Source organism: Xenopus tropicalis, chromosome 5 (genome assembly GCF_000004195.4).
Source record: "Xenopus tropicalis strain Nigerian chromosome 5, UCB_Xtro_10.0, whole genome shotgun sequence".
Taxonomy (NCBI): domain Eukaryota; kingdom Metazoa; phylum Chordata; class Amphibia; order Anura; family Pipidae; genus Xenopus; species Xenopus tropicalis.
The window spans coordinates 71,532,398-71,676,576 of NC_030681.2; the positions used below are offsets into that span (position 1 = coordinate 71,532,398).

Consider the following 144,179-nt stretch of genomic DNA (forward strand, 5'->3'; position numbering starts at 1 on the left):
TCTGTTGGGCTGGCCTTGGATAGAAACATTCAGTGAGAAGTTTGCCAAAAGAATCACTCTTCTTAGTAAAATAAAAAAGTCAATATTATAAAGACTCCCCAAAAACAGACATCCTTGAGGGAACTGTCAGGTTGGAATGTATGGTAATGTTTAAAGACAGATTTTCACATCAACCCCTAAAGTCCATATTTAAAGGAAAGTAAAGGCTTCCTTTTATTTTCTTCACATGCACAGTAAATCAGATTACACAATGGCATAATCATTAAGCTGCTGCTTGGTACCCCTCTACATTGTCTGCTCTGAATTGCAGAGAGTCGATTACTAAGCTGTGCCTGCTGTTACTCCACTGTTAGGGCGGAAGCTTAAATAAATTGACTGGAATTCTGTAAATTCTGAAGAACTACAGTATCACAAAGTATTGGGATAGAACTGATCTAACTTTTACATGGGAATTACTGATACTCTACACTTATCCCAGAGGTACAGCAGACCCAGAATTGTGAAAATCAGTGCCCAGCAGCCTTACACCTACTCAGTTTCTCTGGGTTGCTTACATGCTGAAACCTGACAAACAAGAAAGGTATTTATTTCTGTCTCAAGCACAAGATACCGACATTTCAAAGCTATATTGGTGCATTTTATTTATATATAGTTCTACCTGTATTTGTACACACTGCACTGTGTGCTTTTACAATACATAAATACCAGAACAAATAAAATAAACAAATAATTATACAGAGAGTAGAACACAAAAATTACAAAAAAAAAAACAAAAAATAAAAATAGTTTCAGTCTGGATTGTAAAATGAATAAAACATGCAGAATGTCTTGCTCCAAAAAACACCACCTGTGAAGAGGGTTTCACTTTTGTTTTAGACATAATAATACTGTGTGAAAAAATGATAGCAATACTGCTAAATTTATATTACTGACAAATATGCAACTTCCTCTGCTTTTTCACACTGGCAAATAAAGTCAGTATAAACTGATCCTGAAAAAATCCACAAAAGAATCAGTAACCTTTAAATGCTGATTGATAAACACTTGTCTGTACTTGTGGTTTTGGACCATATGGAAGTTAAGAGCATGGGAACTGCCCTGGAAGATCAAGACCTCCCTTTACTTCCTATCTAATCTATTTAGTAAATTTATACTTACCGAAATTTACTTTTCCCTTAGTCCCTTCGGCAGCAACCCTGAGATTCATTCTCCTTCCCCTTTTGGTAGGACAAGTGGAACAATAAAGTTTAATTTCCCCACACCTATAAAAAAGGGTTAGTAACATCATGACCTCAGTGAATAAAAAAGTACACAACAATTAATGCATAAGGATTTATTAGGGGGGGATATTTGCTGCCGAAGGGACTAAGGGAAAAGTAAATTTCGGTAAGTATAAATTTACTAATTCCCTTACGTCCCATACGGCAGCAACCCTGAGAATTAGCAAGTTTTAAGGGCGGGCTCCGGTTATGCCGCCTTCTGGATTATCTTTCTGCCAAAGGAAGCTTCCTGAGAGGCTAAGACATCCACTCTGTAATGTTGAATAAAGGTATTTGGAGCACTCCAGGTTGCTGCCCTGCATATGTTCTCCATGGAGACATCAGCGATCTCCGCCCATGACGTAGATATCTTCCTTGTGGAATGTGCTCTGACCTTAAGGGGTGGTATACGGTCATTTTTGATGTAAGCCATCTGAATGGTCTCCTTGACCCACCTAGATAACGAGGGTTTGGATGCTTTGCGGCCCTTGTTTTTACCCGAGAAGGATACAAATAGATTTTCATCTTTTCTGAATTCTCCTGTTCGCTCAACGTAGACTTTGATTGCCCTTCCTACATCTAGAAGAGACAGCTGACTAGTGTCTTCATCAGGAAGCTGGGTTATGAAAGGGAGCACAATTTCTTGATTGATGTTAGACATGGAGAAAACTTTAGGCCTGAAACTGGGTAGAGGCCGTAGAACCACTCGATCCGGCAAAAACATTAGATACGGTTCTCTCATGGATAGGGCCTGAAGCTCCCCTATTCTTTTAGCAGAGGTGATGGCTATCAAAAACAGAGTCTTAAATGACAGGCATTTTAGAGAACAGTCCTGAATAGGTTCGAACGGACTCTGGCCTAGGCAGTTTAACACCAAGGATAAGTCCCAGGGGGGACAGGAGTGAAGCCTTCTGGGGCGAATCCTAGAAATAGCCTTTATGAATCTTTTGATAAGAGCAAGAGACGACAAGGATTTGTTGAACAAGGCTGAAAGGGCAGAGATCTGAACCATGATGGTGTTGACAGCCAAGCCTTTATCGAATCCCTCCTGGAGAAACTTGAGTAAATGGTTGATGGATGACTGATCTTCCACCTGATTCCTCAAGCACCAATCTTTAAAAGTTCTCCAGACTCTGGCATAGACTTTATTCGTGGCCTTTTTCCTGGATTGTATAAGAGTGTTAATAACACTAGGGGCCAGACCCTGGGACTCTAGTATGGCCCAATCAGTCTCCAGGCCGTCATCTGCAGCATCGCCAGATTTTGGCAATTTAGGGATCCCTGAGTCAACAATTTGGGAGTCTGAGGAAGAATCCAAAATCTGTTCTGAGCCATTTTCCACAGGAGAGAGAACCAACTCCTCTTGGGCCAGAAGGGGGCTATTAGGATGGCATCCACCTGCTCCTGCCGAATCTTCTGTAGGACCCTGGGGATCATTGGTAAGGGAGGGAAAATGTACACTAGGGGAAACTCCCACCTGAAAGACATGGCATCCAGGAAGTGTGGCTGATCCTTCTTGTACAGGGAAGCAAATATCTGTAGCTTCCTGTTCTCCCTGGTAGCCATCAGGTCGATATATGGGAGACCCCACCTCTGAGAGATTTCTCCAAATATGTTCAGGTCTAGGGACCACTCCCCTGGTCTTGCAAACTTCCGGCTCAAAGAATCTGCCAGCGTATTGAGTTCCCCTCTTATGTGGACAGCCGAAATCTTGGGGACATTTTTTTCCGCCCAGGAAAGAATCCTGTGAATTTCTTTGTTCAGGATAAGGGACCTGGTCCCCCCCTGCCTGTTGATGTATGCCACCGTTGTGGCATTGTCTGACTGGACTCTCAGATCCTTCCCCTTCAAATGATGCTGAAATACTTGTATGGCTTCGAAGACAGCTCTCAACTCCCTGAAGTTCGATGACATAGAACTTTCCATTGGATTCCAGTACCCCTGAGCCGTGAGATGTTTGAAGTGAGCTCCCCAACCCACCTGAGAGGCATCGGTGGTTAAGAGGGACCACTCTGTCTGTTGAAAGAGAAGACCCTGGGAAAGATTTTCCTCTTGAAGCCACCACTTTAGTTGTGTCTTGGTTTCCCTGGACAGCATGATTTTTGTGTCTAAGGACGAAATCTTTTTGTCCCATCTCGACAGTATTTCCAACTGCAGGGGTCTCATGTGTAGCCTGGCCCACGGAACTGCCTCTATGGAAGAGGTCATGAGGCCTAAAATCCTCATCAGATCCCGAAGAGAGGATGAATTGTGTGTTAACACCCCTTGGATCTCTTCTGAAATCCTGGTTATCTTGTCTGGAGGAAGAAAAACTTTCATTTCTTCTGAGTTGATTATCAATCCCAGGAAGCGGACTGAACGAGATGGTGTTAGCGATGACTTCTCCCAGTTCACTATCCATCCCAGATACTGAAGCATCTGGATGGTTCTGTTTAGATGTTTTCTTAGTAACGAAGCCGATACCGCCATGATTAGCCAGTCGTCTAGGTAAGGAATGACTGTTATCCCTTGTTCTCTCAAGACTGCCACTACTGCTGCCACAATCTTGGTAAAAATACGCGGGGCTGTTGTTATACCAAAAGGCAGAACTGTAAACTGCAGATGGTGTAGAGCTCCCTTGAGGTAGACTGCGATGCGTAGAAATTTTCTGTGAGCTCTGCAAAGCGGGACGTGGAGATACGCATCCTTGAGATCTAATGAGGCCATAAAATCTCCTCTGTCTAAGACGTTTGTTACCGATCTCACAGTTTCCATCCGGAAAGATCTTTTCTCTATAAACTGGTTTAGGAAGCGCAGATCTATAATAGTCCGAAATTTTCCATTTGGCTTTGGTACTAAAAAAACCGTTGAGTATGTTCCCAGGCCTTCTTCTGCAAGGGGAACAGGTTCTAAAACCTTGGAGGATATGAAGTCCAGAATTGCTCTTTCTAGAGCCATACGTTGTACCTGATCTGCTATTGGAGTGATTTTGAATTTTGAAGGAGGAGTAGAACTGAAATCTATTCGATAGCCGTTGGCAATTAACTGGAGAACCCAAGGATCTGCAATTGTTTCTTGCCATTCCTGAATGAAGTAAGACAATCTCCCCCCTACCAGAAGGGAGTCTCTGGCGTCAGAAGGTGTTCTTTTTCTTTTGTGTGATGTTCTTATCGTAGGTTCTATCACTTCTATTTGTGAGCGGATTCCTGAAGGAACGAAAGGGCCGAAAGGAACCCTGCTCCCGGTTGTTTCTGGTTCTCTGTGATGTGCCCTCTCTCTTAGGGGAGTACCTTCTGGAACGGAAAAAGAAACTTTTCTTTTTATTAGGTTCTTGTGGCAGGCGTTTCCCTTTGGAACCAGAAATAGCCTCTAAAAGCTTATCCAATTCCGCCCCAAACAAGTGACCAGGCTCAAATCCCATGGAGCAGAGGCTGTTCTTAGAGGCGACGTCTGCCGACCAATTTCTGAGCCACAAGGCCCTTCTAGCAGCAGTTGACAATGCCATAGCTTTAGCAGAAAGTTTGATGCTTTCGATAGTCGCATCACAGAGGAAATCCACCGCCGAGCTTATCTGGGTGAGGGATTCTAATAACGCATCTCTAGATACCCTGTTGTCAATATCTTCTCCTAACTGCTTGAGCCAAAACTTGGAAGAGCGCCCAACATCTGCTGCAGCCAGAGCAGGCTTACATAAAGCCACCGCTGTAGTATAGGAACGTTTTAACATGCACTCTACTTTCCTATCCATAGGGTCTTTAAGTCCTGACCCGTCTTCAACTGGAATCAAGGTTTTCTTTGATAACCTGGCTATGGCAATATCCACCTTAGGTGGAGCCTCCCAGCTTTTAAGCTCCTCCTCCTGTATAGGAAACAGTAACTTATGTCTCTTTGTTATGGAGGGAGCCTTCTCCGGGTTTTTCCATTCTCTAGTCATAAGCTCCTTCATTAAAGAATGAACTGGAAATGTTCTAGCTCTTTTAGAAAGCTGGGATGAAGATGGTTCAGTATCCACTCCTTCCAAATTATCTATAGTAGTCCTGACTTTCTTTATAAGTTTTGCAGTATGTTCTGCAGGGAAAAGGTATAAAGCTTCTTCTTCTTCCGAAGATGACGAATCCCCCTCAGTATCCTCTAAAGACACCACGCTTGGGGTGATCATAGATGTGGCCACAGCACCAGCGGGCGCTACTGTAGTATTTTGTTTAAATTGAGAGAACATCTCCTGCATGGTAGATTTTATGAAATCTTTCATCCAATCCGCTGATCCAGTAGGGATGTTACCACTCTCCTTATCAGCCAGATACTTTAAACAGGGGACACAAAATCTTTTAGTATAGTTGTCAGGTAGGTGATCCTCACAAGCCTTGCACTGAAGATGTCTAGCTTTCTTATGCCTCTTTGCAGGGACCTCATCCACAGTGGACATCTGTAATGATAAAAGCAGGGTTAAGCACCACCTTATTATCCCCAGTTGCTGCCCTGCATATGTACTCAGCAGGGCACACAAGGTTACCTTAAAGCCTACTCAGGAGGCTGCAGCCTTGTACAGAACAGCACAACACCCTTGGTGCTACTGTGCCGTTTGCTCCGCGTCTACAGGCAGCGCGGGCATCAGACGCCAACTTTAAATACCTGTGCTGCCTCTGCAGCTCACTCGGCGGCGTCTGACGTCATCAGGAGGCGCCCGCCCCTCCAAGGTAGCGTGCACTCTGCAACGCGTCCATAACAAGCGGCGTTACTCGGGTTCCCTCAATCCGAAGTGGGGTCACATACCGCACATATGCCTATAGTTTTAGCGCTATCCTCAGCGCGTATTGAGGCGGTGATCGTGTTGATAGCACACGGCGTCGCTTTTAGTTTCAGTCAAAAACGGGTCGGCCATCTTGGGCACTGGCAGCCCTAGGCTGCATATACGTGATGGCAGACCATAACCTAAGGGCTTTCCTAACCCCCGGCACTTAACCCCTGGGGTACTGTGCCTGCGGTCATCAGACCCCCTAAGGATCTGGAAGCTGCAGGAAAGAAGAAAAGAAAAAAAGTATTAGACATGAAAACCACTTGCCTACCGCAGGTAGGAAAAAAACACTGAGGTCATGATGTTACTAACCCTTTTTTATAGGTGTGGGGAAATTAAACTTTATTGTTCCACTTGTCCTACCAAAAGGGGAAGGAGAATGAATCTCAAGGTTGCTGCCGTATGGGACGTAAGGGAATTTTGTAATTTCAGGTGAACTGCAAGTACGCACCCAGAGCATCAGAAATTCCCTCCTATGGCATTGGGAAAGCAGCAGTTCCAACGATGCTCACTATTTCCCTTTGTCTCAATATGGCACAGCAACCAAAAGATGTTATGGGTGGCTGTAAAAGTGGAGTATCTAGGCTGTGGTAAAACTGACCTGTTAGCCATGGAGAAATATTACACTGGGTTACCAGTTGACACAAAGGGAAATGAAGAGCTGGCAATTAAAGCTAGTAAAAAGGGTTTCATTGTTTTGCTGGGGAGATTGTCCTAAACAATAAAATCCGACAGGAAACAATAAAACCTACTTCTAGCCAGCAACAAGAAGCTGCTACTGATTTGAATATATGACACTGGTAAAAATGGGGCTAGACTACTCTGTGTGATAGAGAATATTGTTTTAACCCAGCTTTAATCCTTTAGTTATCACAGATCATAACATCTGAAAATCAGTGCCTAAATAGCAGTGTAGATTTTATGTTACAGGATAAATGTTGACCTCTGTGTGATCGCAAGTTGCTAGGACATAAAGAGTTAAACAACTTGCCATCAACTTTCAGCTCATCACCATAGGAGTTTAGAGCCAGGCCAGGGGGACAACATTGACTAAAGTATTTGTTGTGGCCCTGTGTGATACAAACATGCTACACATGCCAGAGTTGTCCCATTAAAACTTTCTTAAAAAAAATGTTTCCTCATAATGTAAATTTCACACATATGTTCCTGAGTCTAGCAACATGCTCTTTCCCATAAAAAAAATCACTGTTGTTTTCCTATTTAAAAAAAAAAAAATCACTGTTGTTATAAAGCACTCTTTTGATCACCAGTGTTGTTTTCTTTGCAAAATCCAATTGTTTTCCCAAGAAATTGATGACATTTTTAAAGTCTGAGATTACTGACCATAACACATGACCTTCTAAAGGATAAAATATGCCGCTTGTATATGAAATAGTATTTTGTAATACTGCTCTCAAATAATTATAATGGTTTTTAAAACCTAAAGGGATAAGGGATGGTTACACTAGATTATTCTGGAAGTTAAGAGGCTATAAAACTACCCCCATATCACCAATCATGGGAATGTCTAACAATGGGCAAAACTAAAGCTGGCCATATATGCACCGATAATATCATACGAAACCGTGTTTCGTACGATATTCGGTGCAAGTATGGCAACTCGGCGAGGCGACCAATATCACAGAAGGCTGCAGATCGGGTGGGTTAAAAGATTTTGATCGGGCGCCATTGAAGGTGTGTGAGCAAAATTTATGTTCAGGGCTGAATCGGCAGAAGGAGGTAGAATTCCCATTGTTTCTACCTCCATATCTGACGATTCAGCCCTGAACGTCAGTGGAGGGTTGGAACAATCTTTCGTGCGACCATTGGTTGAAATATCGATTGAAAATCGGCCCGTGTGTGGCCATACACATGCATTCCTCATTTAGCATAATGCAGCAAACTGATCTGACCCTAATGTAGCTGAAAGTATTTGGCAAAAAATGCTATTTCTGGGTGATATAACCTAAAATTAAACAAATATGCCATAAAAGTGGGTAACTGCTTTTAAAGATTTGTTAAATATTGGAGGGATTTTGTGTGAGAGCAAGTCTGGTACAATCCATCATGGTGTTTCTGGTGGATTGATGACATTGTAACATAGTCATGTATACTGGCATCTTGCAAAATTTATTTTGTAAGTGTCGATAAATATGAAGTTAAAATTGGTGAAATTATTGCCTTGGCTCATAGATTAAGTTGCAAAGCATTAAAGCATATTTAGATCATAATCCATCTAAGACTTTTGGGTTCCCATAGAAATCAAAAGCTGCTTGTGAAAATCACAAAAAGCACAACAGGGCTGTTGTAATTTAAGCCATATCACATGTTAACCAAAGGGATAAAAGCATTAGCAAAAAGTACTGAAGTAATGAAATTGCTCTACTTATAAAGCATATGTTAGAGAAAAGATTCTTATGAAGGTGCTAATCAGAGTTTAATAATGCCAAAATCTCAAACAGATTTATAAACTAAAATTCAAAACAAACATGTATTATTCAATGTTCTGATTAGTACTGCAAGCATTTTTTAAAGCATAAATGGGAGGAATCATTAAAAGATTGGGCAAACTGTAGAAGAATAGGGGGCATTCTTCACTGGCTCACTTTCACTTTTAAGTGAAATATACTTATTTTTAGTGGGAACAGATTAGCATGTTTCAAAGAGTGCCCCTGTATTGGCTTGGCCAGTAAGGTACAATAGGAGATACTGGCATCTAATGCTGAGCATCACCTGAGCTCATGGTACTTTAGGGGCATGTGAAACCGTACAGATATAGAGATGTTAGAGGACTGCAACTCCCAGCCAACACATGCATGTCTCTCCCCTCACCCCTAATAAAGTTTAGCAGCGCTGTACCCATGGGGTGGCTGCAGGCCTCTGTGTTCTGAAATGTAGCAAAGAGACCCGCAATGTTTCCTTTAAGCAGAAGAGAATGATTATGCCTGTCTTTTTGTACTTTGCATCTTGCCTTCCTATATCAATATGCATTTATGCATTTATCTTCCCCATCCTCTGTCTCTCTTTTATAACCTGCCTAATATTAGCTCTTTGTCTTGCCCATCAAGACTACAACAGTTACTATTATGTACCTATGTGAAAGAACCTCAGCAGAATGAATAAAGTTTGCTATTGTTGCATAATATTGCAGCAGCTGTTTTGTTCTCAGGAACATAGGACAATGGCCCAACTTGTGTATCTGAACTGTGGGCAGAGAGCCTTATGGTCACATGAAAATCACAGTTCAAGAATTGTTCTGGAGAATTCCATTTGACTATAGGTCACACACTATGTGGGTGTTACGTAGAGTGCATTGGGTCCTTAAATTTGTTTTAATGAGCAAAGTCTTTCTTTTGGCAAAGCATCAACTGCCCTGTTAGTTTTCTTTTCGATATGACATTGCAATATGTGATTGGCAGCAGTCAGCATTAAGTAAATCAGCTCAGTATTAGAACACAGAGTTCAGACTAAACTAACCACTACAAAATGGGTTGTGCTGGTTTCATAATGTTGAGGTTATTGATAGTAACGCTGCTGCCTTGTTCTGTAGCTTTTTCCTTCACAATATTGCAGATGTGTGTGCTTTTTCTTTAATGTTAAAACTAAAGCACATTTGGTATAATTTATCAACATAGGGCATATATGCCCATGGGCAGTAACCCATAGAGACCAATCAAAATGTTGCATTCATTACTTGCAGCTGGCTGAAAAAAGCTGCTCACTGATTGGTTGCTATGGGTTACTGCCCATAGGCAAATCTGCCCAGTGTTGAGAAATGAGCCCCATTGTGTCCTTACCCTATCCCACCCATACTACTGTAACTTACAGCTAACTGGCCTCTCAAACTTTTCAGTATGATCACAGAGACCACTTCCACTGTCACCTCCCATTTTAAACCTTTCTTTCTAGCTGTACGTTACCTATACAATGTTATACCTGAATTATTTAGTAAGGAACTATTGAATAAGCTGTTCCACAGCCTATTCAAAATTAAACTCAATTTTGCCCCAGGAGCACTAGCACTGCTATCTGAATCATTGTTGACACTTAGGGGCCGATTTACTAATCCACGAACGGATCGAAAGCGTCCAAATGTGTTTTTTTCATAATGATCGGTATTTTGCGATTTTTTCGTCGCCGCCGCGACTTTTTCGTTAATTGTCGCGACTTTTTTGTAGCCGTTACGACTTGCGCGAATTGTTGCGACTTTTTCGTAGCCAGCGCGAAAAAAACGGAAAGGTTTGCCCGCCGTTTAGTAGCACTCAATACGAAAAAGTCGCGACAATTCGCGCAAGTCACGACGGTGACGAAAAAATCGCAAAAAATACGAAAAAGTCGCAAAATGTTCGTTTCCAATCCGATTTTTTGCCATTCGGGATTCGGATTCGTGGATTAGTAAATCAGCCCCTTAGGAGTGAATTGTTTGGATTCTAGTTTAGGGCAAGGAGGTTTTGTAATGGTGAAACCTACTGAAGTAGGGTTGACATTTCACTCTTACCAGGACAACAACTAACAGGAACAGTGATTGTAACAAATATCTTTGGTAACACTTATGCATTTGACAACTAGTTGGCTGTGGCTGTTGGAATTTTTTATGTACCATTAGCCTTAAACCATTCAATGTCTATCATTAAAACAAAATATTTCTTTTGAATTACCTTTTTTACTAAATGAATATTGCATTGCTTGTAGGCAAAATTCCACTTCTGCTTTCAAAATTGTGTATCATGTAAAAGCCATCAGAATTATAAAGCACAGAAGAGCTGGCATAGCCACTGGCAGAAAACTAGAAACCGGCATATTTAACAAAACCACATAAAGAAACAAATCCTATCTCTATTAGTATCATTACAAGGTATATTAAAGGGCATATAGATACTGTTGCATGGCCACACTTTATGCAGTTGTTGCTGGACTATAACAATACCCAGAATACTATAGTCCAGAACATCAGGGTTGTTCCTGCACTTTGTTCCAACAGCTATAGTTTAAGCATTCAATATACCTTTCATAGAGCAAATCTGTATGTTCTTCCTCCTCATGTTTGATCTGTTATATATGGAAGTCAAAATTACACAATAACCTCTGTATGTAAGATAAGAGCAATATGTTACAATGTGCTGGTTTATAGAACTAGAGGTTTTATGAAGAGTTTAAATCCCCTTTAAAATGAGTTTGCATTCTATTACCTTCAATCCTTTAATCTCATGTAGAATGTCAGCATTTGCAAATATAGACTGACTAAACACAAACTGCATAGCGCAGGATTTAACAGGAGTTCTCCTGAGAAAATGCAAAATAAAAGGAAACCCCCTTTGAACTTTGACATTCTGCAGCGTCTTACTGAAGGCATTTCACTAGATCTCTGGCCATAACAAAATCCTGTTAGCAAGTGTTGTGACTGCCTGAAGGCAGAAATCATTGCCAAATTGACAGTATAAAAGCACTAATTTCCCAGGCAACACTTTAACCTCTTGTTATAACAGCATTGCAATTGTGACTGCACACTGGTTTGTTTATAGATAAACTGATAACAAACCAAACAAGTCTTTTCAAAAGCTGCTCAAATCCTATCACTTTTTTCAGATTACAACCTGCTGAAACTAGCCTAGTTTAACCTTAACAAGTACACATTAGTAGAATACACATTAGGGCTCATTTGTGAACCCAAATACAGCCTGCAAAATAATCCCACAATTGGCCTTTTTTGCATTTGTGTGTGCGCAGTGTTCTGGCATGCAGAGACCTTTGACTCCCTTCACTAATACAGCACAGGGGGTGTAGGCATCCCCTCCTGCCCCCCTACCCACCCGGTACCTTGCACACAGAGATGCTGGAGGTTCAGCCTGCAGCCTGCCCTTACTGCCTGACCTATAAAAAATCCAGCATTTAGTGCATGGCACAGTGCAAAGAGGAACACAAGTGTTCATAGAATGAGTACTAAGGGCGCACTCTTGCTTTCTTACTCTCTGCTGATTAACAGTACATGCTCTGTGCTGCTGTCAGTTGCTGAGCTTAGGGACTGACTGACAATACAGTTTATATATAGATTACAAAAGTTCCAATACAAGGCTGATTAGTAATTACTTCATATTGTAATATATTAATATTCTAATTACATTACAATTTGGACCAGATATTCATTAATTAGAAGCATCAGCCCTTATGAAAGTTAAACCTTGTTTATCTGCTTGGTGATTTGCACAAAGCAGACTGAGCATGTGTGGTGTCACTGACACTCAAAGATGGCCTAATAAAATCCAAGATGGCAAGGTTCTGTTCAATTTTGAAGGCTTGGATCAATACTGTTATAGGGATGCTGAACCTTTTGGTTGGTACAGTAAGTTATATAAAATATTGCATTTCTAGCCATATGAATTTTTATGCAACAGGGAACATTTTCTCTTGGTAGAAATATTACTCTACGTGTATAGGAAATAACGACGGGTATAGGAAAAGTCGGATCCGACTAGATTTTTTAACCCGCCTGATCGAGATCTGCCCGATTTCAGGCCAGATATCGGTCAGGCAGGCCCTTCGGTAGTGCCCATACATGGTCTAAGGAACCGATATCAGCAGCTAGAATCGGCCCGTGTATGGGGATGTTTAGGCAATTGTGGTTTTTTTGCTCTATGTATGTATGTATATCTTTATTTATAAAGCGCTACATATGTACGCAGCGCTGTACAGTAGAATACATAATACAAACAGAGGATTACTAAGATAATAATAGATAAATACAAAGTACAACAATAAATACAGATAGATACAAGATAAATACAGTCGCAATAAGTTAAGAGTCAAAGACACAAGAGGATGGAGGTCCCTGCCCCGTAGAGCTTACAATCTATATGGGACTAGGCATTTACTAGGCATTAGCAAAAAAAAACCAGTAACTATTACTGATTTCACAGCCTGACCCCAACCCAAGGTAGACAAACTAAATTCCCCAAAATCCCTTTTCTGAAGTAAATTACAAAACAAAAACTTTAGTACCATGTTAGCCAGTGTCATGTTAGCTGCCGAATTGGTCTAAGGGACCGATATCGGCACCTAGAATCGGCCCGTGTATGGGGACCTTTAGGCAATTGTGGTCATTTTTTTGCTCTGTGTACTAGGCATTTACTTGGCAATAGCAAAAAAAAACAAAAAAAAAAACTATTACTGATTTCACAGCCTGCCCCCAACCCAAGGTAGACAAACTACAGTACATTCCCCAAAATCCCTTTTCTGAAGTAAATCACAAAACAAAAACTGTAGTACCATGTTAGCGAGTGTCAAAAATAATTAAAAAAAAAAACACAAATACAAGAGTATTGTAGAAATGATACCTATATTGGCTAACAATAAAAATACATTGCAAGCTTTCGGAGCTCTAAGGCCCCTTAGTCAGGCAAAATACAAATGAAACTGGAATTCCAGTTTACATTGTACCTTGTGATTGTAAAACAAAGGCCATTGCCATTAGAATTTATATGATGAAATCTGCAAGGATATTGCAAGGGCACTAACCTCAGAGGCATTTCTGTAACATAACCTGAATCCTTTTTACCTCAGAAGTCTTTAAATGTCCCATGTAGTTATACAAAACAAACCTTTTTCCAAGAAATAAAAGTTTTTATTATTTCTGTATGCCTCAGATGTTACAGAACAGTAATAACCCCACTATATCTTTTATCTTTATTGCTAGTGTCAAATATTATGTTTTACAGTACAGGTATGGGACCTGTTATCCAGAATGCTCGGGACCTGGGGTATTCCAGATAAGGGATCTCTCCGTAATTTGGATCTCCATAACTTAAGTCTGCTAAAAATCATTTAAATATTGAATAAACCCAAGAGGCTTGTTTTGCCTCCAATAAGGATTAATTATATCTTAGTTGGGATCAAGTACAGGTACAGTTTTATTATTACAGAGAAAAAGGAAATTTAAAAATTAGAATTATTTACTTATAATGGGGTCTATGGGGAATGGCCTTTCCGTAATTCAGAACTTTATGGATAATGGGTTTCCGGATAAGGGATCCCATACCTGTATATGAACTGTGATTATTTTGGTTCCTCTGTTCAGCATTATGTGCATGCACTTCATCGCAAAAAGGGCACAGCTGCACTGAATAGGGCTAATGTAACAATATTGTACAACAAAGCTGACATCCAGAAAGTACTTAACCAATGAGAAATAATGGTGATGTAATGTGTTAGCATGACAAAATATATACTGCACAGAAATACCAGTAAGCTGGTCTGAATCTGACTTCCTATTTGATTTACTGGCTTAGTCCTTTTAATAAGGCTGAAGATTAAAGCTTCCATCTGGGCATTTCCAATCAGTTATGTAAATGTCCTTAAAACAAAGCAAGCAAGGCATTTTTGCATCCTACAGATTGTAGAGATGATACAAATAGAGTTGCATTCATTAAACCTAGAAATTATTGTATGTAAAATTAACAAACAGTACTATTGAAGATAAAGTAAAGTGGCAAATCCTGACCTGCTGTTCGGTGCAGGCTAATTTGATTAATACAGGTTAAGGATACATCTGAAATTTAGTAATCCGGAAACAGGTATGGGAAACCTGTAATCCCTTAAATTCTGAATTACGGGAAGGTTTTCTCCCATAGACTATATTTTAAGCAAATAATTTTTCAAAAATATTTCCCTTTTTCTCTGTAATAATAAAATAGTATCTTGTACTTAATCTTAACTAAGCTGCACATGAATCCATGTGAACCCTGGGTCCCAAGCATTCCAGATAATAGATCCAATAACTGCATCAAAATCCCATCAGCATAAGATGGAAAATAAACAAAAAACATCTATCTGTCTATCTATGTTTTCATCACATATTTGCACATTTGCAGTTATCACTAATTGTGGACATTCCCTCCAATGCATTATGAATTCCATTACTTGAAATTCCATGCACACAAACACATTTTCAAATGTAAATCATATAAAAATATAAAAATGGCTTGTGCTGCCCTTCTCCAACCATCCCACATTCTGACATGGGCAGTGGAGAGAAAATCTGGTTTAAGAAATCTACCAAAATCTACCAAAATTGTCACTGCACAACAAAGTGTCTTAGAAGACAACGGTTTCTGTTTTATATATGTATTTATAGAAACAGTGGCTTAGTCAACTAGCAAGCTACCTGAGGCAAGCTATTGCAGGAATTATCCTGCATTTCAGGCCTGGACATGCAATCTGTAGATTTAGGCAAATGCCAAAGGGGCTGCTATAAAATGCCATAGGCTGTCACTATTTAGTGGGCTGGTGGTGGGCTGTTTGGGCCTCTGTGTTCTTGAAATGCCCTAGCTAGCCACAACCAAGGTTAGTCTAAAACCCATTGAAACTGGCTTGGTTGTACTGGCTGAAGATACTCTTCCACCTCACCAGATATTGATTATATTACCTAGGACATTGAAAACTCTAGAAACTTCCCAAGGGATTGCCAGTTATGGCCAACTTTAGGGGTTGCTACTATCTACTACCCAAAACCACTCAGTGTACTATTGGCTTTCACCTTTATGCTACCATTTGCTTGCCCCACAAATGCGATCCCACATTCATCATCAGTATTATTATTATTATTATAGGTATACGTCAAGATGATGAAACAATCACATTCAATCACATAGTCATACTTGGCAGCTGCATGTATGCTGAAAGAACGGAATAGATATTTCAAAAGCACAAATGAGGGGCGTGAAAAGGCCTTGTCAGTGATGAGATTCCATTCCCACATCAGAAACAGACTACAAAGAAATAACGCAAAAGGCCAACTTGCAGCACAGAGGAAACAGGGAAGATCACAGTTAAGAAAAAAAAATAAAAAACTAGGAAAACTTTCACATTCAGGAGTTACAAGTCCCTAGGGGAGGAAGTATCTCTTCCAAACATTTAGCAAATATTGATATGCTTTATTCAGATAAAGGCCTTTAAACAAATTCAGGAAAAGGTGAACATATCTAACAAAAACAATAATAAAGAACTGTCATGAAAGTTAGCTCTGCACATTAGCTATCATATAAGTGTAGCAGTGTTAAATCTCTTGGTTTAATTTGGGTCCAAAAGTAGTATTTAATGGTTCAGGTAAGGAGAGCTATTATTTATATAGTGCCATGATCTCCCAAAGTATTTTGCAGAGGAAGGGCAACAACTGATGGGCATTTTGCCATTCTATTTTGAGACAAAATACCCGAAAAACTCCTTTTCGTTTTGGATATTAAGAATCATTGCAGGTAAAACATGCATAAAAAGCATTTCTGTCGATATTCTCATTAGCTGCAATGGAAAGAGATATGGACTGGCACAGTACAGGAGGCTCTGTTTGGCAGTACACATGATCTTTATGCCTTTAAGTCAGAAAATTAAAAATAAGCACCTGCTTTGAGGCCACTGGGAGCAACATCCAAGGGGTTGGTGAGCAACATGTTGCTCCTGAACCACTGGATGGGGCACACTGATCTAAATGGATAGAAATACAAGTCATAACAGGCTACACATACAGACAGGAGCATTTATGTATGTATATATTTTAAATTTAAATAAAACAGATGTACATTGGAGTATATAAGTCAAATGGTGAAAATTTGAAAAATGAATGGTGAAATAGCTTTCCAGAGGGAAATCTGACCATTAACTTTACTTGTATAGGATTTTTAGTAACATATAATCTGTGCAGATGTTCCTAAACTTTGGGTTTGTTTCACAGCCAAACAACTATTAATGGAGTGGGGGCAGTCAGATACTAAGTTAGAATGGGACTTGGAGTAAACTATTAGTTTTTCAAGAGTCAAAACAGCTAAAAATCTGAATCCAACAGCCAGCTAAAACTTGCCGAGATCATTAAGTCAATGGCAGATGTCCCTTCCCTGTAGCATCCCTCTTTGGCTTTGAAACTTTAGTGTTTTTGGATTTTTGACTATGGTTTTTTTGCGCAACAATTAAAAAAGTGTCAGTATGGTGTTGGTATGACAAGTGTTATCTGGCAACCTGTTATCTGGAAAGCTCCAAATTACGGGGCGGTCAACTTCCGTAGACTCCATTTTAATCACATAATTCTAAGTTTTTTTAATAAAACAGTACCTTGTCCTTGATCCCAACTAAGATATAATTAATCCTTATTGGAGGCAAAACAATCCTATTGGGTTTAGTTAATGTTTAAATGGCTAAATTATTCTAAATTATGAAAAGATCCCTTATCCGGAAAACCCAAGGTCCTGAGCATTCTGGATAACAGGTCCCATAACTGTACTGGCATCCCAATCAGGTCACTATCTGCTGAGGGTTTATATGATCCTTTGTGAATTTTCCCCCACACTTCTGATGAAACTATATGTCTCTGACAGCCCTACTGTAAAATACCATCTAAAAACTGATAATGCAGATATATTCATGTTATGAGGAGATATGCACCAACATGTTAGTGTGCCTTACCTCCAAGATTTTTCTGAAATTGTGGCATAAATTCCAAGTGTTTTGCCTCAAGGGCTGTAGTCTGAAAATGGCTTGATCTGTGGCTCAAGTAGGTTCTTTAGAACAGGGATCCCTAGCCTTTTTAACTTGTTCACATTCAAATGTTAAAAGACTTTGAGAGCAACACAAGCATGAAAATTGTTCCTGGGGGTGCCAAATAAGGGCTGTGATTGGCTATGTGGAAGCCCCATGTGGAGCCTCTGCTTAGGGTAAAACTGCTTCTCTATGCTTCCAAGACTTGCCTACAAGTCAGAAATGAAAAAATAAGTACCTGCTTTGAGGCCACTGGGAGCAACAGCCAAGGGGTTGGTGAGCAACAAGATGCTCCTGTGCCACTGATTGGGGATCACTTCTCTAGAAAACAAAATAAATGGATTCCTGCTGTTGGTGACACAACTTTCATCCCAGTACCCCTACTTGGCTTTCTGCAATAATAATTTCATAATTAAACTCTAAGCTACCTTGAGGTGTAAATGCCTTATTGATTTTCTTGGCAGCCCAGTCTAATGAGTCAGTTTGGATGATGTTTGGGTTGAGCATTGATAGCTGATATAGCAACCTTGTTATGAGCTAATGGGGTTCCTGCCCAAATGTTCACCTCAAAAGAGGGCCTAAATAAAAAATACACCAACACTGACTTAATCATTTTTATGTTCTACCAATGGCTGTATTGATTACCACTGTATTTGTTTAAAATCAAATACAATATTTCACTCTACAAAGGCAGCAGCATTTCTACCCTCTATATACTAAAATAAAACTCACCTTGCATTTTGTTGGGGGAAAAACAGTCTAATTTAGTAAATATACTGCATGTGTGGTGTCATGATAAAGTATTCAGTTTAACGTTAGAAAAAAAATGCTTGTTTGGTAAAATGTGTACCAAAACTAAATTACAGAAGTGAACCATTTTTTAACTGTTTGTTTCTCTTAAACAGATTACGAAGTAGAGCAGCCAACCCTTCCATAACTCTTCACAAGCTCTGTGTTCTACCCAGTCCCTATAAAGCACCAGTACTGTTCTCTGTGACTCATTAGACCAGTAGATCTCAAACTGTGGGGCTGGCAAGGGCCTGTAAGCTTGTTATTAGCCAGTAGGGTCCTGACTGAGATTGGACAAGAGGGTCTGAACTAAACAAATTTATATATATATATATATATAAAAGAAGAACCATGGAGGAGCACTCCCTAAGCTAATGTAGCAACTTGCCCCGGTACTGGTAAATATGCTAGAAAAGCATATTACTGCACTCAATGGGAATATTTGTGAAATTTATTTTTTTTAAAAAATGTTTTATTGAAAAATGCACTATGCTTTTATATACTTAGTTAGGAATTGTTTTGCAGTTGATGAGCCATAGGAATTCTTAGAACACTGAAGCTTGCTGAATTGCTAGTTCATCCTTTAAAAGGATTACAGATTCTCTTTTTATAAACTGGCTAATGTGAACTTTGTTATGCAAACCCCAAAGCTGCTTAAAACCACTGGCCACAGAGTCATACGTCATTCTTGCACCTAGCTGCCATAAGGCCTTTTCATGGATGAATCTCAGTTCCTCCACAGACATGTGGTGGCTGCTTATGCAATCTCTTACTTATCTAATCAGAGGTCAAGGGCACAGCTTGTAATGTAACCAAGTCAAGTTCCACTGACCTTAACATATAATCATGTTATACAAAAGCCGCTTAAAATGATTTTATAATCGTCATCTGCAGAAAAAGGAAGGGATTCGCTACATCTGGAACACAATGACGCAAATGGATACTAAAGAGAAATACATTGTGCCAAGGGGGTGGCCATTTTTTAACGTACAAAAAAAATCCCATACATATAATATACATATAATTAAATGCTCTACTTTGCAGTTAATAATAAAAATACAGTAAGTTTAAATTTTAGAAAAGGAAGTGGATGTGATAACCCTTACATACATCTACATGATGCAGTAAGTTTACACTTTTAAATATTACCTCTTTCTACTCTACTCTATCTCTATTACATTGGCTACATTAGCTTGGTAGTCACGCAGTTTGACCTGTCCTTGTGCTTTCACACCGTGAGACTACAAATTCATGCAATTGCAGCTCCCAGCAGCTTAACTTTTGTTTTGTGTGCCCAGTGGTCACCTACATTTGCCTTTTACCTACCCACCACAGAGCAGCAACCTCTCCAGTGCTCAGGTAAGGGTTCATAGATGTAATCAGGTGTGGAAGGGTGGACAGGTAGCTGTGTGTTAACCAGGTCTAATGCAAATTTGATGTGACCCCTTTAAATGGTGTGATAGCATTCAATGACAGCTGTTTGGTTTTAAAACATATTATTGCTGTTGCAAATTTTGAGTTTTGAGTTTGTTTTTTCCTTGAGCAACTGTGTTCTCTCGGTGTTGTCCTAAAAGTTAACGCAAAGGTGAACAACCCCTGTTAAGGTGTTGAGCTGCCCTAGAAATCAGATCTCAGATTGCCCCCTTCTCATAGCAATTGGCATATTCACAGATAGCAGGAACCTCCCCTCAGCTCTGCCACTGGATTTAGCAGCAAGTATGCATTAGTGATTTCTGTATTAACCATATAGATACCCATGGGCCCCCTCTTTAAAGTTGGCACATAGTCATCGGCCTATATGGTAGTTACTGCCAGAGCAGAGTACTTTATCATTACTGTATATAGTGATTTTGCATAATCACTATACAGGAACAAGAGCCACAACTTCCACTTATATAAATAAGGACCACTATGCAGATAGTTTAGTTCCCTCTGCAGAGTAAGTAATACCAACAGTGATTGTCCTTTAACCCAGAAAGATAATAAAAGGCAAAGGCAACACATCATACCTCAAAACACATACTGTAACTGTAAACACCAACTGCACCTTTCTAGGAAAAGGAACCATGTGGTATTTGTAGTTATACCAGAATAGAGATGTGAGTTTAAACTTTTAGGACAACACAAAATAAAGTGGTGCTTTTCTTTCAGTGAAGTATTTTGTGTAACATTTAGCCAGTAGAATTCAAAGAAGGGGAGATTACAAACCATCAGCAATTGGGCACCTGGGTGTTTGGAGGTGACATGAAGGTGTTATTCCAGACCACATTATTTATTGGCCTTACGTGTCTGAATGGACCCCCTTTATTAATCATTGGTGCTTAGGCACAAGCTTGGACTAGCAACTCATAATGTTTAGAGAGCCTACTGTACATATAGCTAGCTACACTTACGGATTTCACTATCGATATCTGTTCCCAGGAGGTAATATTACTGGGTCTGTGAGTGCCCTATAGCTGTGCAACTGCAAATGTAACACCTCTCTGTGTGCATGACACTACTTTCCTCCAAGCAGTGAAACAACACTAAGAACCTTCCAGAGACTATGGAGAGGAGCTTGTGCCTCCAACTTACATGTAGCATGTCTATGAAGAATGTTCCCTATAAGGACTAATTATAATTTTACACATACATAATTACCAGAAATGATCTCTGTATAGACCAACTAAATTAGCAATAATTACCTTTCGGAGGCTGCCGGATATGACAGTCCTTTACATTTCCAATATACAGGTTAGTTCAGTAAAACTTTTCTATTTCCCTCAGAGCAGTGGCTGTGGCTGTGGCTGTGGCACCTTCCTGTTTGTCTCTATTAATGAACCCTATATCCATGGAAGCACTTCAAGAAACTTGACAAAGAGCCTAACCCTAATGTTAATCTACCTCTTCCAGAATGACTACAGAAAATACTTCTTAATAAGCTACTAATAAAGTACTTTATAAAGTTACTTTTCTCACAAATCAACGGAGTACAAGCTAACAGTTGTACACACAACGTTAAAAGGCCCTGCAAGCAATGGGCATCAAATTATACTGACTAGCAAAATCTCCTCTTTTTATGACTTAGTGCTAATCTGTGTTGCTAAATTATTTTGGTAATTTTGCTATGTTCATGTCAGGTGCTGGTATATGATCTGGTTGATCTTTCATGCCAGTGGTTGGAAACTGTGACACCTGCTCATGTCCGCAAAGGAACACAGTCTGATAGTAATATCGTTGCTAACAAGGTGCAGATAGCTGTCTGTTCTGTAATCTATTTTATCAGCATTGGAGTTGTCTCCTAACATACCCCATTCCTGTATGACCTTTAAAATCCTATTTGAAAAACTCATTTAAATAATGGCCTGTTTGTATAACCTTCTTACCACTGCCAAACAGAGAAGTGAATAATGAAGTCACAGCTCTAGATACTGTATATACACTGAAGGAGGCTTTACTAATTATTCCTAAGCATGTTATCTAGTAATATTTAAAGCTCTTTGATTTCAGGCATGTTTTACTTCCTGACAAAATAATGAGTTTGGACTGCCACCTAGTGGGTTAATAAAAACACATCAGGGTCATTTACATCCACAATTTCCCCAGTCACTTGTGTGTAAAACCACTTTATTAAGTGTACATGCATCAAAATGTGCTCCATGCACTTCTGTAAAGTTGTGCTTGGTGCTGCTCAGTCCTTCTTTTTTTACTTTAATAACTGAGCAAAGCTGTGCCTATTGAAGCAGGAGAACCTTGGAACTACCGTTTCTTCCTGAGGGATCTACTCCAGAGCTCCCTCAGTGCCCTGTGTCAATAGGTGCAGCACACTTGCACTGAAAGAATAGAGTGCATGTCACTGGCATGCTGAATAGCAGAAATGACACCAGGCAGACTTCAACAATATTCGGCGGAATTGCAACTGACTTGACACAAAACACATGCTCATTTTGGCAAACAGACACAACTGCAGTAGGTGCAGTAAAATTGTGTCAAAAGAATTCGCAAAGGTGGTGGAATTCTGGGAAAAAACACTTCATTGTGAGGAAAAAATGGTGATTATGCTCAAAATAGCTCTTTGCTCAGTAGTAGCGATGAGCAAACATTTTTGCCAGGTATGGTTTTTGTGCTGAAATTTTGCATTTCGCCATTGGTGAATAGCTTTGTGAATAGTTTTGTTTTTTTGCTGAAAACATTCACAGCGGAAAAACGCTTATAGACTCCATTGTATTTTGCATGGCAAAAGTAGCCCAGAAAAAACAATTGCCTTGAGAAAGTCACAAAAACAGCCCATTGACTTCAATGTGTTTGGACAGTGAATGTTCGCTTTCCTTTGTCTGATATATTTGTATTTTCCACCTCTCACAAACAGTAACACTATGGGGCTGATTTATCAACAGTGGAAAATGTTACAGAGCATTAACGATAGTTGCTTTTCCGACACTTTGGAATTTAACACATTATTTTCCTTGCAGAAATAATTTTAAGTAAGCAAAACAATGGTTTGAATCGTTTCTACCTGAATGCAGTTAAGTAACATTGGACAAAAATGTAACAGTATTGTTCCACCAGCCAATAGGTCAGAAAAGACACAAAGCAGTCAGGCACATTTTGAGGATCTTAATACAGGTATCAGGTTTTTTATATTTATATTGAATTGCTAGGAATCCAGCAATCTTCTCCAAAATGCCTTTCCACCAGCAACAATAGGAGTCTCTGGAGGGAAGGCCGACACATTGCTTCAGCTTTCTGAAGTCGCACCAAGTTGCCTGCAAGAGGAAATTTTACTTGATTTTGGAAGGCCGAACGATGCATAGGCCTTTCCAGCGGCAACAATAGGAGTCACCAGCATTTTGGACATTGCCCTTAGATTTGTTGGGCTGCATTTACTTAGTTCCTAACTGGTACCCTGTTCCTAGTTCTTGCCTTTTGTGCAAGGAGCACCAATGACCACCTGGCCTTTAGGTATTCAATAACACTTAAAGCTATGGCAAGAGTTGCAAAGCAATTCAATGCAGCATAAGATACATTCGGGGTAAAGAATTCATCCGAAATCTCATCATGCGCATTTAGTGCAGATGTATGCATAAAACAGCAGTGGTACATTTTTGGGAAGTTAAGAATATTATCTTCATTATCAGATATGGCCGGGTATGAAAGTGTATGCAGTTGCACCCTTGTTTCTGATAGATTTGACAGGAAGGAAGGAGCCAGTGGAGAGGTTAGACAAACTAACACAAGACTTGCTCATACTGGAATGCTGAAAGATAACAGGGCGAGGGCTGCTCTATGTGTATGGTATATTTCCTACAGCTGCTCTAAAGGTCATTATGCAATGACAAATTAGGGATCACATGACAGACTTGTGACAAGGGGTGGACAGGGGTAATACCATGAAATGGTAGAAAAGGTTTTTCCTTCTTCCAGTAACACAGATCTATTTTAGGTTACTTTTTGGGAGGGAAGAGGAAACATTTTTCAACTAAACTTCCTTGGACTTTTAGTTTCATGCTCTGGTCACCTGCTTTTAGATATCAGCTAATACAGAGTCATTTATTTAAAAGGATTATTCACAGGTCTTTGTCTCTGGCAGTGTCTTTATTCCCATTGCATTTTCAGCTTGTATAACTTATGAACCTTACTAATTATGTATATATAGCTATATTATGTGAATAGAATTATTCTGTCAAAAAGCCACCAGGCTGAGCAGCATCAAACATTCTCAGTGCTATAGTGAAATGACTGCTGATTGTAACTGTAAAAAAGTCACATGTATTATTAAAGATGAGCAAACTATGCCAGACTGTCATGAATAGTTTAAATGAGAGCGGTAACAGATGAGCCCCCATAGTGCTTCATGATGGATTATGCATGTATAGTAATGTATAATAAGAAACTTTGGCTCAGAGAATATCAGCTGAATAATCTATACTATGCTGCCAGTGGTCGGGTTGCAGAAAAGCTCTGGACATTGGAACATGTAGAAATCTGAGCAAAAAGTCACTATAAAATCTGGAAAGCTTAGAACTGTGATGCCTGATCAATCAAGAACCTTGGAGTCCTGTCTATTACTAGAAACTTGTGTGGCCACTTTGAAAATTAAGCATTTTTCTATTTATGTGTGGCTTTATAAACCTTCTACATTTATTACTGCATGTGCTGACTTCCCTGCATTTTCCTCAAGCCACTGTAAACCTTTTGAAATGGAAGATTGTTTCTATTACAAGTACATTCATACCATACAAAGCCAAGCTGGTTCTACCAAACTCTCTGTCCTGATAAATCCTTTTGCTATTGACATGGTTGTTTTTCAGCTGCCTTTATTCTTGCTTGCTCCCTTCACCCAAAGCCCTTTTCCTTACATTAAGCTATTCTATTATTAAACCAATAATAAGAGTTAGTAGAAAAAATGATTACTCATAGTGCATAATCATTTCTGTACTCGCAATCAGATTTCCCCGCAGTTCTGTCATGGACTCATGGTTTGTGAACTGAACTGCCCTGAACTGAACTAAACAGCTTTCTTTAAGATTGAGGATTCGGGCCACATTTAAAAATAATTTAATTAGAACTTTAGAAATTATTACATCTGACAGGAGTCTGAGCCTAAGTAGGAACTAGGGGCAGGCAGAAAAAGCACATGGCTAGGGCACAAAGGCCAGGGGAGGGGGACTAGGCACTTATGAAAGAGTGCATGAACAAATGCAACCCCTAGTCTGGGCTCTTGTGATTCTGCTAGTTTACATGCTTGTTTGTGAGTAAACTACGTATGGAAAAAAAACTACTATTAAAAAGTGAACACAACCGCATCGCTGCTGGGGGGGGCACAAAGTGGTTGGAAGGGTTGCCTAGGGTCACCACCAGCTTGGCCCAGCACTGTCCTTACTCCAGTTTTACTTTATACTGTCTTTGCAAATAACCTACAAATTCTGCACTGCAAATTTTAGTTTATAATAAAACACACAAACCTGCTTTACATCATTGAATACAAATATGGATGTGTTGGGGGTTTAGTCTACATGTAAGTGAATTAATTGAGATTTTTGAAATTATACATACGTATATATTTTATTCTGAAACAGTAAAGCACTATGGATCAGTGTTTTATGGTGATAGTCTTAACCTCTGTGAAGAATTCATAGGAATCTTTTGTGCCCTCTCTTCCAAGACCCGATGCCTTCATGCCACCAAATGGTAGATTAAGGTCTCTAATAAGCCAACAGTTGGTCCAGACAAGCCCAGAATGTAATTTCTTAGCGACACGGTGAACACGACCCACATCTCTTGTCCACACAGTAGCAGCCAGGCCGTATTTGACACCATTTGCTTTTTCAATCACTTCTTCTTCTGAATCAAAAGGCACAATGCATGTTACTGGGCCAAAAATCTCCTCCTGCATACAGCAAGATGATTCCTTTAATCCCGTGATTACTGTGGGCAACATGAAAAAGCCCCCTTTGTTTTTTAATGGAACATCTAAGGCATTTACTCCTTCTCCACAAAGCACAGTAGCACCTTCTTCCAGTGCTTTCTTCACATAGCTCCTAACCTAAGGAATGCAATTTAAAATATTAAATTAATAGTATCATACAAATTTGCATCAGAATTTGCAGTATACCATTATTAAGCAGATTCACTTCCAGGATTTAAGAGTATTAGATTACTTATAGGATGAGTTACCTTTTATACCATAAATCATCAAAATTGAATGGGTGGCACCACCCTTCATTAGCATATATTGTGTGTTTACAATGTAAGATGCATTTAATTTGCCTTGTGAAATTTGTCTATACCTGGTGGGCCAAGTATAGACAGTCAAGGTGACTTATTTCACACCTTTTTTTAGTAGGAGAAATGTTATATTAGATATGGGAGAAACACAAGTATAAATTACCTTTTCTAGGTGACTGGCACTTATCAGTGCTCCCATTGATGCCGTTGGTTCTGAGGGTGCTCCCACCTTCCACTTCTTGGTGACTTCCACAAACCTTTTTAGGAAGACGTCATAGATTGTCTTTTGCACATAAATCCGACTAGTACAAAGACATATCTCCCCCTGTAAAACAAGCAAACAGGTTTAAAGGACATGTAAACCCCACACACAAAAATGTAATCAGTGAACAGCCTCTTTGATACCTGCCACACTGGTTGTCCAGAGGTTAATAGTAAAGCTGGCCATACACGCACCGATAATATCGTATGAAACCTCATTTCGTACGATATTCGGTGCGTGTATGCAAGTCGGCCAATTGACCGATATCGCAGGAGGCTGCTGATATCGGTCGACTCGCCGATCGGCCAGGTTTAAAGATTTTGATCGGGCGCCATAGAAGGCGCCTAAGCAAAATCTGCCGTCAGGGCTGAATCGGCAGAAGGAGGTAGAAATCCTATTGTTTCTACCTCCTTATCTGCTGTTTCAGCCCTGAACGGTTAGTGGCTGATTGAATGATCTTTCCAAATCGCCACGTGTGTCGCCACCTTAAGGCTGCAACATCTCCTTAATCACTTGGATTTTCCTTCTCCTCCACTCGGCCCCCCCTCTGAATTTGCTTTGATTCCTGGCTTGCCGGACATGCTCAGTTGTTCTAAGCTCAGATTACTAGACACGCCCCCCCCCCAGTCTAGCAGCCAGTGAAGAGATGGCATGGCTGGTTCCCATAGAAACTCAGCTCTAGCTGTCTGCTTCAATTTTTTTCTCCTGAGCTCAGCTTTACCATTACAGTGCTCAAACAAAGCAGAAGCCTGTATTCTGGATGAAATGTATGCTGAATAAAGGTCTTTGTGTGTGTATATGCTGTTTGCAGATTTAAATGTAACTGAGGAAAAATGGCCACCGGGTGAAAGCTGCTGTTTGCTTTAGGAAAATGTGATGGTGCTGGCAAACAGAGGGGATATATGCAGTACAAATGATGCCATTTGGGTGGGGGAGATGTGCCCAACTGATATACATTACAGGCAAATGTAGGTTTTACATGTCCTTTAAACCATATATCACTGTTTATATTTAAAGGTGGCAATTATTTCCAATACTGAATCCATAAAAATAGTCTAAAATAGTGTCTCTCTTTAGTGACTGTTTTTTCTAATTGTATCCAAAGTTGTGAATAATATGTATAATAGCGCCATCTTGTGGTAGAAGAAGATACAGAATGTTATGTTTAAATGTTATTATTAACATGCTTTTATAAAGTGACAACATATTCTGCAGCACTGCACAGCAACACAGCAATTACATACAAAATTACAAAGTGCTAAAGAGGGCACTGCTCAGTAAGGCTTACAATCTAAACATTTCCAGGCAAATAAAATATACAGTTGTGTTCTAACAACAAAGTATGGATTTGGTATTGGCAAAAACAGTATATATAAAGAGAGAGAGAGAGAGAGAATCCGAGACTGTGGGCTGTGCTGTCAAAAATCGGGACAGTTGGGAGGTACGATTATAGGGCACATATAGGGCACTATAGGGTATATCTGCAAGTACAGTTGCAGTCCCCACAATTTCCCTGCAGTCGGTTGCACATTACTCCTTTGTCATTAAAGTTACTTGCATCAAAATACACTCCTTGCACTACTGCATAGTTACACTCTGCGCCATTCAGTCCTTCTTGCCTTCTTTTCCAAATGATGCACTTCTATTCTTATTGACACAGGGAAACTCTGTAGCAGTGCAATTGCATCAAGAGAATCACCCCTTCCTGACTGCAATTATACTGGAATTCTGGGGAATATTTTGAGTTTGAAATGCACTTTACTCACAACACTTGCAGATGTATATGTGCCATTATGTATTTACTGACACAATTAGAAAAGCTGAAGAAGCAGGACACCTGCTGGTGGTTCTGTGGAAGTGGTATTAAATCCCAAGTGCTGACATTGTAACAGAGTTTACTTGAGTAATGGAGTTGCATAAGATATAACTGAGATAAAATTTTTGGCCCTAAGGTTTTAGAATACCTTGTTACAATGTAATTGTGTTTCACATAATAGAAGCCCAAAGCGAGGAATCACCAGCTCAAAACAACAACAGTACATTATTAGCCAATCCTTGCTTGCCTTGGGCTATTTGCAGATGTTTCCTATAGCTCTACATTGTAGTTTTAAGAATTTTTTTGGTCAAAATTTCTCATGTGCCACCTTCTGCATTAATTAGCAAAAGAACATAAGAAAGGCAACATAAAGGCCTGGGAAACAAAGGATAACTGGATATCTTAATTGCAGAAAATGCAATGCATCATTATGGCATGCACAAGAAAAGAAATAGTAATATTTCAAAAAAGTGAAATCTTTAATAACATTCTTACTTTAGGTGGCATATCAAGCATACTGGTTTGTATACATACGGCAGGGACTTTCCTGGTATTGTCCCTGAGTTAAAGCAAGTACTGTAGGCAGGAAGCTTGACTTTAAATTTACTTGTAGAATGATATAGTTGGTATTATTTAAAGATAATTTCAGTTTCTCACCCTGATCCGAGCCACGGTTGAACTGAAGAAGCTGCTCGGATGAGTAGTAAAACGTCTTCAATCATTACTTAGCAAGTCTAGTTGCTTTAGATTTACTTATACTAGATATAATTCAAGAATATGTGAGCTGGTCAGCAAGGATCAGAATGTAAAAAAAACAGCAGAGAAATTTAATGTTGCACTTCCATTTTGCAACAAATTTGGACCACCATGACACAGGGCGTTACAGTTTTGTGATAGTTGTAACACCCTACAAGGATGGTGATGGGGATACGTGGGCAAAGATAGCTGAAAAGCTCTCACACTTACCTGATTGGAGAAACTTGACCGGACAGTGGTATTAATGCATTCTTCTAGATTTGCATCTTCAAATATGATTGCTGGATTCTTGCCTCCAAGCTCCAAAGACAATTTTTTGCAGTAAGGGGCACTTTTCTCAATGATGCGCTGTGCTGTCACTGTACTGCCAGTAAATGAGATGATGGGAACATCAGGGTGACACACAAGAGCTTCTCCAGCTCTTGGACCTGTTCCAAACACAATGTTCACTACACCTGGCGGGACACCTTGAAGAAGCAAATAACATATCTGTGGATTAGGTGATTATGTTCATTGTTGCAGTAATGACAGTGGCCAGTATAATTTGCCTAGTGTAAGAAAAGTATAACTAACATTTTTTTTTTTTGCTTAAACAGTAACAATGGTGATGAAAACTGCATTTTTTAAAAAGCTATTGAGACAATGCATTACTTTTTTACTTTAGAAAATAATTCAGATTACAAATATGCATTATATATAATTCTATTAAAGAGTATACCTGAGTCTTCATTGGTGAGATTTTGTTTATACAACTCATCAACTAGCACTCATTAACAGATAAGCAATTAAATGTGCAATAAAAAACAGGACTTCTGCTTCAAAGAAAATATTGTTGCACATGCTAAACAAAAGTAAATCATGCCACTTCAAAAGACACCGGCAAAACCGGTAAATAAAGGCTGGGTGCCAAGAAAGACAAAGTTATACTACAAATAATGTATTAATGATTATTCTTACAAAACATTAATACAAATTGCTATATTATCACCTGCTTCTTTAAGAAGTTTGCACATCATCCACGCTGTAACTGATGTCATCTCACTGGGCTTTGCAACCACTGTATTCCCAAATGCAATAGCAGGTGCAATCTTCCAGGTCAACAAGTAAAGTGGCAGGTTCCAAGGGCTGATAAGGCCAGCTATGGAGACATGTACACAGGTTATCAAATGATCATGGGAAAAGCTATTATCTGTTTCCCACCATACCCATGTTTTACATTACCTACTCCAACAGGGGTCCTCACAGTGTAATGCATGCAGGCCAGGCCATCCATCTGTGTACATTCTGTGGTATAATGCAAGATTGCAGATGCGAAAAATCGGAAATTGTATACTGACCGAGGTATATCCACTGTGCGGGCAAATGCAATGGTTTTTCCTGAAACAAGCACAAGCATACAGACAGTGCCAGTAATTTCTTTGGAGCATAATTTCTTTCCATGGGAAAATGGGTTGTGGTGGTGGGTGGGCGATACATCAGTTAAGCTAACTACATGTTACAGTATCTGAGAAAAAAGGTTAACTTTAGTTAAACCAGAGATACTTACACCTAAAATTAAACTGTTTTAAAATATATCATAACATAACAAAGCATGAGCTTTATAATTTTGCCATAAAAATACTTCCTGATTCTTTTACATTACCAATTTGATTCTTTTACATTATCCATGTTCCTCTATTAGGGGGCTATATACATATTTGTGCAGCAGGCATAAGCATTAGAAGCTATAACTAACAGGCTGAGAAGGGACAGTCAGGTTGGCAAAACTGTCTGGCTTAGGAACAACAAGTAACAATTACTTACAAAAGCAGAACAATTAACAAAAAACCATCAACATGACCTGTAGGTAACTTTTAATGTACATTCACATTTTAAATAGTTTTTTTCGTGTCAGTATCACTTTAAGGGTGAGGCTATGGTATTCACATATATAGCTGAGTTAACTCCAACAAATTTAACATTATTTTTAATATTAATTCCTATTTAATAACCAATAATTAATAATTTATATTTATGCAGCTGGCGTATAAGTAATTTTTATTAATGACACACACTTTGGTACATCTGCCTTATGACATGCCAATAGTAATTCAACCTCCAAGCTGACATGCAGTCATGTGATAAGCACAGTGAGCCTTGCACACAAATAAAGAGTCGCCAGTCTATCTACACAGTTAAAATGGTGAAGACCGCATGGTCTGACAGTTGGGTTAAGGTGGGCTTTACTTAAAGCAGAACTTAGGTTTAACTAAAGAACTAGGGCAGAAATGCTGCACATTATGTTTTGGGCTTCTGTACCAGCCCAAGGCAACCACAGCCCTTTATCAGGAAAGATCTGTGCCTCTGAAGGTGCCCCAGTAGCTCCCCATCTTCTTTTCTGCTGATTCACTGCACATGCTCTGTGCTGCTGTCAGTTACCTGAGTTAAGGACCCACTCACAATATACTGTATATATTGAATATAAATGTCATGATATAAGGCTGATGAGTAAATAATATAGATTATTGGTAGCTCTGAAACTAGTGCAACTAGCATCAGAATTTACTATAGTCCTCTAGCATCAGCTTATATTACAGGCCAACCTCATTTTCTGATTGGTAATTTGCAACAACCCCTAAACTCAGCTTCTCAGCAGCTGCCCAGAGCACACTGAGCATGTGAGTGTCACTTCTAAGAAAACCCAAGATAGGGAGCTTCTGTGACAATTTTTAAGGCCTGGATAGCTACTACTATAGAGATGCTGAACCTTTAGGCTTGTGTGATCAATTCAGTATATAAAAATGGCATTTCTAGCTACATTCATTTTAATGGGCTAGTTCTCCTTACAGATATATATGATACGATACAAAAGCCACATTCTATAAAATATATTTGATACGTATGGAGTATAGTTGTCACTATGGCCAAACAGCTTTTCATTTCCCATGAACTAAGGTTTAAAGCTAAAATAACTAAAAATTAAGCCTCTATCCAAACAGCATAAAACTTTCCTAACTTACACTTGCTGTGTGATATTTAAAAAATGAATTCAGGGGTTACTTGCTATATTATGCAAATCAGCTCAAGCAATTAAAAAAAAAGCAAAAAAAAACAAAATAAAGTGAAGGCGCAAACCTCAGCATTCAGGCTGAGTCAGAACACAACTTGGCCTGCTTGTTAATCCCAAACTGGGAAAGTTAGGTATCATTTGAAAGGAAATGGTTTTGCATAAGTGCTTTGCTCTAAGTACAGTCACAGTCACAGGGTATTTCCTAAGGTTTTACGCCTCCAACTTCTTTTCACTCAGCTTTGTAATGAAAACTCTACTGCACCACAATGAAAGAGTCCCTTCACCTGTAGGCCCATAGAGACCGCACAGACATTAGATTGTGTCCCTGTGTTTGATGTAATGATGATGCCAAAATGTTAGGCACCCCCAGTGACTTTAATCGATTATATTTTACCCCGGGCTGGTGCTCCTGTTAGTGGAGCGGGGCGGGGACAACTTGGGGGGTGCGGGGCCCCTGAGCTGGCAGCCCCGGTGGGCCCTTCACCCCCCAGTCCGATTCTGTAAAGGCTTAATGCATGCTTTAAAGTACTTTTAGTATGATATTGGTCCTAATTTTGTAATTTTTTTGTGGTTTTTGTTTTATTTAGCTTTTTGTTGACAGATCTTCAATTTGGAAATTTTAGCAGCTATCAGGTTGCTAAGGTCCAGTTTATCCTAGCATCAGAGCAGTCATTTAAACAAAACTCTGGAAGATAAATAGAAGAGGGCCTGAATAGCAACAATAATAATCAATAAGCAACAAAAAGTAACCATCATATTTAAATTGTAGCATCAATGATTTGTTCTATTCTATGAGATACTACAAATAAATTTAATATTAGTTTGTAAAAAACATATTTATAATGTAACTACTGAAGAAGTGAATAACAGACAGGCACACAGGCTTATAGTAAACAGCCTATTTACAAAGCGAATTCATCAAAAAAATAAATGATGTTGCAATCAACCTTGGTCTTTAGATTCTGCCACTGCCAACTCCTCCAAACAACTCTCAATCAAGTCTGCCAGTTTGTACAATATTGTAGATCTTTCCTGGGGGCTCTTGGAAGACCATGCTGGGAATGCAGCCTTGGCAGAAAGCACTGCTGCATCAACCTAGAGAAAATCATTAAACATATGTATATTAGTATACACATTCAAATATATTATCAAGTGTAAGATGTCATATATATATGTATATACTTGAGTATAAGCCTAGTTTTTCAGCACCCAAAATGTGCTGAAAAAGTCACCCTTGGCTTATACTCGAGTCGGGTGCCATGGGTCCCTCCAGACTAGCACCGTCTGTCCTTTGTGTGCAAATTAGGCCACCCACAACCAGACCCTCCAGTGCCCTGGCCTGCTCCCAAATTCATCTTCATCTACCATCCTCACCTGTCCCATTCTGCACTAGACATTGCACTTCATATTCTATATAATCTATATATAGTTTTGAATGATTTTAACTCTTTGTGTTTTAGCTGGGTTGCTGATTGAGCTAAGGGGGTATCATTAAGGTATCATTATTGATACCATATTGTTTTTGTTGACCCTCTTCTCCACTTACAGAGCTAATTTACTGTTTTTTCTTTGAAATAAATATTTAAAAACATATACCCCACTGATGCCTCATTTAATGTAATTGTATTGGTATTTATTTTGATTATTGAAACTTCGCAATAGCCGCTGCATTTCCCACCCTATAGGCTTATACTTGAGTCAATAACTTTTTCCAGTTTTCTTAGGTAAAATTAGGTACCTCGGCTTATATTCGGATCGGCTTATACTCGAGTATATACGGTACACAAATATATATATATATATATATATATATATATATATATATATATATATATATATATATATATATATATTTATTGGCATTATTTTATAAAAGTGATTTAAATCAATGGAACGTGGATAACTCTTGCTCTCCGGAAACGGATACATCATGAAAAGAACCTAAATTTGATAAAGTTGGAAATTTACCTATGTAAAGTGGTTCCTAACACTGCCTGAAATGAAGAGGTGGGAAAGCAGAGATTTGTGAGCTACAAGCGAATCAACTGGATGCCATATAAACCCAAGGGGGTCTGTAAGTAAATTGGCAATCGGAAAGGGATATCACAACTGGGCACAAAAGGGTGATACAAGTAAAAGTTATCACTGGTCTTAAAAAGCACATGGTAGTGTAATACTAACAGTATTACACTATATATTTTTTTCTGTTTTCTTCTTTTCATCATAAGACCTCATCGCTAAGTCTAAAGCAGAAGAGGGAACTTTGAAGTATTCTATTGAACTCTTGCTCTCCTTATTTTTATTATATTTTATTACCTGATCATTTATAAGCAAAATGAGCCAGATATTATCTGCACTTTGCTGGCATCACATTTTAAAGGAATGTAATGTAAAATATAGAGTTTATTTCAGAAGGTCTTGAATATAATGGGTTAGCTTTTTTTCTCCCTGGGCCAGATATTTCCTCCTAAAAGGGGCACTGGCCTCAAAATAGTTATTAGTTACTTGGTGGTTTACGTTATAGTCGTGGAAATCACATACAGTGCCATGCAAAAACAGTTAAAAAAAAAAAAAAAAGTATTCTTTCGACAGAGTGGAGAGTAACATGTGACACAGGCAAGTCACAGCATGAGAGTGACCGAGCAGGGAAGTGGCATCAGATTCTATGGTCAGATGAGACAAAGACAGATCATTTTTACGAAGTAATATGTGGTATAAATTTATGACTGCCCACACCTCAAAAACACTACACTTCCAGTGTATATGTTGGTGGTATTATGCTGTAGGGCTGCTTTTCGTAAACTGAGTGGGCTGAAGAGTGAATGGTACATGGCTATACAGTAGAAGTGTATATCTGCTAAAGAAACTGTAGCTTTAAGTACTTTCATCTTTTGGTCGGACAATGATCCCAAACAAAGGCAAATTAACACAATGTTTTACAATGCATGCATAAAAGCAGGTGCCACATCTTTGGCAAAAACAAATGAAAACTATTGAACATGTTCAACCCAATAAATCTTCTGGGGTTAGTGACCTCCATCTGCAAGTTAAAAGGGGTAGAAAGGCAAATTATTTAAACACTATAAAAAATTAAAAAAAATACCAACTGAAATGTTGCTAAGAATAAGAAATTCTAGAACTAATGCAATACTAAACGATAACATAGAGGTGAACAACCCCTTTTAAGTGTCACGCAATCTATGGCCCATTGATAGAGACCATGGTGCCAACACTGTAGATTCTGCATTTCATTGGTCTGTTTCATGCATGGCAATGCACAGCATAGATCAAATACACTGTTGGCACTGAAAGGGATAACATCTTTCAGTAATGATTTCTGTTATTTAGGATATATTGTAATTACATTATCACCTGTGTTGAGTACAAAAATCAAAGAGCCAAACATCATTACTTTATAATGCTTTATAACAGTGCTGCCCAAGATTATTCATGTTGTGGTTCAGTTATCTGATATATTCTGCTTTGGGGCCATATCATTATAAAACTATGATATCATACAAAGGGGGTTATGTAATGAAAGGGGCAATAGGTTTGCAAGTCACATCTTATTGATTGCTATGGGTTACTGCACCTCAGCAAAATTATTTTACATTCCACCCAAAGAGGTCTATGGTGTTCCTGTACAAGGTGAGGGGCATAAAAATCTCTTGGAGGACTTAGGTCACACAGGCCACCAGTAGTCTTGCATTATAGGATATGTAGAACTTTAAAATACGTGAATGTAATATTGATGGGAGAGCTATTCGAAGCACTTTTGCAATTGAAATTCATTTTTGCATTCAAAGATGTTAAGGCACAAAGTACTGTCAATATGAATGAATTTTGTCACAACAGTACCACCTGTTGGTCAGTTTCCAACTATGATGTTGTCAAGGTAGTTGTCAGAAGAAGAATGAGGGCTAACCAGCACAACATCAGATCAGCCCTCTTTATTTCTTCTGACAACTTCCTTGTCAACATCATAGAATGACCAGCAAGTGGCGCTGTTATGAGAAAGTACTTGTTTAATGTTTCGTAAAATGAAATGTAAATTGCAAATTTGTTTAGAATAGCACGTGTATGTCATGAAAATGGCAAAAAAAAAAAAAAAGACTGGTGAATTTTTCAAACTAGTTCTTTCAGGCTTGTTTGAAGCTGGTCATTCACCTGACTTCTAATGTACACTAGTAAAAGGTTAAGTAAACATCACTACATAGTTACATAGGGTTGAAAAAAAAGAAAATTGAGTCCATCAAGTTCAACCCATCCAAGTAAACCCAGCACACACAACCCACACCTACCAATCTATACACTCACATACCTAAACTATATATATATATATATATATATATATATACAACCACTAATACTAACTGTAGATATTAGAATCAAATGGGAAATTTATGGGAAAAAAGAACACCCCCTATCACTGCTTTGCTTCAGTGGTGCTCACAGTGACCTTTTAACTGCTTACCTGCCATAGATTAAAACGTATGGCACTGGCTGTCATGGATGCATGAAGTGCATGCAAGTATTGCATATTTTACATCTCCAGGTTGCTCTAGGATTTGTGCCACACCAAGGGTTGTATGGAAACAGGCAGTCTAGCAAGATCAAAAGAACCCTACAGGCAATGGATTAAAGGTTTATAAAACTCTAGATAACAGTAGCTTTGCTTGGACTCCTGTCCTGCTTCTATATCAGAAATAGATGTGCCACGCTTCACTATCTGCAACCCAATGACTACATAAAGGGAAATTGGGCACTGCAGTGTCACAAAAGTGTGGTTCAGACTTTTAGCATTTGGATGAGCACTGATTCACCCTAAAAGCCAATAAAAAGTATTGAGTGGTAACACAACCAATAAAACTATTCATAAAGAGGTAAATACATTATATCCTAATTGAATATAATTTTTAATACCAACAGTTTAATAAATTCCACCTTCCGTTATTATCAGTGGCCAAGCCATATACAGGTATGGGACCTGTATTCCAGAATGCTTGGGACCGGGGGTTTTCCGGCTAAGAGGTCTTCCTGTAATTTGGATCTCCAGTACAAGGTACTGTTTAATTATTACAGAGAAGGAAATGATTTTAAAATTGTAATTAGGAGTTTCCTGGATAACAGGTTTCCAGATAATGGATTTCATACCTGTAATGCTTTGGATAACCTGAATCTTGCAAAAAAAAAAAAAAAAAAAAGTATTCTGCAAAATGTCATCAATTTCTGGATTAGAGAAATCATTATAGGAAGCTGTTTTTTTACAGAGCACTATTTAAACAATAACATATAAGCTTATTTAGTGATTGAGTGTACTAGAGATTTTTACTACCAAACACAACAAATACAATGATGCCAACAATGCCCATATTTACTCACCTCTTGTTTGCCACTGTCTGGCACTCTGCAGTAGACTTCACCTGTTGCAGGATTAATGGAATCTATGTAAGAATTGCAAGGTACAAACTTCCCATCCACATAATTTTGCAGAGTTAGAAGTGTGTGTTGCTCCATGATAGCAGAGAACCGCTGTGTTTTGTTCAAAGTTCCCAAGTAGTCTGATTAACATGGAATTTGGACTGAAAAACAGTAATGCTAACAGAGACAACCCCACCCCCTCTCTCAAATACAGAGCACATTTACTCTTCAAGCTTCAGAAACAGTATAGCTTTCTACACCACCTAGCAAACTCCAGATCAGAAAGAAAAAGGGCAAGCCACTGTGCTGCACAGATTTCAGCATTGACCTACACGCGGTGTTGTTTGTTTACAGGTAAATGATAAGGCTACTGTATAAAAAATTTTAAAAAAAACCTTTATAAACTAAACTAAGCTAGTCTAATTGGGCTATGCAATAAAAGGCACTAAGTTTGTCCAGGAGTAGAAACCCATAGCAATTAATAAGCAGGTAGAATTTACTTGTCACCTGTTGAAATCTTATTGGTTGCTATAGGTAACCGCTCCTGGCAAATTAAGTGCCATTTATTACATATGGAGGTAATTGGCACTTATCCCATATTTTGGTAGAAATGCAATAATGTTATGTTCTTATTAACTAATTAATTTCCTGTGCATAGCCATTCTTGATAAGCAAATTAGAACAAACTTCATGGACCCGCCACCAATAATTAGTAAGTATGAGATGAAGTGATTTCAAGCATCCCATTTATTGGACAAAGAGTGAAAGCTAGGTAGATACCAAGCCATAACCAGTGTGGAAGAGGATACAGATTCATAATGCTGGCACAAAAAAACAAGATTTTCAGCTACTGAATTATAGTTGTTGTATATTTCTTAAAATTTATAGTTAGTATGGATATTGGTATATATAGTTTATATATGTAGGTCGGTATATTTGTGGGTTCATTTGGAGTAGTTGAGTAAATAGGCTATTTTTTCCAACCAAAATTAACTATGTAACAATAAGGAATGAAGAAAAAAACCAACACAATGGGTGACTATTATGCGCAAACCAGTTTTTTTTATTACACTACTATGAGATAAGTTTTGATTTATTAAAAATTGTTATTTATTGGCACATCCTCCACTGCAATTCAAAATAAACACCAAAAACAACATTTTATTGGACGCTTTAAGCTTTGGTAATGTTTTGTCCTTGCTGTTGCACTGAAAAAAAAAAAAAGATCCTAAAAAAGTTATTTTTGCTTCATTTCCCAAAATAATGATGCGCCCAGTAATTATATTAAATGAATATCTTAATTTAAAATGAAAAAATGCAGATGTTTTATTTAGAAAGTCAGAAATCTGTAAACATGTTTGTAAGCAGCCAAATTTATTTTCATGCTTTGCCCCTCAATATAAGGAGATGTTAAGAGCATCTTGCTAGTAACTGCTGCATTTATGTATGCTTTAGGACGGTTAACAGGAGCATAGAAGCACTTCACTGATGAGAATATATGGGGCTGTTCTTTGTTCCGTAGGGTGCAGATGCTGCAACATTGTTTTCAAGTGGCGGTTGGTTTAGGCTCTCTTCATAATTGCACTTCACCTTTAGCCAGGCCTTTTTAACTTGGGAAGTCAGGTAGCTATGCTGTTTGTGCAGTGGAAACTTTCCCATGAGATTGTAGTGTCATTCCTTTATCTAAAAAAGGTACATGTAAAGAAATATGAATTCAAACAGAAGTTATACGTGTGAAAATACATTTTTTTCTACTTACTCCCCCCTCCAAAAACTGTATTAATGTAAAATGATCACAGAAAACGTTAGGGGCGGTTCTCAGCCAATACTGCAATCCTTAAAGGAGAAGGAAAGTTGAAAAAGATGTCACCAATAATGCAGGTGATCTGACTGACTGTATGGTAAACCATCTCGAACAGAAAAGTGTAACTGTAAGAAAACAAAAAAGGACTATAGCAGACCCAAAGTCAGTTTTGTGTTTCAAACAATAATGGCTTAACACACTGGCATACTGGGTATTGGCAAACACACAAAATACAAGTATAGACAAGCAGACCACAAAAAGAACACGACAGTATAGCAGACACCCCAAACAAAATCAACCTATAGAGTCAGTTTCTTAGCATAATAAATCCTCCTATGTTCATACTGTATTCCCAGACCCCCACAAAAAAAAACAAGGCATGGACTGAGCCTTTTTTAAACAATGTCTAATGTTAAACTTTGTTGAGGACAAGGGAATGCAGTATCCAGAAATAAGTTTTAAAACACATGGAACAAAGTCATACACCATTAGGATGATGTTTTATACAAGAATTTTTTTCAACAGATATTATGACACCTAAAGCACCACAAATGTACCTCTGTTACAACTCCAGCAGCTATAGATGAGCCGCTGTATCGTAACATGAACCTTCCAAGCTCTTTAAAGTCTTTGTACAATTCCAAAGCTATAGGTCTTTGTGTCTGCAATTCTATCACTGCATTCATGCCCTTTGTCAAACATCTGTAAGAGAAAAAAACAGGTTTAAATAAGGTACAGAAGAATGGAGAGTAAAAGGCACTTTGTGAGTCAAGAGAAGGAGAGGAATATATGCTGATCAAGTTATTAATTTATGTTAAGTCTGAATTGATTTGCATAATTAACGCAATGAATAAACAGAATCTCTTCTGTCACAAGAAACCATTAAGAGGGGGCAGAAAACTGTCAATGCCATTAGTGTCAAGCCCGTTTACCAAAAAGAGAAATAAACCTCCAGATTGGTAACTATTAAAACTTTGCTGGCAGCCAAATTCATCACTGTCTAGGAACTAACACATGACCAAGCAGTACAGAGGGAACAGTGGCTAAACCCAACTATTATTAAAGAAAAAGAGCCAAATAAAGACAAAATGCAAAAATATGTCTAATAGAGTAGATGGCACCATACATGCACCAAAAGAAAGTCACTAGGCTAGCCTAACCTGACAAACTTAGCATAACCAGCACTATCTATCTGCACATGCACCGATCACAAACAAAGGAACTGCCCTTTACCCTCAGTTCCGCTACTAGATTTAGACAAGGAGGCAGCTGAAGGGAATTTTACTTTTCTGCAGTTTTTTTTTTTTAATATAGGCAACAGAGGGCCACCTCTCCAAATCTCCTGTGCTAGGAACAGGCCTAGGTATTGCCTTTAAATAACCACAATTTGAGGGAGAAGTAGCCCTTTAAATAACTTTTGTGTATTAAAGGCATTCCAGTCAATAGTTCATCTGTTGCCCTGTAATACATTGAAGAGAACCCAATAAGCTTTAACTTGAATCTCACTGGGGCAGCCTAATGATCAATAACTTATACATGAAGATAATTTGCAACTCGTTTGCTCAGTGAACACATTAGTCTTACTTTGGTTTTTTCTTCATCACTTCTCCTGTACTTTTGTGTAGCACACTGACCAGTTTCCTGATGGTGGCAGGCTCACTCACAGTTTGATAATGTATAAGGACCTAAAAACATGTACAAAAATGCTCAATATGCAATCAAATTGTCTTAAAGGAGAATGCAAGTCAAAATTTAAAAAGCATACTGCCCAATAGTCCTCCTATTGTTTAGTAAAAACACCACACTTTTGACTCACCTAATCAAATATTTACTCAGTCACACTTACTTCACATTTTCTAGAACAGGAAGCATCTCTAAAAAGGTATTCTCCCTTCCTTTCCCTCCTTGCTTCATACTGCTCATGTGTTTCATTCCCTCCCCCCCCCTCCCTTCTGCCAGATCCGCTTCTGATTGGCTGGTGGGCATGTGTAGCTCAGAACAGGAGACAGGATCAAGTTACACACATGCTCAGAGAATAGGAAGGCTGCCTACAGGAAGGGAAGAGAGATTTCAGTGATGTCACTGGAGTCTTCACACTGCTGTAGGCTGCCAGCACCATATCTCAGAGAAGCAAGCAGGGATCTGGGAATTTAGATATGCAGTAAGTACTTAAAAAGAATGCCTTTAGACTTACTTTTAATTTATATTAACCTTTCATTGTCCTTTAATATATTAGTTAAGATAATATTCTCTACTAATTGCAACTTAGTTAAGGTAAACTATATTGACTTTTAAGTACTGTAAACTATGTAGCTTATTAAAGGAGATCTAAAGGCCAATACATTTAGGGGTATATTTATCAGGCTGAGTAAAATGTGAAGTGAAGCATTACCGGTGATGCTGCCCAGGGCAACCAATCAGCAATAAGATTTCAACAGTTATAAAACCAAAGCAAAGCATCTGATTTGCTGCTATGAGCAACATCACCGGTGATGTTTTACTCCACTTTTTACACAGCATGATAAATATACCCCCCTATGTGGAGATGCTCAGAATGATCTTAAACACAAGTAACACCTTGCTACAGCCAAAGCAGACCTGAACATGTGCATTAGCAAGATGCCACAGGTTTTAATTCTGATGCAGGTAGCGTCTTTGAACACTATTCTGGCAAGTTCTGTCCCACATTGACACAATGTGACAAGAAAGAACGAACTGTGGACAGTAGCACCAAAAAACTGCTAATATCTTGCAAAAATAATGTAAACTGAAAATGTTCCTAGCATACTAAGCATATTAACTACCACGTGTTTGAACAGAGGTTATTGCTGTCTTGACTTCATCCCCCAGGCACCACCACCAATTTTACATCTTATGCCCACTTCTTTGTTAACATGTTCATTTTCCAACATGACTGATTTGTTACTTTTCCCTGTAATATATCTAACTATAGTGCAGATATACAAAAAGAAATGCATATAGGATCACTAATCCTTGCATTGTCTTTGTATAGTCAAGTGGAATTTAATGTGTTAAGAAAAAATGCTAATTGCATAACTTCTCGCAGATCTGGAAACCTCTGAGTGATAAAATGAAACTTTTCTGAGAAATAAAAGACTTACAGGAAAACCTTGTGTTATAGGAACCTCAAAGTTGAAGATGAGAACCCGGGCTCGGAAGCGGGTGCAAGCTTTTATAGGTTCATTTGGACTGCAAAATACACAGCCGACGCTGCAAAGGAAAAACTGGGACGTTAGCATTTTAATCCTGTCCACTATTTCCACTCCAGCTTTATGGTCTTGTTCTCAAACCAGTAAAAAGAGAGAGTAAATTAAGTAGCACACCTGGCAATTCAAGACACCATGTATTTGGGGATGTATAAATTATATCTGAATTAACAGGGGTTCAGTTGATATGACTATAAGAAAAAAATGTTTGCACTTAAAATTCATAAAAGGTCACGGTAAAACAAACTGATTCCCTTTACATCTAAAAGTGAAATTCTAACTCTAACCACTTGCAAAGGCACCTTTCTAATGGCAGAAGCCCACTTTCCAAAAAAATTTAAAACAAAAGAAACTTGGCACTTGGATTATAAGGAGTGCACCTTAAAGGGATTCTGTCATGATTTTTATAGTGTAGTTTTTATTTCTAAATTTTTTTTAGCTGTAATATCGGTGTGTAGGCAGCCATCTCAGTGCATTGTGCCTGAGTCTGAGCTTTCAGAAGGAGCCAGTGCTACACATTAGAACTGCTTTCACATAACCTATTCTTTCCCCTTGGAGTCCCAAGGCAGACTTGGCTTTTTTACTATTGAGTGCTATTCTATTGAGTGCTATATTCTATATTTACCGCATTAAGTAATACAGGTGTCGGGTAGCTGCTATCTTCTGCTGATCGGCTGCTGGGGGAAAAAGGGAGGGGGGTGATATCACTCCAACTTGCAGCAGTTAAAGGTCATCCACGGGCCCATTCTGGCTGCCGATATCGGTCCCTTAGACCGATTCGGCAGCTAATCGGTCAGTGTATAGGCACTACCAACGGGTCTGCCCGACCGATATCTGGCCTGAAATCGGCCAGATCTCGATCGGGCAGGTTAAAAAATCTAATCGAATCGGGGGAACACATCGGCTCGTTAATGCGGTCCCCGGACCGACTTTTTCTATACCCATCATTATAATTCGATCGTTTGGCCCCAGGGCCAAATGATTAAATTAACCTGGATTCTCCCGATATCGCCCACCTGTAGGTGGGGATATCGGGAGAAGATCCGCTCGCTTGACGTCATCACCAAGCAAGCGGATCGGCCTGGGGACCCTTTAGTGTGACTGAAGTTTATAAGAGCTCAGGTCACATGGCTGTGGCACCCTGGGAAATGAAGAATATGGCTAACCCCATGTGAAATTTCAAACTTAAATATAAAAAAATCTGCGTTTTTAAAAAAAAAAGAGATTTAAATGCTGGATTCTGCTGGAGAAGCTCTATTAACTGATGTGTTTTGAAAAACACACATTTTTTCAATATGCTTAGTAAATCTATATAGGAGGGCTAAAGAAAGACAGATCTAATGGGCACATTCCACACAAGTCACTTAAAGAATTCTATTGTTGTACATTAAAAACTACCCATAAAGATTAGGGCCTTCTTTGGTAGAACTGCAGACTGGGATCTTGATAGACTTTATTTATATACCAAAGAAGGAGGGAGTAGATGTCAAAATAAATTCAACCTTTATACCTGCAACTTAGTATAAGTATAGTGTGCTTACTATTACCTCCGCACATTACAAGCAGGGTGAGTATAAAGGTTAAGTTATGGATACTCATCTCTAAGCTGGGTAAAGCATGGCCAGCAAGATTGATGGGTAAAGCTTGAGGCTTTGTGTGGCTTTGCATGTACATTCACAGCTGCAGTGTGGGGGGTATGACTGGTGCCATTACAGAATGTTATGAAATATACACTCTGCACAATATGGTTAGTATGTTGAGATGAGGGGGACAGAGTGGTTTAAAAAGGTTTAATATGGCATGACACAAAAGGGTTGCCTCTTCTCATGGTAAACCCACACCAACATTTTTCTCCTCTCCCATAGTGAGTGTAAATTTATCCAATTGCCCACTATGTAAACGCTCAGCCACTACGAAGTTCCACCTTCACCTCTACCAGTCTTACCAGTATTTAAAATTTACAAATAGGAGTAAATACAGTAAAGTGCAGTCTAGTGTCCAAAGTTAGATTACAGAACTGTCAATAAGCAAAAGGAAAATCATGAGAGGAAATCTACATTTTGCTGAGCTCAGAATATGCACAGTGCAATGCTCTAAACTGCCAGCTAATGGTTTACATTCCTGTTTACCTAGTTATTGGTTTCAGACCCAGTTTCATTAATAAAATACTTTTGAATAACAGTCAATTCTGTCCACACATAAAACCACTTCACTGCCAAAGACAACACCCTTTTCAGTGTCTTGAAACTGCTGCTGAGTCAGACATCAGTTATGTACTTACTTGATTTTGATGATATCCATGCCGGTTAAAGTGAGACTGACGTGATCCCCTGCCGCTGCCCAGTCAACAGCCTCTTCATGTAATGTGATTCCTGTAAATGAGTAAAATCACAACTTGGTTGAACCAGAAAGAAAAACATCTTTATATGGGCTATAATTATACTGAATGCCATTAGTCACCAGATTTCAATATGAACGAAACATGCAAGAACAAGGGTGATAGCTGCTATCTTGCAGATCTGATGAATAACCAGAGAAATCTGAGAACTCTGGTCCAACCAAGACATCTGCAGAGACATCCATTTTACTTTTTACACATTGCCTTGCTGCACCTAACATAACCTCGAATATCAGTTTTACAGGTATAGTATCTATTATGTGGAATGGTTGGAACCAGGGGTTCTCCCAGATAAGGCTATGGTGATCCAATTTATGGAAAGATCCCTTTAAGGGCCTTGGCAGATGGGGAGCCAAAAACACCTGCCCCTCTAGATTCACTGGAATTGCTGCATGCATGTGGCCTGCAGGAGAGGAGAGTTTTCATGGAGGACTAATTGTAGGATTGTTTTGCCACCAATATGGATTCATGCAGCTTAGTTGGGATCAAGTATAAGGTACTGTTTTATTATTACAGAGAAAAAGGAAATCATTAAAAAAAAAAAAAAAAAAAAATCAAAATGATTTGCTTAAAATGTACTCTATGGGAGATGGCCTTCCCATAATTTGGAGCTTTGTGTATAACAGGTTTCCGGATAAGGGATCCAAGAGCTGTATCTACGGGGCATGGCAGCATATAGTGCTGCTGGGGCTGCCCTCTGTATGCCATATTGAATAGTACCAAACAACTAGAACAACATTTTAGAAGCTTTCGGGAATTCTATGTCTAAGAGCCGTGACAGACAGGGAGATTAGTCGGCCACAACAAATCACCCTGGCTAGAATGTAAATCACCGGTGGGATGGCATACGCGGTGCAGCGATTTGCCGAAATAGCCAAAGTTGCCTTAAGAGAAAACTTCTGCGATTTGGGCGCCGCGTATGCTATCCCACCGGCAATTTACATTCTAGCCGGTGGGATGGCATTTCGGGGAGATTAGTTGCCTGCAACAAGGGAGATTTGTTGCGCGGCGACTAATCTCCACGTCTGCCACGGCCCTAATTACCACTTCTGTTCTATGAACTGTTATCTGTACTTCTATTTAACTGTATTGGTTTGTAAAGTTCTATTGATGAAACAAGCACATGACCCCCTTTATTTTAAATGTGTAGCAGGATCACAGAAATAAAGACAAAACAGTGTAGGGGCCTGAGAGCAGCATGCCTAAACTGTGTAACAGAGCCAACATCATTACTATCTACACAGGATGTTGGAGATGAAAAAAAAAAGAAGATGAGAAACCACACAGTAGTAAAAACCATACCACATACAAAACAATATAGAGTGTCATTAACAAATGGAGGACAGTATTCAAAGCGCAAAATTCACAAATAGCCACGTGTTTTACCCATAATGTAAACTACCTTTTCCCATAATTCCAGCATAATTGCAGACTAACTGCAATTAAGTGGGATGTAAATTAGTACAGGTATAGAATCCCTTATCTGAAAACCTGTTATACAGAAAGCTCCGAATTACTGAAAGGCCATCTCCCATAGACTGCGTTACAAGCAAATACCATATATACTTGAGTATAAGCCGATCCGAATAAGTAGAGGTACCTAATTTTACCTAAGAAAACTGGAAAAACGTATTGACTCGAGTATAAGCCTAGGGTGGGAAATGTAGCAGCTACTGCTAAGTTTCAATAATCTAAATAAATACCAATAAAATTACACTAATTAAGGTTGATCGTATACTGTATATTTACTGTACTGTATGTGTTCAACTTCAATTTAAATAATAATTAACAGTATTCACCTGTATTAGCAATGCTGATCATATGATATGAATATACCTGATCAGTATTGCCAATACCAGTAAATACTGTACTTGGGTACTAATTATAGGTTATTTTTGATTGAACTTAAACACACATGAGTTTAACTTCAATAAAACTGCAGGGCCTGGTTTAAAGGACAAGAAAAGTGTAAAAGGTCCATGGAAAGGCACACCTTCATCCTCCTTTGTAGTGCTCCTAATTTGCACAACTTTCAATTCATTTAGGAGTTTAAAATCCTGTTTCCAAAACAATGCAGGGTAAAGCAAAAAGAAATTCCCATAATGCAATACTCAGTATCTTAGACCAGGAGCATGTGCATTACATAGCATTACTAATAGGCGCATGCACAGAAAATAAAATTTGTGAGCTTTGTCTATTGCGAGCAGGAGCGCTCGTAAACATTGGCTTCGGTTGCTATGGTGACAGTAGACACTGATCGCTTGCTATCGACAGTAGACACCTGTTGTGTGCTGATCAGTGTTTGGGCTTCCTCTATATATGCTTGCCGGTACTTCCCTACCTTGTCTGCAGCCTTATGTTCGTACCTGCAGGGGCGCATGGTGTCACTTCCGCCCAGGCGTGCAGAAGAGCGCACTAATAGGTAGCCTGGTGTGGTTGGTGGGAGCAGGAATCGCAGGAGAGAAGCGGGCAAGCAAACAGCTTATGTGTGACTCGAGTATAAGCCGAGGGTGACTTTTTCAGCACATTTTGGGTGCTAAAAAACTCGCCTTATACTCAAGTATATACAATAATTTTTAAAAATAATTTCCTTTTTCTCTGTAATTATAAAACAGAACCTACTATTTGATCCTAACTAATATACAGTATAGTTAATCCTTATTGTAGGCAAAACAAGCCTATTGGGTCCAGCTTAAATCTGATACAGACTATTCTGGTTGCTTCCAGAAGATGGTGCTTAAAATGCTCAAAATGCAATGTGTTAACAAATTAAAGTATGCATTTTGTTACCAAAAGACGGTACTGCAGGTGCATGCTGGTCATAATCTTCAACAAAATTAAAAAACTGACTTCCTGTGACCAACCTCAATAAAAATAGCTGAAGTGAGTTTTATGTTACTAGCAGCAAGGCTTTTTTTTTTTCCTCTTAGCATCCAGTTCTCTTCTGTGATGATTTCTTGACTCCTATAGCTTCAGTCATGTCTACACCCAGCTACTGCATATATGTATGTATTAATTATATCTGACATTACTGGTCGTTAGTGTGGATACAAAAATGGACAAGCTGTTACTGCAACTCAGCAGTCACCTCTTCACTCCAACTTAGTCACTAATTAGTTGGCCCTTTTCTTTTTGTCAATACTCTTTTTGTCACTTCTTCCTTCACTGCTCCAACCTTCCCTTCATTTTGTTCCATCAAACCATTGCAGCAGAACCACAAGTTGCCTTTCCCCCCAAGCAATTATAAATTCAATCCATTATATATCATTCAGAATGATGTGAAAACATAACTTGTGTTTGGTTATGGGTGTAAGTGGAACAGTGTGACCATAACAGGGAGAAAAAGCTGCATGTGTTTTGTTCAGTAATGAGAGGTTTTCAGTAACCAGAGAGTTCATTTGATGGTACATATGAAGTGCCCAATCAGTGCTTAGAACATCACTAACCCAAACTGCAAGTTTTATACATCTAAGTAGAACCAGTATGCAAAGTACCAGACAATAGGACAAGAAGCTAAGAATATGTTGGAGTTCATTTTAAAACAGTCTATAATCCCTTTCATGTTAACAAAGGCACTTTTTAGGTTAGTCAAGGGTAATCAGCGAAACAACTTGGGGATCTGGGTGGGAGGTGGAAGTTATACAATTCTCCGAGCAGTCGACCTGCCCAGTGATATAGCTGATTAAGTTTTGGATCACACTGCAGCTGACCAGGCAAACTGATAACACGATTTAGCACTAATTTATGATAAGCAGTGTTTCAACCTACTCCTTCAACTAATTTTCAATTATTCTGCTAGAAAGCTCTTTTGTATACAAAGGTAAAAGTATATAGGTCAGCACAAGGTTGCTTTTTAAATGTAGTTATCAAGGAAAAGAACAGTTTGCCAGAAAGAAACATGGTTTCAAAATGGCTTTAAGACTGGAGAGATTTTAGTTTTGGATCTAAACCCTTATATGAGACTGCACTTTTACTAAGGGGATATCATATAAACAAAGATGAGTAATAGAACTAATGTGGGATTCATCCGGTAGCGTGAGAAAAAGCAATTTAAAGAGATCTCCTAAAATCTCAGTGTAACAAGTGAAATGTTTCACACAGTTCGCTTGTGAGAGCATGTATCTACAGATGCAAACATTTTCACCTGTGAGGAAATTCGTTTCAGTTTTTTTGATTAGCTATTCAACAGTCAGTATCAGTTTGACAGTATCTTACAGTTTCATGCACAAACAGGGCTTTCAGAGGTTGCTGTTGGCCTAAAACCTACAACTGTATTAAAAATGAGAAAGGATATCCTTCGATAGCAGATAATTTGTCTGTGAACTAAAGGTACCTTTTACAGTGCAAGTTTCATGGGGAGGCATAGCAAGTAACCGGTCACCAGTTTGGACAAAGCCAGCTTCAATCTTTCCAGTCACACAAAATCCGGAGCCTTGATCTGTAAGCATTAAACATATGTTCAAAGTTCATAGAATCACAAGTCCCAGGGCAATCCTAAGCAAAATATTAATTGGCACAGTTTGCATTACAAAATAGACACAAAATGCATTCTCCTTACTGATTAGACCAGTGTTATTTGAACTGTGTGACACTTGCAATTCTGGTGAGGCTTAACTCCTTACTTTCCATACATGGAATCAGCTGCTGCAAAGACTATGGGGCAGATTTACCAAAGCACGAATTCGAATCCCAAATAGCAAAAATTCGGATTGGAAACGAAAATTTTGTGACTTTTTCGTCGCCGACGCGACTTTATCGTATTTTGAGCAACTATTTTGTTGCCGTCGCGACTTTATCGTATTGAACGATCGTAAACGGCGGAAAAACCTATCCGACTTTGCATGATTTTGGAAGCCTCACAGATACTGAAGCTTGAATGAATCCGAAACGTTCATACTCGGCACAACAATTTTTTCCCGACGGCGACAGAAGTGTCGCGAAAAATATACAAAAAAGTCGCGACGGCAACGAAATAGTCGCAAAAATACAGATCATTACGAAAAAACGCATTTGGATGCATTCGAAGCGTTCGTGCCTTAGTAAATCTCCCCCTATGTCTCAAAAGGCCACTATAGCCTTACTTTACTTGCTATACAAAGTTCCATTAATCACTCCATGTTGCCGGCCATAACACCAGTGATGCTACATGCTAGGTCACTTTCCTTCCTCTCTCTTTTATGTCATTGGGATTAAAATACAGTAGGAGAGCAGTGAGGTGAAGGAGAGTGAGGTGATGGAGCAAGTAGCTTTTTTTTTTTTTTTTTTTTTTTTTAGAAGATTTTTTGTGTGATTCTCACTTCACACCATAAATGTAAAAAATATGTATTTTATTGGGTTCTGTCAGTAGGCAGGTATGCACAAAAATGAAATGTCCAAAAATTAATATAGTCTATTTTTAGAATTTACATATTAAGAACCACGTTTAAATGGCTGCTTCTGCACTAATGTCTGAGGGATTACTTAAACATTTTGGTTAACGGATTATTCTACAAAACACGATACAGTATAAAGTTACAGATTTTCAATCCATCATTTGGTAACCTGAAATATAAGAAACATTCAGAAATTCATAGGACAGGACAGGAGTGAATATAGCAACCAACCAGCATTAAGCCTTAATAAGTCTAATGCAGATGGAAGGCAGGAGTATGTCTGTGAAATACTGTCCATGTTAATTCATTAGCTTTTTTTTTTTTTTTTTTTTTAAATATTATGTTTTAAAAGAGCTCAATTCGTTGGCACACAGATACTGTATATATAACCAAATTAACATCTACACAAAAGCATGTATTTTGAAAGTAAACCTCACCTTTGAAAACATCAGACGTGCATAATCTGAAGGGTTTGTCTACAGAGCGTTGAGGTGCTTTAAAGTAATCTGGGGGGAAAAACACATTTTCTTCATTTCTAAAGCATTATCTATGTATGTATGTATATCTATTTATAAAGCACTACTTATGTATGCAGCGCTGTACAGTAGAATACATTAATACAAACGGGGGTTATTAAGATAATAATAGATGAATACAAAGCATAACAATAAATACAAATAAATACAAGATACAGTTGCAATAGGAGTCAAAGGAACAAGAGGATGGAGGTCCCTGCCCCGTAGAGCTTACAATCTATATGGGAAAATAAGGAAATATAAGTGCTGTAGGTCACAGTGGGTGACACTACAATATAAGTGGCAGTTTTCTAGATCAGGTGCGGTGCGAGTGCTCCAAAAGGTCTTTAAGTATAGTTTTAAAAAGACTGAGGGAGGATTCTCTCCGGAGAAAATCAGGGAGGGCATTCCAAATGTAAGGGGCAGCAAGGTAGAAAGGTTTAAGGCAGGGGAAACAGCAGTAGTAGTGGGGGGCGCAACAAAGCGGTTACTCTGCGAGGAACGAAGGAGTCAGCCAGGAATGTACGGAGACACAAGAGAAGAGATGTAGTTAGAAACAGAGGAATGGAGGGCTTTGAAGGTTAAGAGAGAAGGAGTTTGTAAGATATTCTTTGTTTAATAGGAAGCCACGATAAGGACTTTAGCAGGGGAAGGGCCTGAACTCTCCTGGATGAGAGGAGGAGAATTCTGGCAGCGGTATTTATTATAGACTGGAAAGATGGGAGCTAGGGAGGCCGGTTAGTAGCAGGTTAGAGTAGTCAAGTTGGAATAGTATGAGAACATGCATTAAACAAAAATCTCCATTAAAACAACTATTTAAATTACTTAAACAATAACTAGGGAAATCCATTTATATTTTTTTTCCAGTTACTGCACTAAATAAATAACCTTTCACCAATATTCAAAATGACGAAACAAAACAAGAAGTGTCTTACCGATCTGCTCTAGTAGGCAAGGCCCCTTGTACCAATTAATCAGTTCACTTATTTGACTCCTTTTAACCAAGTTTTCTCCACTAAGCCCACTTGTAGGAATGTAGTATACATCACTTTCCTGTATCAGAAAAATTAATTATAATTCTGCTATGATTCATTTCCCACATCAATGTTTAAAAAATGTCAGCTCACCTATGTGTTGATATGCTTAAATCCTCAGATACTTTAAAGGAGAAGTAAAGGTACAATCACTGAGGGGTGGCAAATGTTAGGCACTCTCCAGAGACTATAATCACTTACCTGATACCCTGGGCCAATGCTCCTGTTGGCAGAAAACTGCACTGGCCCAGGGTACCTGTAAGCAAGCGATCCTCTTCCTTCTTTTCACTGCTTGCATTTGCACAGTACAGTGAAAAGCTTTTTCCATTCTACTGTGAATGCATCGGTCCTGGGATAGCAAAATAAGAATAAAAAAGGAAGAGGCAGGTACACAGGGCAGCCTGGGGTATCAGAAGTGATTACAATCACTGGGAGGAGCCTAACATTTGCCCAGTGATTGTACCTTTCTTTCTCTTTTGAATGATTTTATTGCACAATACATGTTTTCTCTTTCATTCTGTAAAGCCTGCGTATTGTATGATCTAAAATGATATACATTAGAGTAGGTAGTAAATATATAGCTAGGAATGCACTGAGAAAGATTGTGTTTTTCATCAAAAAAAGGAAAAAATTCTTTACCAACCTGAAAATCATCCTTTATTTTTTGTTAATTACTTTTAAGAAACATTGGTGTATGTGAACTGATGTGTATTACCAAGACAATATGTTCAGTTAATAAATGAACTGCAATGCAATGTAGTACTTTTCCTTTACAATAACAGGGTCCAAGGCTCAAGGTTATATTCTAATGTGACATGTAGCCTAGTAGGCCAGCAGTAATGTTTTGGATTGATCAATAAAATCTGAACCTACAAAAGTGACTAACAACAAAGCAATTACCCAAGCTGGTAAGTTACATTACATTACATTAATCCTGCAATATTAGCCTGTTGCAATCATATTAGTGCAGGTATGGGACCTGTTATCCAGAATGCTCAGGACCCAGGGTTTTCCGAATAAGGGATCTTTCCATAATTTGGATCTCCATAACTTAAGTCATAACTTAAACCCAATCGGCTTGTATTGCCCCCAATATGGATTAATGATAACTTAGTTGGGATCAAATACAAGGTACTGTTTTATAATTACAGAGAAAAAGTAAATCAGATTTAAAAATTAGATTTGCTTATAATGGAGTCTATTCAGAACTTTCTGGATAACAGATTTCTGGATAAGCGATGCCATACCTGTACAATAGATGGTGATGCACTCAGAACTGGGGTTCTAAGTTCAATTCTATCTAGATATTGTATGTTCTATTACACAGAAAAAGTGCATAGGGTCTTGTGGAACTAGGAATTGTGGTTTAAGGAACCTTTATTCCACAGACATGAAAGGATGTACAAAGCAGTAAGTGACTCTAGTAAACCCAGAGTTTTTACACTTTGTTATAACTTGACGCTGGTAGCTAAAAAAAAAATAAAAAAATAAAACAAACTACTCTCACATTTAGCATAACTAATGAGAAGCCCATCAAATTCTTATTTGTCTGTGCTATATCAACATTAAATAAAAACAATACTTTGAAAGTATTTAATTAGAACAGAAACTACAACAAACTGTCTGTGAAACACATTACCTTAAAACCAGCTTGTTTTAAGAAGTGGCCAAGTTTAGAGGTGACTTCATTAAATCGCTCTTGTTGCCAGTTAACCTGTAAAAAACAAAATACATAGAAAAAACTGCACTAAACTGGTCCTTTCTATTACACAAGTGAAATGAAAACCGAAAAAAATACATAATCATACATGATGAAATAGTCTTTAATATAGGCTAATGTGTGGTCTAAACAGGAATAATGGCACTCTTAAAACTTAAAAGTTTTTCTGTGTGGATAGAAAAAGGACAGACCTGAATGAAGCATTTGAAAGGCCAATCGAAGTTTAATTGGTTTAAAGGATGCCCATAATTAAGTACTGTCACTAGGTATTTACAAATGTTATAGAAATGCACATCTATGAAATGCATCTATGAATAAATAACTGTAGCAAAATACATACCTGATCCATTTTATTGACAGCAACAGCTAACTGGGTTACTCCAAGAGACCTAACTAATAAGGCATGCTCACGTGTTTGCCCTCCAGCTTCAAAGCCTGCTTCAAACTCTCCTCGGCTAGCATCAACAGCTAATACAGCCACATCTGCCTACAATGAAGCAAAGATTTAACATAACATTAAAGTGTTGAGCTAAATTGCAATATTAGTGTCTACAAATTGTTTGTACTGACAAACTTTATTTTGGGAGTGGAAGAAACATCAGAGATTTAGCATGACGGATGATTTTCTAACAAATGTTAAGCAAACCTTGTAGAGTAGAGAAGTTAATAAATCACCCAGCATGTTACAATTAGCCTTTCTATATTGACTTAATATTTTCAGTCTACAATGCAGCCTACTCCTTTAGATATGGATGCACCGTCAGGCAGGGCCCTCTAACCTCGTGTAGCTCTTGTGGTTATTGTTCCTTTTTTTATTGTACAACGCTGTGGAATATGTTTTATAAATACATAATGATAATAATCAAGAGCTGTTTATACAATTAGAAGTCAACATGTGTCTAGTTTACAGCCCCCCAACTTTAAAAAACTGCAGACAAAGGGATTGCACTGCACAGTGAAATGGTGATGTACATAGCCACAATCTATACATGTATGTTAAAGAAAAGCTATATCATCATGATTCATGATAGTTAGTTTTATTTTAGTGTTATAATAAATAATTTATGTTGCTAAGCCTATTACATGTGGGATCTTGGGGAAGAAAAACTATCCATTTTCAGCAGCCCTGTGACACCAGTAGTGAGCCTCTCCCTGTAATCCTGTGACATACTGTATACTGACACACAGGACAGCTTCAACTAGCAGGTGGTTTTCGAGGGAGCATAACAATAGGATGTTAAAGTTAACCCAACTATGCTTTCTACCTGCCTGGTCCATATTAACCTCTTGAATGACCAATGCCTGCTCTATTCACTCACTTCCTTCACAGACTATGGCCATTTTGTAACCTTGTACAATATCACTTAAGACTGCAGTTACCCTGACTTTCTAGAAGAAATAAGATCTGTACTTAAGTCAAAGGGAACTATGGAGTGATATGGAATCTCCTTCCATTGATAGCAAACAATAGTAATGCTTATTATGAAAAAAGTTGTGGTTTTATATGATGTGGAACAAGACCTTTATAATTTACTTTTCTTTTATCTCCATGACAACTGGTCTCTCCTCCTGGTCAATGGTCCTACCTCTCCATGGTTCCTATTTATGTGCAGAATATATAAGTCTTTATTAGGACTTGCAAATAGCTTTCCTGCTTGCCTTGCAAATATGAATTGATGCCCCTTGTTCCCAAACCTATGTTGCTTCTGATGCTGCGGAACCTGGTTTACACTGGAAGCAATGAAACAATGGCTGTGGAGAAGGTAAAAGTGATGTTATGATTAGACAATAAAACACCTTAATCTACCTCAGCAGCAACTCCTACAGCAGTGGCTCCTAAACTACAGGTCCATCCTCCCTGGAGGGCAACGGGGCAATGGCAGATCCTACATATTCATGGAACTATTTATTATTCATTTAGGGTGAAGACACAGAGAGCTACTAGCAGCAGCTACTTGTCATGGCTACTAAAATAGAAAATGCTGATCATTTATTGATAACCGTCTCTGTGTTTTAGCAGAGGCAATTCTCAGTATTGTCTATGGCAGGGGATTTGCTGGAGTTTAGTAGCCGTGAAAAAGTAGCTGCTACTAGTAGCTCAGTGTGTCTTCACCCTTTTTTAATTTTAATGTGCTGCTGTTTTCTATTCAGATTTTAACCACTACCTATGGCAAAAGTGTGAGGTGGCAATTAATGTGCATCTTAAACACACTGCCTGCAGCTAGGAACTCCATGTCTGATAATTCACAAAAAACTGACTAGCCAGGCTAACCCATAAAGTGATAACAATTACACATGGCAATACTTACTGGCTGCCTCTTTTCTACAGAGGTAGTTAGCTGCCCATTTATACTGAACATATAAGCTTTGGCTTACAGAATAAGTCAGAGTGTAAAAGTTACATTTAAAACATTAGTTTATAACTATTCCTGCAGAACCAAGAATGTTGTAGTGCATCATATACATAAAACATACTTGTGCAGCTCCTGTGATCATGTTTGGGATGAAGTCTTTATGTCCGGGAGCATCCATCAATGTAATAACCTTAGACTTGGTTTCAAACTTGGTCATGCCAACATCCATCGTCACACCCCTTTAAAGGAAAAGGAAAGGTAAAAACTAAGTAAGCTTTATCAGAAAGGTCTATGTAAATATAGTGATTAACACTTACAGAACTGCTGCTCTGAATCCTTAGTGAAAAATAAAAACCACATTTCTTTCCTTCCATTCTGTATACATGATCTGTGTCAGACTTCCTTATCTTAGGAAAATCCTTCAGGGAACAGCACGAGTCTGCCCAGTTTGCTTTTCTCTCCCCCTCCCCTCTCTATTGTAATCTGAGCTGAGAGCTGTTCCCTGTGTGAAAGATACTGCCTGGAAGTGAAGTCAGACCAAACTAAAATAGCTGCTTCTATCTTAAACAAACAGAAGGAGCTTCTAGTGCTGTTTAAAGCATTCTGGCGAATAAATATAGCATTCTAGCTTGCACTATTATGACTAATTTATTGGAAATAAAATGCCTAAGTAGCTTGCTTTTTTTTTTTTAAATTTAAAAAAAAAAAAAAAAAAAATTAATTCTCAAAGTCGGTTTTGGATTTCTCATTTGTCACTAGTTAGCATTTAAGGGTGCAGGACTGACACAGATTCTACTCACTGTTACCAAAGAACAATATCTAAAATACTATATCTTAAGTACAAACTAACACTGTTTACTCCTGCTTCTCAAGTATTTTGTGTTGGACAGCCCTGTACAAGAAGAGGAATAGATTTTGCTTCTTTTAAAGAATATATTTAATCTTTTTTGTTATCACCTGCAACAAGGCAATTAAGCCTACTGTGTATGTAAGCAAGCAGCAGGCCACATCAGAAGTTGTGACTGGCTCTGTATGAAATTATTTGCTCCAGTAATATTCATATATTCCATCTGTTAAGCTATGGTTTGTAAATCAGGTTTTGCTAGGAAAACTACTAGGCATTGAAGATACCTTTGCCTCTCTTCTCCTGTCTCATCCAGCACCCATGCATAAGCAAATGAAGCTTTTCCAGCCTTTTTGGATTCTTGCTCATATTTGTGCATAGTTCTTTTGTTCACATGCCCCAGGAGGTACAACAGATGGCCCATAAGTGTGCTTTTCCCAGCATCGACATGGCCTATTATAAAGAAACTCACCAATAAATATAAACAGGCATTCATATGCATACAAAAAACAAAAATTACACAAAGATGACATGGTTAAAGATAATGTATATTGAAAATGTAACATTAAAGTTTGAAACCCGATTTTATGTATGTATGTAATAGGAATTAGTAGGAACCCAGGGCAAACTGCACCAGCATATGGTCTCACAAGGGGTCTGAGGATCTCATCTCGGTACCTAATGGCAGTCAGGTTACCTCTGGCGAGCACATGGAGGGCTGTGCGGCCCCCCAAAGAAATGCCACCCCACACCATTACTGACCAACTGCCAAACCAGTCATGCTGGAGGATGCTGCAGGCAACAGAACGTTCTCCACGTGCGAACCTGCTTTCATCTGTGAAGAGCAAAGGGCACCAGTGGCGAATTTGCCAATCTTGGTGTTCTCTGGCAAATGCCAAACGTCCTGCACGGTGTTGGGCTGTAAGCACAACCTCAACCTATGGACATTGGGCCCTCATACCACCCTCATGGAGCCTATTTCTTACCGTTTGAGCCGACACTGGAGGTCATTTTGCAGGGCTCTGGAAGTGCTCCTCCTGTTCCTCCTTGCACAAAGGCGGAGGTAGCGGGTCCTGCTGCTGGGGTTGTTGCCCTCCTACGGCCTCCTCCAAATTTCTTAATGTACTGGCCTGTCTCCTGGTAGCACCTCCATGCTCTGGACTCCATGCACTACACTGACAGACACAGCAAACCTTCTTGCCCAGCTCACATTGATGTTCCATCCTCGATGAGCTGCACTACCTGAGCCATTTGTGTGGGTTGTAAACTCCGTCTCATGCTACCACTAGAGTGAAAGTACTGCCAGCATTCCAGTGACCAAAACATCAGCCAGAAAGCATAGGAACTGAAGTGGTCTGTGGTCACCACCTGCAGAACCACTCCTTTATTGGGGATGTCTTGCTAATTGCATATAATTTCCACCTGTTGTCTATTCCATTTGCACAACAGCATGTGAAATTGATTGTCAATCAGTGTTGCTACCTAAGTGGACAGTTTGATTTCACAGAAGTGTGATTGACTTGGAGTTACATTGTGTTGTTTAAGTGTTCCCTTTATTTTTTTGAGCAGTGTGTATGTGTATATATTTCACTCTTTTGTTCTTTGTAACATTTTACCCTCTTAACTACGTGGTGTTTCTGTTTTATTGCACAGTTTGCTCTATTTAACTTTGATCTGTCCCCTACACGCTTTACAATTTGTTTACTCTCGTTACTGTGGTTACCTACACTAGGTTTTGGCGCCCTTTTTCTTGGAGGGGTATATCTAGGGGGGTGGGTGTGTTTGGTCTTTTGGTTTGTCCCTGGGGAAGAGTACAGTCAGTACTGGAAACGTTGGATTTTTTTCAATAAATTTATTCACTTTATTGCCAAGTCCTTGTGTGTGCGGCTATATAGTATAAAATATAGTATATATATATGCAGCCGAAACGTTAGATGTTGATTTGAATAAACACCTCTACATTTTCTGTAAGACCTGTGAGTGCTGACTCTCTCTACAGCTACTCCATCTATTACTTTGGGACTGCACCCAGGCTCTCTTGGACCTACTTATATGTGAGTGCCTGTCTTCTTGCAACATACTATATATATATATTATATATATATATATTATATATATATATATATATATATATATATATATATATATATATATATATTATATATATATATATATATACACATACACATATACATACATATACAGTATATTGTAATACATTGGTCATTATTATTTTATTGCCTCTATCCAGGCTTTTCTTTATATCGCTGTTGTTTCCGAGGCAGCATGATCCCAGACCTCTGGGATCATGCTGCTGCAAAAATGCCTGCTGCCTATAACACCTATATAGTTTAGATAATTCACATTATACTTTTGCAGTTGTGCATTATACTGAGTGAACATAGAAATATATATTACCGATCACCACAAGGTTTAGCAGGTGTTTTCCTCCTTGCCTTTTCTCCAGTTCCTCCTTTATATTAATTTTCTGCTTTGCTTTGTTGGAGCTTTTGCCAGGGGTCATGATAGAGCTGTGTTCTTCTGTGTTTTGGGAGGAAGGAATTGGATTGGCAGACTGCAGGCCATTATCTGCCTCCTCCATTGCTTCTTCGTTAGTTTGGCCTTTTACACTCTGACCATTTATTTCCGATGAGACACTGTAGCAACAAAAATATAGAAAAAGAAGTGGCATTTAAATTGCTAGCAGATTAAGAATATGGTTTAGGGCTGTTTACTAAAGTAATGCAAACTGCAAAAAGATATTTTTTTTATACAAACTGCACCATCATTTCCCAGAATTCCAGTGTAAGTATGCTTCTTGCTTTCTTGTAAATGAGGTATTTTGTTTTAAAGCAAACCAAACGCAAATATAATGGGTGACTTGCTAACATAAAATTAAGCACCTACTAATTTTGTACTTGATATCCGGTATATATTCATAGCATAAAAAGTCACCATTAATGCCTGCCAGTGTCTTACTGGTGTGACAGGAGCTACCAACACATAAGGCTCCTTAAACACTCCGCTGGTTTCTATCATCCCTTATTTTCTTATACGTTTTGCTCTTCCTGACCCTTTATGTCTTTTCCTTCGGTTCCTATTGTTTTTCACCCTTAATCCATTTCATTTTTTTTAATTTCACTTTTGTTTCATAAATTATTTCTCTACCTTCACCATTTAGCTTTATGGGTTAAACATCGTTATAAATGTATTATAAAAAAAGATGAACAAAGCTCCATAATTCCTAGGTCCATAATATGATATTTAAATGGTCAAATAAGACATTGTGTTCCCTGCTGTCCTATTTGTATGAGGTCCTAAACTGCTAATTGGGTTTCTAATAAACATTACTCAGAAAGATTAGCACTAACACACGGACAGGTAATTTATGTGAACTGGCTGCGTAGAACTGAGAGCCGCAAAAGCTTGAGAAACATGAGAAACATACTGATGACCAGGCCAATCCAAGGAATGTTACCGCATGGCTGCCGCTTAACATAGGGGTATTTGCTGTGATGCTCGCATGGTGCTGAGGGAATCCTGACCTTCCAAGTTTAAATTGTGGACCATATATATGTGCATATATTTATAATGTGACCTTTTTTTTTTTTTTTTTTTTTTTTTTAACTGCTTCATATATTTTTAATTTTGCAGCTAAGAGTTATAAATATTTGTGAATATGAAATATTGAAAAATTAAAAAGTAACAAACTCATGGACTTTTCAGCCACTAGAAAAAAAAACAGCCAGAATTAAGTTACCAAAGAAAGTAGGGACAATAGATTTGACATAAAAAGACCATAACATTCAAAAATGTATTGTCTGTAACACTTCCTTCAGAAATGTAAAAATATAGATAAAACTGAAGAAGCTGAATAGAAACTGCAGATTCACACAACTTGCAATGTTTTAGAACTGGTACTGTGCGCTAACGGCAATTCAAACTAACAGAAAATGTAAAACCCCAAATGTGTTTTATTTAACCGGCGCAGATATTAGTCATCATTGTACTTGCTACCTACAAAAAATTTCCTAAACCAGTTTATCAGCGAGCTCTCTTGCTTTTGACTCAATTCACCCCACCTGGCCATGCAAAGAAAAGGCCTTTCCTATTTCAGCAGTTGTTCTCATATCCTGTTCCACCTAACAATTATAACACTATACTAAAGAAAAGGGGAAAATACTGTAGAATATGTCTTTGTTTGCATTAAACTTCCACTCAAATCATTCTCTCAATGATCAATATTTAGTTTCAAGTTTAGTATCTGATGAAAATGTAAATCAATTGTTACTTCAGGGCAGCCCATACCAAAAAAATGTAAATACACCTGCATATTACATCTATTTTTAACCTATTTTTTTTTGTTATGCCTTTTGTTGTACTTGATTTAAATGGCTCTGAACTGAGGGACAGAACCTCCCATTTTCTTTTCCTCAGTGGGTGCTTAAAACATTATGCTAGATTGTATGTCCCACCTAAAGCTCAATGCCAGAAGTGTGGCAATAACATATTTGTGCTACTGGACACTACTGTGTATTTAAGTACAGGTATAAAAGATCTTATAAAAGGATCTATAATGTAAGTGTTTTCCTAGAATAAGGATTAATTATATCTCAGTTGGGAAAGTACAAGGTACTGCTTTATTATTACAACGAAAAAGATAATACAGAACTTCTAGCATAGACACCATTTTCATCAAATAATTTTAATTTCTGAAATTGTTTTTCTCTGAAATAATACTGTAATAATAAAAAGGCACCATCTGCTTGCTCTCAACTATGATATAATTAATCTTTATTGGAGTTAAAACAATCCAATTGGGTTTAATGTTTAAATTATTTTTTAGTAGACTTCAGTATGGAGAGCCAAATGATAAAAGATCCCTTATCTGGATAACCCCAGGTCCAGCTTTCTGGATAACAGGCCCCACACTTGTATTTAAAATTTGCTTAAATGCAGTCTAAATGAGATGGCCTTTCTGTAATTCTAAGCTTTCTGGATAACATGACCACCTCAGTGCATTGTACCTGAGGATTCAGAAGGAGCCAGCACTACAGATTGGAACTGCTTTCAGATAATCTATTGTTTCTCCTACTCCCATGTAACAGGAGAAGTCCCAAGCCAGACTTGGCTTTCTTACTATTAGGGCTGTGGCAGATGGGGAGATTAGTCGCCGTGCGACAAATCTCCCTTGTCGTGGGAGACTAATCTCCTTGATATGCCATCCCACCGGCTAGAATGTAAATCACCAATGGGATAGCATACACGGCACCAAAATTGCCGAAGTTTCCTCTCAAGACAACTTCGGCAAATCGCTGCGCCGCATATGCCATCCCACCGGCAATTTACATTCTCGCTGGTGGGATGGCATATCGGGAAGATTAGTCGCCCGCAACAATGGAGATATGTCGCACGGCGACTAATCTCTCTGTCTGTCACAGCCCTTAAAGGTGGCCATACACGCCCCGATAATTTCGTAAGAAACCTTGTCGATCGGACCAGTTTGAAAATTTTGATCGGGCGCCATAGAAGGCGCCTGACCAAAATCTCCCTTCAGCGCTGAATCGGCAGAAGGAGGTAGAAATCCTATTGTTTCTACCTCCTTACCTGACGATTCAGCCCTGAATGGTGTGTGGCGGATCTGACGATGTTTCGTGCGACCGATGGTCGCACGAAACATCGTCAGATCGCCACGTGTATGGCCAGCTTAAGTGCCATTCTGATATCTACTGGGAGCTGCTATCTTGCTATCTTCCCATTGTTCTGCTGATCGGATGCTGGGGAGAAGGGGGGGGGGTGACTGAAGTTAATCAGAGCACAGGTCCCATGGTAGGGGCACCCTGGGAAATGAAGAATATGGCTAGCCACATGTGAAATTTCAAAATTAAATATTAGAAAACACAAACAAACGTTTTTTTTTTATAACGGATTTCAGTGCATAAGCTGGAGAAGCTCTATTAACTGATGGGTTTTGAAAAAAACATGTTTTCCCGAGATGGTATTCCTATAAATCCTTTAAGTTTCCAAAGTCAGAGCAATCAGGGGAGAATAAAAAAAAGCATACAAAAAACTGCTTTTAATAGCAATAATACATACATAAAATGTAAAAAAGAAACATTATAAAGTTGCTTAGAATAGCAATTATTCTTTATTTTAGTGGCACAAAAGAACTATCAGTAGGAAAGTTACTAACACCTGTTGAAATTAGCATTGATACTGTAGTTATTTTTTGCACTGCACAGAAAATCAGGTCATGGCATTTGTATATGAGCTTAAGCAAAACAGTAATAAAACAAAATCTAGTGTATTTTTTATTTGTCCACAATAGCTAAGAGAATTTAATTGGTAAAGTGTTATGTGAGTAGTAATGGTATGACTGCAGATCAAGTGTACTGAATGATAAAGTGTAGCAAGAATATGTTGTATTCTTGCCATTAGTTATGGATGCAAACCACTGTCAAAGACTTATTAAAATGACAAAGTAACTCTGAGAAGGACATTACCTCGGAACATCAAATCCCATTGTTTGTTTCTTTCCAGAGACAATCATTTTGGCCATTTTTGGAACAATTTCATATTCATGTTCAGAGGCCTGCAACCCTCTTGTTTTTCCTAAACAGAAAAAGATGAGGCACAAAAAATTATATGTATCGCTGTAGTGTATTACAAGATTAGTTTAAATGTGCAGTGTGTAGTTTACTCTTGATTGCACCGATAAGCTCTTAGTCATCCTTATAGTCATTTGTAAACGGACAGTATAATCTTATATTCACTGTTTTTTTTTTTCAACACGGTCAACTTACAAAGCTGAAAACACTTTGTTTTTTAACCCTTCGCCTACCAATAATTTAGGTGCTATGTCACTGGCATGCAAAGTTACAGCCTGTAAAAGAAGAAGCAGCAAGGCTTTTGCCTACATGGTTTCAGTTGTAACTGTTTTGGTTTAAGCAGGTCCTCTTTGAAAGAGGGGTCCTGTGCACTGCTTTAGTTTCTTTGTTTACTTTGAAGAGACACTAAACTCTACTTTAACACTCTACCACATTTTCTCAATTGTGGGACTTTAAATCCCAACATTCTTTACAATACTATCAAGGTTAACATGTGCTGAGAGCTGTAGTTCAGATACAATATACAGGTATAGGACCAGTTATCCAGAATGCTTGGGACCAAGGGTATTCTGGATAAGGGGTCTTTCCGTAATTTGGATCTCCATACCTTAAGTCTACTAAAAAAATCAATAAAACATTAATTATACCCAATAGGATTGTTTTGTATCCAATAAGGATTATTTATAGCTTAGTTTGGATCAATTAAAAGGTACTGTTTTATTACTACAGAGAAAAAAGAAATAGGTTTTAAAATTCTAAATTATTTGATTAAAATGGAGTCTATGGGAGACGGGCTTCCCGTAATTCTGGGCTTCTGGATAACGGGTTTCCGGATAAGGGATCCCAAACCTGTAGTTGGTTTCTTAAAGCACTATTGCTCTAGGGCCCACACCATGAGAATCCTACCTAATATGTGTAACTCTGGTTCCATGTTCTTTGTTTCTGCAATTGGAGTTGGAAGCTCTAAGAACAGTTTTTCTAGCACTGAATAAGTATGTATTGTATCCCCATGTTACAGTGTAATTAAGCTAAAATAATCTCCAAATGTAAGAAACCAGCAACATGCTTGACTTAGCGCTGGTTTTAATATTTAATTGGTGATGTCTCTCGCATCTAAAATTATGTTTCTGGTTAGCAGAATTCTCATTGGTAAATTATTTTATATTTGCAGCGCCACACAGGGCAGATTCCTTGCTTATGAATAAATGCAGCTGGAGAATCCACTTCTATGCTCTAAGTCTAAAAAGGTTATTGATGGGCCTGCACCCAGAGCTATTGTTTAGGCCCTGGTGCATGCACACAGTTCTGTTCCAAAATCCCCTCAGTGTGCCTCCAGCCGGGCCAACACAATGGCTCCGGGCACAGGCCCATCAGTGCTTTTTAGAGCATTGGGTTTAAGTGTTCACTTTAGAACTAACAAACCACCAACTTTTCTTAATTATAGGCAACAAGCTGTTCATTAACTAGGATAAAAGGCACCTAAACATATTTGAGAGAGGAGGCTGTGAATTAAGAACAATGCAGATGAGTGAAACACTGTGATATAAGGTGCTACATAAAGAAACTCAATTTGAAAAACTGCAGGCGTGCTGACAAATGAAATTAGGACAGGATTTCAGCTGCAAGTATTTCAGTTTATGAACAAGATGTGATTGTAACCACAAATGGTTTTAAGGTTAGTTACACTGTCTATCTAATAACTTTTATCTTCAGAACCACAAACGTCTGTCTGGGGCTAGAGATTTGCCACATAGGTTCACCTTTACAAAAATCTGGCCACAGCTGAAATGAGTTTTTATATTTTATATCAATGTCTTTAATGTTCTAATGAAGATCTGACTGCAAAAAAATTGAGTATTTATTCATTGACAAAAGTGAGGAATTAAACAGTGCAAATAAAATCAAACAATTGGCTATTAGAGTGCCAATAAAATCAAACAATTGGCTATAAGAGTGCCAAGCCTTTCATGTAGTATGCAGACGGAAGGGTGCCATTAACAGGCATGGCTAACACATATTGCTGGGACGTCAGTGGCAGACTTGAAGAAAGAAAAATAAATAAAAACACAGAGGCAGAACTTAAACTGAATTTATTTACGACACAACAGTATGTTTTCTATATCATATATAGGCAACAGACAAGCGGGTTATAAAGCAGACTCATATTATCTAGGTAAAAGAAGCCCATAGCAGGGCTGGTCATACTGAAAAAGACAAAATATTTGTTGGGCCAGAAAGAATTTAATGTATAGTAGATGTGGCAAGTATCTCAATTTCTATATTTATGTTGCCGAACCAAAGATGCATAACCAAAACCTCAGAGCAATTGAGAGTGTTATCTCACGCTATAGTATACAGTTCTATAGTTTGGTATGTTCTGAATCTGCTGGTAGTTACTGTACTTTGTATTTTAATATAACTTTTCTGCAAAAAAATGTGCCTTTTTTATTGCAGTCACAGATTATTATATCAGTAAGGTGCCAAGTTTCCCCACCAGAAGTACATAGGCACTCTGTGGCCCCATGCCAGTAAAGTACCCACAAAATCTGGATGAATTGTTTAATAAAAGGTAATGTATTGCACTAAAATCAACATGAAATCTAATGTGCAGCAGTACTTTTTAGTAGTCAAGGGCTAGTGCTCCCCATCACTACTATAGACAAAAAGGATGGAATGTTCAGCCTAAAAATGTTTTCATTACACCAGAAAGGATTTCTAATATCTATGCAAAACAGAAAAGTGTTTAGGGGTATGAAATGACTCAGTATTTTTGTGCCCACAAATAACGTTCTACCCCATGTGAAATACAAAATAACCGTCTTTTATCAGTCTGAGCCTTGTTGACTAGACAAGTATGGCAAGACAAATTATCAATCGCAGTTCAGCATACATTGTGGTTACAGATGTTATAAATTTGTTTCAGGTAAGGAAGTGACACATATCTCATCTCTTGGACATCAGTAAGAATAGAAAAAGTGCAAATACAGAAAAAAGATTCTGCAGAAGAGTATGTAAAAGATACTTCTACTCAGTTAGTAGAAAGTAAACTGAAATTGTATCATTGTTGATTTAAAGGGGAATGGTTAAAAAAAATTCCACTGACATTTTTTACATGCTTTGTCTGGATGAATCCAGCACGAATCAGCAATTTGTTGTTTGCAGTAGAAAAATGAAAGCACATTCATAACCATAATCATTGTAATATAACCATAATCATGGTTAGTGAGAACATGTAAGGAAAAAGAAAGAGACCCTTTAACTGAATCATGGCTATAAACTAATGAGCATTTTAGTATATACATATTTAAATAATTAGATAGTTTTTCAGAGCACAGGTCACATGGCTGTGGCACCCTGGGAAATTAAGAATACAGCTAGCCCCATGTGAAGTTTTAAAATTAAATATAAAAAAAATCTGTGTTTTTAAAAAATGGATTTCAATGCAGGATTCTGTGTGAGAACCTCTATTAACTGAAGCATTTTGGGAAAAAAAAACATGTTTTCCCATAACTCTGTAAAATCCAGTGGTACAGGGACGAATATAAAAAATACACAGGGGCTGATTTCCTGTATCAAAGTACGAAAGGTCCGAAATACAAAAAATTTGTATTTGTTCATACTGTGCATATTTTCTGTGACTTTTTCGTATATTTGCAACAAAATTGAGACATAACCGTATTGTCGCACCAAGTACGAAAGTTTCGGATTTATTCAAGCTTCGGTATCGTGACTTTCCTTGGGCCAGGTTGGAGCTGCAGAGTGCCATTGAGCCCTATGGGAGACTTTTCTTGGGCCAGGTTGGAGGTGCAGAGTGCCATGAGTCCTATGGGAGGCTTCCAAAATCATGCACAGAAGGATCAAAGTCGGAAAGGTTTTCCCGCCGTTTATGATCGTTCAGATATAAAAATTGTGTGACTTTCGAATCCCCAACACGATATTATCGTCACTAATACGATTTTTCCGTAAGCATTTTCGTGATATTTGCGATCAGAAATTATCGTATCTAATCCGAATTTTACCCATTTCGGGATTCGAACTATAACTTTGATGAATGTGCCCCTAGTCTCTGTTAAGCATGAATATGAATTTATTTAATATCCATGCCTCATTAAGAGGTACTTCACTTTAATTAGAATATTCTATTTTAAGCAACTTTTTATTTGCTAAAAAAGGCTATAGTAGCTGATTGAGGCCACAATTTTATTTAGCTGTTCTTTATCACTTACCTTTTTTAACATTTAGATTAAAATCACTGCCTGACTGTTAAGGTAAATGTGAACCTTAGCAACCAGACAGCTGCTGTACAAAAAGCGAAATACAAAATTTACACAAAATAGTCTCAGAACATTGCCTATGCATAATCATAGCATGGGTGTACTCCTTTATACTTTCCTATTTTCTATTTCGGTGTATAATAGTACCTTGTATTTGATCCTAACTAAGCTGCATGAATCCAAATTGATGGCAAAACAATTACATGGCATGGTAATACAAATTATGGCAAGATCTCTTATCTAGAAAACCCTAGGTCCCAAACATTGAGCTTTACAGATCCTAAACCTGTACTGGTATGTACTGTAAGTATGTATATATATATATATATATATCTTTATTATATGAAGCGCTTCTTATGTATGCAGTGCTGTACTGTAGGTAATGGCTGAGCAGTATTAGACCACATTACTGCATAGTTGGGGGGAAAGAGCACACCAGGTGTGTATCCAGGTGTGGGCCTTACACCCCAGCCATATAACTTTCCAAATAACAGCTATTTATTGGGCAGCTTTGAAAATCCCATCAGGCGAGGACTGATTAGACGCATTGAGGAGGTCCGTTCTTGTGAGAGCTAAAAACACCCTTTGTACGATCTGATTGTTGGGGGGCTGAATAATCAGATCAGCCACATTTGGTCCAGAGCCAAATGGGGAAAGATTTGCTCATTTGATGAGCTTACCTAACAAGATAATCTTGTTGGGTCACCTTACGTGAAATGAGTTACTTTTTGGTCACCTACTTAAGAAATTAGGGGGCATTTACAAGGCACTACACAGACCGCACTTTGCACACTTGAAGAGCACAGAGACCTATGGTATGTTCCTTGAACTGAGCGCTGCCTACCTTAGGCAGCATATGATCCAAGAGGAGTGGGCATCAACCCACAACCCTGCCTGCCTCCTAACTTACGCCCACTTCAGATGCACAAATTAGGGAATGTGGGGAGGAGCAGACTGCATCGAATTTGCAATCCAGCACAAAGAGCAGAGGATAGATTACCCCTGGGTGCAAGTGCTTTTTAAGAAAGCAGTAAGGGGGGGGGGGCACTTGTAAATAACCCCTATTATAAGTCACAAAGGCATTCTGTGATTAAAAAAAGTATAAGGCTAAAGGCTCAAGGCTCAGTAGTTTTATACAGGTCACAGAACTCAATATGGGGTACATTATTTGTTAAAATATACAAGTTTTAGTGAGTCATGTTACATAGTTACATAGTTATAGTTACATAGGGTTGAAAAAAGACCAGTGTCCATCAAGTTCAACCCATCCAAGTAAACCCAGCACACCTAACCCACACCTACCAATCTATACACTCACATACATAAACTATAAATACAACCACTAGTACTAACTGTAGATATTAGTATCACAATAGCCTTGGATATTCTGATTGATCAAGAACTCATCCAGGCCCCTCTTAAAGGCATTAACAGAATCTGCCATTACCACATCACTAGGAAGGGCATTCCACAACCTCACTGCCCTCACCGTGAAAAACCACCTATGCTGCTTCAAATGGAAGCTCCGTTCCTCTAATCTAAAGGGGTGACCTCTGGTGCGTTGATTGTTTTTATGGGAAAAAAGAACATCCCCATCTGCCTATAATCCCCTCTAATGTACTTGTACAGAGTAATCATGTCCCCTCGTAGGCGCCTCTTTTCCAGAGAAAACAACCTCAACCTCGACAGTCTCACCTCATAGTTTAAATCTTCCATCCCCTTAACCAGTTTAGTTGCACGTCTCTGCACTTTCTCCAGCTCATTAATATCCCTCTTAAGGACTGGAGCCCAAAACTGCACCGCATACTCAAGGTGAGGCCTTACCAGGGACCTATAAAGGGGCAAAATTATGTTCTCATCCCTTGAGTCAATGCCCTTTTTTATACAAGACAGCACTTTATTTGCTTTAGTAGCCACAGAATGACACTGCCTGGCATTAGACAACTTGTTATCAACAAAAACCCCTAGATCCTTTATTCGGTGGCAAAAATAACATCACTAAGCACTGTTCATAAATGACAACATTGCTAAGTTTATAAAATTAAAATTTACAGGCTATTCATGGCTTTTGTGTAGAGCTGGGCGGTATGACCAAAAATTTATATCACGGTATTTTTCAAAATTATATCGGTGTCACGGTATTTGACGGTATTTTTTTTTCCATGCATAATTAGGTGTTAACCCCATTTCCTAATAAATTAGAGAATAATTACTGCAGTATTGAAAATTAGAGTCAGGCAAGGGAAGGATCGGCAACAGAAAGTCGTAAGGTAAATCAGGCAGGCTTAGTTTCCCAGGCAAGGCCGCAGACAACATAGCACAGGAGGAGGCGTTTGATAGCTTTAAATACCCTCCGCGCATGCGCAGAACCGGCGCCATCAGCGCGTCACAGACGTGCATGCTTTGACATGTACGTGCGCTTTGACGCACGCGCACCGTCCCGCGAGACCGGGCCGCACGGGTGAGTACCCCGACACCCCGGTATCTGAAAAATTTATATAGTTTAAAAAAAAAAAAAAAACACCGGTATTCGGTATTAAACGGTATATCGCCCAGCCCTACTTTTGTGTATTATATAGTGGATAATGTATCTGCTGTTGTAATTTATAAATATATAAAAAGTCATTAACAAGTTCCCCAATTTGTATAAAAGCATGAGGCTGCTATACAGTTCTTATAAAGGCAAGTGAGTTGAGGGAGGAAATTTGTGTAGAGAGCGTCAAGCAGGCAAGTGGGAGTAGGTGGGGGGACAAGAGGTACTTGCCTTGGGCACCAGTACTTGACTTGGCTATGCATGAAAATTACAAACTCTGGCAGCTGGCAGTCAGCTGAGTTGTTAATAATCTTGATCTAGAATGTATTCTAGATATCAAAGCATTACAGAAAAACTTTTTTTCCTTACAGTAAAAAAAAAAAAAAATGGTTATTTCCTTACATGTACCAGGGGCTTTCTTTCTGCCTATAAACATTTCACATGCACACAGTTTCATTCTGCGTGCGATATACTCAGAACACTTTATTCAAAGAACCTTTGGGGTTTTCAGAGAAAAAAAGCTACAAAGCACAAAAGCTTTTTTTGTGACTGGAAAATAAGGTCTCCTACGACTGAGGTGAAAGTCATCTTTCACTCTGAAATCAAACACTTCAGTGAGGCAAATACTAATGTAGCTAAGAAGTATCCTGTATTCACTAACACAAAATGAAGGTAAAAATGTATAAAATGAAATGAGAGGTCATTTTATGCTTCCTAATACATCATATTAGTTTTGGCTATAGGAAAAAGCATGCGATTTTGGGGTACCCTAGGCCTGTGATTTTGGAAACCCTAAGCTCATTTGGTCAGCGAGGTCTGCACACCATTTTAGATGGGGACCTGAAGTTTTGTGATCAAAAAGTAGACATAGACCTTCTTCCGAGGAAAAAAATGGTCAGTGAAAATCGTTGTTGTATTCTGTGCCCAAATGAATGCTATACGGTGACACGAGTCCAATGTTCTTTTTGCACAAAAATAATTTGTTGACCTCCTACTGAATAAGAGAAAAATCCCTCAGAAACATGGTTGCCACCTTTGTCAGAAGCAGAATTCAAACAAAAAGGGCAGGCCTATGATGTTAGCAAATGACATCCTCGATTCAGATGAACATGCCTAGTTTTTCAAGCCACAGACACTGGGAGGAGGTTTAAAACCAGTGAGGTGGCAACTCTACTTAGAAAGGTTATTGAATTCAGTAATGTCATTTCTGAACACATAAATAAAGAAGTTACAAATTTTTGTAATAATATTTGTATCCAACATATTGCCAAAAGGTATTCAGACATACTTTTAGCCAAGTATCAGGATAGTCTATGGGAAATTATATGTCCTCAGTAGGAATGTACACTGCTGAAAAGTAATTGCCCCCTGAACCTAATAACTGGTTGGGCCACCCTTAGCAGCAATAACTGCAATCAAGCGTTTGCGATAACTTGCAACGAGTCTTTTACAGCTCTCTGGAGGAATTTTGGCCCACTCATCTTTGCAGAATTGTTGTAATTCAGCTTTATTTGAGGGTTTTCTAGCATGAACCGCCTTTTTAAGGTCATGCCACAACATCTCAATAGGATTCAGGTCAGGACTTTGACTAGGCCACTCCAAAGTCTTCATTTTGTTTTTCTTCAGCCATTCAGAGGTGGATTTGCTGGTGTGTTTTGGGTCATTGTCCTGCTGCAGCACCCAAGATCGCTTCAGCTTGAGTTGACGAACAGATGGCCGGACATTCTCCTTCAGGATTTTTTGGTAGACAGTAGAATTCATGGTTCCATCTATCACAGCAAGCCTTCCAGGTCCTGAAGCAGCAAAACAACCCCAGACCATCACACTACCACCACCATATTTTACTGTTGGTATGATGTTCTTTTTCTGAAATGCTGTGTTACTTTTACGCCAGATGTAACGGGACACGCACCTTCCAAAAAGTTCAACTTTTGTCTCGTCGGTCCACAAGGTATTTTCCCAAAAGTCTTGGCAATCATTGAGATGTTTTTTAGCAAAATTGAGACGAGCCTTAATGCTTTTTGCTTAAAAGTGGTTTGCGCCTTGGAAATCTGCCATGCAGGCCGTTTTTGCCCAGTCTCTTTCTTATGGTGGAGTCGTGAACACTGACCTTAATTGAGGCAAGTGAGGCCTGCAGTTCTTAAGATGTTGTCCTGGGGTCTTTTGTGGCCTCTCGGATGAGTTGTCTCTGCGCTCTTGGGGTAATTTTGGTCGGCCGGCCACTCCTGGGAAGGTTCACCACTGTTCCATGTTTTTGCCATTTGTGGATAATGGCTCTCACTGTGGTTCGCTGGAGTCCCAAAGCTTTAGAAATGGCTTTATAACCTTTACCAGACTGATAGATCTCAATTACTTTTGTTCTCATTTGTTCCTCAATTTCTTTGGATCTTGGCATGATGTCTAGCTTTTGAGGTGCTTTTGGTCTACTTCTCTGTGTCAGGTAGCTCCTATGAAACAGGTATGGCAGTAATCAGGCCTGGGGGTGACTACAGAAATTGAACTCAGGTGTGATAAACCAGTTAAGTTATTTTTTAACAAGGGGGGCAATCACTTTTTCACACAGGGCCATGTAGATTTGGAGTTTTTTTTCTCCCTTAATAACGTAAACCTTCATTTAAAAACTGCATTTTGTGTTCAATTATGTTATCTTTGACTAATAGTTAATGGTTTTTGATGAGCAGAAACATTTAACTGTGACACACATGCAAAAGAATAAGAAATCAGGAAGGGGGCAAATAGTTTTTCACACCACTGTATATATAACCACTAATACTAACTGTAGATATTAGTATCACAATAGCCTTGGATATTCTGATTGTTCAAGAACTCATCCAGGCCCCTCTTAAAGGCATTAACAGAATCTGCCATTACCACATCTCTAGGAAGGGCATTCCCCAACCTCACTGCCCTCACCGTGAAAAACCACCTACGCTGCTTCAAATGGAAGCTCTGTTCCTCTAATCTAAAGGGGTGACCTCTGGTGCGTTGATTGGTTTTATGGGAAAAAAGAACATCCCCCATCTACCTATAATCCCCTCTAATGTACTTGTACAGAGTAATCATGTCCCCTCGCAAGTGCCTCTTTTCCAAAGAAAACAACTCCAGCCTCGACAGTCTAGCCTCATAGTTTAAATCTTCCATCCCCTTTACCAGTTTAGTTGCCGTCTCTGCACTCTCTCCAGCTCATTAATATCCTTCTTAAGGACTGGAGCCCAAAACTGCTCTGCATACTCAAGGTGAGGCCTTACCAGGGACCTATAAAGGGGCAAAATTATGTTCTCATCCCTTGAGTCAATGCCCTTTTTTATACAAGACAGAATTTTATTTGCTTTAGTAGCCACAGAATGACACTGCCTGGAATTAGACTTGTTATCTACAATAACCCCTAGATTCTTCTCCATTAAGGATACCCCCAACTAACTACCATTCGGTAGATAGTTTGTGTTTATATTATTTCTACCAAAATGTATAACTTTGCACTTATCAACATTGAACCTCATTTTCCAGTTTGCTGCCCAGATTTCCAATTTTGTCAAAACGCTCTGCAAAGTGGCAGCATCCTGCATGGAACTTATAGTTCATCAGCAAAAATAGAAACAGTACTCTCTATGCCCACCTCCAGGTCATTAATAAACAAGTTAAAAAGCAAGGGACCAAGGACTGACCCCTGCGGTACTCCACTAACAACACTGGTCCAATTAGAAAATGTTCCATTTACCACCACTCTTTGTAATCTATCCTTCAGCCAATTCTCTATCCAATTACAGATATTATGTTCTAGGCCAATATTCCTCAATTTGATCATTAACCTTCTGTGAGGTACTCTATCAAACGCTTTAGCAAAGTCCAAGTAGATGACATCAACTGCCATTCCAGCATCGAGGTTCCTGCTCACCTCTTCATAAAAGGCGACTAAATTAGTCTGGCAAGATCTGTTACGCATAAAACCATGCTGGCACAAACTAATAGTATTGTGAACTGCAATGTATTCAAGTACCCTATCCCTTATTACCCCTTGCAAAAGTTTTCCTACTACTGATGTTAGACTAACAGGCCTATAGTTTTCAGGCTGAGATAAAACTGTGTCCAGTAGCATCTACTGGTAATGAGAAGGGTTTTAATGAAACCCACTACCACCAAGTGAAATGACAAGCCTTGGTGTAGTGTAAAGGTCACACCCATTTGAGTCTGAAACAGTAAAAATACATCCTCTGGATTAATATATGGCATATCACATTCTAACACTCTGATCAAAAAGTCTGGGTTTAACAAATGCTAGAAAAACTTGCCTGAATACCTTATACTGATGGCAATGTTTGGGGGGGGGGGGGGGGGAATATTGATTTAGTCTAGGATGAGGGGCAGCCCTGTTAGGAATATATCAACTGGCTGGCGCATATTACAACAAAGGGATGCACTGGCCCAAAAAACAAGATCAACCAGATTATCAGCAGATACCTGAAGTAGTGATTTTCAGTGATTTTTACTTTCCTAGTCCTTTAAAGGAGAAGGAAAGTCAAAACCTATTAAGCACACTATTAAATAGTACTACTATTGCTGTGTAAAAACGCTATATTTCTGGCTTGCCTAGAGAAAGATTTACAGAGATACACATACTAGAACCTACATACTTGTTTCAGTGAACGGCGCCGCCATCTTGTCCAGCATGTCTGTATGGGCTGAAAAGCACAAGCCAGCCCCCCCTCCACTCCCCGCTCCTGCCACAAAGCCTCTGCCGCTCCCCGCACCTGCATGTCACAGAGTTCTCCAATGCTGCGTCGCCATGGCAACCGGACGCTCCTGCTGTGTGCGCATGCGCCGCCTACTGTATCAAGTTGCCAAGTCTGGAAGGAGCAATGCATTATGGAAATCTTCTCTACGCGGCTTCTGATCTTCTGAACAGGTGAAGTATGGGGAGACTTAAGGGCACTATTGAGACAACTGAAGGTATGCCTGCAGCTTGAGATTAACTCTTTATTAGCCTTTCCTTCTCCTTTAAGGATACATTGTACAATGAACTTCTTGTCTATGCCATACATTCTACTTTGTGGTAGCAGTTTTGGAAAAGGCTCATTCCTATTTAAATAGAATAATGCACAAAGTAAGTTTTGTACAGAATGGGTTGGCTGAGTGAAAGAACTTGATTGGCTTGTACCTGATTCCACCTGAATACCAGTGAATGACGACTGTTCCCAGAAGAGAAGAGGCTGTTCTAGCAGCAAAGGGAGGTCCAATTTCATATTGATATTGGAATTGAAATGTTGGACAGCCAAGCGTAATAACACAAAAGAAAAAGGAAATTTTACATTTAGCAAGAATTGCAAATTTCATAGGATAAAAAGCTGTATTTGTAAATAATAACATCACAAACATGCAAACACATTTTTTGAATGAACAGACTATTCAAATAGTGTCTATATAAACCAGAGGAATTGTTCCAAAATTGTTGAGTGCGGGAAATTATTAAAAAGCTGATAACATTTGCCATCATCTTTTAAAGCATGTAATAGCAGGGATCCAATTTGTGCAGCAAAATAAATAATTTTATTTTAAGCCGCAGTGTAATCAACTTCCTTAGATGCAATTACTACCAAAGTAAGACATTCACAGTGCCAACAACTGATCCAATATTTTTTTTTTACCCAGATATGAGCTGGAAGTGATCATAAACACCACTTTCTAAATATAAGCAGACACTGTGTTAGGTTTAGCAGACTGGTAGTGATTACTACTTGGGCCAATTTTAAAAAATATAAATTGAGACACAATCTATTGTGGTAAACATGGATAATGTGCAATCAATGTGCAATAAAACAAAGCCGCTGGAGAAAAAACAAAAAAACCAAGCATGTCTCATATCTATTTCATTATTTGTTTTATTGCTACTTCTGGAAATGGGCTCCAATCATCACCTACTTTATAATTAAAATTATGTAATGTATAATTAAAAATAGTACTAGCTGATAGTACTGATTTTCTGTTTGTATAAGGTGCTTTTGGACATGTGGCCTCCAGTTACGATCATATGTTCATTAGATGTGCCCTTCCAATTCAACCCAGTAGCCTTCTAGTTTTTCGGCAACCTTTCCAAACATTTTTCACCCTCTTGTACTGGATATAAAAGGTCTACACATCCCTGCAAAATGGTAGGTTTTTTTAAAAAAAAGAAACTGAGATAAATCAAAAACAATCAGATACAGTATAAAAAAGAAGTTATACAAAAACCCAGTTGCATTCGAGTGCACGCCCCCTAAACTAATGCTTAGTTGAAGCACTGTTTTATTTAATTACCAGATCTGTCAAATTGCAAAGGCATCTCTTGTGCACAACTCTCTTCAGGTCACCCCACAAAGGCTGGGCCTTTCCAGAACACTGATCCTTCTTTAGTATAGTCATTGCTTTGTTGCTTTAAATGCATGCTTTGGGTCGTTGTCATTCTGAAAGGTGAAGTTCCTCTTCAGCTTCCTATCAGATGCTTTAAGGTTTTGTGAAAAAATTGACTGATACTTGGAGCAATTAACGGAGAAGGAACGGCTAATAAAGAGTAAATTTCAAGCTACAGACATACCTTCAGTTCTCTCAATAGTGCCCTTAAGTCTCCCCATATTTCACCTGTTCAGACGATCAGAAGCCAAACAGGAAGAAAAAAAGCTGAGCTGTGTAAAGAAAGTTCCCATAATGCCTCGCTCCTGCACCAAGAGCAAGACCGGTGAACATGCTCAGTTAGTGAGACTATGAGGAAGCTTCCTGCTGATTGGCTCAGATCCACATTCCTAAGGGGAGGAGGGAGTTCTAAGCATTCTTGAGGGAGGGGGGAGCAGGAGAGGCGAGAGAGGAGAGAGCTGCGTGTCTTTGGCACAGGAAAACAGACACAGCAAATCTTTTGATAGAGGACTCAGTGCAGCGTTTCTGTGAGTGCTTATGGCTGTATTTACATTGACCTTTCTGATAAAGCTTACTTAGTTTTTACCTTTCTTTCTCCTTTAATGTATTTTTGAAAGACAGCTTGCTTAGTTGGTATGTACAATTCATTTTTCATGATTTCTTTATTCTGAATATATTGGAATTCCAAGTGATAATTCCAAGTCATAATTGTTATATTTACTTGTTGTGTTTTTCCAGTTTTCTAATCTAAAAACTCACAGAACATAGTTACGTATTGGGAGTTGTCAGAGTTCTACATATGCACCCAATAATTAATCTTAATTTATTTTTACTGTCATGTAGATTGATGGGAAATAAATGTAGAATATTTGTAGAGAGCCCTGTGGTTGCTACGGCCCTGCAAATCATTGTTCTAAATAGTTTCTTATAGCACTTGGTCAGTATTTGTTACATTTTAAGGACATTCTGTCGCTCACATTAAATTTCCACCTGCAAGGGCAATAAAATAAATAAAAAAAAAAAAAAATCCAAAGTTACTTTTTCATTGGTGTCACCAGGTAAGTGCCAAAATTTGACTTCTCTTGTATTTTGTGGTGTATATAAAAGTTTCGATAAACAATTTGCCAATGGTGAAATGTGGAAATTTGCTACATATCCACGCCTTGCAAAAAAATTCTCTCATCACTAGTCCCTTTGATGTTGCTCTTATTGGCCTCAAAGTAGGTGCCCATTTTGAAATTTATGGCTTTGAGGCGAGATTTGGAGTTTGGAGTTGAAGTTCCCATAATGCCTCGCTCCTGCACCAAAAGCAAGACATGTACATGTGCAGTTTGTAAAACTATATATCAGCTTCCTGCTGATTGGCTCAGAGCCACATTCCTAAGGGGGGGGGGGGGGGGAGTGAGTTCTTAGCATTCTTTAGGGAAGGTGGAGCAGGAGAGAGCAGAGAGCTGTGTGTCTCTGGCAGAGAATAACAGACACAACTAATGTTTTGACAGAGAAGGCAGTGCAGCGTTTCTGTGAGTGCTTATGTCTGTATTTACATAGACCTTTCTGAAAAAGGTGTTTTTGTGATGATGCGCTAGAGTAGAGAATAATCCTACAGGACCAGCCAGACTTTATCTAAGCTTAATCAGAGTCAATTTAATTGAGGTCAGGTGCATACTAACTACTATTTGAGATGAGACTAAGGGGCACATTCATCAAAGTACGATGTCAAATCCCAAAATGGGTAAAATTCGGATTAGATACGATAATTTCTGATGATCGCAAATATCACGAAAATGCTTATGAAAAATCTTATTAGTCACAATAATATCGTATTGGCAATCCGAAAATCACAAAATTTTCATATCCGAACGATCATAAACGGCAGGAAAACCTCTCTGACTTTGTTCCTTCGTGCATGATTTTGGAAGCCTCCCATAGGACTCAATGGCACTCTGCAGCTCCAACCTGGCCCAAGGAAAGTCACGATACCGAAGCTTGAATGAATACGAAACTTTCGTACTTGGCCCGATAATGCGACTTTGTCGCACAAATTTTGTTGCAAAGTATGAAAAAGTTGCGTAAAGTACGAAAAAGTCGCAGAAAATACACAAAGTACGAACAAATACAATTTTGTTGTATTTCAGACCTGTGGTACTTTGATAAATCAGCCCCTAAATGTGATTAGTTGATTCTGAATGCAGATACTTCTATTATTATTATTATTAATAATAATAATGCCACCAGATTTTTGTATGATTATTGCTTTTCCTTCTTTTACTGGACTATTAATCTGTTTTTAACTTCTTTGTATAGATGGCAATTTTGCAATAAAGGTGGAATCACCAAAACATGACATTTTGCAGGGGTGGGTAGACTTTTTATATCCAGTATATGAAAATAGCCATTTCCATATTTTATTTGTTGAATGGGAGAAAAATTAAAGAGTAGAAATGCCCTTGTTTGTCAAAGCTTGCAATTTAGGGCTCTGGTACACGGGGAGATTTAGTCGCCCGCGGCAAAACTCCCTGCTCGCGGGCGACTAATCTCCCCGAGTTGCCTTCCCCCTGCCATCCCACCGGCGAACGTGTAAGTCGCCGGCGGGGCGATTTCGGGAAAAAGCCTCGCGAGTCTTAGGTCTTAGTCTTAGGGGAGCAATATAAACAGAGGAAAAGTGTAGTGAATATGTGAAGGAAAGGGGCCTTTTGGAAATACTGTGCACTGGTGTTTAAAGAATATATTGATTCTAGATTTGAGTAAGCGCAGACATGTGGCGCAAAGTGGCAGAATTTCAATTTTAAGATCTATGATAAAGCTATTGTGCTTAAGCAAAAAACAGCAGTGGTTAAATCATCCAAACTCTGACTGCCATGAGAACACCGGCAGGAACAGAGCCTACTTGTTACCACCAGTGTGTGCCATAAGCACAGTTTTGCAAAGTGTGTATGAAGTGGCAAGTGTGGCTGGGAATTCTGCCTGCCGCTGTTTTCTGCCTGAGCAAAGCAGCATTAAAAGTTCCATCTTTGCCATAATCCTAAACATGTGGACATATGTAGTAGCTAAAGGCACAACAGAGGCATAGATGGTAACCTATAGTCACATGAAAAAGTAAGTTTGCCCCATGACAATTTCTGACTTTTTAAACATACATTTGCTCTTAATTTCTACATTACTTGGTAAAGGTGATATAACAAATATCAGACATAATTTACTATTGTAGTCCAATAGTAATTTAAATACACAAATGCAAATGTGGCTTAAGAATAAGTTAGTACAGCCAAATATTTATCAATTACTCAAACCACTAATATTGATGCACCAGATCAGATACAAATTATTAAAATCATTTGAGAGGCTCTTGAACTACCCGTTTTAAACATCAGACATTTAGTCTGGTTTGTTGTCGAACTATATGGTACCACCATGCTTACACTGAAATAGCAGTCTAAAGAGAAGTTTGTAAATGCCTGTGGAAAGTGGATGCCAGTGGAAAATTTCAAACTGCCTACTTGGCCAAGCTAGGCTGTCACAGCAAGTTCAGTGCAAGATCCAGATGTTTCTAAGAACCCTAGACTTTTATCTCGGGAACTACAGGAAAACTTTTGCCACTACTGATTTTAAAGTGCATGAGTCTACCATTAAAAAGAGAGGCTTCATAAATTCCTCAACATGTGAGGAATTTGACGAGGAATCCTTTGCTGTTCAGCAAGAACATCACATAGTGATGAGTGGAATTTTTCAGCAGGCAAGCACAAAACATGTTTGGCAAAATCCAATTCTTAATAACATGATACCAACTGTAAGCAACGGAAAAGCAAAGATTACAGATTGTATCTTCTGCATCAGGGCACCATCATAATATCCACTTTGAGCTCTTCACTGCACCAAAGAATGCGTAAGGATAATGTGAGAAAAGGTAAACCAAAATAAGACCTTGCAACATGACAATGCCCCTAAACATTTTTGATAAATCCATCAAGGAATAAGTGAAAAAGACAAGGAGGATTCTGGAATAGCCAAGTCAAAGCCTGGATGTAAATACTATCAAAATGTTGGGGGGAGGGGGCAAATAGGAGCAGGCTCTGCAGGGAAAAAAATCCTTAAACATAGTACAAAGGAATTTAAATAACAAATGAATACCTATTCAGACTGGCTGAAACATTTGTTGATGCAATTCCTATTTTAACAACCAATGTTAAGAGGACAATCTCAAGTTACCATAGGAGATATTCCATTTCTATCTGAAAATGAGCCACCAAAGGATCACTAAAAATTACATTTCATCATAAAAGCTGCAACTGTAGTGATGATTTACAAGCCCAATACTGAAATGTGTAAACTAGGACTTGTCTAAAGAGCAAGTCTAAAGGAAACACACATCCTAGAAATGGCTTTTGTGAAGGAAGCAAGACATAAGAGCATGGAGCATAAAAATATCATCCCATAATTAAAAGCTAGTGAAAGCTGATCAGAACTGCCTTCTCATGAGTTTTGTATAAAAACTAACAAAAGTAACCTGCTTCATAAGCAGGAAATGAAAAGGCAAAGGCGCAGGCTGCCTATACCTACCTTTGCGTCACCATGATCACCATGAGCTATATTTGCTGCCTTTCTCATTAACAATTTTTCTGTCCTTTATTCTTATGCTTGCTCTTAACGCATTTGTCTGATATTTGCCACTTTCTTACCCTTCCCATTATCCTTTTGTAAGTATCCCACACTAACATTTTTTGTAAATTTTATTTAATAATTTTTATAATTATTTTCCATTGTATACTTATTTATGGTAGTTATTATGACACTTGTCCTTCCTGTGTGTAACTGTATATATTTAAAGATTATACAGTGCTGTGTATCCTTGTAGCGCTTAATAAATAAAGTTATACATACATAATAACCTCTATTTGCCTCTTCACTTTTTGACACCTGTGCATTACTCCATATGGTTTAATTAGTGCTTACCTCTCCCACTAAGTCCTCATTCTCTCTTTCATTGTTACTTGTAATTCTTCTACCAACCAAGTTATCCATTCAGCTCTTACCATGCAACTGGCTCTATGCATTATACATGCTTTCCTACCAGCATGCAAGAGTAAGATTTGTTCATATAGGCACACACAAATTGTAAGCCAGTACGACAGTTCAGGTCAACATAGTGCATTTTGTTGCACACAAATCTACTCCAGTGCGAGACAGAAAATACCTTTCTGATGTTTAACTACTGGCAAGTTATAAAGACAGATGCAAATGTACTTTCTGACATCCTCCAGCCCAGGCAACAAAATTGGACAAACTTGCGTAAGTTTACAAACTGGAACTAAAGTAGGTAAAGTTTCCACGTAAAGGCAATATGCTTGCATTGACAAATGTATACTTAAAGCTCTGGACTCATATAGTATTTGATCTGTAGCGTCACTTATCTTGATTAAGGCTGGTTTAGACTGAACAGAAATGGCTCCTACCAAAAACTAATACCACTTGACCTGCCTGGTTATGAATGTCCTTTAGCTGTGGCCGTCCTATGAATGGTAGTAAGGTATATGTTTTACGAAATGCTTATAATAATATACATGCTTCTCATTTATAATTAATAAAATTTTAAAAAAAAAATTATATATATATTATATATATATATATATATATATATATATATATATATATATATATATATATATATATATATATATACACATATATACAGTGGAGGAAATAATTATTTGACCCCTCACTGATTTTGTAAGTTTGTCCAATGACAAAGAAATGAAAAGTCTCAGAACAGTATCATTTCAATGGTAGGTTTATTTTAACAGTGGCAGATAGCACATCAAAAGGAAAATCGAAAAAATAACTTTAAATAAAAGATAGCAACTGATTTGCATTTCATTGAGTGAAATAAGTTTTTGAACCCCTACCAACCATTAAGAGTTCTGGCTCCCACAGAGTGGTTAGACACTTCTACTCAATTAGTCAACCTCATTAAGGACACCTGTCTTAACTAGTCACCTGTATAAAAGACACCTGTCCACAGAATCAATCAATCAAGCAGACTCCAAACTCTCCAACATGGGAAAGACCAAAGAGCTGTCCAAGGATGTCAGAGACAAAATTGTAGACCTGCACAAGGCTGGAATGGGCTACAAAACCATTAGCAAGAAGCTGGGAGAGAAGGTGACAACTGTTGGTGCGATTGTTCGAAAATGGAAGGAGCACAAAATGACCATCAATCGACCTCGCTCTGGGGATCCACGCAAGATCTCACCTCATGGGGTGTCAATGATTCTGAGAAAGGTGAAAAAGCATCCTAGAACTACACGGCAGGAGTTAGTTAATGACCTCAAATTAGCAGGGACCACAGTCACCAAGAAAACCATTGGAAACACATTACACCGCAATGGATTAAAATCCTGAAGGGCTCGCAAGGTCCCCTGCTCAAGAAGGCACATGTGCAGGCCCGTCTGAAGTTTGCCAATGAACACCTGAATGATTCTGTGAGTGACTGGGAGAAGGTGCTGTGGTCTGATGAGACCAAAATAGAGCTCTTTGGCATTAACTCAACTCGCTGTGTTTGGAGGAAGAAAAATGCTGCCTATGACCCCCAAAACACCGTCCCCACCGTCAAGCATGGGGGTGGAAACATTTTGCTTTGGGGGTGTTTTTCTGCTAAGGGCACAGGACAACTTATTCGCATTAACGGGAAAATGGACGGAGCCATGTATCGTGAAATCCTGAACGACAACCTCCTTCCCTCTGCCAGGAAACTGAAAATGGGTCGTGGATGGGTGTTCCAGCACGACAATGACCCAAAACATACAGCAAAGGCAACAAAGGAGTGGCTCAAGAAGAAGCACATTAAGGTCATGGAGTGGCCTAGTCAGTCTCCGGACCTTAATCCAATAGAAAACCTATGGAGGGAGCTCAAGCTCAGAGTTGCACAGAGACAGCCTCGAAACCTTAGGGATTTAGAGATGATCTGCAAAGAGGAGTGGACCAACATTCCTCCTAAAATGTGCGCAAACTTGGTCATCAATTACAAGAAACGTTTGACCTCTGTGCTTGCAAACAAGGGTTTTTCCACTAAGTATTAAGTCTTTTTTTGTTAGAGGGTTCAAAAACTTATTTCACTCAATGAAATGCAAATCAGTTGCTATCTTTTATTTAAAGTTATTTTTTCGATTTTCCTTTTGATGTGCTATCTGCCACTGTTAAAATAAACCTACCATTGAAATGATACTGTTCTGAGACTTTTCATTTCTTTGTCATTGGACAAACTTACAAAATCAGTGAGGGGTCAAATAATTATTTCCTCCACTGTATATATATATATATATATATATATATATATATATATATATATATATATATATATACTATTTGCCCCCTTCCTGATTTCTTATTCTTTTGCATGTTTGTCACACAAAATGTTTCTGATCATCAAACACATTTAACTATTAGTCAAAGATAACACAAGTAAACACAAAATGCAGTTTTTAAAATGAGGGTTTTTATTATTTAGGGAGAAAAAAAATCCAAACCTACATGGCCCTGTGTGAAAAAGTAATTGCCCCCTGAACCTAATAACTGGTTGGGCCACCCTTAGCAGCAATAACTGCAATCAAGCGTTTGCGATAACTTGCAACAAGTCTTTTACAGCGCTCTGGAGGAATTTTGGCCCACTCATCTTTGCAGAATTGTTGTAATTCAGCTTTATTTGAGGGTTTTCTAGCATGAACCGCCTTTTTAAGGTCATGCCACAACATCTCAATAGGATTCAGTTTAGGACTTTGACTAGGCCACTCCAAAGTCTTCATTTTGTTTTTCTTCAGCCATTCAGAGGTGGATTTGCTGGTGTGTTTTGGGTCATTGTCCTGCTGCAGCACCCAAAATCGCTTCAGCTTGAGTTGACGAACAGATGGCCGGACATTCTCCTTCAGGATTTTTTGGTAGACAGTAGAATTCATGGTTCCATCTATCACAGCAAGCCTTCCAGGTCCTGAAGCAGCAAAACAACCCCAGACCATCACACTACCACCACCATATTTTACTGTTGGTATGATGTTCTTTTTCTGAAATGCTGTGTTACTTTTACGCCAGATGTAACGGGACAGGCACCTTCCAAAAAGTTCAACTTCTGTCTTGTCTGTCCACAAGGTATTTTCCCAAAAGTCTTGGCAATCATTGAGATGTTTTTTAGCAAAATTGAGACAAGCCTTAATGTTCTTTTTGCTTAAAAGTGGTTTGCGCCTTGGAAATCTGCCATGCAGGCCGTTTTTGCCCAGTCTCTTTCTTATGGTGGAGTCGTGAACACTGACCTTAATTGAGGCAAGTGAGGCCTGCAGTTCTTTAGATGTTGTTCTGGGGTCTTTTGTGGCCTCTCGGATGAGTTGTCTCTGCGCTCTTGGGGTAATTTTGGTCGGCTGGCCACTCCTGGGAAGGTTCACCACTGTTCCATGTTTTTGCCATTTGTGGATAATGGCTCTCACTGTGGTTCGCTGGAGTCCCAAAGCTTTAGAAATGGCTTTATAACCTTTACCAGACTGATAGATCTCAATTACTTTTGTTCTCATTTGTTCCTCAATTTCTTTGGATCTTGGCATGATGTCTAGCTTTTGAGGTGCTTTTGGTCTACTTCTCTGTGTCAGGTAGCTCCTATTTAAGTGATTTCTTGATTGAAACAGGTGTGGCAGTAATCAGGCCTGGGGGTGACTACAGAAATTGAACTCAGGTGTGATAAACCACAGTTAAGTTATTTTTTAACAAGGGGGGCAATAAATTTTTCACACAGGGCCATGTAGATTTGGAGTTTTTTTTCTCCCTTAATAACGTAAACCTTCATTTAAAAACTGCATTGTGTGTTAAATTATGTTATCTTTGACTAATAGTTAATGGTTTTTGATGAGCAGAAACATTTAAGTGTGACAAACATGCAAAAGAATAAGAAATCAGGAAGGGGGCAAATAGTTTTTCACAAAGGCTGCTATTAGGGACACAAACTGACTGAGAAAGTTGATAACTTTGTGTAACTTTAAACTTCATTACATTTATCAAAAATGAGATGTTAAGTTTAATAGTTAAAATTAGAACACAAAAAATAACATCTTTATAATGTATCATCACACAATGTATATTTAAAAGGCGGCATTATCTTCAAAGTCTATAAAACAAGTCAACAAAAGAAACAGCAAAATATATTTTTGTAGCTAGGCACAAGATCTTAATCTGTTGATGGTTTGTTGATCAAAATAACTATAACCTACTTCTACTTTTAGGCTAGCCAATGTAATGAAACTTTTGAACATAAATGAAAATTTGAAGAGAAAAAAAAATTGGAGTGTATCATTTTTTCCAGTGTAGGTGTGGTATCAAAAGCAACTAAAAGCAGAAAGACATGAGAACCTTTTGAACTGCTCAGTCATGACATCACGTGTTGATCTAAAGGAAGCCACATCCTTTGTTGAGCCCACACAAGACAGTAGGACTCGATTCCAAAACATTGTTACTTAACAGTACAAATTAACAAAATAATATATGGCCTTCAAACTTATTACATTGTCATATTTTAAATTAAGATGGACTTGCTGCTGGGTAACCTTTTCTAGGAAATGTGTTTGCACAGAGATGATCTCTTTTAATTGGAGGACCATGTCAGAAAATGTTAGAAACAAGTAAGAGAAAACGCTAACCTGACCACAGCCCAAGTTTTGTGGAAAGTCCTTTAAAATGGTTCATTTGAATTACCATTTTTCTGTGAAAGGAAGAGTACCTTCCTTAGCACAACCAAATCAAATATGCTCATACCCAAAGATTTTCTATTTTTAAAGTGGAACATTCATCACTATGATATTCAAACACACAACCATTGTCCAGCACAACTTATTAGTTGTGTGAGACCTTGGAGAACTGTGCCCCAGCACATGGGCACACCTAGAGGGGACAGAGAGGAGTGCTTATTATCAGTGCATTATTGTGACTTTTACACCAATGGGGCAGGTTTAACATTTTTCATTATTTTTTACGAAAATTTTTTGCCTTGTCGCATGACAACAGCGACCTTTTCGAACTGTCACACAAAAAACAGCGTCAAAAAACAAAAACCTCTAAAATTTCAAAGCAAAAGGAGGACCCTTTTGATTAAAGTTTTAGCGCTAAAAACCTAAATTGGAAGAAAAAAAATCCGATGGCTAGTAAATGAACCCTTAAGTGTTTTTTTCAATTTCTCAAAGCAGACAGTGAGGCATCATTAAACAATAAGGCGCATTATAAATATCAGGGAAAAAAAATGAGTAGCAAATTTATAAACCATTCACTGTGCAACACTGAAGAATATTTTGGCTCTAAATACATGTTAATAACAGTAGTTATAATGTGTGCTTTTTATATGTTTAGGTCTCTCTGTATAATATACTGCTGGGACCAATTACTGTGTATCATATATTGTGGGGGATACTATGTGCTGTATATTCATGGGGCCAGTTACTGTTATATATTGTGGGGGGCACTATATGCCATACATTTATGGGGCCATATTTATGTGCATCATATATTATGGGGGCCATGTTACTCCATATATTGATGGGACCAGTCACTGCGGTTTATTATTTAAAAAAATAGAATAAATAACTTTAAAACATCATTATATCCTATAACATGACTTAACTTAGATCTCGGCCCAGAGATCCCTATAAAACATCACTAAAGATTTATATAAAGTCCTCTTTTACCCTTAAAGGACATGTAACCCCTACATTTTCCTACCATGTATATAATTTGGGCACATCTCCCCCCACCCAAAACACATAATTTGTATTGCAATATATCCCCTCCGTCTGCCAACACTATCAGCTTTCATCGGGTGGCCATTTTCCCTCTCACACATCTTTAGTCACATTTATGTCTGCAAACAGTATGTGTGCTGTAAAGTTCAGCAATGAAAAATGCAGGCTTACACAGGCAGGAGTTACTTTGATAAAAGGCCCTGTTTGGATTGTGCCCTGTAAGCTGTAAAATGGTAAAGCAAAGCTCAGGAGAGGAGGTTAGGACAAAAAACATGTTTCTCTGGCAGAAAGCACAGCTAGAGCAGAGTTTCTATGGAAACCAGCAGTACCATCTCTTCATTGGCTGCTAGACTGGATGGCGTGTTTGGTAACCTGAGTTGAGAAGAATTGAGCATGCCCAGTTAACTAAGAGCCAAAGCCACTGCCTAAGGGAGGGGCCCCCAAGTAGGTTACAGGGGGAAAAGGAATCCTAAGTGATTAGGGGAATGCTGCAGCCATACTGTTAACCTTTGAACAACAGAAATTACAGGCATTTTTAACATATTTTAAACAGTCTGTTCACTAATTAACTGTCTTTTATGGGGTACTCTTTAAAGTATGAAAGTTGAGTATTATAATATAAGCCTGATGTGAAACAACAAATATAGTAAGGTGAATGGCTTTTGTAGAAAGTTTCTATATGGAAGGAAAAGAACACTAATAGAACACTCTACCAAAACAGTTTTGTTCTAGGTTATTGTAGGGGAATAGCATTGTAGTTTTGGATTAAAAACAAATGCACGTATCAAGTTAAATGCACCCAGCCTCTAGATAATGCAACGGAAATAGGTTAAAAAAAAAAAAAAATCAGCCATATATTGCCCATATTTCCCTAATAGAAAAATGTACCTCCATAAAGAACTAGGCTTTAACTTCAATGGTTTGTATTTGAACTATTCCGGTTACAGGAGAATAGGTTGTTCTGCAAAGAAAGACTTATTTCTATGAACATTTGTGTTTATTCTTGAGTGGGATAGCCATTAATATATAAATGATAAATATAATTGGGAAATCTCAACCAGACTAACACAATAGTGGCTTTTGGTGACCAAATTATGAAGATTTGTACGTACAATACTTGTTTGCCAGCAAACCCCTATACTGTTCTAAATCCATGAATGGTTATTCTATTGTCATATGCATCATATTAAATACATTATATTTAAACCACAGAAAAAGAAACTTCATTTTATTGGTGTTAGTAGTTCTTTTAAAGATACGTTTTTTTTTCCAAAGGCTGCAAACGGTGTGTGGGGTTGAAAGAAACAGTTACTGAACAGCTGGATTTGGATATTATTTAAAGACATACCTATAGATTTGGAGGGTTTTGTCTTTTGTATGTTGTGAAACTTACAGTGAAGGACGAGACGCAAGGAAGCTTTGCTACAAAATGTTACCAATTAGGAGCATCGGAGATAAACACCTCTACTTAAAGGAGAAGGAAAGGCAAAGTCACTTGGGGGTGCCAAAATGTTAGGCACCCCCAAGTGACTTTAATCGCCTACCATGTACCCTGGGCTGGTGCCCCTGTTAGGAGAAAACAGCACCCGCCCGGGGCACCTGTAGCGCAGCGCTTCCTCCTTCCTGCTTCGTTTTCTGGCAAATTCCAGTGGGCGGCGCATGTGCAGTAGAGTAAAAAGCCGACTTTTCTGTTAAAGTTCAGCTTTTCACGCTACTGCGCAAGCAAAGCAGGAAGTGCTGCAGCTACCCCGGGCTGGTGCTGTTCTCTCCGAACAGGGGCACCAGCCTGGGGTACAAGGTAGGCGATTTAAGTCACTTGGGGGTGCCTAACATTTTGACACCCCAAGTGACTTTGCCTTTTCTTCTCCTTTAAGGTCTCCATACACGGGCCGATTCTAGCTGCCGACAGTCCCTTAGTCTTGAACTATACATTTTTTTAAAAATTCCTAAATTGGATTTACATGATATAAATGTTTATCCTTGGGTAATCTCTGTCAAGTAACTTGACTTTATCACTGTGAAATATTTAGATTTCAGTAATGGAAACGGTTTAAGTCTACTAAATAATAGTGGAAGCAAACCAAGTCGCTAATAACTTTTACTGGCAATGGGCAGGAAGTTTTTCATGCCTAGAATAAATTTGCTGGGGGTCATTTATGAAATCTGCATCTGTACAGTAAATCATAGAAAAATCAGCACTGTACTTTCATCAGTCTATACAGGCAGAATAATAAAAGCTAATGCATGTTTGCCATGTTGTTGAAACATACAATCATCAATGGAAATATTTACTATTACAGGTATGTGATCTGTTATGCAGAAACTTGCTAGCCAGAAAGCTCCATATTATGGGAAAATCATCTCCCACAGAGTGCATTTTAAGTAAAGTTATATATTTAAAAATTATTTCTTGTTTCTCTGTAATCATAAAAAAGTACCTTGTAAGATATAATTAGTCCTTAAAAAAAGAAAAACAGTCCGGGTTTAATTATTTAAATTGATTCTTTAGTAGACTTAAGGTGGCCATACACGCACCGATATTATCGTACGAAACCTCGTTTCGTACGATAATCGGTGCGTGTATGGCATGTCAGCGAGCCGACCGATATCGCAGGAAGCTGCTGAAATCGGTCGGCTCGCCGATCGGCCAAGTTAGAAAATTTTGATCGGGCGCCATAGAAGGCGCCTGACCAAAATTCTCCCTTCAGAGCTGAATCGGCAGAAGGAGGTAGAAATCCTATTGTTTCTACCTCCTTACCTGCCGATTCAGCCCTGAATGGTGTGTGGCGGATCTGACGATGTTTCGTGCGACCGACGGTCGTACGAAACATCGTGAGATCGCCACGTGTATGGCCAGCTTTAAAGGAGAAGGAAGTTGCCAAAATGTTAGGCATAACACAGTAATTGTAATTGCTTACCTTAAACCCACGGCCAGTGCTCCTGTTAGAAGAAAACTGTACCAGCCTGGATCTTTTCTGGTCTTCGCATATGCGCAGTGGAGTGAAGAGCCAAACCTAAACAAAAAAAGCCAGCTCTTCGCTTCAACTATACATGTGCGGGACCCGGGTCTTGTCAAAAAGAGAAGGAAGGAAGGAAGGAAATACTCACCTGCATTAACCCCTGTTAAGTGCCGTCTTCTCATAACAGAAGTACCAGCCTGGGGTTCCAGGTAAGCAATTACAATCACAGAGGGTTGCCTAACATTTGCCACCCCCAGTGATTTAGCCTTTCCTTCTGCTTTAAGGTACGGAGATCAAAATTACAGAAAAAAACCCCTTATCCGTTCTGAATAACAGGTCCTATACCTGTATTAAAAGTACCCGCTTTAGTGATTTAATATAGGTGATTTCACATAAATGCACCATTTAAAGGTTTATCAGTAGCTTTATTTTCTGTACATATAACAAGAAAACAGCAAGACTAGTCTTCTCTTAAAAAATACAATTGTTGAAGTAAAAATACATGTTATGGTACAAAAACAGGCTAGCATTTTCTGCATCATTGTACAATACAAAAGAAAAGTTAAAATGCATTTACATTTGTAGAGAGGTACACATCCTGGGATTATCATTATTTACAAGTATAAAAGGCAGGCAGCATCTGTTATATTTAGTTGATCAGTGCATAAAAAGTATAGGAAATAATGCCAACTAAACGCTTAATCAATAGTAAAGTGATGATCAAATTGGGAGCTATCATTTATTTCAGATTGACAGCTAACATAACAAAGCAAGAATAGTCAGATATAAGTCAGCTCCAAAAAATCCCAGGAATGTAAGAAGCCACAAATGCACTAGCATTAGGCATAAATAAAATGTTTATCCTGGCACTGAAGCATTATCACTAAAGAAAGACCCCAGAATACAGGAGTTTTTGAATACTATGGTCTTTTCAGCAAGAACCAGAGACAGTCGGGCCTTGCCTTTCAACAGCCACTTCCAGTTCAGAAAAAAAAGTAGGTGCACATTAGGAACAACACTTAGGAATGACTATGAAAAAGTTCCCTAGCAACTGCATGCTGCCATAGACCAGAGTTTTCTCAATCAAGCAGTTTAATTCTAGAGATTAATTCTGAGAAGACCAATGTGATCAAAATCTCATATGCAAAAATTAACAGCTACTACATCAACATCTCTTAAATAAATCTGGAGGCTGAACACGTCACAGGAAATATGCAGTGCTGACGTTGGTAACATATCTTAAAGGTGCATGCATCAAGACAGAATTCCTTTTCCCATATTGACTTTGCTTTGGAAAACACAATATTTTATGCTGCAGAGAATTAGGATTGTGCCATCATGCTAGATGCAGTGATATTTTAAAAATCAGATTCCAATAAGAGAATCCTCACAATCTGACTGTAATAAAAATAAATGTGTTTTACCGATGTATTTTGTCGTAGTAAAAAAAAGATTTGTGCAATTTGTTCACGGCTCAGAAAAAAGTTAAAAGTAATAAATAATGCAGTGGATGTGAACAGCTGAAGTCTATGTACAAAAACATTTGATCATGGTTGTTAGCTTTCTACTGAGGTACAAAATTGGCAGTGAACAGCAGGATGGATCAATAAGTAGTTCTCCAGAAGCAGTCTATGATCAAGCAATATCAATCATTTTAAGTACACTAGCATAAAACCACAATGAACATGGAAACTTATTTCATCAAAATATTACCCTATATAATGATTTTGGACAAAATTAAAGTTAAAAATGTGTCAAAGCCTGCTGAATAATTAGCAAACTAAAATGCTACGTAAAAGACAACTAATTATAAATGTTTCCAAACAGCATATAAAATGAAAAATCATTGTGACTCCCAGCTAAAATATCTAGACAGCACGTTAAAAAAATAGTGTACTTCTGTTTTTTATCTAGCGAAAGCCTTTTTCTGATTTTCCTTCACAATATCATCAGGAGAAGGTGTTTGGAAATCAAATGGTACAAGTGTTGGATTGTGGTTTTCCCTGGTTAACTCAACCAGATCATTATGGGGATATTGGTGAATCATTAATATATTCTTTTTGCATGTTTTAGGAATGTAAGTAAAACATAAAGTTAGAGCAAATGCAGATGGCCTGGCTTTAAGAATCCTTGCCCTGTATGTACATTTCTTAGAACCCTTAGAAACATGCATTTGCTTAGAACTAGAAGTTTTCTTGAGATAATTTTCAGGCTTACTCTTCTCTGTAGACAAACTTTTTTCGTTTAGAACAAGACCATTTTCATTTTTTTCTGGGCTGTTAATAAGGGCACTGAGATCAATTACCTTATCTGGTTCAGTTAAAGGAACCGTATGGGATAATAAGTTGTGATGATTATTTTTAACGTGCTTGTTTGATTGGGCAAAAAGATCAGATAAGGATACAGGTGTAGCTTTAGTGTTTAAGGTGTTAGACACAGATAGGGATGATAAAGAAAGTGAAAGTGAAGGCATATCAAGAGCTGCAATTGATTGACCTGACAATTGTGATAACACAGAATCAGTTGCCAGTTTTCCCTTACTGTGTGGATTCTGCTGAGGGCTAATAAAAGAGATATCCTGCAAGGGATTCATCTCATAATGCTCGTGAATCAGATCGGCAAGGGACGGACTGCCATATTTTGACACTGACTGATCGCTTTCTGTATTTTGCAGAACAGAGCTTAGGCTGCCAAACAAATCTCCCTCTTTGTGAAAGACTTTATCATCTTGTGACATTTTTGTAGGAAACCAGTCATCCTGAATATCTTTTAAGCTGCAGCCAGAATTTTCCATATTTTCTTGCTTGTACTGTAAAACATCCATAGAACTGTTATTCCCCGTCAGCAAAGGCTGTAGATTTGGAGCCTTGTGTAAACACTTGGTTTCCAGAGATGCAATTTCAGAAAGCTTAGCATCAAGCATGTCTGATCCTTTCCCAGTATCAGAACCTACCTTAGAGTCTGTTATCAGGTCAAGAAGATTGATATTAGATAATGAACCTGGCTCTGTAATGTTGTAAGTTTGATTAGGACTTGCAGATATCAGTGTTGACAAAGAAAGGTTAGGAGTAATATCAAAAGCAAAACTCTCATTTTTTGACATACTACTAACAGTAGAACAAACTGAAGACTTCTTTTTAAAAGAACAAGAGTCATTATTTAAGTTCTTTTTAGAAGAAAATATGGCTTCTTACCTTACGATAGCCAATAATTTTCACACAGTCAAGACAGATTGAAAAGGGACAGCATCAGGGATCGATGGAAAAGGAAAAAGACAGAGGCATTTATTTGCTACAGGTCATTTAAAAACATGTTAAATCAATTTTATTAAACAGTAGAGAACATAGAGAATTACTGGACTGACTTCTTCCATAGGCAAATGAATTTTACTTTTTGACATTACTGCCCCTTTAATAAGTAAAACTTGCACAGATAAGTGATTGTATAAATTAAATACAGGTATAGGATCTGTTATGTTGAAAACCATTATCCAGAAAGATCTGCATTACAGGAAGGCAGTATCTCATAGACTCAATTTTAAACAAATAATTCACATTTTTAAAAATAATTTCCTTTCACTTTGTAATAATAGAACAGTACATTGTACTTGATTACAACTAAGATATAATTAATACTTTTTGAAAGAATCCTATTGGGTTTAATTCATGTTTAAATTATCTTTTAGTAGACTTAAGGTATGGTTATCCAGATTACCAAAAGACCCCTTATCTGAAAACCCCAGATCTCCTGCATTCTGGATAACAGGTTCCATATCTGTATATGCCTATTTTGCCTTTTTCTTTTTCCACATATGAATTTTAAATTAAAATTCTATACCAGGGTTACCAGAGTTAATGCCACCCAATAACCAGAAATTGCATCTATTAGACTAGATTTTTATTGGTGTAATGTTCTAATATATATCTTCCTGTAAGTCATGGACTCCTCATGGAGGGCATTTGACCCACCTCTAAAGCTGGCCATACACGTGGCGATCTGACGCACGAAACATCGTTAGATCCACCACACACAGTCAGGGCTGAAACAGCAGATAAGGAGGTAGAAACAATAGGATTTCTACCTCCTTCTGCCGATTCAGCCCTGACGGCAGATTTTGGTAAGGTGCCTTCTATGGCGCCCGATCAAAATTTTCTAACCTGGCCGATCGGCGAGTCGTCCGATATCAGCAGCCTTCTGCGATATCGGTCGACTCGCCGACATGCCATACACGCACCGAATATCGTACGAAACGAGGTTTTGTACGATAGTATCGGTGCGTGTATGGCCAGCTTAAGACTACTAAAAGCACATTGTGAAAAGCACCCATAATTGTTTAATGTATCATAGCCCTTAAAAGCAACATCCACAGCTGTATCCCTAAAGACAATCTAGGACACATGTTGCAAGCAAACATGAATGTTAGCATTTAAGGATATGAAATGAAATATATCCTATATCTGAAGACTTATGTAATGGAATTTTTTTTTTTTAACTGAAAATGATTTCACATATTTAGTATAATATGCTCTAATAACCCAGACCAAAATTGTACCAAATTCATAGATATGAATGAACCATAAATACACAGTAGTCTTAACACACTACTATGATTTTTAACAGCATAAAATCCAAAGATGTTAACAATTACAATCCCGTTAAAAGCTCTATGCCTGGTGAAAGCTGTCACTGCGATTTGCTTTATTCCAAATCATTATCAATCACTATATGAAAAAAACAAGATGTCAACATAGGATTTGTATGAAAAACAAAAAAGGGATTTTTTGTGGTCCCCATGGGGACCTTCATCAGAAGTAGCAAAATGTTTGCACAATTTTGCTTCTCCAAACTTCAGTAGGGGACTGAAACATCTAGCCAAATAAATCCATTTTTTGTTTTTCATGCAAATCCTGTAAGTGCTGACATTCTGTTCTTTTGTATTTCTATTCAGGTTCAAGTACCCAGGTTATTACAGTGTATATGGTGTGCACTATTCTAGGTGTGTGGGTGTGTGTGCGTGTGTGTGTGTGTAGGTCTGCAAAAAAAATAGTCCTTTATTCAATTCCCATCTATGTGTTTCGATTCCCACATGATCGTCCTTCGAAACGCGTAGATGGATATTGAATAAAGGACTATTGTTTAATATTATATATATATATATATATATATATATATATATATATATATATATATATATATATATATATATATATAAATCAGAATAACTGAGCGCACTTTGTAATCATTAAATCTGATTTATTCCACAATTAACATCTTGTTTTGTTACATCGATGTTTCGGTTCTGGTCTGGAACCTTATTCTAGGTGTCAAACCCAGTCACAATAACTGTACACACTCCGTAATCATTAAATTCGATTTATTCCACAATTAACATCTTGTTTTGTTACGTCAACGTTTCGGTTCTGTGTCTGGAGCCTTATTCTAGATGTCAAACCTGTAATGATTACCGACTGCGAACAGTTATTGTGATTAAACATGTAATACATGTGCAGCACCCGTAAGAGATTTCAGTGTTAGGATTGCTGTGTATAAACGAATATTATTAGGCCTTTATTTAGCACATTGAACAAAAAATCCAACAAAACTTTATTTATGGCAACACAATGATTAACATTTTGCCAAAATCCTACTCTGCATAACTACAAAAGCAAACTAAGAAAATACCTTTTGTTGGTCTCTCTGTAATAATATCTTGATTGGCTGGTTTAATATTTTTGTTGCAGTCTTGTTTGAATACTATGTCCAGAGCCTTGGCTACATCAAATTGACTCTTCAAAACAGCATCAATCATAACTTGCTCCATCACTGATTCCCCTAATACTTCTCTCATATGTTCAAGGCAGGAATAGAGTCTGGCTGCAAAAAGATTGAGAGTAAACATTTTACCAACAGCTAAAATTTTGTATTTGCCAGTTTCTTGCTAATGTATTTGCACTTTCATGTGCCTGCCAATATGACATTCATGCATACTAATAAGGAAAATATGGTTAAGTGTAGTAGCATTCCAAATGCTGCTTTCCTGACTTTGATGGAGGTACTTGGCATCCCTTATGACCAGATAAAGACTGACTTAATGAATACATAATAAATAGGGTAGGATAAAAGCCTTAAAAAGCCTTACCTATAGTATGCCATCTGTATTTTCCCTCTATATTAAGCTTTTTCTTTGCAAACCCTACATTATAGGCAAAGTGCTCACTTCATATAGAAAAATTCCCATCATTCACCAGTTTCACAAAAATTGACTGCTATGAGCCAATTGGTGTTTGTTTCACTCCTGCTATGTCCTGCCAGGACATAAGAGTCTTGAACATGCTTGCCCCTAGGGAGAGGCGGAAGCTTGCAGAATGCGCATTTCCCTTCACAGTGACATATTTATGATGTAATTATAAGCAAAACAGTGCCTACCGACGGAGGGGGAATAGCACCAAGGGACGTGCAGGAGACCTGAGCAACATTTCTTTAAAAAAAAGTCACCGGACAGGTACAGACATAGGGCCTCTATAATATACTGTATGATGCATCTAAAGCCTTTCCTTGTCCTAATAATTTTTATTTTATAATTTAAGGAAGAAAAAAAAGTTAGCAAAAAGTTAACGTGTAAAGGATGTTAATCTTTGTGTAACCTTTACCCTTCAATGCCTAAACAGCTGTCTTGTTTTTTTTGCCAGTCTATTAATATTTTTTTACCTTTTTGTTTTTTTTTTGCAGTTAGCAACATTTGACACACTTATATAGCAGGGGAAATACCTTGATCAGCAGCACTTAGAGAGGAGTCATTTGGTTTTAACTTATCAGGTTCTTCATATTCATCCTCCTCTTCTTCTAATGGTTCTGTAAAACTTGTTTGCCTGTCCCGTTTGTATATAAACTGAGCAGCTGTAACAGTTTAAAAATAGTATATATCAAAATGAGCACAAAAGCAGCAGGCAAAATACTCAAATTAAATCAAATAAAATGTTTGTTCATCTGCAGCATAAGTAATTAAACAGTGATGTAATTTACTGACTGAAGTGAGTCTTCCCAGACCAACACATAGGATGAAAAGCAGTGATATGGTAGGCCAATAAAGTATTGTAACCAAGAGATCTAAAGACGATGAATTAGGGAAAATGTTCTGTATCTTAGCTTCGGAGCCAACAGTACCAGTCTGGGATGCATTTATAATTTTTAGGAAGGTAGTTAAGATTGACTATAAAGCACATAACTGTTATTACTCAGAAGAAGCAGATCAGTCAATAATAAAAAATTGTCAGTGCTCAAACAACCCAGTTTATCATTAACCTTAAAGGACAAGGAAAGGTTAATATAAATTAAAGTAAGTCTAAAGACATTCTTACTTATATGCAGTACTTACTGCATATCTAAATTCCCAGATCCCTGCTTGCTTCTCTGAGATATGGTGCTGGCAGCCTACAGCAGTGTGAAGACTACAGTGACATCACTTAAATCTCTCTCCCCTTCCTGTAGGCTGCCAGCGGCAGCCTTCAGTAGCAATGCACATGTGTGTGCAAGGGGATGGGAGATTTAAACTATGAGGTTAGACTGTCACGGTTGGGGTTGTTTTCTCTGGAAAAGAGGCGCTTGTGAGGGGACATGATTACTCTGTACAAGTACATTAGAGGGGATTATAGCCAGATAGGGGGTGTTTCCCCCTTTTTTCCCATAAAAACAATCAACACACCAGAGGTCACACCTTTAGATTAGAGGAACAGAGCTTCCATTTGAAGCAGCGTAGGTGGTTTTTCACAGTGAGGGCAGTGAGGTTGTGGAATGCACTTCCTAGTGATGTGGTAATGGCAGATTCTGTTAATGCCTTTAAGAGGGGCCTAGATGAGTTCTTGAACAATCAGAATATCCAAGGCTATTGTGATACTAATATCTACAGTGAGTATTAGTGGTTGTATATATAGTTTCTGTATGTGAGTGTATAGATTAGTAGGTGTGGGTTGTGTGTGCTGGGTTTAATTGGATGGGTTGAACTTGATGGACTCTGGTCTTTTTTCAACCCTATGTAACTATGTAACTATGTGTAACTTGATCCTGTCTCCTGTTCTGAGCTACACATGCCCACCAGCCAATCAGAAGCTGATCTGCCAGAGAGGGGGGAGGAGGGAATGAAACACATGTGCAGGAGGGAAAGGAAGGGAGAATACCTTTTTAAAGATGGCTGCCTGTTCAAGAAAACAGATAGAAAATGTGAAGTAAGTGTGACTATTTGATTAGGTGAGCCAAAAGTGTGGCGTTTTTACTAAACAATAGGAGGACTATTGGGCAGTATGCTTTTTAAATTTTGACTTGCATTCTCCTTTAATCTGCTAGATGCTATATAGTTATATAATATAAATGTAATCAAGTCCTCTTAAAGTTATAAGTCATCTAAACATAATAGAAGACTCTCTGCTATTCGCTTTGGTCAGTTTTTTAGGTTCTCTTGCCTTCATTTTTTCAGTCTGGTCAATGAACTAGCTAAATAGAAACATGATTTTCAAGCTATTTCATTTTTAAAGATGTTAAAACATTTTTAGTTAGAGTGTCTGCTATTATAAATCCAAAAATTACAGAATAAAAAAGTTAAAACCACACGTACAAAAATGTTAAACTACACACACACACAAGTCGGGTCTGGCCATTCAGAAGGTTGTACAGAAAAAAAAAGTTTCTTTTTAACCAAAAAATGTTTTCAATGGGAATCAGGTCCTGGGAAAGACAAAAATATATTTTTGTAAAAGTGAAAATTACTTTTTACATAATATTAAACAAAGAAACAAACCTGTTGCTGGGGAAATGCAATAGTCATCCTCAACAGACTGCCCATACAGGTCATCGTCATCAAAGTCTAGTTAATATGAAGAAGGGAAAAAAATATATAACTTATTGTTATGGTTATGTAATTCTCTGACTTTTCATATAAAATATGACTTCTCCTCCATGCAAACTCCACACACATTATACATAAACTTTATAAAACAGATAGGAAAGTGTGGGCAAGACTATGTAAAAAATGTTCCCAATTTTTTTTTTTGTAGAAGTTCCCCCAAGCCAACCAAGCTACAGTACCAAAACAGACACTCTGAAGCAGCTTTGATGCCATAAAGCACAGAATGTGTACTATCACTCATGATGACTTTGAGGCAATACCATCATTCAGTAGGTGGAATTACTATTTACATCTGTATTCTAGCCAATGAAAATATTGCCACCAGCCCAGCAACAATGGGCTGGATCAGCACATTTTTAGCTAAAGATCATTGCGACTGCCATTGCCTGCTGACATGACATGTTCTGGTTAACTGATAGGAATGGGTCACCATCACTTTTAATAAAAAAAAATTGTTATGCCTTTAAAGTAACACTATACTGTGAAATTATTTTTGCTGTTGTTGCCTTTGTCTTCTGCCTGTACAGACTTTATGGAGTTCTCTGTAATATTTATAAGTATCTGTGGCTGAGGGCTACATGTGATGCCCTGAACATCCTGTTGCCAATTGTTACCTAGCAAAGGTATAATTTTACTGTATTTTTATGTACAGGTTATAGTATATACACAGACAATATCTACACATGGCAAAGTCCTGTTGCAAAATCCTGTATGTTTGTGCGCCATTTCATTTTCACTTGTAAATACAAGTGATTATAAATGAGGCAAGCAATTGAAACAATTTCACCAAATATTAATATTTGAGAAAAACAAATCTAACCCAAGCTGATCCAAAATCCTATGTGCAATTGCTGTAGGATTTTAACTCTCAAAGTGAAAATTTTAGTAAGGTAATTAAAAAATTCAACAGCAATTTTTAAATTTGTACTTTTATGAAAACTGGATACCTTTACTATAGATGGCCAGCACTAATAAGGAAGTAATACTGGCTTTTTCACTATGTTACACTTTATAATTATAATGATGCCAACATAGAAAATAAAGGCTTTAATGCATTCAAGAGTTAGGAAAGTAGTGCTGCTTGGGCAGCTGAGTAGTCACACCCAAAGAAAATTAATTTGTTTGACTTCTCAAAGCAGTCAAACCCATGATGACGAACGGATACATATATGGAAAATGTTCAATAGTCAGGAAAAGTGTTGTTAAACAGGAATTTAGATTTAGACCTTCTGCACTCCCTAGTTTAATATGTAATAAATCTGTCTCACAGTACTTTCAACAAAAATTATGGAAGAATGAATGTTTTCTAACAGAATAATGTCACAGGCCTGGGTCTTCTCCCCAATCATATCATCGTCACTTCCCCCAAAATGCTTCCCACATGCTCTAGGTCACTGAAAAGCATCTTTTCCCACATAGAAAGAAAGTTTAACCTCCTGTTCTATCAGTCTATAGAAAAACAAAAAGTAATATGCAAATAAAAGTACATAAAACAAATATAAAATACTTTTTTTTTTTTTTTTTTTAGAAAAAAGGAAAACAAGTTTACTGCTCACAATTTTACCAGGTTTCATAAATTTAACACTATAGCTTTACCACACAAAGCATTTTATTGTGGCAGTAAAATTTGTGTTTCTACCTGAGTGAGTGCATGTCTGAGTGCAGTATGACATGACAATTATGAATCGTATTTGTCAGAAAATACTTACAGGTAAACATGCTAGCAAGGTCTAAGGATCACTAGTTCTTATGAGCTTACCACTTAGGGCAGTGGCACATGGGGAGATTAGTTGTCTGTGATAAATCTTCACTAATGCGGGTGACTAATCTCCCCAACATTCTATCCCACCAGCAAGAATGTAAATCACCGGTGGGATGGCATACGCGTCGCTTTGGTTTTCCAAAGTCACCTGAAGTTTCCTTGTGAGGCAACTTCGGGTGACTGATGCATATACCTTCCCACCGGCGATTTACATTTTTGCCAGCATGATGGCATGTTGGGGAGATTAGTCGCCAGCAATAGTGAAGATTTATTGAGGGCGACTTATCTCCTCGTGTGCCACTGCCCTTAAACATTACCAGTTCAACTAAGTTGGAGAGGTTGGACAAACTGGCAAGTTCAGTTGCTTTGACTTACAAATGTTCATAGAAACTGCATTCCCATTTATTTCCATTCAAATCTGTGTGATAAGATACACTACTACTTTAACAAAATCATGCACATAGGATATAGATTTGATTACATTCTTTCTACAATTTCTTGTTCATTTAAACCACAAACTTTGTCTGCAGGTAACACTTGTGACCTCTATGAACATATTGGTTTGCACACACAGGACTCACTTCAGAATTCAACAGATGTAAATGAATGCAAGATTAAAACTAGGTGCTAACCATTCAACCACATTTCAGCCCATAGCAGTAATCTTTGTTAAATCTCAGTAGACAGTACAGTAGTATCAAACGTGTGTTATTTCGGTCAAATCAAACAATTAAAAAAGGTAAAGAAAAGCTTAATTTGCATTTGTATAAAAATATCTTCTCTGCACCGAGAGAGACTTTTTAAAAGCTGTGGTAAAAAAAAAAAAAAGGAAATTCCAATAAGTCCTCCTGACAATGTCATGTCTATGTAAGAGCAACAATAACAATACAAAGATGAACAAGAGGTCCTGCTGAAGCTCTCACTGCACTGAGCTTTGAGACACTGCTCCATTCCTTTTAACCCAGGACAGTAACATGAAAGCTGTGGAGGAATGCCTCTCAATATTGATGACAATGGTATTGATGGTTGCCATAGATACTCTGCTCTACATTACATTACATTAACATTTATTTATAAAGCGCCAACATATTCCGCAGCGCTGTACAATAAGTAGCTGCTTGTTTTTATTTTTGTCACAAACAATGTGGGGGAAAATGGCGGCTGGGTGAAAGCTGCTATTTGTTTTAGAAAATGTGATGGTGCTGGCCAATGGAGGGTGCAAATGATGCCATTTGGGTGGGGGAGATGTGCCCAACATTTATAAATGGTAGATAAATTAAGAGGTGACATCCTTTACTTTTTAATAATGTCTTCCTCTGCTTTTCCTGAACATGGGTAAAAGCAGCAATCTGCTGTGCAAATTACTCCTAAAATCTCAGGCACGAATGACTCTATCCCAACTCTAGTAACATTTTACACAACATACTAAACTGTTGTTACATTTTGCCACAGAATAAACTTAGTAACAGGATAGCAATATGTTTAAACTCAATGTTACAACTGTATTATTCTATTTAAACAGATATTGATAAAGGGTGAGTGCAGAGGACCTCTTGTTGCTGTCTATTTAAACAGATACCAACATTTAAAAAATGAAGTATTTTCACCTGAGAACAAAGTGTAAGCTTTAATAAGGTAGTTTTGGGAGACGTTCTAGTAACTTATATGCTTGTAAGTGTATTCTGCTTAATGCCTGCTGTAAGGTTGTAAGCACAGACTCTATTGTGCTTTGCAGAGCCCATTGCTCCCTAGCTTGCACAACTGTATGATGCACAAGTTACTGACACATGCCAAGGGCGGGCCACCCTCTCTGAATGCAGTGTTGTCAAACTCAGGGAGCAGTGTGTTTAGACAGAGAGACTTTGCACTCTGTTCTAGAACCACGAAGTCCTGTGCCTCATGGTGCAACATGACAGGTAACAGAAAAGATAGGTGTAAAAAAAGGGGGTGTCATTATTTGGCACATTATGTTCTATCTTAAAAGGAGTACTGAAAACATCACGGTCCATGATTTTATCTAAAACCACTGTTTACATTCCTGAGGGAATTTAAACCCTAAAGGTGGCCATACATGCTACAATTATATTCTTTCCCATGCCTATTGGTCATAGGAAAGATTGTTTGTTCACTCTCCTAATGTTAAGAGCTGAACAGTCAAATATGCAGGTAAAAACAAAGGAATTCTTTACCCCCTATCAGATCATTCAGCATTAATGTTATGATGTTCGGGCAGATCAAAATTTTCAGTCCTGCCAGATCGATGAGCCCATCGATATTCAAGGTTTTTACCAATATTGGACGGTTCATCTCCAATCATACACACACCGATTATTGTATGAAACAAATGATAAATTGATGTAAAGTTAAAATAAATTCTTTTTGGGGGTTTAGATCACCTTTAAAGGACATGTCAACCCCAAAAATAAGTTTTATTTCATTAGGCAAAAACATAAATTCTAAGCAACTTTGCAATATACATTCATAACATATTTGTAATGTTTTTTTTTTAGTTATTTGTATGTATATAACTGCTTATAAAAGCAGTGTCTGTCCTTTCTATTCTCTGCCCTGGTGGCTGTGGCATTTGAAACAATGTAACAAATCAGCAGACTGACAGACTTGACTCACAGGAAGAGACTGGCACTTGCAACATTGTTTAAAAAGTAACAACCAGGAGCTCAGCAAATGCTTTCTATAGCAATAACATTTACAAATAACTTTTAAAGCACTAATTATTTTCAATAAATTGAAATTGGAAAGTTGCTTAGAATTATGTTTTTTTATTAGGCAAGAAATTATTTTTGGGGTCGACATGTCCTTTAACAGGATTACATACAAGACGTACAAGATACGTCTGATACTGAGGCTGCCAGTTTTTGGGGGGAATGACCCGTCACCCCTTTAAAATTTTGCTCCAGCCCATGGGACCTTTTTGAGGAGTGCCACATTTTCACCTCATTCTGTTATCTGCTACAATGCCCAATGAGTGCATGCACACAGTCTAATCCCACACAAAGGATTCCTTAGAGGCAAGAGCACTGAAGACAAGGGTGGCACACTCTGCAAGAAATTACCCCTGCCAGATCTTCATAATTGCATTCATTAGTGAGTGCCTAACAAACTGGCACCCAGCAGAATTTTTGCCATTTCTTCTTCTTTAAACTAACTGTATTAAAATGGATACATTTAGTAACAGGCAATTGCCTTGCACTGATTAAGTGAATGTACTCAAACTTGAATACCTATAAAACAAGTACTTTGTGCAGGATAAGAATCCCTTCTTTAATAAAGACAAGACTGACGTGTTTGACACGTGTAAAAGCACATGGTTGGATATTTGTTATTTAACTATGTTTGGTCCCTTCAGATCTTGGGAGACACACTTCATTCCACTCTCCAGTCTTACAACATGCACTAAGTGAAGGCCCCCTTCCTGTTCCATATGTCACAGAGGCAATGTGTGAAGGCCCGAACTGTAGGTGAGCCCGGATACGCTCCATCTCTCACCATCATCGTAGTTGTATCCACGCACATTGCGATGCCTGGCCATGGCTCACGTTGCTATGTAGTACAATCCTCAAACAATTCCCGTGGCCTCACGCACCCCTCATCTGCTTCCGGAACCTTGCGGGCCCCACGGCTATGACGTCATTATTCTTGTTAACACAAAATAGACGCGGCCAGAACCGGGTTGGGAATTATGCGCATGCGCACTACGAAAATAGAAAAGGCGGCGTAAAGCGTTTTTTTTTTTAACACAACTTTATTGATGTAGTTCAGACAGCCTTTACCTGTAACTTACTTAGAGAGTGATATGTAGATCAAGCGCCTCATAACCTTGTTTGTTTACTAAAAGGTGTATTGTACAGAATGAGAGTGGTGCCTGTTCCAGAAATAAACCAAGCATTAAAAAATACATTTTTTTTTTAGTGTTTTATAATATTATGTTGACAGCACAGCTCATCTTTTGCTCATGCAGTACAAAAAAAGCTATCAGAGGGGCGGTTGTTGTCTGCAGATTTTTCCAGGCTGCAAATGGACTATATTATTTTCCTAGCAAATATATCAATCCTCCCCCAGGATAGCCGTACTGTCCCTGTAGCTCACGGTTGATTTTACCACCTGCAACTTTCCCTGGATCATTTTTTGGAAATTTTCCATATCACAATGAAATTCACAGATTATCTAGGTACAGGTATAAGACCTGTTATCCAGAATGCTTGGGACCTGGGGTTTTCCGGATAAGGGATCTTTCCGTAATTTCGATCTGCTAAAAATCATTTAAATATTGAATAAACCCAATAGGCTTGTTTTTACTCCAATAAGGATTAATCATATCTTAGTTGGGATCAAGAACAAGGGACTGTTATATTACTACAGAGAAAAATAATTAATTTTAAAAATTAGAATTATTTGCTTATAGTGGAGTCTATGGGAGATGGCCTTTCCATAATTCTGAACTTTCTGGATAACGGGTTTCCAGATAAGGGATCCCATACCTGTATTACATTTGTGGGTTTCCCCACAAGCATACATAAACAGTCTGTTACACTTTGTGCAAGATAAAAATCCACATATCTGAGAAAAATCTGCATTATGAAAATTGATACAGGTACGAGATTCATTATCCAGAAAGCTCTGAATTACGGAAGGGCATTCTGCCATAGACTCCATTTTAAGCAAGTAATTCGGATTTTTAAAACAGTACCATGTACATGATCCCAACTATGCTATAATTCATTCTTATTGGAGGTAAAACTATCCTATTGGGTTTAAATAAATGTTTAATTATTTTTAGCAGACTTCAGGTATGGAGATCCAAATTACGGAAAGACCCCTTATCTGGAAAACCCCAGGTCCTGAGCATTGTAGATAATAGGTCCTATGCCTGTACTACACAAATTCAAATAAAAGATGTTAATTAAAAAAATATTGTGCTGGTCGAAATCTACTTTACTCAGTATCTCATACAGTACTTCTCTTTTAAGAAACAGATTAACTAAATTCATGAAAAAATAACAGAATTACATCACTGGACGGTTAACTTAATATTATGTGGGGGTGTGGGAGGCAGAGATGTGGAGCTAGCAGAAATAATATCACTGGGGGTGTGTTCGGATGAAACAATACTTTGACTTTAAGCATGGTAAAGACAATTCACCTTGAGATCTATTTTTGCAAGGAGCTGTGGGCAATTCAACAGCCGATCTTCTAAGGAAAAGAATGGTATGGCTATAAAATGTTTGGTTCCATTCATAGACTAGCATCTGTTTAGCAGAATTAATAATCAGAGCTATGACTCAGTTTAAATGCCCCATGGCTATCCCACAATATTCTTTCTACAATATGGCTATTATGGAGTATACATATAGACAGTTTACCACTATGACATTTTTTACAGATAATTATTTTAAAGCTCTAATTCCCCATTTGTAATAAAAGGCACTATGTTTGCTCATTAGCAGTAACCTACAGCAACCAATAAGCTTTTTGCTTTTAAACAGGTGATCAGTAAATTCTACCTGCTGATTGGTTACTGCTCCTGAGCAAACAGTGCTTTTTATTACATTGCCCCTTAAGAATGTTTAGACATCATGAAAGCAAATAAGCAAAGTGACCAGAGTACACATTTCATGATACTACATAGTAAGTTAGGTTGAAAAAAGACATACGTCCATCACGTTCAACCATAATGCCTATATCTAACCTGCCTAACTACTAGTTGATCCAGAGGAAGGCAAAAAACCCCATCTGAAGCCTCTCTAATTTGCCGCAGAGGGGAAAAAATTCCTTCCTGACTCCAAGATGGCAATCGGACCAGTCCCTGGATCAACTTGTACTAAGAGTTATCTCCCATACCCCTGTATTCCCTCACTTGTACTAAGAGCTATCTCCCATACCCCTGTATTCCCTCACTTGCTAAGAATCCATCCAGCCCCTACTGATTCTAGAAAAAAAACTGTGGGATAAGGATTCTTAGGGGTAAAAGAAGGAGGAGGAAAGCTATAATCACTGGGGGTGGGGTCAAATGTTAGAGACTGATTGTAATCATTTACCTGATACCCGGGCAGAAATCTGCAATTGCCAAGCCCCATAAAGTGATCTTCCTACGCTTACTTCTTCTTCTCAGCGGGTGCGCATGCACAGTTGAGTGAACAGTAAAGGTAAAATATACTGCTGAACAATGCAGGCCTCTATAAAAATAAATTTCACACCAGCTCATAACTTAAATACTTTTATTTATAAATAAAGTCTTTATGTGAAAAATATTGTTTTCTAATAATATGCACCATTGGATAATCAAATAAACACTGCCATTTTAGTAATAGTATCCATCCCTCTGGCTGGATATATAAGCATCGTCAGGTCATATCATAAATGAAATAAGAATTGAATCTTTTACACCCACATTTCTTCCTTTTACAGTTAGAACCTTTATTTTTCCATGTAGATCAAGCACACAAAATATTGCACAAATGGCAGTTCAAGGTAAAAGGGAAATATTGATATTTATTTAACTTACTTTGTAATTTACATTAATTTGTTGTCATGTTGCTCACACTTTGTACCCTTCCCCAATGTTAAATGACCCCATACCATTCCTTAAATTTGAATTTTGCCATATTTTTTAATGGGTGTAATGGAGTACAGGTATGGGACCCGTTATCCAGAATACTTGGGACCTGGGGTTTTCCAGATAAGGGATCTTTCTGTAATTCGGATCTCCTACCTTAAGTTTGCAAAAAAAATTATTTAAACAGTAATTAAACCCACTAGGATTGTTTTGGCTCCAATAAGGATTAATAATATCTTAGTTGGGATCAAGTACAAGGTACTGTTTTATTATTACAGAGAAAAGGGAAATCATTTTTAAAAATGTCAATTATTTGATTAAAATAGAGTCTATGGGAGATGGCCTTTCCGTAATTCGGAACTTTCTGGATAATGGGTTTCCGGATAAGTGGTCCAATACCTGTAATGCTTGTACTACAGATGGATAACAACAAGCCTTTTGCATGTAAACAACTGGACATTTGAATTCAAATTCTCTCCCTTCTTTTGGCATGCATTTGCTTTTCTAAATTAAGATAAAATGCAAATATTCCTGGATGGTCCTTACTTCTGTGTTTTTAAACAGTTCCAGTAATTAACAGTCATGGTAAGTTATCAGCGAAAATACCCCATTTTAAATGCATTGAAGTCAACTGTTTTTTTGTTTTATTTTTTGCACCACATGCATTGGAAATCAATGGGTGTTTTCCTTTAAGTTTTTTTTTCTTTCAAACTCCAATTCCAAATCCTTTGATCCTATCTGTAACCTTTGTTAAATGATGGTATGATCTTTCTTAATTATATATCAATGTAAAACTCTTATTACTCTGAGGTAAAGGTCACTCCTTTTTGGTTTAACATGCACTGTTTCAGTTATTGTGCCAGAGTCAGGCATAGTACTTCCTGCCATAGGACTATGTAAGCCTGGGCTGGTACAGTAGGCAATAATGCTTCATGCTACATTCTTTGCATTCCAATATTTTGTTTAGCTTTAGTTCTTTGCTAAAGCCAGTTATTGCTCTTTTACTTTTCTTTGCATTCAGTAGAGAAACAAAAGAGAATTCTTTTGAAATAGTACAGTTATATTTTTCCTTTCGCTTAGTTTGCATTTTAACAGTACCCCTTTTACTGTGACCACAACAATAAAATTATAGCAGCTGCTTATACCGGCAATAATACTTGTTGCCAGTTTGCAGAGATGAGTAAAATGTTAAGTTCTATTTAAGTGGAAAATTGGCACCTTACTTGACAGCCTGATAACAGACCACATGTTGCGTTTATTCACCTTATCTTCAATCTGCTTCAGTCTACCCCCTGAAATTCTTATATATATTTATATATATAGACCACGGGTTGCATACTGCTAAAGAAAGGGCGACAGAGCACGTGCACATGTACATCCAGTTTTTCAAGACGCCATTGTTCAGGAAGAACCTTGCTGAGTGATCTGAGCTTTTTCCTAACTGAGCTATTTAATTGATTTCTTGCCTGTTGCTGACCCTTGCAAACGATTTGGACCCTGCTTCTTGCTGCCTGTCCCTGATCTTATGCCTGGACTTGACTATAATTTGCCTTCTGATTCGGTACCTGAATTCACATCTCTGCAGGTGGAACGCCTTACGCCCTCCTGCAATTTCTCCTCTAATCTAGCCCTGTTCTCAACCTCAGGCACTGTTTACAAAATATTGGCAAATGATGGTGTGAAACTTATTATCCTGATGCCTTTTTTAAACAGTGTCTAATTTTCTGCAGATTTTCTTTCTCTCTTTAATAAGAAAAGAACACCTTGTAGCTGATGATAACTAAGCTAGCATAACTCCTTGTCAGCTGCAAAACATTCCTAATTAGCTTTTTTAAGTGTTAAAATGTTTTTAGCAGCCTTAAAGCATTGTGCTCCAAATTGCAGAAAGATTCTTTATCTGGTCCAAAGCATGCTAGATAATAGATCCCATTCCCATTTAAGAAACATTTCAGGAACTACTTGTTTGGTGATCATGTGTATGAGCATTCTCTAATTCTCTTCTGGTCCTAGCTCCTACAGTAGAAGCGAGATGATCAAGTGAGGCCAGTTCTTACAGGGGGTTTTTAAGATTCTTTTCTGGGGACCCAGATTCTGCCTGGCAAATAGTTTTGTGACCCAAAAGTTAATGTATAATTGATTATGGAATAACTATTTTTCATTGTAGGAGGAAATTTCACTGTAGTCATGACAATTGTGGAATTCTACCCTACACAGCATGAGTCCAGACTCAAATATTAATAGATTCTCTCTTACTAAGGTCCAAGGGTAGCTGGATGAAAGGATAAAAGACTTTGTTAAAGATACAGGAAGGAAGTAATCAGATTAAGAACCTAGTGGTAATAATATGTAAAGGTATATAGGAAGTGGGGCCCTGACATAAATTTTATGGGCCTTTAGTAAATGCTTTATTGTGCGATTCTCACTCTTTAGTTCAGTTACATGTATATACTATATACTAGGCAAATGTACCCAGTAATGAAGTCAGCAGGATTATGGTTAATAATGCACTGACTGATTGATGTTTTATTTTAAATAGTGTTATGTGGTAAGGGATTTACCACAAATATCCAACACAAAAGACTGACCATCTATTTTTCTTGCTATATACAGGGGTCCAATCCAGAAAGAACTGGTGTGTAAATGCTCTGCTTTGCACAAAACTAGCTGGACATGTACATGGAGGATAATATTGTTAGAAATAAGGAAGTTTTGCTGCCATTAAAATCTGCATGACGATAACAAAAAACCTAACTGGTCACATTATGGACAAGTTATTGGCAAGTTAAAGTTGTTCTAATAAAGATTTTTCACATAAGCACTGTTAGAGATTATGTTAAATGTGTGATCAGTTCAGCATAACTAGAAAACAAGATGGCTCTTTTTTAAGCTACCTTTTCATTTTAAGTATATAAACAAACCTCCGTTCAGCCCCCTTAGCAAATGTCACAGCCATATCTGTAGAACACTAATCTCTTTAAAAAGCTGCCTTTAAAAAATATACAAATCTATCTGGAGACCAATCTGATACCAGCATTGTGCCTGCAGAGTGATGATTCAACTTATATCTAAAAACCTGTCATTCACATTCTACTGAAATAAAAAAAAATATGTACGAATGGTTTGGGTGGGTGTTGAAATATGTAAGAGCATGATAATAGAAGAAGAGAAAAAAACACTAGCCGCAAAGCTGAAAACGTAAAAAAAATAAATAAATAGATAAAAGTTCTGAAAAAGAACAAAAGTCTCAGTCACGCTTGAAATAATGAAGATGCAGTTATTTTCCATTACAATAAGATTACAGATTCAGAATTCTGGAATGGTTTCCTTGTTTGCACACAAGACTGCTGGTGGCATATTAAACCTTTTTAGATGAGATAATTACTGTTCCCATTATTTATTATACTTGTTATAAGTTCAAAGAAGCAGATGTATTTTCTCTCTGGTTTTCAAACAAGGGAGAATAGTGACACCCACAATATAAGACAAGTTTCTCATAAAATCCACCTGCAAAGAGAACATGTGCCTTGGCTAGCAACCATTACTGTCTTGATAACTGCAGAAGACAAACAAATTCTCTCTAGGGCACCATAACACAATTCTTAGTAAGATTATTGTTTATATGAGTCTTTTTTATTCCACCTATTCTTTTGAAAGGAAAAGACATTTCAATGAAAAAAACTGCTATATCAAGAACAGCAAAGTTAGGCAACTGTCTTTCTGAATATTATTTATATTATGTTTTTGGAGGATTTTACAGAGAGTCATATTTGAGGTTTGCAGTTTCCATTTAGTAAAAACTTTCAGCTTACAACCATGTTGTCAAGGACCAAGTCAAGTCAAACAAAGTTGTCAAAAAACAGGAGTTTTTACCCTGTGCTTGCCAATGTGTTGACCATTGGATGCATTTAGTATACTGACTTAAATACTGCAGGAGAAAGAGTAGTCGTGGAGAAGGAGTAGTTGTATTAGGGATGTATTAGTAGTTGATATTAGGGATGCAAAGCCACGATTTGTTTCAAGATTTGTCCAAAGCCCAGCTTTTTTTCAGATTTATTTTGGCTCAACATTTTTTAAAATATACATTAACTTAAAGACTTGGACAACAGAACACATCAGTGTATAGCTTCAGTATTGGGTTTAGTGCATCCCTATCAGATGTGCATTGGCATTCACTAGTATTTATTATACATAATGTTAATTTATTTACCTACTGTCTTTGTAATTCAAATGTTATTTTAATTATTTGTTTTTTCCTGTGATAATAAGGTAACACCATGGACTGGCTGATATCTGAATTGTATAAATCTATATTCGTGGCAAAACAATCTTATAGGGTGTATTTAATGTATAATGTATTAGTTATTTATGCAGTGTTGGACTGGGACATCAGGGGCCCACCAAAAACCTTAGACTATAGGCCCACTCTCCAAACTATTTTTCTTTATTTTTCTCGCCAAACCTCTTTATTCTTCTAGTCTCTTTTATTTACATGCTAGCATCTATTCTTCCATCTATTGCTCCTCTTTGTTCCCATTCAGAAATAGGAAATGATAATGAAACAGGCCTAATGGTCAGGAGCAGGAGGGCCCACTGACACCTGAGCCCACCAGGAGTTTTCCTGGTATCCTGGTGGGCTACTCCGACACTGTATTTATGTTATGTTTACTATTTATTTTATAAATAATGCTTTTTAGAAGGCTTAAGTAAGGTTATTCAAATTATGGAAAAATCTCTTATTCAAAAACTCCAGGTCCCAAGCATTCCAGATATATATACTTGTGTTTATTTATTTTTATATATTTATTATAATGCTTGTCACCCCTATGTGTACCTTTCTACATTGTAAAACTGTACAACGCTGTGTATCCTAGCAACTCTGCTATAAAATGGCACCCCTCCATAATGTAATTCATGAAAAGGAGTCAAGCAGAGCAAGTGTAGGCAGGAAAACATCTATTGGTCTTCACAGTTTATTGGCAGGGGTAGAGAAACTGTCTAGTTTTATTCTCCTCTCCCAAAACCTCCCAAAAACCACCAGCCTGGGAGATGAGTTTCAAAAGCGGCCAATGCTTTAATGATTTATGCACAGACTAACCTCTAATGTAGCTGCTCTGATATTTTGGCATGGCCTTTCCATTGATAACATCTATGAATGCAATATTTCCTGTTTTTATGTAGGTTTTTTTAAATACAGGTATCAAATCCGTTATCTTAAAACCCATTATGCAGAATTACAGGAAGGCCATTTCCCACAGAATCCATTGTAAACAAATAATTCTACATTTTAAAATAATTTTCTTTCTTTTTCCCTTTAATAATAAAACAGTACCTTGCATTGATCCTAACTAAGCTGCATAAATTGAAATTAATTGCAAAACAGTCCTGTTGGGTTCATTTAATGTTTGAAGGAGAAGGCAAAGTAGGTAATAGTTTAACTGTCCACCAGTCTATGTTGTAAGGGCACATGTGCCAATTTTTTTCCAGCAGCTCAAGTGTCTGTCCCTGAAAACTATGCATATATCAGCAAGGCACAGGAACACATCAAACCACAAATTAGTGAAGTACATTTTATATGCTACATTTATTTAGCCCTTCAAGACAATTTCAGAATGAACTATACCTTTCCTTGTCCTTTAAACATTTTTTTAGTATAATTAATGTATGGGGATCAAAATTACAGAAATGAACCTTATCTGGAAATCTCCAGGTCCCAAACATTCTGGATAATAAATCCTATACCCACCTAACATGCAAATGGGGGCTTTCTCTGTACAAAAAAAGTCTTATTTATCTTGGTATGTGCACTTCAGAATGTGATGGCACTGACATACTGCTTGCTAAGAGAATTTAAAATGAAAATGATGTAATATAATAGGTGAAAGGTGTATTGCTGTGATATCTACAGTGCTAAAATTCTAGTTTAAATTTCTATTTTAAATATGGCATTGTTTGAAGATAAGCTGCTTATTTTGGACACGACTATGTTTAAACTGAAACCAAAAAAGAGAACTTGTATATATTTTATAGTGAGATGCAGATGGATTTTATTCTATCTAGTATTGTATAATATGTTAAAGTCATGTCCTGGTTGTCAGATAATATATATATATATTCATATATAATTTACAGCAGAAAGCTTCTAGTAATCATATTTAATGAAATCATAAAAGTAACTTGAAATAGCATTAGGAATGAGATTTAAAAAACATATTATTATGTATATGTGAAGAGAGACGCACCTTATATTTATATTGTAGAAAAGCACCAGGCAATGTTTTAACGGTCAGTTGTATGTAAATTTCAGCAACACATAAGACAAGGGCAGTTGTTGCAATGCAAGGCTTGTTTTTTCTGTAGCAATTTAATAAGCACAGTATTAAAGCATGGTATGGGAAAATCCCAACAGTCAGCATTCATGTAAATCTTGTCACTCATTGTATATGTTTCCCTGGCACTATAATCAAAGGAGAAAAACAAACTTAATCTTTCTAATTTCAAAAGAGTTTTATAGATATATATGTATGTGCCAGAGGCATAGATATGGGGAAATCCTGTTCAGAAATTATACAATAAATCATTACAATGTGTTTTTTTTTTAACGTCTACTACAAGAGTATATAACATTTATGCATAGTTTATGTGTAGAGTAAATTTTGGGTTCAATTCAGGCAAGTTTTGATAACACTAAACAATTGCATATGTGCAAAATGCAATTTTTGGCTCAAACTGGTATTTTTTTTTCTCTTAGTGCAGGTTTTTCCCAGAACCCATAGCATAATTGAGGGCACATGCTAGGTAGTGTCCACTGCAAATTTCAGTGAGACAAATTGCAAATTGCTGTAGACAATTTCAGAATGGGGATGGCATAAATCCAATGTGGTCAGCATCATTAGTGTCTAATTCTCTTAATTTGGTTGTGTCTAATTTATTCATGTATTCTTATTGTATCCACAAGTATAGCAGTTTAGTGCACCATGATTTTGTGAGTGTGTTGCTATCTAAAGAGACAAAACTCCACTTCTCTTGAACTCTAGAATTACAGTTAGAATCCAGCTAGTAATAGTTCCAGGGTCCCTAGGTGATGTTCATAAGAGCAGGCTGAGTTAGACGATGGCTCTTGTGGCACTTGGAACATGTATGGGTGCAAGAACCTTTGTGAATAGTGTCAGTGCACTTGGATACGTAAACCATTCTAGGGTTTACAGTTGAGCTGTGTTCAGGAATATACTATAAAATATTACATAAAGTAAAAGATTGTACACCCCTGATTCAATAATTAAGGATCTTAGTAAACTCAGAGTTTTATGCTTCCTCATGCCTTTACTTTTGGTTGCAAGGGCAGCGCCCTTTGGCAACCAAATAACATTTTCAGTTGCAGGTTTTACTTATACAGGACCTCTAAAAATGAAAAAAAAAAGCATATTAAATAAAGACCAATATTAAGTTGGTACCAGTACCAAGGTCTGTTTAATAACATACTAAAAGTTATATGGCACATATAATGCAAGAATTGTTTCCCCACTGGAGGCTACTAGTTTACATTTCTGTGCCACACATGAAGCGTTCAATTGATATACAATACTTCCATCATATTTAAAACAATACTTCAGCAGAAGCATTTGCCGTAGACAGCAATGGTTCCTATACTCCATGGCTTTCCCTTAAAGGTTACTACAGTCGTGAAAAAGAGTGTGCAGGGTATCCTTCCTATTACTGTTATTGAAAAAAGCTGGATGGATGCACATTTTATTATCCTTGGTCGCATTTATATAATTTTGTATCCATTTATCCCATTGCTAATATGAATGAAAAGCAGTTGATATACTACTTTAAAAAAAGACATTTCCAAAATGTACTAATTTTGGCAGAGTACCACAACTATATTAGGTTCAGAGAGAGATGGCAAAGAATAACATAAAGGCATACTGCTTGTAATTAGGATTTATTTTTCTTGTGCAGCCAACCTATAAACAGCGAGCCCTGAAGAATAGGGTGATAGAGGGAATCTCCAGCAACCTCAAATACTGTAAATTTGCCCTGAGCAGTACATAAACGCTTTCATGTGCAGAGTAAACCTGGCTCGTGTTAAATACTGACAAACCTAGACAGCTACTTATCCTCCTGTATACAAGTAATAACACATTCCCCCCTCCTCACCCCCTGCAGGTTGTATTTAGAATAAAAATTCATGAGCAGTATTGATAGAGTTCCAACAAAAAAAATGACATATGTTGTAAAATACATTAACTACAGCACCACGATGTGTTATAACAGATATACCGGTAAATAGTTTTGTCTAATATGCTGTTTCTTATAATTATGAATTTAGGTGAAGCCTATCATTTTATTGTGCATATCACATAGAGGTGTCACTGAGTTAACAACAGCCCATGCAAGATGGTCTAATGCTTGGTTTTACCTCTGACTAGAATATTATGCTTATTTCACATAACCAACAGTGCTACTGTTTCCTGACAAACTCGCAGGGCAATTATAATGGTAGTCTATCCCGCTATCAACTATTCCTAACTACTCCTCTTTCACCTTCCTATGACAATACTGTTTTTATCCCTTAGTGCCCACTTTACAGTTTCAGTCTAGCATAGTGTATCTGGCTTTCCTCTTCATTCATTCCAAATATCTATATGTTCCAATATACCTTGAATGTACACTCTCTAAGGCAGCAACACATGAAGTGCAATGAGGTGTAATATCTGCCTTGATGAGAATGCAAGTACAGAGTTCCACATCTACTTTGAATCCATTTGAATCTATATGCTCCTATAGAATGGAAAATACTTGCCCATCGCGCCTATGTGCTGCCTGTTATTTATGCACAGCTTACACCTGCATATGCAACAGTGATAGGCAACAATACCATTGCACAATGAAAAAAAATGTGAATTGTGGGCAAAGTAAAATGGTGATTTGCCATATTCTTTGCATGTGATCTATCGTGGTAACTGAACCCTTTTATCCCACATTCCCAAAATATTTATATTTAGAATGCAAAGCTCTCTTTTATAGATACATGTACCTATTTCATTTACTGAATACCATCTGCTTTTTAATTATGCCTTAGGTGTTCAAACTGCCATCTGACTCTTTTATTTGGAATTTCATGCCTTATGCTGCAGGCACTAAGGAAAGCATTGAAAAAGAATGTGTAAATATAGTAGTGTCTATTACCTAAACTTTAGTATTGGAAATTAAATAAAATGAGCCCCATCATGAATGAAACAGAAAATCTTTTCTGTTGCTGTTTCCACAGTGAGTGTTTTCTTTCATTATGCTCCCTGTGCCAGTCCACCACAGTGACTGGTAGACTACTACTTCACTGTGACTGGTTATAAGGGATTTTAAACTTTGAAGTCTGTATTAGTGTAACCACCTCAGTTGTGCAGATATTCCATTCTAAGCATTCCTAGCAAATAACTACAGATCTTTAATTATGCATATTAGGTGCAAAATGATTGTCAAAATACAGCAAAGGGGTTAAAAGAAAAAAAAAATCCTAATCACATTTGGTGTCAGAGATAACAGCATGCAACTAGTGAACCATAGATTATTATATCTGATGACCTTCTCCAATGTGACAAAACAGAAGGATGGAAGTACGGAGCTTACAGTAGGATTTTAGCATAACAGAAGCATTAGTAACTTTGTACAGTATATAGTATTTAGTGCACCTTTCAAATTATGTTCACACACAATTCCGCTATAAAGGGTACTATTAACCCTGCATTCCATTTTGACAATCCACTGTGATCCAGTTATACCAAATTCTGGTGGTATAAGCCCATGTAAGAAATACAAAGACAAACGATGTTGCTGTGCTCCTCAGCCGAAGACCTTGGTTTTTTGTTCATTGAGCAAAAAGCATTTTTGCCCTGGGCAAAAGTTTAGTAATGTATTTACTCACTGAATGTGCCATTTTTTTTAGTTTTTTGATTGCCTGAGAAGTAAAGCTGGTTATACATGGTAAAATTAACTTCTTTGGCATGGTAAATTGGTCAATTATAAAAACCATATGGTGGGCCAAATAAGATGATCTAGCCTCTAGGCCTCTGGGACAATGACTGGATCACAGTAAGGGCCTGTGCAGCCAGTTGTCATAGGGCCACATCCACAGCCTGACTCAGTCCACCGCTGCAAGTTTGATCAGTCAAGAGACATTAATAATGTTTAACGTGGCGCCTATTTATTCTTTTATGAATTTTTAAACGAGCAGCATTTCTACTAGTCATAGATTTAATATTTACATCACTACAGAGGAAATGCAGCTAAAAGTAGAGCTTTAGAAGATATCATTCTTCTTGACAGGTATCTGGCACACCAGAAGGCAGAAAATGCAAGCAAGCATAATACTGCCAAAATACTGCTTTTACAAATTGAAGAAGCACACCAATAAACCGGCAATGCTTTTAACACAAAGTATATGGAATGGCTTGGGAGCAGCCGAGGAACTGAAGCACCCTATGTAAGTAGATATGTGGTGTGCCGAAGATTCTTTCTATAGCCAAAATACTGCACCATGGCTCCTGTATCTAACTGTCTAACTACCACAAGGCATAACCCAGTTTTTCAAACACTACATTTACTTGAAACTCTAGTGGAACCAAATAGAGTTTTCTTGCTCTTAACTAAAAAAGGGTCTTGCTCACTAAATATTAATGGCTTTGTAGAATTAAACCTAAATGTTTGCTAATAATGGGGCTATGTTATATTAATAATAATAATAATAATAATTTATTAAAAGGTACTATGTTTGCCCAGAAGCAGTAACCCAATCAGCATGTAGACTTGTTTAAATGCAAACATCTTATTGGTTGCTATGAGTTACTGCTCCTGGGCAAACTTAGTACCTTTTATTACATATGGGGGCAAGAGTTTTAGTAACCATTCATTAAACCTAATTATACATAACAAAACTTATTTTTTAACTTAGGTCATATCACTGAAGTGGAAGGTACCAGGGCATATCAAGACATTGCTACATTTCCCCACAAAGGTTTTTAAAGTTTGATTAATGTTGAAATGTATCATAGTCTAAAACTATGATAGCGGATTAAGAGATGCATTTCTTATATAAATACTTTGTAACTGTTTTTATTAATAAAATTATAAATCTGTACTGCAACCACATAAAAGTACCAAATGCAGCATAAAACCATCTAGCGTAATCTGCCTATACAGCAGAAATGTACGTTTTAAGCACTGATAGGAGCCCTGATAGGATGCCTCATGCAGACTGTATACCTGTAACCACAAAATTGGGTGTCTCTCTTTGAGTTTTGAACAGGACTCATGCTCACAAGCCACATTATGATTCATTTCTGCTTTGGAAATGTAGTTTCCAGCTTGTTGCCTTTTAAAAAAAAAATGTTCTGAGATTAAAATCTGTAAAATTTAAATTTGGGTGTGTTGATACCTTTTTTAAGTTAAAAAACAAAATCTATATTTTTAATAAAAAGAGAAATGTTTCCTGTTGCCAGATCAAAGTACAAAACCCACTATCATTCACTGGAACTTTGTCTTGCAACTTTTGACTGTGGATAGATTAAGTTAGACAAAACTAGAATCCCCAGTGCAGGAGATTGATCACTAGGATAACTTTCAGGCATTTCCAGAAGAGATTTCCAAGCACCCATATGTGGTCACCCTTGGAGCAGTGAGGAGCAGTGGGAGAACTGCAGCAAATGAGGTTCCAGAGAAGTAGAAAAGAAGTTCAAGGGAAGACTCGGTGCAGGCAAGATAGGTTCACAATGTTGCAGTAAGGTAGAAGTCAAGTCACAACAGACAAGAAGATAAAGGTCAGAGGCAGATGAAAATCAGCAAGATCAGACAAGCAAGGTAAGTAATGGGTAATCAGGAAATCAGCTTTAAAAACATATCCTAGCAATGGAGCTCTAGGTCTCAAGTCATGTGTTTTGAAGTGAAGTCTGTCTGTTACTACTATGGTTGACAATGAAAGGTTAATATAAATTAAAAGTAAGTCTAAAGGCATTCTTTTTAAGTACTTACTGCATATCTAAATTCCCAGATCCCTGCTTGCTTCTCTGAGATATGGTGCTGGCAGCCTACAGCAGTGTGAAGACTACAGTGACATCACTGAAATCTCTCTGTCCTTCCTGTAGGCTGCCAGCGGCAGCCTTCCTATTCTCTGAGCATGTGTGTAACTTGATCCTGTCTCCTGTTCTGAGCTACACATGCCCACCAGCCAATCAGAAGCGGATCTGCCGGGGGGGGGGGGGAATGAAACACATGTGCAGTATGAAGCAAGGAGGGAAAGGAAGGGAGAATACCTTTTTAGAGATGGCTGCCTGTTCTAGAAAATGTGAAGTAAGTGTGACTGAGTAAATATTTGATTTGGTGAGCCAAAAGTGTGGCGTTTTTACTAAACAATAGGAGGACTATTGGGCAGTATACTTTTTAAATTTTGACTTGCATTCTCCTTTAAGCTTTTCCTGTATGAGGCTTCCTGAAAAGGGAACTATCTCAAAAATTAAAATGTAATATAAGATTAAGCTCATGGAAATGAATCTTTCTAAATATAACAAATTAAAAATTCTGTCCTGTTTCTGAAATAATTACTCTTCACTATTTCGCTCTTAGCAACTTGTCGCTTCATCTTTTAGGGTGGGCTTCCTTTCCTAGCAGCTGTATTAGAGCTAACTCAAATAACTATCTTCAGCACAAGCAAAATCTAACAAAATAACTGACTCCAACACAAATCTTGCATGTGGAGAGACAGGTTTTTCATCGGGCAGTTACTTTAAAAGACTGAACTCTAATACATCTTCTAGCCAAAGGGTGCAACCTCCTGCCAAAGGATGTATAAGACAACTGGCAAAATCTGACTCGACCAACTGACCTTCTTCATTAAAGGACATGTAAACCCCACACACAAAAATGTAATCAGTTAACAGCCTCTTTGAAATCTTTCAATACCTGCCACACTGGTTGTCCAGAGGTTAATAGTAAGGCTGCAACATCCCCTTAATCACTTAGGTTAGCTTCTCCTCTTGTAACCCACTCAGCCACCTCCCTCAGGAATTTGCTTTGGCTGTTGGCTTGTGGGCATGCTCAGTTGTTCTAAGCTCAGATTACTAAACACGCCCCCCAGTCTAGCAGCCAGAGAAGAGATGGCATTGATGGTTCCCATAGAAACTCAGCTCTAGCTGTCTGCTTCAATTTGTTTCTCCCAACCAACTCTCCTGAGCTCAGCTCAAACAAAGCAGAACTTTTACCAAAGACAGTTGTGCCTGTGTGAGCCTGTATTCTTGATGAAATGTATGCTGAATAAGGGTCTGTGTGCGTGTATGCTGTTTGCAGATTTAAATGTATCCAATTATGTATCAGAGGAAAAATGGCCACCGGGTGAAAGCTACTATTTGCTTTAGGAAAATGTGATGGTGCTAGCAAGCAGAGGGGATATATGCAGTACAAATGATGCCATTTGGGTGGGGGAGGCGTGCCCAACTGATATACATTGTAGGCAAATGTAGGCTTTACATGTCCTTTAATAGAGAGACTGAAGAGAGACAGATTGCTGAGAAGGGGGATAGTGAACAATAACTTGATTTCCGCATAAATAGTACAGAATTTTTAACTAGCTATATTGAAAAAGTTTCTTATTTTAGTGAGATTAAGCTTAAATTAAATTTTATTTTTGCAATAGCTCCCCTTGAAGGGCTGCCTGATCACTATCTGGCTAAAAACCAGCCAGCTATCTATTAGGCACATTTGAAAATAGTGCCTAATACAGTGAAAACAGTGACACGTGAATACAATCCTCAACTGATCCATATGCCCACAGTACGATCAGGTTGGGATCAGATCTGCCTAATTTTGGCCATCACATGGGTTTCCAAATCAGGCAAAAATATGCTAGTTTGCCATCCTCACTAAACAAGCAAACCTTTACAAGGTCAACTTAAAATGTAAGATTATCCTTAGAAGATCTGTAAGTTGTATTCATTTTTAATTTTTTTAATTATTTAGCTTTATGTTCAGCAGCTCTTCAGTTTGCAATATCAGCAGCTGTCTGATTTCTAGGATACAATTTACTCCACATAAAAAAGGCAGTAGTGGAATGGGAGACTAAAATATTAATAGGAAAGGCCCTGAATAAAAATATAAGTAATGAAAAGTAACAATAACATTGTAGCCTAACAGAGCAATAGTGTTTTGGCTGTGAGGTCAGTGACCTCAGAAAGAGGCAGAAAAAGAAAGTAAATAATGAAGACCAAATGCAAAGTTGATAGGAATAGGACATTCTATAACATATTAAAAAGGCTTTGTATTTCCCATAGTTCTTTATAGGAAGCATTAACAGATTGGAGCACTGCATTTTTTATGCCCAATTGCAATAAGGATGAATCACAAAACAAAAACTGTAGTACCGTGTTAGCCAGTGTCAAAAATAATAAAAAAAAAAAAAACAAATACAAGAGTATTGTAGAAATGATACCTATATTGGCTAACAATAAAAATACATTGCAAGCTTTCTCAATGCTCTAAGGCCCCTTCATCAGGCAAAATATGAAGGGGCCTTAGACCTCCGAAATCTTGCAATGTATTTTTATTGTTAGCCAATATAGGTATCATTCCTACAATACTCTTGAATAAGGATGGAGACAGCCTTATCCATCATTTACTGATTTGTCCTAGCTACTATACAGATCTGTTGATGTACATGTGCCTGTATGTTCTCAGGTAACTGCACCCAAGTTACAATTTCTCAAATCAAATCAAATTATACACAGTGCATGAAATGAAAGTAATTACCGGCAGACCCTAAACAAACATTTATTAAGACAAGAAATCCTGTGCTAAAAACCCAAGCAAGAAGGTTTTGTTGAGGATGTAGTTAGTAAATAGTAATGTATAGTAACTACTGGACAAGTGGGAACAGTTTTCAGTCTATAAAATGTCTAGCTTATGACTAGGGATGAGTAATTGTGTCCCAAAAATTTGCGAAACAGAGAAAAATTTGTTAAAATACTGCTGACGCAAGACGCGCACCTTTTTTTTTACGCTACCACCACTTGTTCACCACATCTGCAACCTTTTTTGCCACAATTTATTTGATGCAACCATACCTTTTTCTTACTCCAGCTGACAAGGTTAATAACATTATTCCAATCCAGCAGGGATTTTTGAATCTAGATTGGAACACTTGGCTTGTCCAGCGTCTCACTCCCAAACCAAAGATATTAATTTTGGTACTATACCAGTCTTCTACTCTTCTAGAAAGCTTAGGTACGCAAGTCCTTATAAACAGTATAACTACATACAACTGGATGTTATAGCAGTTGGTAAGATGTCATATTGTACATTTAAGAGAACTTTAAGAGAAACAATTTCACTGATAATAAGTCAAATATTCTACACAGCCCTTCTGATTTACTTAATGCTGATTAGTGTTTGTGCAAAAAATTAAACTAATACATAATAAAGACATTTTTTTTTAAATTTTAACTTTTAACTATGAAACATCAGGCCTTGGTTTTAATTAAAGACTTTGCTGACCTACACCCATATTCAAATAGTATGTGTTTTATAATACAGTTTCAGCTATGTTTATTACAAGTAAATAGAAAAACCACAAATACAGCTGTGAGTGTTGTATGCCAATTTAGCCTCTGGTACATATGGGCATGGCTGAATATTCCATAAAGAGACGGAGAAAGGCTTGTACTTGAAAAGAGGAAGTAATAAGTGGAGAAGAAACAAATCGAAACCAGTCTGATGAGGTGTATTCTACACAAGATCTGGCTTAATGTGTTGCTGAAGATAATATAGGTCTGAGATAAAAGGTTCAATATTATATCAAAGAAAAAACAAGACTTCAATATGTGCATTTTGGCCATGAAGAGAATTGGTAGCTGGTGAAATAGGATGCATAATGTTTATAGTGCTTAAAGGGATGTAGCAAGGCTTGAAGAAAGTATTAAGTATAAGCTGTGCAGTGTCCTCAAATAATTGTGTATTTCTGTTTTGGCACAAACATATTACAGGCATGGCATATATTATGCAGAATGCTTGGGACCTGGGCTTTGAATAGATGGCACAGTATGAAGTTCTTATTTTTTTTTTTAAAGTGTTTATTTATTTGTTTTATTTAACAAACAGACATTGACAATACAAATAAACTTGGTCAGTTCTCTCTACAGGTTGTCATGTTACAAAGGATAATCACACATTATTCATGTTATACATAAGTTATAAAATGCGGTTCAATAAAATACGGTGTAATAGCCCACTGGTGCTGGTAGTTAAAGGGATTGTTCACCTTTAAATCAGTGTTTGGTATGACATAGACATTGATATTCTGAGAAAAAATCAATAAAATTGAAGCCTCATAGAGCAATACTGTTTTGGCTTCTGGGTCCAATGACCCCCATTTTAAAGCAGTAAAGATGAAGTAAGTAATTCAAAAGCAATAAACATAAATAATAAAGACCAATTGCAAGTTGCTAGGAATAGGACATTCTAACATACTAAAAGTCAACTTAAATCTGAACTACCACTTTAATTTAGGTATAGAGCACAGGATGTCTATAAGAATAAAACAGCAGTATTTTCCCTGGGAACTTTGCTTTTAACTGTAATATGCATACTGAGTAGCCCACGATAATATCTTAATAGCATGCTGAGGAAAGTATTGACAAACAAAACACCTCCTTGTTCCATAGCCCACATGTGCATGGTGCATTGAAGAAACAACTCTTTCCTAATGATTGTTGAGTTGACAGGTAAAGTTCTTTCACCTGATTTAATTTGCACAACTTGCCTGCTTTTCCTGTTTCCACTTCCCCTCCTTACAAAAGGCCAATCTGTCTTCATTTTTCTTGTCTTATCATAGCCAGATATAATTATCTCAAGTGTGTGCATTACAAGATAAGCTGTCCACCATTTGATGTGTGCTTCCTGATTGTAATGATCATTCTTTGTTCCTCAATTTAGAAAAAATACTATATTTGACTTTTCATTATTTTGACATAGCAAAACAAAAAATATTTTTACATTTATTTTTTACAGCATTAATATCCTATTGCAAGCTTTCTGGGTCAACATATGGAGCAAATTCATAGTTTTTTTTTCAGTGAAATGCACCATTTTCCTAGAATCCTACACTAACTGCACCTCCCAGTGTTGCTTCTAATTCCAAAACTGGAAACATAGGTCAATAGCAGACAATAGCATGCAGTGTAGTTGGCCAATCCAGACTGGTGAACATTCATTGCAGGTCTCCTACTGGGTTATGCAGGTATTTTGATCTCAAAGAGACTAAAGGGGCTGGCCTGATGTTTTGACAAGTCAAAAGACAGTTCCTTAGGTTATTTAACAGACAGTAGAGAGGGATACTATCATTCTATACTATCCCGTTCTCAGCCTGAAAACTATAGGCCTGTTAGTCTGACATCAGTAGTAGGAAAAATTTTGGAAGGGGTAATAAGGGATAGGGTACTTGAATACATTGCAGTTCACAATACTATAAGTTTTTGCCAGCATGGTTTTATGCGTAACAGATCTTGCCAGACTAATTTAGTCGCCTTTTATGAGGAGGTGAGTAGGAACCTCGATGCTGGAATGGCAGTTGATGTCATCTACTTGGACTTTGCTAAAGCGTTTGATACAGTACCTCACAGAAGGTTAATGATCAAATTAAGGAATATTGGCCTAGAACATAATATCTGTAATTGGATAGAGAACTGGCTGAAGGATAGAGTACAAAGAGTGGTGGTAAATGGAACATTTTCTAATTGGACCAGTGTGGTTAGTGGAGTACTGCAGGGGTCAGTCCTTGGTCCTTTGCTTTTTAACTTGTTTATTAATGACCTGGAGGGGGGCATAGAGAGTACTGTTTCTATTTTTGCTGATGACACAAAATTGTGCAAAACTATAAGTTCCATGCAGGATGCTGCCGCTTTGCAGAGCGATTTGACAAAATTGGAAAACTGGGCAGCAAACTGGAAAATGAGGTTCAATGTTGATAAGTGCAAAGTTATGCATTTTGGTAGGAATAATATAAACGCGAACTATCTACTGAATGGTAGTGTGTTGGGGGTATCCTTAATGGAGAAGGATCTAGGGGTTTTTGTTGATAACAAATTGTCTAATTCCAGGCAGTGTCATTCTGTGGCTACTAAAGCAAATAAAGTGCTGTCTTGTATAAAAAAAGGGCATTGACTCAAGGGATGAGAACATAATTTTGCCCCTTTATAGGTCCCTGGTAAGGCCTCACCTTGAGTATGCAGTGCAGTTTTGGGCTCCAGTCCTTAAGAAGGATATTAATGAGCTGGAGAGAGTGCAGAGACGTGCAACTAAACTGGTAAAGGGGATGGAAGATTTAAACTATGAGGTGAGACTGTCGAGGTTGAGGTTGTTTTCTCTGGAAAACAATCAACGCACCAGAGGCCACCCCTTTAGATTAGAGGAACGGAGCTTCCATTTGAAGCAGCGTAGGTGGTTTTTCACGGTGAGGGCAGTGAGGTTGTGGAATGCCCTTCCTAGAGATGTGGTAATGGCAGATTCGGTTAATGACTGTAAGAGGGGCCTAGATGAGTTCTTGAACAATCAGAATATCCAAGGCTATTGTGATACTAATATCTACAGTTAGTACTAGTGGTTGTATTTATAGTTTATGTATGTGAGTGTATAGATTGGTAGGTGTGGGTTAGGTGTGCTGGGTTTACTTGGATGGGTTGAACTTGATGGACACTGGTCTTTTTTCAACCCTATGTAACTATGTAACTATGCAGGCTACACAATTACACAAGAAAATGTAACTTGAAATTTTAAAGAATCCCTAGTAATTTAATTTCCATAAATAATGATGGTGCAGCTAGGCCCCTGTGAACCTGCTGCTTTAAGGATTGCTTTTAACCCTTGCATTTATAATGTAACTGTAAATCATTTTTATTTTATATGTATTACAGGAAACTGGATCCTAGCATAAAAAAAGATACTTTTTAACTTGAAGGCACACTGAGCTACTAGTAGCAGCTACTTTTTCATGGCTACTAAACTCCAGAAAATACCTTGCCATAGACAATATCGAGAATGGCCTCTACTAATACACATGTAGAGACAGTTATCACTAAATGATCAGCACTATTTCTGTAGCTGTGACAAGTAGCGCTTACTAGTAGCTCCATGTGTCTAAAGGTGGCCATACACGAGCAGATCCGCTCGCTTGGCGATGTCGCCAAGCGAGCGGATCTTCCCCCGATATCCCCACCTACGAGTGGGCGATATCGGGGACCATTTAGGTAAAAAAAATAATAATCCGATCGTTTGGCCCTGGGGCCAAACGATCGGATTATGTGGGCGGCAATGGGGCAGTCGGATCGGGGACCGCATCAACGAGCCGATGCGGTCCCCGATCCGACCGGATTTTCTAACCTGGCCGATCGAGATCTGGCCAATTTCAGGCCAGATATCGGTCGGCCAGGCCGCTCTGCTCTCCCCATACACGGGCCGATTAGCTGCCGAATCGGTCCAAGGGACCGATATCGGCAGCTATAGTCGGCCCGTGTATGGCCACCTTAAGGCTTATAGACTGTTTTTCTTCTGCCATATCAGATCTGCTCTGTTGTGAGTCTTGATTAGAGGGACTGTATTCTGCTTTGTTTAATTTTGTTTTTGATATATCAGTTCTCAATCTACCTTTTTTGTTTCTTTTTTAATAAGAGATATGCAGTGTCCCCTATTTTAAGCTTTGATGTCCAAACAACTGTATCTGGGGCTGTGCTATTGAAAGACTAAGATTCCTCTAATTGTGGGTGGCAATATTCTTTGATTGTGGTTTTATGAACCAATCTTTGTGCCAACTACCCCAAATCCTACCCTCTTCGGGCCAAGGAGGGGGAGCTCTATGGTATAATTCAGTGGATGTTATAAACAGTTCTATCTAGTGATAGTTCAGAGACTGCATTTAAATCTGTTATCTGAATAGCTGTGCATGGACTCAGTTCTGCAAACTTGGATACAATTTCATTTAGGACATCAATATTAAAAGGGGGTGGAACATTGACCCGAATAATTGTATAGCCATATACCTGGCAGGCAGGGGCGGGCCAAGCCGACCAGGCACCCTACGCAACCAATAATGCAAGATAAGACTCATACCATTGTTCCCTCCCAACCTGGATATACACTATTTTATCCCTTTATATAGTATTAAACATAACAGAACAACTGGAGGATGAAGGTGAGGATTTCATTTATTTGAGCAATCATTAAAGGCACTTTCAATAGCAGTCTGCGTCTTTCTACTGTAAGTTACTGTAAGTTACCACTGCTACTTACTACTGTGAGTTCTGCTTCTTCTTTGTAGAGTAACAAAGATATAACTTGCTGGATTACAGTTCTGAATGGCTTTTAACAGGGCAGTCTGGCAGGCTGATGTGGATTTTCTTTGTCTTTGAGGTGAGGTGAGGTCAGATATTTTCCTGGAGTCAGCAATAGTCTGTAGCAGAAGTTGGGTATCCTGAGTGGCCAGGTTTCATTCTGGGAGTGTGAGGTCTGCATGGATGAGCCTGAAGCCTGCCTGTGCCGCCATCTTGCATTGTGTCATGGGGGGGGGGGGCCTTGTGAATCTAGTGACCTTTTTTTGTCCAGTTTTCTCCATCAGTAAAGTTCACAGTGGCTCACTGAAGCTCTGCAGAGGGTTTCTGGCCTGTCCTGGGTTAAGAATTCAAAGTAATACAAGCAGGATCTGTTAAGGATCACGGAGCAGAGATGAGACACGTCAGCTTGACATCCCGGCCACACCACCTGCTTATGACTATCTGCCAGTCAGCAAATAAAATGTATTTGTTTATATTGGAACACACGATAACTAATTTACCCAAAGAATTATCACTATATCCTTTAATTACATTTTTTTCTGTCAGTTAACTGGTGGTGGTAACAAAGTCTTACCAAAATTTAGTCTTACCCAAGTCTGATATTGGCACAGGAAAATCTTAACATAATATTAAAAAACGGCCTTACAGAACAGACTTATTAGCCTCTGTAACTAGGTTTTTTTATTGTGTGTTAAACAATATATTAAAAAAAGCCAAAAGCCCAAGAACTTATGGGGTCCTTGGACAGGAAGTGGAGCCACAAACAAAGCCCAGACCTTCATCTGAATAGCCTTGCTGTATGTAATGAATACAGCTATATAAAAAGAGTGCAAATAGTTTTTATGACATCCATTTTTGTAATAGAAATAAACTGCCAATAATTTATTAAGTTATGTATACAATTATATTTATTCTGTTATATTAATAAAGTTCCAGCTTGTGACTTACTTTTATCTAACTCCAGACATAAATGTAAATTTTAGCTTCAAGCACTAGGGTGGGGCAGTTTGGGATTTTCCTTTGGATTAGAAACAAATTATGAGCTCTACTGTGCTGGGCATAGAAACCTACCATTAAAACAATTTCAGTTGATGGAGGTGAATTCCGTGGCTTTGGCAGCTGCCACGCTGATGGCAGTTTGTTCTTTAAAAGCTAAATTGTATTAGATATTAGTGATGCACTAAATCCAAATTTTTTTTAATTCATTCAAATGCTGAGAGCCAAATTCAGCCAAATACCATATGGTAATTTTGCATATTCAAATATAAATACAAACAACTTCGGTCCAGTGCTTTAAAGCATATGATGGAAATGGATGTAATGTAATATTAAATATACACAACATTAACATTTATTTCCTTTTGGCAAACAATTTTTTGGGGTAAAATGTGGGTTCTGGTAACTTGTAAATGGATTTAGCAACTCAGTGCTATGTATATGATCTTCATACTGAGAAATTCATTTTATTTGTTCTACAAAATCCCACCTTTAGTCAGGCCAAAATGTGCTGTGCACAATTACAGTTATAAATGTCATAATTGTCTACTAAAGAATATTACTTAGCAAAATGCAAATTTTCTCCTCAATTATGCAAATGTTCCTCCATTTATTACTTTTATTTCATTTATATATTTTAGCCCAGTGCTGTCCAACTTCTGTGGTACCGAGGGGCCAGAATTTTTCTGGCCTACATGGTGGAGGGCTGCTAATGGAATTCAGTTTGACCACTCCCCCTTTTAAACCACACCCATGTTATCACAAGAGCTTTTAAGACCATCCCCACATTAATGGTGGTAGCACAGCAAAAACCCAAATGTTTGGTGCTCACTGTGGGGATATTACCCTTCATTTATATGTAAAATAATTATATTATGTCATATTAAGAATTACGCTTAAATCCACTTGCCTCCTCCTCCCCTGTGGATAGCACAGCAACCCCCAGCACATAATTACATACCTTAGGGACCATTTCATGACTGTTTCCAACTGCTAACAACTCCCAGAACAAACCCCTGCCAGGTTCACCTCCCATGGGCAGCATAGTCCAGGCAGAGTATGGCACACACAGGCAGCATAGGGCAGGCAAAGTATGGCACACACAGGCAGAATAGGGCAGACAGAGTATGGGACACATAGGCAGCATAGGGCAAGCAGAGTATGGCACACACAGGCAGCATAGGGCAGGCACAGTATGGCACACACAGGCAGCATAGTTCAGGCAGAGTATGGCACACACAGGCATTGTAGGGCAGACAGAGTATGGCACACACAGGCAGCATAGGGCAGGCAGAGTATGGCACACACAAGCAGCATAGGGCAGGCAGTACATACAGTGACACAATGCTGGCACTGTTCTTACACCTTAGGTGTGAATAGGTGAACAATGTGGGAGCTTACAGTCTGAGCCTGAGGTGTGAACAATGCAGGGGGTGAACAATGCAGGCACTAAAAGGTGTGAACAACACAGGGGCTTGCACAGAACAATACTGCATAAGAAATGAATGTGTACTGCTCAAAGCATTTAGACATTGTGAAAAGTGTATATTTTTATCTGCTGTGATAAATTGGTAAGAAAAATGATATTTAACCCTAAAATACTGTAGATTGAATTGCTTGGAATTCATATATAAATATATAGCTAGTACAAACTTAAAATGTCTTGTCTTCATTTTTAAGGCTTATATCAATGCTTATTTCTGTGTTAGTGTAATCCACCACAGTTTCCTGAGTTACCCTAGTACTTTGCCTATAAACAATGTTTTCGTCTTGGCAACAATGTTTTGTTCACAAAAACAAACCCCTTTTTCAAGTTAACCCTCGATGGCGAGGTCGAATGAGTCAATGATTCATTCTTACCAAAGTATACTGTAGTTAAGTATAAAATAGTTCTTTTTATGGGGTCAGATTGTGGCCTTTCAGAGCATGTTTCTCTGTTCTTGAATGTCATTGATGCGAAAGAAAGGGCTTCCCTGGTACTGATTTAATCTTGTTTGTACAAAATAGAAGTTACCTCTTCCTTTGTGACATTTTTGAGGGATATTGTTAACCCCCCCCCCCCCCCCCCCCACAATCTATATTTGGCCTTTTCTTGTGGTTCTTGTATGAATGAGAACAGTAAGTTTTATATAAAAATATCATGTGTGCAATACAGTCTCACATTTTCAGTAATATTATCCTTTTCTTATATTTATTATACAGTAACCATAAGGGATGTATATGCAAGTCTAATCTTACTTAAATATGATATAAAGTGCAGCTTTTTCAAGGAGAAAAAATGCACAACCCCCTGTAACCACAAGCATTTTTAAGGTTAAATTGTACACTTGCTCTTTTACAATTTGAATGTTAAAGGAAAACTATACCCCCAAACAATGTAGGCCTCTATAACAATATATTCCATAAACAAGTGTAAAACAGTGTAAAACCCTGCTTCATCTAAATAAACCATTTTCATAAAAATTTACTTTTTTAGTAGTATGTGCTGTTGGGTACTCCTTAATAGAAAATTGCAGAATTAAGGGCCGCCTCCTGGGATCATAGGATTCACAGTGCACACAAACAAGCCAAGGCACACATACATGCTAGGCCACATCAGCCAATGAATGGACAGAGTTCTGCTTTTTGCTTCCACACTACTTCCTGTTACAGTTAGAGCTGCATTATTTCTGGTCATGTGATCTCTGAGGGAGCACACAGCCCATCACTAAATGGCGGATCAAGGGAAATGGGATGTGATATGTAAAAGGGCAATATTTACTGATATATATTCCATATGGCGAGATTCTTTAATATGCCACGTTTTCTGAATTTTTCTCTCTACATCATAATAAAAGTTCATTTAACGTTGAAGTGCCCCATAAACTGCTCTCTAGCGGCCATCAGCTTCTCATAGGAGAGGCTTCACAACTGCATCCAGATAAATGACATATAATAATATGTATCAAAAAAATGAAATACATATACAGGTAAGGGATCTGTTACCTAGAATGGTTGGGACCATTGGGACCAGGTTTTTTTTAAAATATTTGGATCTCCATACCTTATGTCTACTAAAAATGATTTAAACTTTATGTAAATCCAATAGGATTGTTTTGCCTTAGTAAGAATTATTATATATTAGTTGGAACAAAGTACAAGGAACTGTTTTATTATTAAAGAGAAGAAGGAAATCATGTTTAAAATTTTTAATTATTTTAATAAAATGGAGTCTATGGGAGTTGGCCTTGCTGTAATTCTGAGATTTCCAGATAACAGGTTTCCTGATAATGGATCCCATACCTGTACTCACCTACAAAGTCCTCAGCAGCTCTGTTCCTTCTTGTACCATTTTCTCTCTCAAAGTATGTAGCATGTCTGCACTTTGATTTATGCTTTTTTCACGTTCTTATGCTAATCTAGAAGACATGTCTAGAACCTCTACCCTTCTGTAAAAATTATTTTCATTATTCTACTTTAAATGCATGGATTTTTTTAAAAGACTTGGAGAGCAACAATAGCATCATAAACGTTCATGGAGGTGCCAAATAAGGGCTAAGATTGGCTATTAGACAGCCTCTATGCACACTATCAGCTTACAGGAGGCTTTATTTGGTAGTAAATCTTGTTTTTATTCAACCTAAACTTGCCACCAAGTCAAAAATTCAAAAATAACTACCTGCTTTGGGGACACTGAGAGCAACATCCAAGGGGTTAGTGAGCAACATGTAGTTCATGAGCCATTGGTTGGGGATCACTGCCATAGATGGTGCTAGTTCACCTTCATTAAACTTGAAGCTTTCAGATGACAGCTTCATACTGCTATTCAGAGCAAGAGCACATGTACTTGACAGCAACCCAGAAGAAAAATTAAGGAATTGCTGGTTTTCTTCAGCGTAAAACAGGGTGAATATTGCCAGGCCCGGACTTTTGGCAGAAATATATTGCATGGTTAAGTATAATGCTTTATTAGTATGATCCATACTGTAATCATTTTGTATTTTTATATGTTGTGGGGTATTTATTAGAATGGTAGAATCCCTGGTGATTTTCCATGCCAATAAAGCATTCTAGCATAGTATTCTAGAATTCTCTAAAAAAAATTTGTCTCTTTGGAACATTTGAGTGCCCACTATATCTACTGTATTTTTTTCTTGTTAGCAGATATATTGTGCTAGAGAGACATGATGCACCCCCTTTTTAATTTAAGGGGTATTTAGCTAACTTTTAGTGCCAGTTGTTGACAGTAATTTGTCGTCAGAACTTAATGCTATTTTTAGTGACCTCTCTGTGTCAACCATGGCTACTTGTAAAAAGTTTTCAAAAGTCACACAATCACATTCTTTACAAATGAGGCTTTTCAATGAAGCTGACCAAAAATATCTGCTCAAATGTTATTAACAAGCCAGAATGAGGAAGGTCTTGAAATGATACAATTACACCAAATGGGCCTTGAACAAATGCTACTCAGAAGCCACAATGGCTTTGGTTATGTCCCTAATTAACACCTTTATAAGTAAGATACTGAATCAGGCAAGTAAGGATATATACTAAACTGTGGAGATTTTAACTAAATATTGGATCCTCGTTAGATGAAACCAGACCTAAGGGCTACAGCATATGGGGCATATATTCTGTAAAGTATTTTGTAATTGAACAGCTTCAGTAGTGGTACTACAATGCCTCTTTGAATTGGAGCTGATATTGGTGGTTTTGAGTGCTTTTCCACTGGTGTATTCTCTGATTGTCATTTGTTGCAAAAATAAGAAAAGCAACTTATCCACCAAAAACGTTCTAAATTATTACTTATGGTGATCCTAATGTAGGGTTGAAAGGGTCTTCACACTCTTTCCACACATAATATATATTTTCTGTAAACATGACTCTAACATATAATCATCTTCTCCAACAGACTAGCACAAAGGCTTATTCTGTGGTGACCACTTACCAGTCAGTATCACAATAAAACCACACCTATTGTGACCAAAAAAGTAGAGAATCAATGAAGTATTGTTGTGCATAACTTGTAATCCTTCACTTATATAGCACTAATATAATACACTTTTAGTGATGCTGTTCATAATTTACATCAATCCTGCCCCAGTGGAACTTACAATTTATCATGCTATAGTCACTTTTCATTGTGAGTCCGTCAAATGTATGTTTTTGGGACGAAAACCCATACAGAAAAGTGGAAAAACTCCTGCAGATAGTTGCCTGGCTGATATTGAAACTAAATATTTTTGTAATAATGACACCAGGGAATTGTTCACAAATATGGCAGTCAGACTACATTACCAACTATTATCAATGCAGCGCTAAGTATTAGCCACAAGAAATAGGTTTCTCATATGAAAAGCTGCAAAATTTCTTATTATAAAAGCATGGAAAGGCCAGGAACTTGTACATTTTACATAGAGATACTGTACTAAACATAAATGTTGGTTTTGAACATATGGCAGGAGAATCAACGTTGCTTGGCTGCCAAGTAGAAGTGAAGTAAGAGGGACTGGCAACCCTTAATATATAAACTAATAGCACCTGTCATGTGTTGTTCTTCAATTTTGATGATTGTTATGTTAAAAATGTAATTGTATTGTAGTTGATACACTAATAAAATATTAAAGGTAAAAAATTATATGCGCAGTACACATTTGGATGACTTTAACAAGGAGCAGTGCCTTTATATACATGAATACCTGTTGGCTAAATACTATAATAGGACAGGTGTAGAAGGAAATGGGGTCTGAAGGGGGTTGGTTTTTATGCAATTCTTGGCATACAAACCACCCAATTCACTCTTAAGCCAATGCACTGTTAAAAGATACTGGGTATGAAAGAAACCATGTTAAATCCTTATGGTTATACAGACAGTAGTGGCCATAAAAATTAATGTCAAAAAGATTAAGAAATACAGAGTATGCTACAGCAGTAATGCAAATCAAATGTCTTTTCAAGTTTCAAGTTTTATTGTCATATACAAATAACAATGAAGCATCATTACCGTAGTGAAATTTTTTTTACCCGGGTCTAAAAGAATGCTGAAGCTTAATTGTGTGTAATTTAAACAACCAGAATTTAATTAAGGGATGCAAGAACTAACACTTGACTGGCCTTGCTGTTATTGAATAACAATTATAATAGACATGTTCAGATAAAGGTGCCTTTTCCTGTCATGCATGCTATCATGTAATAGAGCTGATAAAAAAACTTCAAGTATAGTTGTGTAAGGTTTCTAAAGTGTTTCTCCTAATTCTACTATCATTTTACAAATTGGTTTGAAGTATTTTTGTGTTGATTAGGGAATTTGAATGAATTACTTAGCTTGGTCCTAAACTAATATAATGTACACCAGGATATATATATATATATATTTGTCAAGCTATAACATTACTCACCTTTTACCCTTTTCCTACCAATAACATAGAATTTATGTTGCTAGGAAGTTGCAGTGATACAGATTCTAAGTTTTGCAGTCCAATCATATAAATGTGAAAAGTTGCTTAACAGGCCAAGGCATTGGCAGGGAAGAGGTTAAATTTTAAGCCTCTCTCCTAACATTATCCAACCCCTAACAAAATCCTTCCAATTCACTAAGATCATATTTCCAAATCAAGCCTTACTGTATATATAAAGCCTGTATTGTATGTATCCAGTATCTTTTTCTTTTTTATAACAAAAGCAATTTGTTACCCCCTCCCCCTACTCTTCAAGAGCGGCACAGGTTCAGCAACCAAGAACCTTAAAGTTGATATTGCATGTACTGCTTCTTTTAAATGTGCTATCATTGACACCTTTTTTGTTTCTTTCAAAAAGTTGATTTTTAACAGGTTGCAATGTCTTCTGTTCATTTTAAATGATAGTGTGTAATATTTTCTATTATAAATCATGCTGTGTGTCAGATTAATATTCAATTTGGAACAAATAAAGAGAAATTGAATCTATTTGTAATAACTTGTTAAGCTACTGCTTTATACAAAATGAATGTTGAGTATTGCGACATCTTCAATTGTTGTGTTCTTGCAATAACATGTTTTTTGCAGCGTAGAATTTTGATTGGAGAGAATTGTATTACTATGATATTTATGCCAAAATTCTCAGGTGAATAAAGATCATTTAAGAAGTCCACTGGATTTTAGTTTTGTTCTTTTTTTTTTTTTTTAACTAAATATTTATTTATTTATTTATATGAGCTTTACTGACATTAAGTAAAATGTAATTTATCATTATACGCCTGATTATTAGATGCCTGATTATTATTAAGTATTGCTGTATAAAGAACCAACATATTCCACTGGGCAGATGCACTTAGGAAGTGATAAATCTCTTTGGCCTACAAAATCTAGTACCTGAAGTAAAGAGGTAGGTATGTGCCATATCCTCGCAGTTTTTGCAGGATTTTGATTGGACCTAATTTTAATTCCAGACCCTTAGGGGCACATTTACTAACCCACGAACGGGCCGAATTTTGCGATTTTTTCAGAAAATTGTCGCAACTTTTTTTGTTACCAATACTATTTGCACGAAAAAACACGAGTTTTTCGTAGCCAATCCGAAAGTTGCGCAAAATCGCGATTTTTTTGTAGCCTTAAAACTTGCGTGAAACGTCCCGCCTTTTAAGTTAACGCTACGAAAAAAGGCGCGACTTTTCGCGCAAGTTTTAACGCTACGAAATAAGCGCGACTTTTCGCGCAAGTTTCAACGCTACGAAAAAATCGCCAGATTTTGCGCAACTTTCGGATTGGTAACGGAAAAGTCGCGATAATTTCCGAAAAGTCGTAAAGTCGCCGAAAAAATCACAAAAAATACGAAAAAGTCGCAAAATGTTCGTTTTCCAAACGGAATTTTTCCAATTCGGATTCGAATTCGTGTCTTAGTAAATCAGCCCCTTAAGGTCATGACAATTGAAACCTGAAATTAATTTTCTGATTTAAATTTGCAAATTTTGTTTGGATCCAATCAGTGAATCCAAAAGATTTGGATTAGGTTTATGCCTAGAGAGATTGTTTACACCCACCTCATCAGACCAGTTAAATTGCAGGAGTACTAGTTAGATAATAGTAAGCATCTTGTAAATTCAGTGGGAAGAGCATGAAAAGGAGTACAACATACACTGGGATGGCAAATATTCTCCACTCAGTAGGAATTCCTGATTAACAATGTATAGTTTTCAGACTGAACTTGTCTCTTAAGGTGGCCATACACGCTAAGATCCGCTCACTTGGTGCCAAGTGAGCAAATCTTCTCCCAATATCCCCACCTATGGGTGGGCAATATTGGGCTAATTCGGTCGTTTGGCCCTAGGGTATAGGCGTCCATCAGTTCGGGGGCCGCATCAACAGGCCGATGCGGTCACCGATCCGACTATATTTCAAACCTGCCCGATCAAAATCTGGCACTTGTCAGTCGGGCAGGCACGTCGTTAGTGCCCATATCCAGGCCAATAAGCTGCCAAATTGGTCTAAGGGGCTGATATCGGCAGCTAGAATCGGCCCGTGTATGGCCACCTTTAGACATTCTGGATACAATTGTGAGCCCATGTACAGATACCTAATGTTGTATGACCATGGTGTTGGCCTGCCTGTTTATATGCTACTACAAGATTGCTTCCTAATTATATTTCCATTTTAAGGTATATGCATAAGTCATATAAATAACCATATTATTCTTATTTATGTATCGCCATAATTATGCACAGCACTTTAAGAATTCCCCTTTGTTTGTTAACCAACTCCTCTGCTCACATTAATACTGAAATTAAAGGGGATGCAAACCCTGTTCTTAGCCACACTTTACCCAAATTACTGTTTGAAAGCCTTGCATAATTCAGCATCAGCGAAGTGTTCTCTAAGCAATGTTGCTGATTAAAAGCCAGCCAATGAAAGCTAGTAGGCCAGCGAATGCAAAAAGAATCCTTCAATTTGAATCTCAACTCACCTGTCTAAACCAGGCTCCATCTTCATTGTTTAATACAGGTATCAGACCCCTAATCTGGAAACCCATTATCCAGAAAGTCACGAATTACGGAAAGGCCATCTCCCATACACTCCATTTTATTCAAATAATTCACATTTTTAAAAAGGGGTTCCTTATTCTCTGTAATAAAAAAATGTACTGTACCTTGGACTAGATCCCAACTAAGATATAATTAATCCTTATACAAGGCAAAACAATCCTAGTAGGTTTAATTACTGTTTCAATATTTTTTTAGCAAGCTTAAGGTAGGAGATCCGAATTATGGAAAGACCCATAATCCGGAAAACCCCAGGTCCCAAGCATTCTGGATAACAGGTCCCATACCTGTACTATGTTGCCCCTTCTGATGTTTGATTACAATGTGATATAACATTTGCATGTTGGATGTTTTGCTTTATTGAATAGTGACCATAGTAGAATTCAATTCTTTCAGTATCCCATACACATAAACAGGGATTAAAAGATTAATATAAAATAAGAGAAACTGATGCAAGATGTAAATGCAGTTTTGGGCACAGTCTATACTGCCCAAGGCATTGAGGCTTTGAAAATAAATACAGCACATTTAGGAGGCAATTAGTTTCATCAAGACAGCAAGACTGAAAACCTTTGTTTGAATAATATGCTTTTAACAATAGAACCTTTATCACGGGTCGAGCAACATGTAAGGAAGTGACATAGTTATTATTGTATATAGTTACAATAAAAAAAAGAAATCTCATATATATGCATATAAATATAACAGTTAATAGATGCACATCAGAGCTTTATAATGCAGTGAAAAATAATAAAAGTCTTTTACTCCTTCTTGAGAAGGAGTAAACTAGATCCTGTTCTATTGTTACAGGTATGGGACCCATTATCCAGAATGCTCAGGACCTGGGGTTTTCCGGATAAGGGGTCTTTCCGTAATTCGAATCTCCTACCTAAAGTCTGCTAAAAACATTATTTAAAGAGTAATTAAACTCAAAAGGATTGTTTTGCCTCCATTAAGGATTAATTATATCTTAGTTGGGATCAAGTTCAAGGTACGGTTTTATTATTACAGAGAAAAAGGAAATGATTTTTAAAAATGTGAATTATTTGATAAAAATGGAGTCTATGGGAGATGGCCTTTCCGTAATTTGGAACTTTCTGGATTATGGGTTTCTGGATAAGGGGTCCGATACCTGTATTATTATTTAAATAGCATCATCATCTCCCATAGAGTACTTTATAGAGTTAGGCCATACCTACCAACATTCGAAAAATAAAAAGAGGGACAAAAAGATTTAGCGTGCGTAGCGCGGCAAATTTTTTGCCCACGTCCACTTTTGTAGCCACACCCTAATTGCCACACCTCATTTTTTTCACAAAATACTCCTTTTATATAGTTGAAATGGTGGGATCAGATGCAAAATGTGCTATACCCTCATACTGTACTACCTAAGGAAAACAGTATAGCAACTCCTACATATAAAATACAAATATAGAGAGAAGGCAGTCAATTATAAGTGAGTTATAACTATGTACCAGTTTTACCCCCCCACAGTGCCCCCAATGGCCCAATTGGCAGTACCCCACACACACAGTGCCCCCATAGACAGAGCCCCCAATTGCCCCCGTTGACAGTGCCCCCATACACAGAGCCCCCAATTGCCCCCGTTGACAGTTGCCCCCGTTGACAGTAGCCCCCTACACACGCCGCTTCTTCTTCGGCTCTAACTTCTCCTGCGGCGGTGACAGGCCCTTTTATAAGGTTGCGCCCCGTGCGTACGTGTGACGTCAGTGCGCACGGGGCGCAACCTTATAAAAAGGCCTGTCACCGCCGCAGGAGAAGTTAGAGCCGAAGAAGAAGGAGTCAGCGCATCCCGCTGTCCCGGAAATGCGGGACATTCCTTGAACTATCCGGGACAGCGAGATGCACTGTAAAATCCGGGACTGTCCCGCAAAAAGCAGGACGGTTGGGTGGTATGAGTTAGGCTCCTTCCACATGTGTGGATTCTCGGCCTGCGGATGAAAGGCAGGGGAAAATTCACCCCTACAATTCAAAAAAGCTTATTGTTGTGTCTGCACCAGGAGCCATTGCAATGGCTCGAGTGCAGGCACATGGAGTGTATTTTGGACTGTAACTGCATACTTTCTTTCTTTCAGCACAATTTCTTGAGTGGAAACTTTGGACAACTTTAGAATAAGTGCCACATATGCTTTTCAACCTGTGATTTACTGCCGGCGAAAGAGCATTTCATAGAGATTTGTCCCCTGCAATTGCCCAGATTTAGCCATGGGCAACAAATCTCCCTGTGTGTCGTTAGCCTTACAGCTTGTACCTTTTTAGCTTGTTCTAGTGGTAGTCCAGTAGGTGGCAGTACCATATGTGCAACAATTTATTTTTTATGGACATTAATCCTTTGCTGGACATATAACTGGATGTTCCTGGCACCGGACAAGTGATTCACTATGATGTCATAGACTTAACAGTAAACACACCCCTTGAAGGATGCCACACTTCACATCTTATTATGTTTATCTTTACAGGTATGGGATCTGTTATCCATAAAACTGGAGTCCATTTTAAATCATTTTTTAAATTATATCCTTTTTCTCTGTTACAATAAAACAGTACCTTATATTTGTGGCAAAACAATCCTATTGGGTTTATTTAATGCTTAAATGATTTTGAAAAGATTTAATATATGGTGATCCAAACTATGGATTATTAGAAAAAAGCATCTCCAGCATTCTGGATAATAGATGCTGTACAATAAGAGACAAATTCTGTAAGAATGCCATCATGGATTATCATCATCATCTGTTATAATTATTGGTTATTTGTTTAGCACCAACACATTTACACAGTGCTTTACAGATATTATACATCATCCATCGATTCCTGTCCCAGTGGGGCTTACAGTCCAAGGGCTGTGGCACAGGGGGAGAGGAAACATCTGCGATTTCCCTGCCGCGTATGCCATTCCACCAGCGATTTACATTCTCGCTGGTGGGATGACATTTTGGGGAGATTTGTCGCGGGCGACTAACATCCCTGTGTGCCACAGCCCTAAGGCCCTTATCTCATTCACACACAGTAGGGCCAATTTTATCAGTAGCCATTTAACCTGCTTGTATATTTTTAGATTGTAAAAAAAACAGGTTATTCAGATCCCATAGAGAACCTATGCAGACACAGAGAACATACAAACTCCTTGCAGACAGTGCCTTAAGGTGGTCATACATGTTCAGTTTTAAGTCTTCTTCTGACGAAAGTTCGGATATTGGTCCGAAACAATTTGTGAAATTATAAATTTTATAAATCTACATGGTTGCTAGGGACTAATTTACCCTTGAAACCAGCCAGGGGTTTAAATTAGAGACTGGAATATATATAGGAAACAACATGGCAGTTTTTTTATGTACCCACAATAAGTTGTGATCTCACAGTTTCCTCATGTTTTAAACTTAACTTATAAATAACATTAAATTTAGTACTATATACATATACTAAATGTATATTACATAAAATGCATCCCAAACAATTGACAACAATATAATCCTACAATCCCAAGCAATAATGAGGTTTAAATGCATACCAGCTGATAAGCGGAATTTGAAATCTAAATAAGCAATATGCTGCCAGGCTAAAATTTTGAAATGTTCTTTTCTTTCATGTATACATAAAAGGGAATTTCCCCCATTCATGCTGCAGGGTGGAAATACACATTTAAAATGTGAACATCATTTATAGCTTGTCAGGTTGTTGATTTCCTGTTTTTGAATTATGAAGACTTGATATTGAATTTGTGATGCAAATATTATTATATGGACTGTACAGTATTGGCATTACTAATACATACAAGTTTCAACATGATGCATCTAACATATACCTTGAAAATCAAATGGGATATTTTCACACAGTGCTCCTCCTTGTTGCCTACACCTTCTAGCCATGCTGCTATTTTATTATTTTTGGTGGTGTACCAGATTATTGATACTCCCAAACCACGGGCCCCACCTTTTTAATATTTTTCACATTATCACAGTCACTACTTTGACCATTCCATTAATTATACGCCCTGATACAGGACATGGTTTTTACTGCATGTCAAAGATAACAACATTTAAAAAAACATAATGTTTTGTAGAAACAGTGTGCTTTCATTTAGTTTCAAGCACAATTAAAACCAGTGACACAAAAAGTGTTTTGAGAATGCACCATATATTACGTTGTGCAGCGGTCTGTGGCATTTTTTAATGTCATGTCAATTTTCATATATACATTAGCTTATGGCTGCTGGGTCTATTTTTGTTCGTGTTATTCAGATGTTCTCACAGGATGCACCAACCGAAGAATTTCTAGGACTGTCAGATGTAGCTCAGTACAGGATTACTTTCATTCATGCCGTATTTATATATAGTCATACAAGGGCCTGTGACTAAGGCGGCAGCTTTAGGGTGCAGCCCTCAGGTGCCTATATAATCAATAAAATAAAGAAAAAAACCTCCCAGCTGTCCCCAGATGATGCCTGTGCAAATCTAGTGAAGCCATGGGAGACTGAGGGGGGTGAAGGTGCAGAGGGTAATGGCGGGCAGAGGTGACGTCACCTGTTGCACTTCCACAAACTGGGGGCATGGTGAGGTTTGGAACCTAGAGTGGCACAGACCTAAATACAGTCCTGCTTTCAGTGCCACTTTATGGACAGTATATGCAGCCCCACAGTACCTTCACTGGCCTTGGTGTAATAAGACTTGTATCAGTCTAATTAATCGAGATCCCAATCTTTTCCTATTTTTCTATTTATTTTTCATAATGGAACAAATTATTTCAGGCCCTCAGCACTTGCATTCAATACCTTACAGGTTTGTGGAAACGGTGATATCTGTACTTCTCTCATTAAAGTACAATTAAAGGGGACCTGTCACCCCAAGAAATAATCCCAAATTCTTTTCTATTATATTTGTCAAGTAAAATAAACTTCAGTGACACTATATAAATTATTTAAATCTTGTTTCCTTACTCTTGAAATTCACAATCACAGCAAGCAGACAGGTACCATTTTGTGGGCAAGCTATATACCACCCCAGTATGTGCCAGAATGAGGGACCTGATGCACACGCCCATGCACTGGCTACACAATAAGATGGTTATGAGGCAAGGGGAATGTGAAGACTGCAGTGACATGTTGGAAAGTAAATTTCCACCCCTTAGGCATACATGATTGACAGTTAGGATTTTTTAAATAGCTTTATAGTGGGTATGGATGTGTTAATAAAGAAATGGAATTTAAGTTTCATAATTCATTTTAAAAGGACTTTCATTATACAGCTTTTTATGTCTGGGTGACAGGTCCCCTTATTATATTATTTTCCTGGTAATAAGAGCGGATAAGCCTGGTAGCATGGCATTGGTCCAAGAAACTTATATTGACAGCACTGCAATAATGTCCGCAATAATAAGATATATGACCCTATACTCTTTATGCACTTGTACTTATTTTGGGATGTCAGTTAAAACATGACATCTTCCAATTTCACTGTCAGACATTTGAGAAATCCTTTTCTATGACCCCATGCAAGCAATAGGGCATAAAAGCAGACCCCTTAGTGCTCATTCAAAAAATACTTGTGTCTGTGATCAGGCTGTACTCTTCAGGGCTAATCAATACATTGCTACAAAACACAGCCAACATGTATTTATGGGGCACATGCAGGTCCTACAATAGAAAAAGTGAAGGGCACGACTGCCATGTTTTTTGCAATTTGCACCATGCCGTGCACTTAAAGGATGACCCTCAGTGAAATACATCCAGTACTACTCTGCTCCTAATAAAATTGATTGGTTAATATGCATTCAGAGTAACATTCCCCTCTCATACAGATTAAAACAGTAGAATTTGGTGTGCCCCTTAGAGAAAAAAAGTGTGGACAAATAGTTCTTTTTTTGTCAGACCATTGGCAGGTAATAGGGAGCAGGTTTTAGGTTTGTGGGCTTTAGTTCTTTAGAAGTCTTATGTGCACACAGTGTATTGAATACAATCAGTTTGGGGTGTGTGTGTCTAAACTAAATACTCATACTTTTAAGGGCTCTGGCACATGGGGAGATTAGTTGCCCGCAACAAATCTCCCTGTTCGCGGGCAACTAATCTCCCCGAAATGCCATCCTACCGGCGAAAATGTGAATTGCCGGTGGCATGGCATACGCGGCGGCACAATTTCAGTGCAATTGTGGAAGTTGCCTTGAGAGGCAACTCTCTCACTCTTAAGTGTTCTATATTTAAGGTAGAATGTTCTATTTACCAGGCACTTTAGGATACAACTAGTGCAAATGTAACCCCAGCGAAATAAATACCCAAAAGAGCACGTGGGTAATCTCTTTCTTCAGTTGTGAATAGAGTGCTATTTATCGATATATTATTTTCCCCACAACATTGATGAATAAGGAATGTAAAATAATAAAAATATTGTGTTTCAATTTAGCAAATTGTAACAACATTTTATATTCCAGGCTGTAACCACTAGG

General features: G+C 37.9%; 2 protein-coding genes across 4 annotated transcripts; both read right to left on the reverse strand.

Moving 5' to 3' along the window:
• Positions 1–25,245: 25,245 nt before the first annotated feature.
• Positions 25,246–37,476, reverse strand: aldh8a1 (aldehyde dehydrogenase 8 family member A1). Its single transcript, XM_002935806.4, has 7 exons — positions 37,312–37,476; positions 32,877–33,024; positions 30,102–30,257; positions 29,869–30,018; positions 29,091–29,347; positions 26,210–26,371; positions 25,246–25,864 (listed from the first exon to the last, which is right to left on the reverse strand). Exons 1-7 carry the CDS (start codon positions 37,444–37,446, stop codon positions 25,412–25,414), a joined length of 1,461 nt encoding a protein of 486 aa, XP_002935852.1. The 5' UTR covers positions 37,447–37,476; the 3' UTR covers positions 25,246–25,411.
• Positions 37,477–38,190: 714 nt separating this feature from the next.
• On the reverse strand, positions 38,191–104,535 carry hbs1l (HBS1 like translational GTPase). Of its 3 annotated transcripts, NM_001130349.1 has the most exon segments (19): positions 38,393–39,033; positions 39,712–39,856; positions 40,739–40,839; positions 42,277–42,385; positions 44,663–44,753; positions 49,113–49,217; positions 50,589–50,657; positions 51,602–51,719; positions 53,340–53,907; positions 55,080–55,172; positions 55,896–56,006; positions 56,009–56,013; positions 56,906–57,071; positions 59,037–59,275; positions 63,122–63,230; positions 95,820–96,011; positions 96,906–97,034; positions 98,929–98,994; positions 104,306–104,442. In NM_001130349.1, coding segments are annotated over 9 exon segments (978 nt in total). In that variant the 5' UTR covers positions 104,349–104,442; the 3' UTR covers positions 38,393–39,033; positions 39,712–39,856; positions 40,739–40,839; positions 42,277–42,385; positions 44,663–44,753; positions 49,113–49,217; positions 50,589–50,657; positions 51,602–51,719; positions 53,340–53,907; positions 55,080–55,172; positions 55,896–55,977.
• Positions 104,536–144,179: the final 39,644 nt, after the last annotated feature.

Excerpts from the sequence above, each read along its gene's own strand:
- aldh8a1 (XM_002935806.4), bottom strand. The coding sequence starts at position 37,446 with ATGGAGCAACACACACTTCTAACTCTGCAAAATTATGTGGATGGGAAG. Across the intron at positions 33,025-37,311 it reads CAGACAGTGGCAAACAAGAG|GTTGATGCAGCAGTGCTTTC; the intron begins GTGAGTAAATAT and ends GATTTTCTCTAG. Across the intron at positions 25,865-26,209 it reads GTGCCAGTCACCTAGAAAAG|GTTAGGAGCTATGTGAAGAA; the intron begins GTAATTTATACT and ends TGCATTCCTTAG.
- hbs1l (XM_012962789.3), bottom strand. The coding sequence starts at position 104,348 with ATGGCCAGGCATCGCAATGTGCGTGGATACAACTACGATGATG. Across the intron at positions 59,276-63,121 it reads ATGGGATTTGATGTTCCGAG|TGTCTCATCGGAAATAAATG; the intron begins GTAATGTCCTTC and ends TTGTTGCTACAG. Across the intron at positions 40,840-42,276 it reads CTATAACACAAGGTTTTCCT|GTCCTTATACATTATCAAAC; the intron begins GTAAGTCTTTTA and ends ACATGTTTTTAG.